The sequence below is a fragment of the Heterocephalus glaber genome, unplaced genomic scaffold (genome assembly GCF_053883595.1).
Source record: "Heterocephalus glaber isolate CG9 unplaced genomic scaffold, H.glaber_assembly_v1.0 deba00001504, whole genome shotgun sequence".
In the NCBI taxonomy this organism is placed as follows: domain Eukaryota; kingdom Metazoa; phylum Chordata; class Mammalia; order Rodentia; family Bathyergidae; genus Heterocephalus; species Heterocephalus glaber.
In genome coordinates, this window is record NW_028258324.1 from 34,915,727 (window position 1) to 35,059,905 (window position 144,179).

The window sequence follows — 144,179 nt, forward strand, 5'->3', positions numbered from 1 at the left end:
CCTGCACCTGGCTCAGTGGCCAGGTGCTCCTGGAAGTGGCCAGATTTGTGGCCAACACATCTGTTCTGGAATATTAATCGCTTTTCACAAGGCTCAACCACAAGGTTCAACATTTGGATTGCCGTCCCCATCAAGTACCTGGAAATCACAATGGTTGAAACAGGAAGCAAGACAGGAGCTCCGAGATGCTTTTTGGCTGTTATTGACATATGGCAATCTGATTTGATGCCATTTTCTCCAAGACCCTAAAGTGGTTCCCTCCCTCTCTCCCAGTCCTCTGGGAAATGACAATTGCTGCCCTATTTCCTCTCATCCTTTTGTCTTTGTGTTCATAAGCAGGTCAGTTTGGATTCAGCATGGCTTATGTCCTTTTTCTCTCTGTCAACATCAAGTGCAATTGGCTTATATACTTGTACTAACAATGGTAGCCATACACGTCAAAAGATTTTTAAACCTTGTCTCCTTTTGCAGGGTGAGGAACTGAGGTCAAAACCCAGAAAAACCCCCAGTAGACTTTTATAACAGAAGTCTTGCTTGAAGATTGCTAAGTACTCTAGCACATGATTTTCTGTTTAAGTTAAAGAATAGAGTGCCACAAACCTTGAAGCTTTTCAAAATTAAGCAACATCAGGCAGAAGGATGTTCTGTGAGCACCAGGTTCCAGTTATTGGGTGCAACCACATTTTAGTGACATGATATTGCCTAGCTAGAGTTTCATTTGTGGGCTTGCAAGTGAGGGGTGCATGGCAGATGCTATGATTAAGATTTCATTTCCTGGTTGATACTCCCACAGTGATCATAGCCGTAGAAGGGAAAACTCACATTTTCTGGCAAGGTTAAATAATGAATAGTTCTGAGTTTAATACAAAGATTAAAAACAAAAAGAACCACTGCCACCACCACCATCACCACCAAGTCTCTCCCAGGTTGACAGAGGAAATTGTTTTTCATATTTCTGAAATGAAGTCCTTCAGTAAATGTCTTGAAGATACCAACTTCTTCCTCCAATTCACACATTCTCTAACTCATTCACTTATTGTAGATCTACTGATTTAGATATTGGAGATTTAGTAGTGAGCAAAACAGCTAAATCCTTCCTTTCCTGGAGATGGACAATTTTATATTTATTTATTTTTTATTCATTAAGTGTATTGGTACATTTTAGTTATACAATATGATGACATTCATCCTTGGAAATTGGTACCTTACATGATATATCTTGCTTCTTATTTTTTTTTCTCCATCCCCTGCTCTCCCTTCCATTCCTCCACCCCTCCCTATTTACAAAAACTTTGCTTCAGTTTTATCCTTTTCTCATATTTTTTCCATTCCCTTTCCCTTCCCTTATCCCTCCCACTTCTCTTTCCAATTTGGGTCTTATTTTTCTATTTCATATTATCTATTATACATTTTGATTCTTATTTACACTTTCAGTTTCTATCACCAGAGAAATTATTCAGTATTTTTACGTGTGTCCGATTTATGTCACTTAAGAGTATCACTTCAATGTGCATCCATTTAGCTATAAATGACTATTTCTCATTCTTTATGGCTGTGTAGTACTCTATTTTATTAAAAAACACACATTTTCTTTATGCAATCTCCAGTTGATGGGCAATTGGGCTGCTTCCAAATTTTAGCTTTTACAAACTGTGCTGCTATGAACATGGGTGCACATATATCAGTGTGGTATGATCATTTTAATTCTTTGGGGAAGATACCCAGCAGGGGAATAGCTGGGTCAAATGGGACTTCCAGTCCTAGTTCTTTGAGGTATCTCCATACTGATTTCCACAGTGGTTGCACCAGTTGACACTCCGACCAGCAGTAGAGCAAGTGTTCCTCTTTCCCCACAGCCCTGCCAGCATTTGTTATTGGTTGATTTCATGATAGCAGCCATTCTTTCTGAGATGAGGTTGAATCTCAGCATTGTTTTCATTTGCCTCTCTCAGATGACCAGCGATGTTGAACATTTTTTCACATATTTATTTGCTATTTCTACTTCTTTGTTTGAGAAATGTCTGTTCATTTCACATGCTCATTTTTGGATTGGGTCTTTAAATTTGGGAGGTCTGATTTTTTTTAAGTTCTTTATAGATTCTAGATAGTGGACATTTGTCTAGATAGTGGACATTTGTCTGTCAGGAGAAAATATTTTCCCACATTGTGGGATGTCTCTTCACACTATTGCTGGTTTCTCTTGCTGTGTAGAGGCTCTTAAATAAGAAGAGATCCCACTTGTTGATTGTTTGTGCTAGTTCCCGGGCAACTGAGGTTTTGTTCATAAAATCTTTTCCTACACCAATGTCTTCAAGAGTTCTACCTAACCTCTGTTCCAGCCAATTCAGAGTTTCTGTTTTAATATTTAGATCTTTAATCCATTTCAATTGTAGTTTAGTGCATGGTGAGAGATATAGGTCTAGTTTTAATCTTTGGCAAGTTGAAACCCAATTTTTCCAGCACCATTTATTAAAGAGGCTATTTGTTGAAGATGAGGTGGCTGAGTGTGTCTGGAGTTGTTTTTGCATCTTCTAATCTGTTCCACTGGTCCTCAGGTCTGTTTCTTTGCCAGTACCATGCTGTTTATATCACAGTAGCTTTGTAGTATAGTTTCAAGGTGGGGATTGTGATCCCCCCCCCCCCCCCCGCCATGTCTCTGTTGCCTAGAATTGCTTTTGCTATTCTAGGTCTCTTCTGGTTCCAAATGAATTTTTGGATTGTTTTCTCCAGTTCTGTGAAGTATGCTGTTGGTTATTTCAATTGGGATTGCATTGAATATATGTGGTAGTTTTGGAAGAATGGCCATTTTCACTATGTTGATCCTTCCTACCCAGGAGCAAGGAATGTCTTTCCTTTTTCTGATATTGTCCTCAATCTCTTTTTTCAGAGTGCTACAGCTGTCAGAGAAGAGGTCTTTGATTTCTTTCATTAGATTGATTCCTAGGTATTTCATTTTTCTGGATGCTATTGTGAAAGGAGTAGTTTCTCCAGTTCCTTTCTCAGTGAGTCTGTTGTTTGTGTACAGGAAGGCTATTGATATTTGTCTGTTGAACTTGTATCCAGCTACTCTACTGAATTTTGTTATTCAGGGTAGAAGACTTTTGGTGGAGTTCTTGGGGTCTTCTGTATGGAGCATCATGTCATGTGCAAATAATGACAGTTTGACTTCTTCATTTCCTACCTGTATTGCTTTTATTTCTTTCTCTTGTCTAATTGCTGTGGCTGATGTTTCCAAAAGTATATTGAACAGCAGTGGTGGTAGTGGACATCCTTGTCTTTTTCCTAATTTTAGTGGGAAAGATTTCAGTTTTTGACCATTTAGTATGATATTGGCTGTTGGTTTTTCATAGACGGCTTTTATCAGATTGAGGTAGAGACCATCTATTCCAATTTTTGTAGCGTTTTTATCATAAATGCATGTTGGATTTTGTCAAATGGTTTTTCTGCATCTATTGAGATGACCGTATGGCTTTTGTCTTTGGCTCTATTGATATAGTGTATTACATTGATTGATTTGTGTATATTGAACCATCCCTGCATCCCTGGGATGAATCCCACTTGATCAGGATGTATGATCCTCTTGATGATCTTCTGCATTCTATTTGCCACTATCTTATTGAGGATTTTTGCATGTATGTTCAGTAGTGAGATTGGCCTATAGCTCTCTTTTTCGGTTGGGTCTTTCTCTGCTTTGGGGATCAAGGTGAGGCTTGCTTCTAGGAATGAATTTGGGAGTATTGCTTCCCTTTCAATTTCATTGAAGTGTTTAAACAGTAGTGGCAATAGCTCTTCTCTAAATGTCTTGTAGAATTCAGCAGTGAAGCCATCAGGACCTGGGCTTTTCTTAGTTGGTAAGTTTTTAATTACATTTTCAATTTCATTGATTGATACCAGGTTGTTCAGAATTTTTAGGTTTTCTTCATTCAAGTTTGGTAATTCATATGTATCTAGAAATTTGTCCATTTCTTCTGTGTTTTCCATCTTATTGGAGTATAGGTTCTCAAAATAGGTATTGATGATCCTCTGGATTTCTGCTGTTTCCATTGTAATTTTCCCCTTTTCGTTCCTAATTGGATGGATTTTGGCCTTTTCTTTCCTTTTTTTGACAAGGTTGGCTAAGGTTTTGTCATTTTGGGTTATTCTTTTGAAGAACCAACTCTTGGCTTTGTTGCTTTTTTGGCATCGTTCTCTTAGTCTCCATTGCATTGATTTCTGGTCTGATCTCTATAATTTCCTCCTTTGTATGAGCTTTGGGTTTGTCTTGCTCTTCTTTTTCTAGAATCTTGAGGTTCAGCATTAGGTTGTTTATTTGAGCTCATTTTGTTTTCTTAAGAATATTCACTGCTATGAATTTCTCTCATAAGACTGCTTTCATTTGGTCCCATAAATTCCAATATGTTCTATTGGCATTGTCATTTAATTGTAGAAACTGTCAATTTTCTTCTTTAATTTCCTCTGTGACTCGTTGGTTATTCAGAAGTGTGTTGTTCAAGTTCCATGTGTTTATGGAATTCTTGTGGTTTCTTTTCCTATTGCTCTCCAATTTCATTGCACTATGGTCTGATAACATACAGGTGATAGCTTTAATTCCTTTGCACTTACTTAAACATGTTTTCTGAGCAATTCTGTGGTCTATTTTGAAGAATGATCCATGTGCAGCCATAAATAGTGTGTATTCTGATTTTATGGGGTGGAACACTCTGTAAACATCTGTTAAGTCCATTTGTTCAAGAGATTTGTTGAGTTCTAGTATTTTGTTGTTTATTTTTTGTCTAGTTCATGTATCCATTTGTGAAAGTGGGGTACTGAGGTCCCCCACTACTATTGTATTAGTTCTTATTTGATTTTTCATGTCCATTAATATTTATTTTATATAGTTGAGTGCACTAGTATTTGGTGTACCTATATTTATGATTGTCACCATTTCCTCTTGGATTGTTCCCTTTACAAGGATGTATTGTCCTTCTTTGTCTCTCTTAATTAGTGTTGGTTTGAAATCCATTTTATCTGCAAACAGGATAGATACTCCTGCTTTTTTCTGGGTTCCTGTCACATGGAGTAATGTTTTCCACCCTTGAACTTTCAGTCTATGGGTTTCTTTTTGAATTAAGTGTGTTTCTTGTATGTAGCATATCATTGGATCTTGCTCCTTGACCCATTCTGGTAGTCCATTTCTTTTCATTGGTGAATTAAGACCATTAACATTGTTATAACTGATGTGTATTGACTTATCATTGTCATGACTTTTTCTTTTTGTTGGATTCTCCCCCTTTGCATTTAATTTCTTATGTTGCCTGATTGATTCGTTCTGCTGGGCTTTCTGGGGTTGTGACCCTCATTGTGTTTTCCTAGGATAATGTTTAAAATTTTTTCGAGTGCTGGTTTGGTATTCATGAGGTTCCTAAGGTGCTTTTTGACATGAAAGTATCTTATTTTTCCATTAATTTTGAAAGATAGTTTTGCAGGGCACATCAATCTGAGTTGCAGATTGTTTTCCTTTAGAGTTTGAAATATTTTACTCCAGGCCCTTTTTGCCTTGAGGGTCTATTTTGAGAAATCTGCTGTGATTCTGATGGGCTTTCCTCTGTATGATTTGTTTCTTTTCTTTTACTGCTTGTAGTATTTTGTTTTTCTGTTGGGTTTCTCTAATCTCAACTATTTTATGCCTATGTGTAGTTTTTTTTTTTTTTTTTGATTAAGGCTAGTTGGAGTCCTATATGCCTCACTCATCTGTATGTCAAGTTCTTTTCCCCTCCTTGGGAAGTTTTCTGACATCACTTCTGTGAACAGTTTTTTTATGTCATCTTCACTCTCTCTTGTCTCTTCATTGACTCCTATCAGTCTTATGTTATTCTTCTTTGCATCATCTAGCAGCTGCTGGATTGTTATTCTTGTGGTCCCTTACTCTTTTAAAGCAATTTTTCTTTTCCTGGTCACTAATTGCAATCTTATTGTCTATATCTGAAATTCTGCCTCACCTTGGCTCATTCTGCTACAGAAACTTTCAATGGAGTTTTTAATCTCCTGGAAATCTGTTTGCATCTGTTTTATGGATTCCATTTGTTTCCTATGTTGTGATTCCATCATGTTCCTCAGATCCTCTATTTTTTTATCTGTGTCCTCTCTAGATTTATTAATCATGTCTTGCACTATAGGCACAATCTCTGCTGTTATCTGAGAAGTTATGTCTGATTTCATTTTTTCCAGATCCTCTCTCAGGCACTTCAGGGAGTCCAGGTGGTTGAGTATCAGGTTGTCCCATGTTGTTTCCCTTTGGGGTTGCTTTAGGTGACCTAGAAGTCTGGTTTTGATACTTGTTTAAGTATCTTCTCATTTCAACACGGGTGAGGGGGATGTGTGCTGCTGGCACCCTCTCAGCTCACCTCCTCAGTGCTGGAGGGAGCTCTGCTCCTTGGTTCTAGGTGTGGTGGTACAGCAGCCCTCCTCAGCATTGGGAGCCTGTGCTCCTCTGCATTTGGGGGGGGGGGGGTGTTACCACACCCAGAAGGCTCCTCCTGGGTGCCTGGGGGTGGTTCTGCTCCTCAGTGCTGGGGGTGGAAGTATGGCAGCCTGGAAGTTTACCACCTCTCTAGAATAATCTTTTAATTCACCTATGGTGCTGTGCATATACTAAGGCAAAATGAGTCATGGGAAAATTATTATATTAATGAGTTTCTTGGGAAAGAAACCTGAGTCCAAGATGGTCCTAAAAATCCACTATTTAAAACCTACTACCTTCTTAGGCAGGTAAAAAATGTTTTCAATTTTTTAGATCCACCCCTTCTACTTTTGAAGGGGAAAAAACAAAGTAAAAACTTGGACGTTCTAAGTCTATGCTTTGTTCAATGAAGCTTAGAACATTGTCACAAGACTTTGAAAAGTCTGTGAAAAGCTGACACCTTCAAAAGTTAAGTCCAGATGCTCCCAATCCAGAACATTAAGGTAGACACAGATGCTGACCTGGCTTCTCAGAGTGGTAAGAATTACATAATGTCAGTCCAGGACAGACTTTGATGAGCTAAAAGAGCCCAGACTGTACAAAGCCATTCTACCAGACTTTGTGGAACTACTGGACTGATTGACGGATGCTATCAAACTGAGGGTTTTTTTTTAAATAATCCCATGTTATTTTTAGTAATGTTAATATGTCAAACTCAGGAAGAATATAACACTTGGAAAGTTTGGTTTTTTTTTTTTAATATTCCCCTGTTTGCAGAATACATGAACTTATAATTGTGCTAAGATACTTGGAAGGCCTTCTTCACTATTCTTTTAAGTTCTGTTCTCTTCCTTGGCTTCCATCTCAAGCATGAGTAGTGGTGTTCAAGGGGAGTGTGCCCTATATGCAGTTTGACATCTTAAAAAACACATTCCATCTGACAAGATTAAGCTAGTTGACCTTAAGCAAGTGATTCACTTCTATGGCCCTGAATTCTCTCAGCTGAAAATGAGGGCTTTTAGCAAAACTGACTCTACAGTGCTTCTAAATCATATCAACATATCTTTATTTAATGCTAAAAACTGATTTTTTAGGGCAATTTTCCAGGTCCATTCACAAACCAGCCTTCAGAGGGCCTGCATTTTCGAGGAAAAAGCCAGCACATACCATGTTTCAAAGTGCAATTTTATCTCCTAGAAATGATTGTGTTTGTATAACATCACTGATATCTCTTGTCCTCAACAGGTATTGTGAACAATGCTCTAAGCCAATATCATCCCTATGAAGGAGAGGTACAATGTCACTATGGCAGACAAATAAAAATAGAAAAATTAATAGTTTTGGATGCCCATTAAAAAACTACTGTTTTAAACACTGTAATGTGTAGGAATTGTCCGATTTTCAGACTAATCCAGAGGTATTATGATTTTCATATTACAGATGAGATAATTAAGACTCAAACTCTTCAAGTTTCTGTTGAAATTCATAAAACAAGTGAATGTGGAGCAAAGAGTCAATCTAGGTCTTTTCTCTGTGAGTTCAGGGCTCTGACTAATACCCTGAAAGTAAGTCTGACATAAGAAGAAACTGTCTCCTTCCTCATTATCAAGTTTGCTCAGTCCAACTGAGCTTGAGCATTGAAATAATTGTTTTATTTAAAATTAGGCAGAAGCTGGCTTTGCCTGAATAACAGAAAATTCCTAATAAGGCTCATGATGAGTTTCCCAAGAGAGTAGAGTCTTAGAGAGGATTTCAAAAATGGAAAGAAAGGCAGTCAGATGCATACCAAGAATGAAAAGACTCAATAAGGAAAATACACATTCTTGTTTCCCTGTGCCCTCCTTCTTTTTTAATAATCTTTCTTATTAACCCAATTTACTTACTAAAAACAGAAAACAGAATGAAAGCCTAGCATCCTAATGTATGTGATGCTCTTTCAGGAAACTACCAAATGTTTATTAAGGCCATACCATACATGAAAGTGGAGAGGGAAAGCATGAAGCCTGTTTCACATATTGTTACAAATCTGCAACGTTAGAATAAAGAGAAAACTGATTCCTACCAATTATGAAAATGTACAGGATTAAATCAATTGCTCTGCCAGATCTGACCAGCATCTGGTCTGCAGCAGGGACCAAATAGATCTCATTTGGGATATTTATGAAAAATAAATTCTAAAACATAAATCAGGACTATAAAATCATCATCTGATTACCAAAAGTTTTAAAAGCAGAGAAGAAAGTAAATTCAAGTGTGAAATATGGTTTTGGAGAAGGGAGGAAGCAGGCAGCTTTAGCAGAGAACAAGAAGCAAAAACTTGAACAGCAAGAAGAAGGAGGGATGAATGTCTAAGACAGAAAAGTTAGGTTGTATCTTCCTGGACATGGAGCCTGGGGAGGTGTCAAAACAATTGGCTATCTCATTCCACCCTTTCTTGCAAACCCAATCCTTTCATGTCAACTGATGTTTTAGGTCAGCTAAAAAGAGGGTTGGGGCCTTACTTGTCACATAATCACTTGCATTTGTTTATAAGCCCAAGGAAACCTAAAGGACAAGTTAGGAACCCAAGAATCAGAGAGGGGGGAAATGTCTGTATATTAAGTAAGTTAAAAAGGTAGACAATGGAGTTTTATTTAAACACAGTTGGAGTTTGTAACACAAATATTTTTTTAAAAGGCTTTGAACTGCCGAAGCTGGCCTATGCTTCCACATCAGGAAGATGGCAAAAGTGCTTTGAGCCTTCCTGCTCCTCATCCTCTGTCCCACAATAGAAAAATTCAAGTTATAATGAGATTCCATTTTTTCAATTGCAAGGAATGTCTAATTTTAGACAACCTAGAAAATTTTCTATGGTCATCTGATTTTTTTCTTAGATAATTTTGAAGATCTGTATTTCCATTTTCCTCAACTTGTAAAGAGGTTTATGACAATCTTTTCTTCAGCAGGGAAGTGGGGAGAAGGGTTCCTTCAATGGGGAGAAAAGCAATCACTGAACATAACTGCCTTTTCAGAAATCTATGAGCAGCCCATAACTAGTCAAAAATTACATTTTTCTAATTTCAATATATAAAATTAAACGAAGAAATCAATTTATTTGACAAATATTTTTAACTCTAAATGACACATATAGGATAACAAAATAAGGTTATATTCTTGGAGGGAATGTATAGTTTAGACAGGAATATAAAAATATAAAGAGATTATTTGAATGTGCCCTGACAATAGATATGGGAGACTTAGGTTCAGAGAGCTGTGGGTGCAGAGAGTGGGAGATCAAGACCAGTTTCTTGGGAGAAGTGATGATTTCCACTCTCATTAGCCAGGGAAGAAGGGCTGTGTGATGAGGAAAGGGGCTTTGGGCCAGGGGAATGAGCCTACACAGAGGTCTGGCAGTAACCACAGCATGGTGGATATGGAGAACTAAAGTGGGTTCCATGTTTCTGGAAGTAAAGTGACAAGTGAGGAAGGGAAGACAGTCTAGAAGACCCAGATGGAAGGAGCCTCAGATGCCATGTTAAAAGGGTGACATATCTTCTCTGAGGGAAATTCATTTGCCACACAGAAGGCTAGATGATTCTATTAATTGCAAAGGGACAATACTGATCACATTTTCCCACTTAGATGTAACTGCACCCCAATGTCCTTATAAGGTACTTGGTCCAAAAGGGCCTAAGAAACTAGAGGAAAAGATTGAGACTAGAAAAATAAATTTGTAAGATTATAATTGCTCTGGCAGAGAAAACTGTAATATAGAATCGGTCAGCAGAAAAAATTCAAGCCTATCTTTTTTCTGTAAGGAGTTTCTAATGTTTGTTTATTCTGAATTAACATCAGATAAACAACCATTGTGAAATTTCTAGTTAGCCACTGCTCATCTACCTTAACAAATCAGTATTTTAAAAATTAATACCTTCATGGGCCGGGGATTTAGCTCAGTGGTTTCGCCACCTGCTGCACAAGTGCAAGGACCCGAGTTCGATCCCTGGTACCAAAAAAAAAAAAAATTAATACCTTCAAATTATTTGGCAGCTTGTTCTCCAATGTTTATGGACTTTCTCTCATTTGCTCTTGCTGTGGAGGTAGATAGGAATTACCTGCCCCATTTTTCAGGCAAGAACACTGAGGATAACTCCCTTGCTTACGTCATTTGGCGAATCCGTAATAGGTAAACCACTTGTTAGAATCTTGCTTTCTGACATCAAATCCAGAAACTCCCCACTGATAGTGTCTGAAATAGTAACTTACAAAGAGAAAAATTGAACAGTAATTGTTTAATAATTTTTTCTTAGTTTCAGGAACCTAGAGTCTATACACAAAACTATGTTTTATAGATTTCAGAACAACACAAGAAGAATTGATGAACGAAAGCAGCTTTAGATTCACAGAGACCAGAATTTTAAAATGTTACTTCTTAGCTCTAGTAGACAAGTTACTTTCTTTAAGTTTCAGTTTTCTCATCTGTAAATTGTGAGTAATAAATATTGCCCACAAAGAATTAAAAGAAATAGAAGATAATTTTAGTAATCTAGTTCATTCAGTATGTATAAAAGCAATGGTGGCTATCACTAATACGACCATTATTCTCAACCAATTTACACCCTTTGTTCCAAAGGATAAGAGTAAAACACTTTCAGCAAATCTACAGAAAGGTTTGCCCTATATACACTTAAAAAGGTTTCAAGACCCCACTGCAGACAGGCAGGTCTGTCCATGCCCTACCGAGGTCCTGAGTCGCACAGAACACACCAAATCACCCGCTGCAGACAGGCAGACACCTGGTTTCACACTACAAAGACACAGAAGACATCAGATCACCAGACCAAGGTACTGAGTCCCGCTGCTCCTGGCCCAGAGGTAGGGGCTTCTGAGCTGCCGTCCCACTGCTCCTGGGCCAGAGCAAGGGGCTTCCCGGCCACCATCCCTCTGGCTGCTCCCAGCCCACAGGCAAGGGCTTTTGGGTCCCCATTCCTACCCGTGCTCCCGGCCCCTGTCTCACCTCACCCAGCTCAGAGGAGGTAAGCCGTGCAGGTGCTAACAGCCCCCCGCCAAAGTTGAAATGAGAAAACACATAAATAAGTCTCAAAACAAGACTTCAAGATCACCTACAGCAACCCCAAAGGGAAATGAGATGGAACACTCTGATACTCAACCACCTGGACCCACTGAACTGGCAACAAAAGGGGATCTGGGAAAAATGAAATCAGAAATAATTTCTCAGATAACAGGAGAAATTGTGCCCCTAGCACAAGACATGATTAATAAACCTAGAGAGGAGCTCAGGAACATGATGGAATACCAACATAAGAAACAAATGGAATCCATAAAACAGATGCAAATAGATTTCCAGGACATGAAAAACTCCATTGAAAGTCTACACAGCAGAATGAGCCAATGTGAGGACAAAATTTCAGATATAGAAGATAAGATTGCAATTAGTGACCAGGAAAAGAAAAATTGCTTCAAAATTATAAGGAAACATGAGAAATCAATCCAGCAGCTGCTAGATGATGCAAAGAAGAATAACATAAGACTGATTGGGCTCAAAGAAAAAACAGGAGAGAGTGCAGATGACATAAAAAAATCTCTTCACAGAAGTAATGGCAGAAAACTTCCCAAACAGGGTAAAAGAACTTGACATACAGATAACTGAGACATATAGGACTCCAAATACCCTTGATCAAAAAAAATTTACACATAGGCATATAATTGTTAAGATTCCAGAAACTCCACAGAAGAACAAAGTTCTACAAGCAGTCAGAGAAAAGAAACAAATCACATACAAAGGAAAGCCCATCAGAATCACAGCAGACTTTTCAACATAAACCATCAAGGCAAGAAAAGCTTGGGGTGACATATTCCAAGCCCTAAAAGAAAACAGCCTCCAACCCAGATTGATGTACCCTAAAAAACTGTCTTTCAAAATGGATGGAGAAATAAGATACTTTCATGACAAAGAGCACCTTAGGAACTTCGTGAATACCAAACCAGCACTCCCAAGAATTTGACACAATATCCTAGGAACAGACATGGAGGATCACAGCCCCAGGAAGCACAGAAGAATGAACCCATCTGGCATGACAAGAAATTAAATGGAAAGGGGGAGAACCCAACAAAAAGAAAAAGTCATGGCAATAACAAGTCGATACGTTTCAGTTATAACCATCAATGTTAATGGTCTCAATTCACCAATCAAAAGAAACAGACTGGCAGAATGGGTCAAGAAGCAAAATCCAACAATATGCTGCATACAAGAAACACACTTAAGTCAAAAGGAAACTCAGAGACTGAAAGTTAAAGGGTGGAAAACAACACTGCATGTTATAGGAAGCCGAAAAAAAGCAGGAGTAGCTATCCTCTTGGCAGATCAAGTAGATTTCCAACCAACACTGATTAAGAGAGACGAAGAAGGACACTACATCCTTCTAAAGGGAAGAATCCAAGAGGAAGAGATGACAATCATAAATATCTATGCATCAAACACTAGTGTGGCCAACTATATAAAACAAATACTAACGGACATGAAAAGTTATATATGCACTAATACAATTTCAGTGGGGGACCTCAACACCCCACTGTCACAAATAGATAGATCAACTAGACTAAAAATAAGTAATGAAATACTAGAACTCAATCAAACTCTTGAACAAATGAATTTAACAGATGTTTACAGAGTATTCCACCCCACAAAATCAGAATACACATTCTTCTCAGCTGCACATGGGTCATTCTCCAAAATACACCACATACTCACACAAAGAACATGTTTAAGTAAGTACAAAGGAATTGAAGTTATCCCCTGTATATTATCAGACCATTGTGGGATGAAACTGGAGATCCATAGCAAAAGAAACTCAAAAAATTTCATAAACACTTGGAAATTGAAAAACACACTTCTGAATAACCAATGGGTTACAGAGGAAATTAAAGAAGAAATCAGACAGTTCCTTCAATTAAATGACAATGACAATACAACATATCGGAATCTATGGGACAAAAAGAAAGCAGTCTTACGAGGGAAATTCATAGCAGTGAATACACATATTAGGAAAACAGAACGAGCTCAATTAAACAACCTAATGCTGAACCTCAAGCTTCTAGAAAAAGAAGAGCAGGACAACCCCAAAGCTCATACAAGGGAGGAAATTATAAAGATCAGAGGAGAAATCAATGCAATGGAGACTAAGAGAACAATACAAAAAATCAATGAAGCCAGGAGTTGGTTCTTTGAAAGAATCAACAAAATTGATAAACCTTTAGCCAACCTTGTCAGCAAAAGGAAAGAAAAGGCCCAAATCCATGAGATTAGGAATGAAAAGGGTGAAATGACAACAGACCCAGCAGAAATCCAGAGGATCATCAATACCTACTTCCAGAATCTGTATGCCAATAAGATGGACAACACAGAAGAAATGGACAGATTCCTGGATACATATGAATTACCAAAGTTGAACAAAAAAGACCTAAAAACTCTGAACACCCCAATATCAAGCAATGAAATTGAAAATGTAATTAAAGACTTATCAACTAAGAAAAGCCTGGGCCCTGATGGCTTCATTGCTGAATTCTACAAGACATTTAGAGAGGAACTGCTGCCACTACTGTTTAAACTCTTCAATGAAATTGAAAAGGAAGCAATACTCCCAAATTCATTCCTGTAAGCAAGCATCACCTTGATCCCCAAAGCAGAGAAAGACCCAACTGAAAAAGAGAACTATAGGCCAATCTCACTAATGAACATAGATGCAAAAATCCTTAATAAGATACTGGCAAACAGAATGCAGAAGATCGTCAAGAAGATCATACACCCTGATCAAGTGGGATTCATCCCAGGGATGCAGGGATGGTTCAATATATGAAAATCAATCAATGTAATACACTATATCAATAGAGCCAAGGACAAAAACCATATGATTATCTCCATAGATGCAGAAAAAGCATTTGACAAAATCCAACATGCATTTATGATAAAAACCCTACAAAAAATTGGAATAGATGGTCTCTACCTCAAACTGATTGAAGCCATCTATGAAAAACCAACAGCCAATATCATACTAAATGGTCAAAAACTGAAATCCTTCACACTAAAATCAGGAATAAGACAAGGATGTCCACTATCACCACCCTTGTTCAATATAGTTCTGGAAACATTAGCCATGGCAATTAGACAAGAGAAAGAAATAAAAGGAATAAAGATAGGTAATGGACAAGTCAAATTGTCATCATTTGCAGATGACATGATACTCTATATAGAAGACCCTAAGAACTCCACCAAAAGTCTTGTAGACTTAATAACCAAATTCAGTCAAGTAGCTGGTTACAAGGTTAACACACAAAAATCAATAGCTTTCCTCTACACCAATGACAGACTCACTGAGAGAGAAACAGGGAAAATAATTCCTTTCACAATAGCATCCAAAAAACTGAAATACCTAGGAATCATCCTAATGAAAGAAATCAAAGACCTCTTCTCTGAAAACTATGGCACTCTGAAAAGAGAAATTGAAGATGATATCAGAAAATGGACAGACATCCCCTGCTCCTGGGTAGGAAGGATTAATATAGTGAAAATGGCCTTACTTCCAAAACTGCTATATAGATTTAATGCAATTCCAATTGAAATCCCAGCAGCATACTTCATAGCCCTTGAGAAAACAATCCAAAAATTCATTTGGAACAAGAAGAGACCCAGAATAGCAAAAGCAATTCTAGGTAACAGAGACATGGCAGGGGGTATCACTATCCCCAATCTGCAACTATACTACAAAGCTACTGTGATAAAAACAGCATAGTACTGGCAAAGAAACAGACCTGAGGACCAGTGGAACAGATTAAAAGATGCAGAAACAATGCCAGACACACTCAGCCATCTCATCTTCGACAAAGGAGCCAAACACCCTCACTGGAGGAAAGATAGCCCCTTTAATAAATGGTGCTGGAAAAATTGGGCTTCAACTTGCCAAAGATTAAAACTAGACCTGTATCTCTCACCATGCACTAAACTAAAATCAAAATGGATTAAAGATCTAAATATTAAAATAGAAACTCTGAACCAGTTGGAACAGAGGTTAGGTAGAACCCTTGAAGACATCGGTGTAGGAAAAGATTTTATGAACAAAACCTCAGTTGGCCATGAACTAGCACAAACAATCAACAAATGGGATCTCTTCTTATTAAAAGGCTTCTGCACAGCAAGAGAAACCACCAGCAGTGTGAAGAGACAACCCACAATGTGGGAAAAATCTTCACCTGCTCTTCCTCAGACAAAGGTCTATTATCTCGAATCTATAAAGAATTTAAAAAGATCAGACCTCCCAAATTTAAAGACCCAATCTAAAAATGGGCATCTGAAATGAACAGACATTTCTCAGACAAAGAAGTAGAAATAGCAAATAAATACATGAAAAAATGTTCAACATCACTGGTCATTCAAGAGATGCAAATGAAAACAACACTGAGATTCTACTTCACTCCAGAAAGAATGGCTGCTATCATGAAATCAACCAATAACAAATGCTGTCAGGGCTGTGGGGAAAGAGGAACCCTGCTCCACTGCTGGTGGGAGTGTAGACTGGTGCAAGCACTGTGGAAATCAGTATGGAGATACCTCAAAGAACTAGGACTGGAAGTCCCATTTGACCCCACTATTCCACTGCTGGGGATCTTCCCCAAAGAATTAAAAGAATCATACCACAGTGATATATGTGCACCCATGTTCATAGCAGCACAGTTTGTAATAGCTAAAACTTGGAAACAGCCCAAATGCCCATCAACTGGAGACTGGATAAAGAAAATGTGATTTTTTTTAAATGGAGTACTACTCAGCCATAAAAAATGAGAAATTAGAGACATTTATAGCTAAGTGGATGCACATTGAGGCGATACTCTTAAGTGAAATAAATAGGACACACATGAATAAATTCCGAATAGTTTCTCTGGTGTGAGAAACTGAAAGTGTAAATAAGGACTAAATGTATAATAGGTAATGTGAAATGGGAAGAAAAGGGGCAAAGGGGAAGAAAGTGGGAGGGCTAGGGGAAAGGATAGAAGGGAATGGGATTAATATGAGAAAATAGAAAAATAGGAACAACATCTTTGTAAATAGGGAGGGATGGAGGGGTTGTAGGGAGGGCTGGGCAAGGGTGAAAAATAAGAACCAAGAGAGACTATGTAAAGGTGCAAATTTCCAATGATGAATGTCATTATATTGTATACCTAAAATGTACCAATGATTAGAATGAATAATCGAAAATGTAAAATAGGAAGAAAAGGTCCAAAGGGGTAGGGGTAGTGGGAGGCACAGGGGAAAGGAAAGAAGGGAAAGGAAAAAATGATGAGAAATTGAAAAAATGGAAATAAAGTCTTTGTAAATAGGGAAGGGTGGAGGGCGTGAAGGGAGGGCTAGGAATGGGTAAAAAATAAGAACCAAGATGCATTATATAAAGGTACAATTCCCAATGAGAAATGTAATTGTGTTGTATACCTACAATGTACCAATAAAAGAATTTAATAAAAAAAAAAAAGGTTTCAAAATAACAAAAGCTCACTTTTAGCTGTACCGTGGCATGTCTGTGCTTGACAGGAACATAGTAACTAGCCCGTACAATGTTCCACTGCTTCCATGAACTATTTTATTATTAATTTCCCTCTGCAGATCAGAAATGATACAAATCATTGATCACTGGCAATTGTTTCTCCATGCTTGGGATATGATTCAATGATCTACAATGTTGAAAAAGATGATTAAAAGAGAAAAGTGCTAAAACAGATGTTGAAAAGAAAAATACAATTTCCCATTGAATAAAGTAGTAGTTTTACCCAGGAGAATCGGTTACAGAACACATTCTTCCCTCAAGAGCTAGAGAAACATTTTGTTCCCGCTCATTTGCCCCCTGGAAACAAAACTCACCCCCTCAGGGAGCTCTGAATTATTCTGTTTATTACCTTAGTCTGTACTATACTCTATCTTTTCTTAAGTATACAGACTTTGAGGTTAAAATCCAGAGCACTTCTCAAGGCTTATTTCAGTTGAGGTATCTAACAAGCAGCACCATGTCTTTTATGAACTTTAACGACAACGTTAGCAAGCTGGTTTGCTTTCACATGCAAAGAACCAAGAGTGAAATGTAGTATCACACAAATCTTTCTAATACTGTTGGTTCAAGAAAAAGTATCGAGTACTCTCTTCGTGTGGCTTTTGCTAGAGACCTTCTAAAGCCCAGTAACCAGAACAATTCAGTATTTGTCAGCATCTTCCTTCTTGGATATAAAAATAAAACTAAAGGGGAATGGCGCGGGGTGGGCAAAAATAAAACCAGAGAACTGTAATAGCACTGTGTTACTCAAATGATCTGAAGCATTCTAACTTGAAAAGAAACCTAAAGAAGAAACATATCAAATTTGTGACTAGATTTTGGTAAAATTTATTAAACAGTTCCCTTGTTACCTTCTTACCTGCCATAATGCAAAGATGCTCCACCACAGGAGGTTATTGGACTTTAGTTTTAGGATTCTGGATAGAAAGTAGTTAAGATGTTTTGATTTTAAAAAAGGAGTCATGAATGATGACCAGGACTTAGAAAAAGAAAAATGTAAGAAGAGCCTTCTCAGGCCTACTTATTTAGTTTTTTTCTAAGCTGCTTGTTGCCAGGACTGAACACGATAAAGTACTTAGATTAAAGTCATTTCAATTAAGTCATCTACCATTTTCTTTCAAATTAAACCATAATCATTCATCTATTTATCCCATAGTTTGACCTAACTTCTGAGCATATTGGAAAGAGCTAGTGACTAGCTCTGACCAATACCAGTTAGGGAGAAGTGAGGTATGTCACCTCCAAATTTTACACTTAACTGATGGAGTCAGATTCTCCACAGAATTTATTTTCCTTCTGCTGTGATAATTTACAATACCCCCCAAATGATTGCTCTTTCACCCTAGGTCCAGAAATGAGAACAATCATGATGAGTAGCACCTTAACAAATGTAATGCACATATAACATAGAAGAGAAATAAATCTTTATAGTTTTGAGCCAGTGAGGTTTGGAGTTTTTGTTACAGCAGCACATTTCAACCCAATCAGATTAATGTGCTTTTCATAATTCTGCAAGTTCTATCTCACTGAGAAGACTTCTCTCATTCATGAGTGATGTTTGTTCTTGCATCCTCTCTCTTCTCTACTATTAATTAAATCACAGTACAAAATCAATCTTAAAATCTTCTCTGCTGCTGTACTGTGGTTAATGAATTTGATGTTGACAAAACACCAATTTATGGCCAGTATCTTTATTTACTGGGCACTTTATTAACCTCTACTCTTTGGAGTCTGTGTATTTTAATGGACTTATAGTAGGATTATTCATTTATCCCTGTGCATAAAATGGGCCTTCATAATTTACCTGTGCATTACCAGTCATTAATTATCAGGATTATCACTATTAGTGAGACCACTTAGTGTGAAGATAAAATATATTCCCATATACTTTGCAAAATCTCTTGCCATTTCGATAACAATGGCAGTATATCTTTAAAAATTTAGATTGCTGAGTTTGAATCTCATTTAGATCAATAACTTGGCTAACATTTTACCAATATTATAAGCATAAAATAGGAAGGTGAAATATGATATGACTATCAATAAGTAAATATGTTATTCCTCCCACTACAAAAATAATTTAGAGAAATATTTTTCTAAAAATTTTAGTTTCCTAGAAAAAAATTTAAGTGTCTGTTTGGGCAATTCCAAGATTATGTATATATCAGGAATTCTTTGATATAAGCAAGAATCCACCCCTGTATAATAAGAAAAGACAGATGTTGCTATGATGATAAGGAAAAACTCACAGAATCTAAATAAGGCTGATTGAAATCTCTAAAAACAAAGAAACATCAAGCAGTTATAAAGAGTCTTAGCAAAAGAAATGGCTAAGCAGCCTTTGTCAGAAATGGGGCCACTTCTGCTGAATAAAAGCATTCCAACAATGTATTGGACCTTAGTTATTCTCTTCATGCTTTAAAGTTTCAAAAAGAAAATATGATCACTAAGCTTGACTCGCACGTCCATAACAGACCCATGCTAGGTGGAAGAAAGAATCTGGGAGAAGGAAAATTAAGTTTTCTTTAGCCTACAGAACAGAAGAACAGAACCCTTAATTTACTACTCTAACAAAACTACACACAGTGAAAGAAATTTTATTCCTCAAAAGGAAATAAATTGCTGTTAATAGGTGAAGTGGCTTCTGAGTAGCTAAAAATATCAAATGTCAACTATAATCTACATAAAACACCAAAGATTTTCATTAATTAACATGTAGCAAGAAATTTTTAATCTAATTTTACAATTTATCAGTCAGAGTTTTGTAATTTAGGAAATTAGAAGTTTACTAAACCATAGGCATGCAGATGATCAGGCAATACAGGATGCAGGAAACCAATAGCAAAATATCAACAGCCTACAACACTAAAAGGGGTAGTTTACCAAGGACATCTGAAAGCCAATGACAAATCCTCAGGTCCATCATCTGCAAAATCCTAAAATATACCTACTTTTGCCATGGGAACAATGATGTTTTCTGCATCATTTCTTTCTTTGGTGCCTCATACCTCACTGGTAGACTCTGACCTGGAACCTTGCAACAATGTTTCTGCAAAAAGTAGTTCACAGACTTCCAGTCCCTATAATTCATGAAAGAACATAAAATAGGCAAAGTGTTCTGAGTTACCCACAGACAACCTGGCAGATTTGATAACTAATACCTAATTATATGACTTTTTTTTCCTTTCAGAAATTGTCACATTCTATAAAATTCAGGTAAAGTTGAGGATTTGAAATTATTTATCCCACTCTTACTTAGTCTTCCAGGAAAATCTATATCATTCAAGATTATTTTCTTTCATCTCTGTTTCATCTCTCATTCAGTCAATAAATATTGGGTATCTTCCATGTGCTGGCCATTGGATTAATATAGGCATTAGTGACATAAGTTAAAGAGCATGGCTCCATCCCTCAGAACTCTTACAGCTTAAACAGATGACTAAAGCAAATATAAGTGTATATACAAGGTACAATGAAAATATAGGAAAAGAAGGAAGACTTTCCAGAAGAGATGAGCTTGAAGTTAAAACTTGAAGGATGATGAGTCTATCTTTAGTCAGATAACAGCAGGGAAGATATTACAGGCATTTCTCTTCTGTACAGTTCTCTCTGCCTCTCTAGTAGCAGTATCTCACCATATGGAATGTTTTAATTTTATTTTTTAATATCTGATTAGCTATATTTTTCTTTGTACTCTTCTTTTACAATTATTTTTATTTTTTCCATACTAATTTTTACAAATAAACTAAAATTATTTTCATAATTTCCGAAAGGATATTGTATTAGGTTTGGCTTATATTTTAGTAGTTGGCAATTGAATCTCCAGTGGCTCAAAAATCAAGTCATGAACTTGGCAGAACTATTAGATATCATCTAGTCAGCTCTTATTTGACAAATTTTATATTTTTGTTCTGTTTTAAGCCTGGTTCTGCATATGTTCTACGTTATTAAGTTTGGAATATACTGTACTGATATACTGACTTAAGTCTTCCCTTAGTTTGGAAAAGTTTTCTTCTATTATATCCTTAAATATGTTTTATATACCATTGTTTCTCTTTTAGTAACATCAATTATGTGTATGCTAAGGTTCTATCATTTTCCTTGTAATTTATCTTATACTTCTTTTGCAGTTAAGTTTCTCAAACATACATAATGTTACTCACTTTTTGGTAAATTTATTTCTAGTTTATGTGGCATTTAATGTGATTTTCATCTCACAATTTTTCTTTTTGTCCTTATTTCTCATTTTCTTTTTATTACTTCCTTTTTTTCAAACCTTTTATCACTTTTCTCATCTTACTTTTTTTTGGTACCTGGGATCAAACTGAGGTCCTTGCGCTTGTGAGGCAGGCAGCTCAACCACTGAGCTAAATTCCCATCTTACTTTTCTTTTTTTGTCAACTTACTTTTTAAAGAGATAATATTGTTTAGAATTTCTTTAAAATTTGGAGTCCTATATAAAATTTTCCATTATTTCCTGTGAATAATTATTCACTGATACGCATTCCTCATCCTCCTTTTATTTGTGTTAATGCAAATTTTCATGCATAAGTGTATCTTTCTACTATTTAAAAGAAGTAATTACCTGCTTCAGAGTATCATAGCTTTGACTTATTAGAAGACAGGAAGAAACTGGAGAGTACAGGATCCTCACTAAATTTTATCAGTGTTTTTCTCAGCTATTGCAGCATTAGTGATGCTTAGCAAGCTACTCCCAAATTCAGCATCTTATAAAACAATTGTTTGTGAGTTTATGGGTTGTCTCAGAAAGCTTTGCTTCAGCCAGCTTGGCTGTGTGGGTTCTTTTTAGGGTTAATATCTTCTCCATCTTATTCTGAGTCCAAATGCAGAGAAAACAGCTATATAGGGCATAATCATCTCGTGGCAATCACAGAAGCACAAGAGGCTAACTAAACTAGGAAAGAACATTTGAAGCTTCTATCTGCATCATATTTGCTAACTTCCCATTGGCAAGTCATGGGACTAAACCCCAAATTAAGAACAGGAAATACACTCTGGCGCCAGAAGCCATGGAAAAGCATGGCTGCATTAAAGAAAAAAATACACAGTACTATAGTTGCTTTCAACAAACTGATTGTAAATGTAGTTAAAGATACAGCTTTATCTTCAACAAACTTTACCAAATCTGTTGTTTCTGCTGTCCTGGGGCCCTTTTGCCTTACTGTTTTGGGGCTCATAACAAAACCATTAGATTATAAGCCCTTTGAGTCCTGATCTAGTAATTATTGGCTTCTTTCACCTTCCCATTTTATCCTACACCTTTTACTTCTATTCTCTCAACAAATTCCATCATTTTTTATTCGTATATGTTTGCAGTAAATAATGATAATATTCCTCATGGGATGTTGGTACATGTATATAACACATCTTAATTTTTTTTCATGCCATTCCCTTCCCCTCCCTTCATCTCTTTATCTCCTTCCCATGAGACCAATATATCTCACTGCTTCTAATTGTCTATCTTTTATTTTACTCTTTATTTATATTTTGGGTTTCTCATATAAGAGAAAACGTGATAGTAAAGCTTGTGTGTCTGATTTATTTCACTCAAAATTATGGTCCAAAGGTGCATCCACTTTTCCTACAAGTGACTCAATTTTATCCTTCTTTATGGCAGAATACTACTCCACTGTGTATAAATACCATATTTTCTTTATCCATTCATCTGGAAATATATGGAAATACATACTGCTTCTAAGATTTAGCTATTATGAATTATGCTGCTATAAGCATGGGTATACATGTATCACTATAATATGATGTCTTTATCTCTTTGGGGAAGATATCTAAGTGGGGAAGAGCTGGGTCAAATGGAATTTCTAAGTTTAGTTTTTTGAAGAATTTCCTTACTGATTTCCATAATGGTTGTACTAGTTCACATTCCCAAAAACAACGTAGAAGTATTTCTTTTTCCTCACATCCTGTCCAGCATTTCTTATTACTTATTTCTTGATGATAGTCATTCTTTCTGGGGTATAAAATCTCAGTGTTGTTTCAATTTGCAATGATGTTTTAATGGCCAATGATGTTGAACACTTCTTCACATATTTATTGGCCATTTATACTTCTCCTCAAAAGTATCTATTCACTTCACTTGCCCATTTTTGCTTAGGTATTTTAGGGGATCTAATTTTTCAACTTATTTATATATTCTAGATATTAGTCCTCTGTCCAAGGACTAGCTCACAAAATTTTCCCATTCTGTAGGTTGCCTCTTCATTTTGTCAGTTGTTTCTTTTGCTGGGCAGAAGCTTTTTAATTTGACATGATCCCATTTGTTGATTCTTGGTATTATTTCCTGTGCAACTGGGTTCTTTTCAGAAAGTCCTTGCCTATTCATATGACTTCAAAAATTTTACCTATTTTATATTCCAGCAGATTAAGTATTTCTGTTTTAACATTTAGATCTTTGATCCATTTTGATTTGAATGAATTCCATCACTGTAGATACTAAAAAGTGCAGGTCAGCATGGTTTCTCCCTCAAATCTACATTCCTCACCTTTTAATACTATAGGACAACATCTATCAAGGGACATTTTCAACCTCTCCTTTCACTTGTCTCTGCCCCAGAAGTGTTGCCCATGTCCATCAAGTTTGTGGCACATGAATCCTGTCTGATCCAAGGATTCATATTTCTAATCTCAGCAAGCTCCTTCATCTCAGCCCAAAGGTCATGGGATTTGCCCTATGTATTTCTTGCTTTGTGGCTTGGGCTGTGCCATTTTTCTGGTTTCATTGAATAAAGAGGGGTGTTTTTTTTCTTTTTTAAGTTTTGGGTAGATTTTGAGGCTTAAAATGTTTTATTTTGCCATTTGCAAATGGAAACCACAAGATTATATACTGAACATACAATCAAATTAAAAACTCCAAGATTTTTTTTATATTTGGTTTTGTTCAGTCATGTCATCTGATACTATAGTTACACAGTTGAGCTTCTAGATTTAAGAGCATAACTCTAAATTTATCCGTGTTAAACAGTGTCTTGTTAAATTCAGCTTTGTCCAAGATTTTGAAAGATCTTGGCTCTGGCATCAAGTATATTTACCCAGTCTTTCCATCTTCACATCATTCAGAAATTCAAGGAGCTTACTGCTAATGTACTCAACCAATCACTGCTAACACTGTCTGTCGAATGTGGTCAGGGTGAAGTCAGTCATTCCCACTTCCCCTATGGTCTGTTGATCATCAGGATACTTAACCTGTATCTATCCATCTGTGTCCAAGGAAGACAGATAAATTTTGTTTAATAGTTACTCAAATTCAGATGATTTATGCTTATGCCACTCACTGTTTAACTAAAGTGGGGAGCTAATAACTTTAGAAGATAAAGGCAAACATGAAGATGAACAAAGAAAGAGAACAAGGATGAAGATGAAGGAGACAAGGTGGAGAATGGAAAAAAGAGGAAAAGGAAAGATAAGAGCATAGAAATTTTGTTTAAAATTATTTACCTAAGGAATAATTAAAAATAAAAATAACAGAGAAAGTGATAATATAATTCAGCCACACAACAAAGAGAACCACAGATATTTTTAATTTCATTCCCTTCATTCAGGAAAGAAAATATCTAAACCAAAGTTACCAAACCTATGTTGTGCAGAACTGAATATTTACAAGTGTCATGTTGGTAGAATAGATGTTTTAATTGCAGGACTTCTCCCACCCTTTATCAGGCTAATGTCTCATGTTAGCCACCAAAAGACTACAGTATTCAGAAATAAACAGATGGATTCGATCAGGAACCCTTTTTACATGAGCCATCTTTCAAGATCGGGGTTACCAGAGCACATTTTGTGAAATGGTAGAATAAACTATCCATTTTATTGTTTGACCTACTATTGAGCACATGGAAATGATTGTCAAATTTATCTTGACTTTATGAACAGGAATTGCTTTAGTTTGATTTTTCTTCATTGCAAAAGAGGAAGATAAAGCAATCATTTGTAATATTTAGCTACAAAAAGCACAATAAAAATGAAATTCAAATAGGAAACCATATCTGATTTAGAGAAAGATATTAGGCAAAAGATTATAAAACATCATATTCATCATACTGCCATTTACTAACTGTAGAATAATGAGCAAAGAAGCTACTTCTCTGTGTTTTGATGTTCTCTTCTGTGAAATGGCAATAATCTTATCCTTACTAGATCACAGGGCTGTTGTTGGTATCAAATGAGATAATGTCTATGAAAATGTCTTATAAATGTAAAGCATTTTCAATTTGTAACTAATTTTTTTCAGAGAAGTCTTAGTGGCTGAACAGAGTGAAGGTCTACCTCATGCTCAAGTCTGCTGCAGGTCATGGAGGCTGCTGGTTGTGTTGGTGCACTTTACTTAGTCATTTAGAGAGCCATTTCCATCCAGTGGTACTATCTTCACCATGCAACCTCCAAAGTATACCTTGTGAAACTGGGAAAGACAATGGAGGATAGAAGTACATGGAGGTTTTGTGGGGGGGGGGGGGGGTTATGGTACTGAGGATTGAACCCAGGGCCTTTGCCCTGAACTACATCCCCAGCACCTTTTGTTATTTTTGTCTTGAGATAGGTTCTCCCTGAGTTGCCAAGTTGCACAGGCTGGCCTCGAACCTGCAATCTTCCTGCCTCAGGCTCCCCAGAGTGCTGGGATATCAGGAACATGCCACAATACCTGGCTGCACATGGAAGTTTTTAAAGGAGCCATGCCATCAATCAAAACATGGACACATGGGCCCAACATACCTACTAGGGGCTCACAAAGTCACTCAGGAATGTGCCCAGACAGAGAGGAAAAGGATATGTGTTGATATTCTCTGACAAGGTATTTCTAGCAGATGATTCCAAGAAGAAAGAAGATTCTCTATTGTCCCTTGCACCCTGTTAGCTGGCGGGCTGTTCTCTCTGAACCATCTAAATCTGTGGCAACTTAATTAAGACTGACTCAAAAGAAGGATTTCACATTTTAAACTAACAAAATGCAATTTAAATTTATTCCCTCTAAATAAAAAGAATTTAAGTTTTGGAAACCAGGCAAATGAGATGATCCTCATTAGAACTTTCTAATAATTAAGTACAGCTAATGCTCTGAGAAAAAATTCTCCTACCTTTTTCACAGCATGAGGTGCAGGATGCCTGAAGGTGCTCTTCCACTTACAGAAAAGCTAAATAAGAAGCCAATTAACTGTTTTTAATAATATTTTAACTTGTTACAGAAATTACAGCTTTCATCATACAAATTTTTAATATAGATAAGTAGCTTTTACACATTTTCCTTTAACTATTTTGTACCATATGAAGGTTAAATCTTTGAAGACTGCTTCTCCATAGGGAAAAATATGAGTGAAACAAGCCTTCTCTCTTTACCTTGTGCCTAACTTAACTTGTGCCCACTCTCACAGTTGTGAAGAAAGACTGTTCTCTACTAGCCCACTCCTATAGTAGTCACTAAGCTATTGACGATCTCTTCCTGCATAACAAACTACCCCTCAACTAGGTCTTCAAGCAACAACCACCATTTATCATCACTCACAAGTTCATGATTGACTGGGCTCAGCTGGGTGAGTCTTCTGCTCCAAGTGGCTACAGCTCTGTAAAGATTCAAACAAGCTGGAACATCTAATGACTGACTTCTGTGGCAGGCAGTTTGATTGACATTGGCTGAAAATTCAGTTTGAGGTGTTGACGGAGCATATCAGTTTTCTTCCACATGGGACTCTCCACATGACCTGAGCTTCTCATGACATAGAGACTGGGCCCCAAGAAGGAGCTCTCCAAGAAGGGGAGGTATAAGCTGTAAATTTCTTAAGGCCCAAACTGAATAGTTAGTATGACTTTTACCCATTCAAATCAGGTCACAGGCCAGCCCAGATTAATGGGAGGGAGAAACAGATGGCTAATTACATTGCCAGAGATGATAGGAGGAAAGGTATGGCTGTGGCTATCTTTGTAAATATACCCTACTGCATCTCTTTGGCATCTCTGGTTAGTGCCTTTGAGGACCCCCTCCTCACCAAGGACAATAGCTTACAAGTACTTATAAAACACCTCAGGCACTACACCTTGTACCCAGAGACTTTCTCCCAGCCCCACAGCCTTCTTCTCTTTAAGTCTTCTCACTCTTCAGTATGGCTTTCCAGACTTGAACCTATACACTTCCTCTCTTCCAGGTCTCTGTAATTTATGACTCACTACAGGAGCAGAGACAGCTCTAGCACATCTCTTTGTGAGGAGCTTGGAGAAAAAAGGGAAAGTCAAGTGTGCTGCTTGTGTTGGGCTGGGGGTTATCTTGGGTGATGGGTAGGGAATAGGGGGTGTGGTGGAGGTCACGAGAGAGTTAAATCACCCATGGTGCCACCTTTGTAGACCTCTGCAAAAAGCCACACGTACACATTCATGTCCAAATAGCACACAGAAACATAAACACTCACTCACACATACGTTCACAAAAACACACACTCACAAACACAGACTAACACTCATTCGGTCATACACAGAGCCCCTGTTGTAGTTTGGATATGGACTGTCCCCACAAAGCCTCATGTGTTCAGAGGTGGGGCTTTTGGAAGATAATTAGATCAAGGGGAGCTATACTTATCAGTGGATTAATCTACTGATAGGTTCATAGCTGAACGTGTTGTTAGTGGTGGAACCAGGTCAGAACAGCCAGGTTACTAGGGACATGACAGGGCAGGGTACATCTCCCTCCCTGGCTCCTGCTTTTACTCTCTGCTCGCTAGCCACCATGACATGAACAGCTTTCCTCCACCAGACCCTTCCACCATGCTCTTCCTGCTTTGGAACCAGCCAACTACAGACTGACTCTTCTAAAAACTGTGAGCCAAAATAAATCACTCCTGCTTTAAGTTGTGGATGTTGGGTATTTTGTCCCAGTGACAAGAAAATGACTAGACATCACTCATAGATACTTATATCCCTACAACAGACATAAGCATAAATACAGACCCATACATTTACATAAACACAAACATTCTCACATGCAAACACATTGCCACAAATCAACACATCCACACAAGCATACACACTCACATCTCCACTTTTACCCACCGAGCACATGCAAATACAAACACACACATCCATTCACATAAGCATGTTCTCATAAATACATGCTCACATCACTCAAACACACTCTTACAAACCCACACGTTTTCACATAAACACACACAGACACTGTCACACACTCCCACAAAGACACACATTCATACACTCACATAAAGTCATACCTAAAACTCAATGTTCAGTATCTTAGCAAATCCAGAGGTGAGTGAGGGGGGTCATTGATTTCCCTTGAGCTCATTCTCTAAAGGTGACACCTTTTCAACTATGTGCAGGTAAAATGTCGCCATGGTGCTTACTGACTGTGATCCTGAGATGAAACAGCATGAAAGAAGCACAGTGACGAGAATGTAATCAGAGGGGGGCTTTCTTTGTGCTTACTTCCACACCACCAAATGAGCACCCCTCCACGTCACCCCAGGCCCACCTTCCTGCCATTAGAACCTGGCTGGGCCTCTGCTCAAAGCTCCAGTTATCTGGGAGTAGGTGGCAGCAGCCCAGGGTTCCAGGAGACCATTTTTGGTGACAGCCTTCCCCACAGAGACATTGATCAGTGATTAGATCAAGCTCCACACAAGCCCCAGGGGCTTGGATTCCAAGAAAAGATGATGTAGCAGAGGGCTTTCCATTGTATAGACATCTATTGTGGGCTTCAGAAAACAGAAGAAGCCCATCCTGGAAAGGGTTTGCAGAGGGAAGAGGAAGAGAAGGTCAAGGTTACTGTAGGGCAACAGGATGGAAAGGGAGTGGAAACTGATCCCTTTCTAAAAACTCACCAGCCTCTACCATTTTTAATATTTCTTTAGTATTGTGAAAATAAAAGGGTCAAAGGGAGATAAAGGTGAGCTTTTATTCAATTGAGGATACATACTGTTTTTGTCCCTTTGCACATTCATTTCACTTTAGTGTCAAAGAGAAAGCAGCAAGTCGAAATCCCATGGACACAGTTCATTTGTTTTATTGGTAAGGTTGAAGCAAAATCATTTGAAAAGACTACTACTTTATATCATGATGCATACGTCAATCTTTCAACTTCAAACGTAGCCTCCAAAAAAAAAATCAAAGTTGATTTTTTTTCTTTTTTGGCTAAGTGTACAATGACAAATGTACCAATTTTAGGTTCCAAAAGAAAATCTCAGTCTCGCACTGATTTCTCATCACTGAAGGCTGGTAAATCAGAGAAAAGGAAATGATTGGCAAGGAAAAGAAAGACCAGAAAACTGCACTGTCAAAAGTGTGTTCAGCCCAATAAATATTTACTGAGAATCTTCTATGCATTAGGAACTATGCTGGCATTGGAGATAGCAAGATGAATTTAAAAAAAAAAAAAAAAAAAAAAAAAAAGATCCCTGTACTGAAATGGTTTATGGCCTGGTTAGTCAAGCAGACAAGGAAAGAGACAATATTATTTAAAAATTGCCAAGACATGCAAAAGGTGCTATGGGAACATAGAGGAGGAGCACTTAGCCCCACGCAGAGGAGATGGCATTAGCGCTGAGAGCTGCAGAATAAATAGAAGATACTCAGGCAGTAAAGCAGCTGACAGGGTCAACCTGGATCAGAACAGGCCAAGAGACATGAAATAGCAACGCATGCACAGAACAAAAATGCCAAATCATTCAAAGCCTCTGGGGCGTTACATGTTAGTCAAGAAGCACCAGGGAATGAAGCTGGAGAGGAGAGCAGGCAGGAGAGATCCCATGTGCATGTACAGAGCTAATCATCACCCAGAGGTGACTGGAGACGGTGGATTCCAATGGCAAGATCTGCATTTTAAATAGGGTCCCTCTGGCAACACTGAAGAGAATGGAGAGGATGAAGGTAAGACCAGAGGTAGGGGACCGGGTGGGGGGATACTATGATGGCACCAGCAAGAGATGACAAGGTACAAGAAAGGACAATCTTGGCAGGGAGAGAGAACAGGAACTAGATTCAAAAAATATTTAGGGGGAAAAATTGGCAGGATGTTATTAATTAGGTGTGGGATAAAGAAAAAAAAGGAAAAAGTACCTTAGGGAATTGGTGGAATTAATTAAGACAGGGTCTATAGAAATAAGAGGAAGGCTTTGGGAAATTTGAAGAAGTCAGTTTGGGAAATACTAATTAAAAAAACAAACAAACCTGGGAGTTGCCAAGTAGACAACCCCAAAGCCCAAAGCTGTGGTGAAAGGTCAGGAGGAGATAAAAGGTATTGGGAATTAGCATTCAGGATGGACAGAAATCTCCCAAGGAGCAGGGTGAGAAAATCAGTAGCTGAGGCAGAAGACAACATCATTATGTTCAAGTAACACAGGTAACAACTATGTGATTGTTATAAAATGGTGCCTGTATTTAAAAGTCTGGTACCAAACAGCTTGTGCCATTTATTGGATGAAAACCAGGAAATTATATTCTAACCAGAGAAATCTTGGTGCCTGTGGTCAGGTAGCAAATCCAATCTTATAGCTTCTTCTCCTCCAGTTTCCCTTCTTCCATTCTCTCATCAGCCTGCAGATAGCAATAATGGCAATTGAAATTTTTTTTCACTCTTTATTATGAAACACCTACCATGTACCCGGCACTGGATTGGGCTCTACGGTTACCAAATGAAAAAAGTATGATCCCTGTCCTGGAGAGATCAATGCTATGGTTGAACTTTCTGTTGTCAGATGGTTATTCTTTCCACTTCCCATTTGCTTATTCACTACAATGAGTCGTACTGTCTGCCCAGCCTGCTAGAATCAAGATGCCCTTCATCTGGCATCTTTCCGGCCAAAATGTTTTGTGCTTTATTTTTGTGGCCTGGAAGTTTCTGTAAGATATACAGAAGGCCATTTGAGAAGTCTGTGGCAAGTTGAGACAGTAGCCTACAAAGTACTTACTATTGAATGGCAGAACAAAGAGCAGAGGTTCTCAACCCTCTCTTTGGCCTTTTTTGTCCTCCTTTCTCCAAGTTGAGTTTTCAAGGTTTCCTTTCTGTTCTCCCACCCTGAAAATTATCCCTCCCACTGCTTCTGTGGGAAGAGGCCATTGACACCCTGAGATTGGACAGTATCAGAGAGCATAGTACCCTCCAAAGTCTGGGGGAACTCTGTTTTCACTTTCATTCTGTCATTCAGTGGCACATAGCGAGATCCCACCATGTATAGCCTTCTAGTTATGGTGCAGTGGAAATGGTAGGCAAGAAGGCAGACAAAATTTTCTTCCTTCATGGAATTTATGTTCTGGTAAACTCTAGCACCAGCCTGGTAGAGTAGCACCAATACATATATGTGCTCTGGTGTCCAAGTGGACTCTGAGACCCCACCTCTAACATTCACCTTCTATTCATTCAGAATGAGGACACCTACTTTGTTATGGTCCTTCCATCCTTTCTGCCTAACTTCATATATGCAGCAGCTACATCTTCATTACCTTTGGTTTATCAGCCTTTGCCTAAGTGAAGTAAATATGAAACAGATTTAGTAAAGCAAAGGGACACACTGACATGATTTTGCAGTAAAAAAAAAGTGAGATTAGTGCAAAGTTTTAATTCTAAAAATTAGGTTCAACTTACAAGCCACATTGATTTATATTCTTTAATGTGCACCAATTCTACAACTGCCAGAGAAGGAGGAAGATTAAAGAGTAAGTACTGCGTCTGGCAACAAAGGGACTCAACAGTGACACTGCCCCATGGTGGGGAGAAAGAAGAAGGAGGGAAATGGATCCAAATTAGCTTCAACCATACAAAGTGTCATTTAAACAAGAAGATACAATATGATAGATTAAATTGTTGATCACATTCTTTCATTCCCATGAACAAAATTACACATGCACACCCTTGTGTAGGCTGACTATACCTTCTTGCCCTTTGACTTTGGATTGACCATGTGACTACCTCTGACCAAGGGGATGTCAGTAGACCTGACTGGGGCAGAGGTTGAAACGTGCTTGTGGAGCTTGGTTTAGAGCTCTCCCACACACCTGTCAAAGATGAGTCAAACATTCTTTGGCTAGCCATCCCCCTATCAACCTAAGCTCTGGTGAGTTACATGGGATAGAGCCAACTCCTACCTGCAGCTTGTCCAAAGATCAGACAAATGACCTACCTACCTATTAGCAAGAACAATAAGTATTTATTGTTTAATTTACTGAGATTTCAAAGTTTTGGTGTTGTATTGATTTGGCACCAGCTGACTGATAAGAAGTGCTAAGACTCATTCATACAAAGGGTTTTCTTGAGTATTCTATGAATATCAGTTTGCTACCTACATCAAAGGCAAAAGGCATCTACATTCTTGGCTCTACTGAGGCAGGTCATACAGAGCCCAGGGTCCTCTAGCTCTCTCATTCCATTGCTGCCATCATTCAGGTTTAATGAACTGCTCCTCTATTTGTCTAATGTCACTGTTTTCCCCAACTCTGCTGTACAGTACCTGGACTGTCTAGGAAAACCCATTACCTCTATTAGTCTGCCAATAGCAAATCAGTAGAATTGCTTGTTCCTTAATTGATAGAATATACTCCCCTCCTCCTGATAGATTACCCTGGCCTAACAGCTCCAAGACCGATTCCCTAGCGTCTGACTGCCATCCAGTCCAGAGCAATTGGTTGATACTTTCAGTAATAAATCCTAACCTATCAATATATAATAGCTCTTCATAATCAACATCCACAGATTCTGTCTGGGTTCAAAAGTAACCACCAGTCATTTTTTACATGCCTATAATTAGCAGTGGCCAGATAATATTTGTGCCTCTTAGCACAATACTCCTTCCCTGTCCAATAATGATAACACATTTTACATAAATTCAAGTTCATTTAATTCCCTTGTCAGAGTATGGAGATATAAATATATGTATACATGTGTAATGTTCTGTAAATTAAAATAGTTGGGCTGACCTGTGTGCTGCAGTGAGAGAATCCAGTTCTACTTCTCCAGGAGGCTGACTCTGGGCTGGTGCAGAACAGCAGTCTCCCATGGATCAGCAAAGATGGCCAGCTGGAAGAGGTAATGCACATCATTTATTAAAGCTCCGTCCATCTAAGTGGATTTTGCAAGCTAATGAAGATCTCGTCTCCATCTAAGAGCAACCAGTCTTGGACCAGCGTGTATAGCCCACTGACATTTAACACCAAAAGGGTACCTTCATACAGAAAAAACAATTAACATTAAGGTGAACTAATAGGAAGGAGGTAGCTAAATGCATACCCATCCCTCAAATGCCCCCTATCATGCAAGTTTATCACCCATGGGCAAAAGAGGAACAAGAATATCCCCTTGCTTCTTATAAATTAAATGCTCAAAAGAAAGCCGGTGAGAGGACGGAAGAAAAAGTGCCCTAAACAAGGTAATAAAACTATAAACTTAATGAGGGCCAGTTTACCATTTTGCAGTCTCTCTACTTTATAACATGCCCTTTATAACATGCCCTTATGAGCCTGTCAGGATAATGTAATTGAGAACTTGCTATAAAACATATGCTTAATGGAGCCAGGGGCCAAGGAAAACACTGTGTAATTGTAATAAGCAGCCTGGTAAGTAAAATGATATCTTTTAAAGGTTAAAATAGAGTTGCTTTCAGAACTGGGCCAGTCTGCTTCTTCAAATATTGCTTCGCTAATGATTTCTTCACTTCACTTACAAAATGTATCTCTGAGGAGATTTGTTACAAATGTGATCCCTGCCTGGGAAGTAAACTGCTCACCCTACAGAAGGCTCGAGCATTTATTCTCCAGTTTTATATAACTTGGGGAATGATGTTAAAATTGGCAAATGCATCTGAGGCACACCAGGCCACAGGATTTTTTTTAATCCACTCATTGTCCAATGCAGTTTAACTTGAAAGAGATACAACAGAGAAAAGATTGATCCTTTGTGGCCTATTCTCTTTCCAGAAGGTAAAAGCAATTCCCATCAACAGAGCCCAGTGCTCCGTGGGGTCATCTCCATTCTGCTCTGGGGAATTTGTTACTCATCAGGGCATGAATATTTTTAAAAATAAGAAAGAAAAAAGTAAAAACTTAAAACTGATTCTGAGATCTGGAAGATGCACCTGTTTAAGGCCTATCCTTCATCTAAACCCAGTGCTTGCTGACTCTGACTTCTAAGGTCCTTCCTTTGGAGGACCAGATGAGTTTACTCAATAACAACCTTTGAGAATGGTGCTTCTTGGGCTTTGAGGTTGGCATTTGTAAAAGCATCCAAATCTACCGACTCTACTCAATTCCCTTAGCTGGTGTTCATTATACAACAGGTGGGGGGACCAGGAAACTCACAACTTGCTAGAGGAACAGCCTGGTTCCCACTGAGCATACCTCAGGAGGCAGCGTGCTCCCATGGGAACTGCTGTGTGGCACCAGGTGCCTCACATTACTCTCTGGACTGCAGCTAAAGCACCTGTGAGAAACAGGACCACTGTAATGGGTACCACAGGAGAGGCTGACCTAGCAGATCTCTGAGCCACTTCTAGCATAATGAACTGTGATCTGGAAAGATCATAAAATTATGTGCCAACAATTATGTGCCAAATGGCCCTTAGTCTCTGCTCTCCCTTTTCTTCTATAGTAGAAAACTCCTGAGTTCTAGCTGAACATAAAGTTACCCAGAAGAAAGACAATACTTCCCACCCTTTCTTGAGGTCAATATGTGACTAAGTTCTGGCCGATGAGAAGTAAACAGAGGTGTCAAATGTCATCTTCCCCAGGAACCTTCCTTAAAAGACAATTTGTGTATGCCCTTTGTCATCTTCCCCAGGAACCTTCCTTAAAAGACAATTTGGGTATGCTCTTTTCCAATGATTTGTCATGCTGCCTAGAACAGAGATTTGTGGCCCAAGCTCTTGCTGCTATTTTGGACCATAAAAATGAGGGCTACACCTGGGAAGAGTGAACCTGAGTTTTCCGTCTAGTTCAGCCCCAATATCAGTCCTGGATTGGCCACTTCCACACATCTATGCACCAAATAGTTAGAAATAGACTCTCTTGTTAAAGCCACTGCCATGTTACTTGCAGATGATCTATGCATTATGTGTAATATGTAATGCTATAACTAACTTATTCATTTCACAAATACTGACACAGTCTATGCATAGTAGTCATTCAACAGAGTTATCTTTTGAAAATACAAAGCACATATCACTTCCATGCTTAAAAGCCTCCGGCAGTTCCCATTACCCATAGAATAAAAGCCAAACCCCTCCCATGCCCTACAAGCCCTTCTTCAGCAGGCCTCTGTTTCACCACATTTCACACCTGACTCCATCATGGCACAGTATTGCCCCCCCAACACACACACACACACACACACACACAAACACACACACTTGTTATCTTTCTACTTCAATAAACCATCGAATTCATTTTGATTAGGGAAAATTTTCCATTTTCCATTTGTTATTCTTGAAATACTTTTATCCATTGTTTTGCATGGTTGATTTGCTTTTATCGTTTCTGCCCAAAAGTCACTCTCCAGGGAGATCTTCCTTTATCAGCCTTTCTAAAATAACTGCACACCATTACCACCATATAGAGAAATTCTCCACCATTATGTTATCATCTTCAAATACTGAGATGATCTTGTTACTTTACCTAATCTCTCCATATAATATAAAGAACATGAAAATAGACTACATTGCTCTTCTACGTATCTGAGAGCCTAGAATGGTGTATGGAAAATAGATGAGTATTCAGTAAATACTGATTAAATAATTAGGGGATCTGGAGGACTGTGTTTGAAATAGAAGAGGAAAAAATAGAGTTTTTTAAAAAGTGAAGCATCTCTCTGGTCCAAACAAGAACACATATAGATTCACAAACCCTTGGACACAGATCTCTCTGGCATTCAGGAGTTTTGAAATTTTAGCAACGTAATTTAGTGCATACATCATTTTTTGTGTAGCACCTCAAATGAGATTTAGGACAATATCCCATAACAAAATATGTTAATTTTTGCAGAAAACAGAATATTCACACAATGTAGGATAAAGCCTGAAAATAGCCTTTGCCAGCTTATGATACATTTGGCCATCAAATGCAGGTCAAATTTTGCTGCCAAAGATGATGGAAAGAATTTTAATTTATCAGAGCTTTTTAGACTTCAGAATTGCAAATAAGGAACTCTGGACCCATATCTTAAAAAATCACTGGAGAGGGCCGGGGATTTAGCTCAGTGCTTTCGCCACCTGCTGCGCAAGTGCAAGGACCCGAGTTCAATCCCCGGTGCCAAAAAAAAAAAAGAAATCACTGGAGAGACTTCTAGAAGAGCTGATACATAGCCAATGATGTCTAGACAATTCTTTAAACACAAGTATTATAAATTTGCTATTTCTTAATTATCCTTATTCTATCCAGCCAAAATACATTCTTTTTAAAAAGTGTATCTTATTATCCCCAAAGATCCAAAAAATATTTAGAAAGAAAATATTTGTGTAACTGATAATTCAGTAGTCATGGAACCACCCAAAGTGCTTTGGAAATGAGGATAAACAAGTGACTAAGATAGTAGTAGCAAGCACTTGCTGAGCAATTACTATGTGCCAGCAGCTTTCTAAGCAGTGCTCATATATTTATTCATTTTTATAACAATGCTATGAGTAGGTGCTATTATTATTTTCACTTTACAATTGACAACATTGAGGCCAGAGAAGTTAAATAGCTCCTCCAAGGTCATAGCACTAACAAGAGGCAGAACACAAACCCAAGACCTCTGACACTAGGGCCTGTGCTCATGATTCTTACCCTAAACAATTTTATTGACAGATGATTTTGTTCGGCAATTATGAGTTGACCACTATAGGTGAGTGCACAATTACAGTTACTTCTACTTATGTAGCCCCATCATATCCATCCCTTCTCCATCCTAAATCCTAGCCAAGTAAAAAGGACAAAATTGAGCATTACCAATTTGAAAATGGCTACATAGGAAAATGAAGGAAAGAGTAGTTAGACTGTGGGGAGGGGCAGGTAAAGGAGCAGACTAGGGTAAAAAGTGGATAATAATTCTAAGGTTAGACAGAAGGAGCCAGAGACAAGACCAGAGGCAGAAGGAATAGCCAGAAAGAGAAAGGGTGGGGCAGCCAGAAACCTGGGGGATGGGCAGCATCCCCTTTGACACCCCAGCCTGGGCCACCATAATCTTGCTGGCTTTTCATGATCACCAGCACAGCAGACCCACTGTCTTCCACTCTCACTTGTACAGTTCTTTCCTATATGAGAACAACTGTTTTTAAAATGTTTGCTGAGTTGGGCTAGCACTGGTGATACAAAGAAAGGATAAAACATCCTTAGCCAACAAGGCCTCATAATCTCCCACAGAGGAGACAGACTTTGTGCATAAAACAGTGTGTCTCTTCCATTCATTCAGCAAATATTTATTAACCATTTACTATCTGCCAGGCCTCAGGCACAGAACAGAACCAAGAGTTGCAAAGACACGTAAATACAGGAGTCAAGCAGGAACATGCTCATTGCCCAAAAGAATTAGACATGATAACAGAAGGAGTTGGAGTGGAGGCAGGGTTCCTGTGACAACCTGAAGAGGTAGAGTCTACTGAAGGGGTCATATGCTATTCCGCTCAAAACTCCATCCAGAAAAACAGATCCAGCAACACCAGATCTTCTAATTTTGCAGAAGAATCCGAATATTGCAACTTTTCTGTGAAATCTTTTTAAATGTTAGCAGCAAATGCAAACTATTTTTAACAGTGTACAACCAAACAAAGCAATGCTACAGGCTACCATGTGGTAACCTGAAAATATTCATAACACAGAAGCTCACAAAGTGTAGCAGACCCTGCCGCCCACTGAAACTACCCTCAGCACACTGGCATGTCCACCTCTTCACCCTTCCCACCCCCAGCCCTTTGCTGCTGCCCCGCCCCTCCCCAGTGGCTGTTTCCCCAGTCCTTCTTCACCACCTACACGCTCCACCCACTTTGACCCCCCATCCTTTACTCCTAAACAGCCTGTCTCTTCCCTTCCAAAAGAGTATGGCCCAAAGGTTTAGCCATGCCCCCTATAAATCCTTCCCGTCTCTCATCGATGCAGCCTTTTCCATCCCTGTTTTCTCACTCAGATGAGGGAAGTAAAAAACTAATTTCACAGAACTCAACCCAGCTGGTTGGGGAGAAATAAAACAGTATAAGCCACAGATTAGTCCTTCATAAGAAAGGGCCTGTGGCTTTTTGTGTGTGTTCATCTCTCTCCACCACCAACTTTATTGCCCCATGGAGCCAGATCTACTCTCCTCACAAAAATTTATGGTTATTTTGAGTTTTTAACTTTCCTCTTCCATACATGTAATCCCTTATTCCTTTGAAGTTAAGGGAGTCTGAACCACATCTCTTTCTAGGACTGGGATCCATTACAAGCTAAAAGGTCAATGATCACTTGTAAGCAATAAGAAAATATATATTATAAATTATATATGTATATTTATGCATGTTTATGTATATATACCGTGTGTATAAAACTTTCTAAGTGTTACTTCTAAAAAGGTCTAAAAAGGTCTGTTGGGAAAAATAACTTCTGTAGGTTTGTTATTGAAACCTCAAAAGATGTTTTCACTTTTTTAAAAACCTTAAGCTTTTGTTGCAAAGATATGAGACATCATAAAAATGATTGCAGGTGACTAGCCAGTCTTTTGTTATATCTCTAAACATAAGACAAACAATAATGTGGGGGTTTTTTCTTTTGAAAAAAGAACTCAATATTAGTCACTGTAAACTTGAACATATGGGAATAGGAGCAGGGTGGGAAAGGGGGAGGGGAAACCCACTCAATTTTTTGAATCTCTAAAACTGAAAAAATATGTATCCCTGCTTTCTGTATATGCACATAATGTAAAATTTCATCAACCACAATATTTTAAAAGACAGAAATCATGAGATATATCACATCTAAATGGAAATATCATCTAAGGAAGGCACCATTTATCAACATCACTTTGAAATGCAGTGGAGGATGTGATGGCATTATGTAGATCTCAAATATCTATGGGTGAATGAAATTGGGTAACCTTAGCAACCCCAGGTACATCCATGCAGCTATAAATCAAATGTCAGCACTCTGAGCTATGCACAAAATAAAGAAATAATTCTTTGAAATATTCATAACTCTATGCAGTGTATTATTTTGTAAGTCTGTCCCCATTATGCATTTTTGAATCTAACTTAAAAAAGACATAACATTTGCATAATGCACCACCCCCATCCACACACCCACCCATCAACCAACATCCACACAAGCTTCTAGAAACTGGTGGATTTGCTCTATAGACTAATGGCCAAAGCAGAACTCTGGTTCTTGTGTGTGAGAAGGAAAGGGAATTTTATACACAGGCATCTAGTCTGACAGCAGCCCAAATGGTTTCATATTGATTATTCCATTAAAAAAATAACAGCTAAATAAGATATGAGAATTTCGGTAAGTGTCATGATATAGGTACATTTTTGTATGTGTGAAAGTAATATATTCAATATTTCACTCTCTGAAACTGGAAAAGATTTGCTTTAAAAATAAATAAATTCTTACTGGCAAGAAAATATACTAGTCTTCTAATTGGAAATATTTTGTCAATATTATATATTATATATTATAGCACAAAATAAAGACATTGCATTTACACTTAAAATTTTTTTCTTTGATAATTTAGTTTATTTGAAGGGATATTTTTATATAAATACATCTGTTGGAACCTCATTTTTAAAATCCTGTCCCTGCTCCTTCCTGGTTGCCAATGCAGCATCTGAATATCATAACACCTATGATGGATTCCAACAACCACTAAATCATAAGAACTGCAACTTAGGACTTAGTACAATTCGAAATCACACAAATGTAAATATGCTAACACACTATAGCAAAGGGTGAATGCCCACAGTGTAGCTAATTGTTTTGCTGTAAAAGTTTTACAAGCGTGTTCAGCTTAAAATGTTCAACACAGTGAACCAGTGAAATCATTTGGATATGTTTAAGTGGTGGCTGTGGGAAATAGCATAGCTTTTCATACACAATTAGTATAATCATGTATGTGTCATTTGACAAATGAATACTTTTCACTTTAAATACTTTGAAAGTAGGACCAAACAGAGAAGAGTTTTAAACCAGGAATTAAACAGCCCATTCTAAGGGAAATCATCTTATTTATACTCACTCTATTTTTTTCCCAAGTTGCTATCCTTCTCAAGCTGTATTAATTGTTCTGGACCTATAGCACATGCTTCAATGAAAATAAATTACTTTATTTCTATTACACTACTAATGGCTGTGTGACTTAATTTCATTAGCTCAAACCTGTTGAGAGGATTCAGATTTCCATAGCAGGACGCACTTAAAATGAAAAGATTCTTTCGATTCTCAATTAACAGAATCATTCTCTTTCAACTGAAATGAATGTTATTGAAACCAATTAGCATAGACTGGAAAATCTCTCACTAATGAGGGGAGTGTGGGTGAGTAAACAGCAATGAAAAGATGAAATTAGAGGAAAGCCTCTTCTCGTTGGCCTGAATAATTACATGCTTAGTTGCCTAATTGTCTGGTGAAAAGCACCGTGGTGATAGTAACAGATTGCCATGTTCATTAGGCAGCAAAAGGCCACCTGCTGCTAAGCTTCATTTTCCTGCAGTCGATATACACGTGTTTATCCCTGGGGATTGATATTTGGACACAACACTAGCTGGGAAAAGCAAATGAGCTTGCCAATATGCTGCAATATTGTGTCCTTTATGCCAAGATACAGAAGCTTAATATGTCAAATAGAATGAATAAAACCAACAGTGATAACGAAGTTTATGAGGAAACTGACCTTAGAACAGGCCAGTGTAAAACTCTAAGCTGTGTCGAGTTCAACCTTTCAGTACAGATGTTCCTTTCTGGCCTGAACGGCTCCAAATTATATAGTACAAAAGATAAATTACAACGGTTAGGGCCTCAGTGATATTTTAGACAATGGTGTAATGAAAGCATGCAATGTAACTGTTAAAATTGAAAACAAATGTTCAGTCCTAAAGACAGAGATGTGTGTGAGAGAAATAGCATAATTCCTATTGCCTCATTGAAGACAGATCAAAGAGAGGCCCCTTTGTTCACCACTAGCCACCTTCAAATCGCCTTCATTTCTTCAGGTTGTCCATTTGCAGTTGTTCTCATGTGTCCTCCGGGCAGCCAGTGTTATGTATTATACACCATCCATTTTCACTCTACCGTCCTACCAGCTCTCATTGTCTGTGATCTGAGAGGAAAGCATAGACTTTTATTAATGTCAAGCTTCCTTTGTAGACATCATTGTTTTCATCCTTGGTAATGTTAGATTGAGTGTCTATAACCTAAATCATGCTCTTGATAAAAGGACGTTTTCTTACAAATAAATTCAAGGGACTTGGTAAGCACCATTTCTATGTTCACATAACATTGCCCTCCAACAGGTAGAGCGGAATAATTGAGCACCTGGACCACCCAGAGGCCAGAAATGAGAACCTCTGCCTTGATGGGATGGGGATGGCAGACATGTTTGCCTTCTACTGTTTTTCAAATCTGTTTACTTCATTTGTCAACATTTAAAAGAAGAAGATTTTAATGTAAACACATTCACATCTTGCTCTTCTGAACCCTCTGAAGGACCTGGTAACACTGGTCTCTATCTCACTATGGCACCAATCAACTGGACAGCACTTGTCACAAGTTTGCCACATACACCCCCATACCCAATGCACCTGAACACCCAGCTGCAGCATCAGATGCCATTTATTATTGTCTCTGCACTATGGTTTTTCTTATAAAATAAGATAGATCCTAGTGCCCATGTTGTTCTCCAGTGTGACTAAAGTTGGCCAGGAAGGCCATGATATCTTCTGAGAAAAGTTCATCTTGCGGGGGTAGCTCAGTGGTAGAGTGCTTGCCTGGCATGCATGAGGCTCTGGGTTTGAACCATAGCACTACACAAAACAGTTATAGCTAGCCTGCTTCAGTCATCATTGTTACCCACCTTGCTTCTGCAGGCCTTTCTGTTCATTATTCTAAATGGAGTCCTACCCCTCATTTTCCAGAACAAAACAAAAACAGACTCAGAGCGGGTAAGTGACCAACAACTAGAGTTCAGGACCTCCATCAGTACTCCTCCCTCTGTACAGGACTCTCTGTATATGATATATAATTCTAAGAATTGAAACGTGTGAATCCTAGCCTCAAGGAGTGCATCCAAATGTATGCATTGAAAAGCACAAAACAGACAATAGACAACTCAAGATATATATCTATATATATATCTATATATATAGATAGATATAATGTATGAACAGATTGTTGTAATAAGATACACAATTGTGGACAACAAAGACCTGTGGAGGCTAACAAAGGAAGCTGGAATTCAGAGTGCAGTTGGAGTTTGCTCTACTTTTAAAATCTGAGAATAAAAGGAAAATTGAAACTTCAGTGATGATTGGTTAAAACATCAATCCTCTTAACAGAAACAAGTGACCACTTGCCGGAATCAACTATACCATGTATCTCCGCAAAAAATGACATTAAGAACTACTAAGGAAATGCACTTTCAGGGCAACCATCACTGCCCAGGAATGAGATGAACCCCAGGCTCTGCATGGAATGATGCAGAAACCCAGCAGACAAAAGCCTATGCTGTGTATTGTGTTCCTCAGAAACCCAAGTTTAAAAATCCCTTCCAACCCACCCATCAACACTGGTTTTGCGACTCCCAGTATTGATGCATCTGGGCATGTGTTAGTGAAAACAATCTAAGGTAAAAGGCCAGAATCAAAATCCACATTTTGGTTAGCAATAGGGGTGTCCAGCCTGGGAATTTTATCATTCCATATGGTCCCAAACTACGTCAAAAGGTATTGAAAAATCTTCACAATAAAACAACCTAAGCGCACGTTATTTTGTTTTAATTCCAGATTTTGTAATTGAAGTATATAAATTTAATTGGGTTATTTCATAATTTTATTATACAGTTAATACATATGTCTGAAAATTACTACATATAGATAAACAAAGGAAAAGTTGGTCACTGGGGGCCAACTCTCGGTTATAAGATGGCGGTGATGAGTGGCAGTGGTGGTGAGGAGCAGGGCCAGGCTCTGTTCAAAGAGGACACAGAGTTCGAGGCTGGCACCAGTGCCACAGCCTCTTTGGCTGCAGACCCTGCCATTCCTGAGGAGGAAATGAAGAAGTCAAATTATTATTATTTCCAGATGACATGATACTCTACATAGAAGACCTCAAGAATGCCACCAAAAGTCTTCTAGACTTAATAACTAAATTCAATAGAGTAGCTGGATTCAAGGTCAACACACAAAAATCAATAGCTTTTCTGTACACAAAAAACAGACTCACTGAGAGAGAAATGGGGCAATCAATTCCTTTCACAATAGCATCTAAAAAATTGAAATACCTAGGAATCAACCTAACAAAAGAAATCAAAGACCTCTACTCTGAAAACTATGACACTCTGAAAAAAGAGATTGAAGAGGATATCAGAAAATAGAAAGATATCCCTTGCTCCTGGGTAGGAAGAATCAACATAGTGAAAATGGCCATATTCCGAAACTGCTACATAGATTCAACACAATCCCAATTGAAATACCAACAGCATACTTCATAGACCTGGAGAAAACAATCCAAAAATTCATTTGGAACAAGAAGAGACCTAGAATAGCAAAAGAAATTCTAGGTAACAGAGACATGCCAGGGGGTATCACAATCCCCAACCTGCAACTCTACTACAAAGCTACTGTAATAAAAACAGCATGGTACTGGCAAAGAAACAGACCTGAGGACCAGTGGAACAGACTAGAAGATGCAGAAACAACTCCAGACACACTCAGCCACCTCATCTTTAACAAAGGAGCCAAACAACCTCACTGGAGGAAAGATAGCCTCTTTAACAAATGGTGCTGGAAAAATTGGGTTTCAACTAGCCAAAGATTAAAACTAGACCTATATCTCTCACCATGCACTAAACTAAAATCAAAATGGATGAAAGATATAAATATTAAAACAGAAACACTGAATTGACTGGAACAGAGGTTAGGTAGAACTCTTGAAGACATTGGTGTAGGAAAAGATTTTATGAACAAAACCTCAGTTGCCCATGAACTAGCACAATCAACGAGTGGGATCTCTGTGTTAGAAAGCTTCTGCACAGCAAGAGAAACCACCAATAGTGTAAAGAGTCAACCCACAATGTGGGAAACAATTTTCACCAGCTGCCCATCAGATAAAGGTCTACTATCTAGAATATATAAAGAACTTTAAAAAATCAGACCTCCCAAATTTAAAGACCCAATCCAAAAATGGGCATCTGAAATGAGCAGACATTTCTCAGACAAAGAAGTACAAATAGCAAATAAACATATGAAAAAATGTTCAACATCACTGGTTATTGGAGAGATGCAAATGAAAACTAAACTGATATTCCACCTCTCCCCAGAAAGAATGGCTGCTATCATGAAATCAACCAATAACAAATGCTGGTAGGGCTGTGGGGAAAGAGGAACACTGCTCTACTGCTGGTGGGAGTGTAGACTGGTGCAACCACTATGGAAATCAGTATGGAGATACCTCGAAGAACTAGGACTGGAAGTCCCATTTGACCCATCTATTCCCTTGCTGGGTATTTTCCCCAAAGAATTAAAAGAATCATACCACAGTGATATATGCACACCCATGTTCATAGCAGCACAATTCATGATAGTTAAAACTTGGAAACAACCCAATTGCCCATCAACTGTAGACTGTATAAAGAAAATGTGGTGGTTTTTATTCAAGGAGAACACTTGATTCCTTTTACTTTCAAAATTGCTGCAAGTATTTTATGAGAGAGCAAATAGGTATCAACATTATGAGGAATTCTTTTTGAAGTGGTGACAGTTTAGGCCCATTTCAAATTTCAAATTAAACTTTTGTTTTTTGAGATAGATTATCTCTGCTGGCTTAAAATTACAAAAAAACAGAATTTATGTGTTCAGTGACCCCACTTCATTGATTTGACAGGGATAATTCCTATGTAAGAATGAGTTATTTCTCTAATGTATTGAATATATGCTCCAACAACAGCATATTTTCTCCATCCCTTTAGTTAAATGGACAATAAATGGAAATGGAAAGGAGTTCTCTGCAATAGATAACCTATCTTCAACTCTTTGTGTGTGTGTATATGTGTGTGTGTGTGTGTGAGAGAGAGAGAGTGTGTGTGTGTTGGCAACAGTAAAGAAGCAAACATTAATCCTAAAACTTCCCAGAAAATTTACGGAAAAAGCCCCACCTTGACACCTCATTGAGCAGTGTTTGCACTGCCTGGCAGTAATGAGGAGGAATCATCCTTTCTCAGGAAAGTCATTCCTCTTTTCTGGGCCGGCAGCTTGAAGCCTGCAGAATACAGAGGTGCAGAGAGAAAGAAGACACCAGGCCATCACATCAGCCTAATGGGCTCAGGCAATCAATGGGGTGGAGGGTCACAGCTAGGTCACTCTCACATTCAACTGCCCGAGCAAGTCCCTCCTGGACTCCAAGGTTAGCTCTATGCTTAATTATTTGATGGATGCCATAGAGGGTGGTGGGTGTGCACAAGAGCTTTGGAGTCAGCCAGTCAGTTTGAATCTTGAAACCTCAACTTGTCTTCTCCAAACTTCCATTTACACATCAGTGTGGTGAAGATGATAACATTCACTCTCCCTCCTAGGACTACTGCATGATTCAGTGAAAAACAGCATGTATGCTAAATGCCAGGCACATAGTAAGCACTTAATAAACACTATCTATTATTGTGTTTCTCTGAAGGAAATAAAGCTTGTTTTCCTCATTTTCAAGTAAAAAATAAATTTCTTTATTTCATTTCAGATATGATTATTCTGAAAATGGAAAACTTCTACTAAATTAAGGAGAGGTAAATTACATGAGCTTAATTTAAGAATAATGAAGGTAAAGGATTAGAAAATAGTACTGTCCACTAAGTCCAATCCTATATTCTACAAAATAAGCCAGAAATAACCATCTACCATGTGTTTAACTCCTAATCCCTTCACACTAGGAGATGCTGATACCCTGTGCTGAGACAGACTCACAGAGTGCTTGTATCAACAAAAGAATTTTCTGTCTGCAGTGGCCAGTGTAGAAGCTACCACCAGTTTTGTCCTAAGACCTCAGTGTCTCTTTTCTGAAAGATCTGAGATCCAAAGCAATTCTCTCCATTTTGAGAGGAGGGACTTTTAAATCATGTCTGATTTTGGCAAGTGATGGGAAATTTCAAGGTTAAATCTAAACCTAAAGACAACTCCCACAAGACAGACACTGTGGGCTCTAAAGATGCTTCTGTGTGTGCCTCTTAAGTGCTCCAATCTAGGGCAAACATTCTATCTGTTTAACCAATATGTGCCCATTATGCCATGGGCAGGACCATGAAGCAGGATTTTCATCTGTCTTGCTCAGCTGTGAAAGAATTTTTGAGTGAGAGAATTAACAGAGACAAAACATTTGCTGAGTCCCTACTCTGAGTCAGATCTATGCTATGCACTTCTCACATTTAATGCTTAGAATTAGTCTGCAAGGTAGAGCAGAGAGACTTCAGGTGATGCAGGCCAAACAGTTTATTCATGAACACAGTAAGTGATCAAGCTAAGGTTGAATCCAAAGCCCTCTCAAAACATGCTCTTTTGAAATATCTGGGATGGTTCTGTCATTAGATATATTACAACATCTTATTTCATTTTTTAGTTTTTTTAAGTGCAGCCTCTCTTAGTCTAATATTCATAATATTAAAAAATTTAGATTGCCAATTATGAAATCTATTTGAATAGGTTTCTACTCCTATATTTTCCTACCAGACTGAGCACATGATAGTCAAATATCAAAATGAAAAAAAAAATAGATTTCTTCGACTTGGGAGCTATATCTGTTGAATGATCAATAAGGAATTACCAATAAAGCAAGCTGAATAAAATTCTTTCTGGCAAAAAAAAAAAAAGATTGAAGTCCTCAAATGGGAAGGCTCAATTTCATATTTTAATAACAAACTAGAAAACACACATATAATATTTCCTATCAAAAACAAATTGTATAAGACCAGTGATGTAAAAATAAGTTGCATTCTGTTTTTACAGAAAGCAAAAAATCATCAACCCTTTAAAAAGACATTCAACCATTTAGCCAAAGATAGTTCAAAATCCATGTCAAGGCAACTGCCTAACTATGCCTCCAGTCATCAGCACAGTCAACCACATACACATATACATCCACACACTACTATTATTATTATTATTATTTCAAACTATTTGTAAGTTGAATAATTTCCCTTCATTTATTAAAACTTCAGTGTATTTTTTATGAACCAGTGTTATCATCGAGGCTAAGGGGACTGAAAATGATCAAGATATGTTATAGGCAAATACAGTACCAATTTCCCAAAACAAACACCTTTATTCTGTAGTACAAATATGCACTAATAAAAAGAATTTAAAAATCATTTAATTATCAAAACTTCTTTTAAAATGTTATTATGCATAATGGCACAATAGTTATCAAAAGTGGGAAATTAAACATTGATAAAATAAATACTATTATCTTCATGCCACACTACAGTTTCACCAGTTACCCCAATAATGTCTTGTATAGCAGTTTGCCCCCTTGTTTCAGGATCCAGTCCAGGACCAAATGTTGCATTTAGATGCTGTCTTTTTAGTCTCATTTAATCCTGTTATTCAACTTTTCTTTCCTTAGCTGATCGTGACATTTTTAAAAAAGGAACAGGCCAATTGTTATGTAGGATGTCTTTCAATTTGGATTGGTTTGGTGTTTTCCCATGATTAGGTTAGAGTCAGATTATGTATTTTTGGCAGTAATGTCACAAAATGTTACTGTGTGCTTCCCAGGGGCTCCTATCAGGAGGTTGGGGATGTTAGTGTGTCCCATTAATGATGATGCTTATTTTGATCAGCTGGTGAAGGTGACATCTGTCAGTTGCTCCTCTGTAGTGTTATCATTTTCCTTATGTAATTAATGAATAATTTGGGGAAATCCCTTAAAGTATCCTTTGAAACTTTGAAACTTGTTTCTTGTTAAATTTTTACCCACTACATTTAGCATCTATTAGGGCTTCTCTCCTGGTGATTAGAAAATGGTGAATTTTTTTATTCTTCATCAGTCCTCATTCTGTCTATATTTATTAGTTTTATTTCTACTGTAAGGAAGAAATATTCTTTTTTATGTAACTTCATTTATTTGTGCATTATTAATATAGACTATTGAATTCTTGTTTTGTTCAATATATTATAGTCTATCGGTACCAGGGATCAAAGTTGGGACCTTGGTTTTGGAGGCAGGCGGCGGCACCACTGAGCTAACTCCCTGGCTCACAAATACTTTTAAGACGATGTTAAAAAACCATAAAAAACAAGCACCATTTCTCAAATGCCAAGAAACTAAGGCAGCTTTGGATGCTAAATAAATTGCCAAGAAAGTAAACAAATTTGTTTTTTATTTCCTGCTTCCCAAAGAAAGCCAGATGTCAATAAAAAATGCTTAGAGGAAATACGAAGAATAGGAGAATTTAAAATCACCATACAACTGAATTTTGATAAGAAAGGACCAGGTCATGCTGTGCCTTAGTAAAATTTTCCACTCTTTTGCATTTCATATTTCTGGACATTTTTTCAAGGAAGCAGCATGTAAACACCCGCCACTTTCAGACCACTTTCCTCAGACCAGGTGCCATGTCCATTTGCTGAAATGCTGCTCAAAACCTCACAGTTATAATCATTGTTGCTTCAGTTTAACCCACACATTTTAAATGGTAGCCTAAGCCTTCCCCTTGAACACAAGAAACCAACTGCAATAGTTCTTTTTTTTTTTTTTTAATTTTTGGACACAGTGTTGCTTAGTTTTCATTTCCCAATCAGATGTTCTTTACTTTGCAACCCTGAGACTATATATTCAGTGCTTGAATCTAACATGGATGTATTACTATTCTCATTTCTTGAAAGTAGCATCTAAATGTTCATCATTACTAAATAACTAGCATTTACCTACTGTTTGCCAGTCACACTGAAAAGCATTTGTTTTCAATGTTTCGCTTAATTATTAAAACCATGCAAAGAAGTAAACTCATGTAAGGATAGTAAGGTTGTGAAAAGTAGAGACACTGGCCCAGTTTTCCAAGGTTATTGTGTGTCTTGGGCAAGTAATTGTGATGAACCTCCAGGCAGCCTATCTCCAGTCATGACCAATGTGCTTACAATGGCCCTGTGAGGAGAGTACAAGGGTAGGTTTCTCCTCTAGTACTGAAACCAGAAGCCTGTGATTAGAGCTCATGACATATTATACCTCCTGAGCCATACTAAAGAAAATTCACTCCCAAGAATGGGAATCTAAGTTGTGCTACTTCAACTGCTCAGGCTCAAAACCTCAAGTTTATCTTAGATTTGTATTTCTCCTTCACCCCCTTATCCCATTCATTCCCATTCATTCTTCCCACACAGGGAAGTTGTTTCAATAGGTTGGGTCATGGCACTTACCTCCTCAGAGACCCTCAAAAACTCCCTGTTGCTTGCAATTTAAAAACCTTATCTGTCAGCTTGGGATTCAGAGACTCCTAGAATAGGGTCCTTATAGTTCTCTCTCCTTGTGCCATATGCCCAATACACTTGAAATTTTCTAAACCATCCATTCCTGCATGATCCAGCTTCCTGCTTTTATTCAAGCTGTCCTTCTAACTGAAACATTCCTCTTCTACTTCTTCCTCCCCACTCCCACTCCACAATATCACCCCTGTTCTTGGTCTCAATTTCTTCTTATCATAGACCTACCTTTTAGTGAAGGTCAGGCCAGGGTTAAAGTGCTCAAGCCAGGCTAAATTATCACATATTGAATTTTGTCTTGCATTAAAGCTAATTGTGCCTACTTCCATCTCTCCCACCACACTGTGAATGCTTCAGAAACAAAACCCACTTTAAATATCTTTGTTTCCTCACAGACATATGTTGAAATGAATCTCCAATTGTTGGTGAGAAATTTTTTAATTATAGAAAAATGGTGACTTTTTATTTCTCTGTAGAGGCAAAAATTATAAAATGGACAAAAATATATGTCAAATATATATTTGTTCTATACATATATATACATACACAGATATATGGTTATTCATATACATGTATAACTACTAATAGTATATAGCTAATAAATATCTACTGCTTAAATATATTTAAAATGTGGACTATAAGTAGATACTAATTATAAAATTTTATAATAAACTACACTTCAATTATTTGAGATTTGAAATCTATCTTTATAAGGTATTTATAGAACCTACATGGTCTGCTTCAATTATAAGATGAATGCATAGATTTAAAATTGAAGTTGGAGGTAGTATGTTTTACTATATAGAGTTATAACACATCAATGAGAAAAGTGATAACTGCAACAAAGAACAAAATGGGTAAAGACACACACTTTTCAAATAAATATAAAAGCCAATAAACATTAAAACTACTTACTTAATAATCACAAACCACAAGTTAAAACAATGATACAGTAGTTTTTACCTATTTACAAAATTTTTCCTTTCATTTATTTATTTAGTTATTTAGTTATTTTTGAGACAAGTCCTCACTGTGTAGTCCAGGCTAGTCTTGAATTTACTATGGAACCCAGAATGGCCTGGAACTCACAGCAACCCTCCTGCTTCACCCTCCCAAGTGCTAGAATTACAAGCATTTGCCACTACAATTGGTGACAAAATTTTTCAAAGGTAATACTCATTCTCAAATCTACCAGTTAATAGACTTGTAAATTTGTACTATAGTAACTACAAAATATGATTGAAAAATATGGGGTTTTCTTAATTTGTAACAGTAAAAGATACAGTGCCATTGATCTCCCTCAAAATACTTCCCCTTTCTTCAAACACACTTATTCCATCATTCCTGCCATTTTCTGAAGCAGTTCTGAAGTTCTCTTTTGTGAGTTATCTTTAGTAGTACTATTATGATTGCCTCAATGTCCTGAAGTGATTCGAAATATTTACCTTGCATTGTCATTTTGGCTTTGGGGAAGAGTCAGAAGTCATATGGTGCCAGATCTAGTCAGTAAGACAGATGAGAACATACCACGTTTTTACAAGACTGTCTTTCCTTTGGATGACACTCAGCAGCATCATTCATCCTACTTTTGACCATACTTCATAAAGACATTCAAAGAGAACTTCTAGAACTGCTTCAGAAAGTGGCAAGAATCATGGGATAAGTATATTTGAAGTGAGGAGTGAGAAGTATCTTTAGTGGAATTTATGTTTTACGTTTTTACATTTTTTTACATTTTTAGCGAAATTAATGTATTTTTTAAACTTTTTGTTCAATTTTAAAATTCACCCTATATTTTGATTACACCTCATATTTTGGTGATATATACAAGCTGTGAGAAATTCTTACTATTTAACCCAATGAACCATTCCTAGTGATCTATTATGAGAAAATAATCAGAAGTACAGATTAAAGAGTTATGGTCAATGTATTAGTCACTTTCCAGCCACTGGAACAAAATACTCAACTTCCCCCAAATTTTCAGGAAGAAAAGTTTATTTTGGCTCATGATTTTAGAGGGTTCAGCCTACAGATAGCTGGCTCTAAGGCAGAAAAGGCATGCGGAAACAGCATGAAGGAAGAAAGCTGTTCAACCCATGGCAGCCAGGAAACAGAGAAACGGGAGGAGCCAGGGACAAGAATACACCTTTCCAGGCTGGGGATGTAGCCCAGTGGTGCCAATGCCTGCCTTGCAAGCACAAGGTCCTGAGTTGGATCCCCACTACCAAAAAAAAAAAAAAAAAGAATACACCTTTCCAAGTCACACACACAAGTGTCTCCTCCTCCAACCAGGCCCCAACTCTTAACAGCATATGAACTCATCAATGGATTAATCCACTCATGAGTACTGCATTCCCATGATCCAATTGCCTTCCAAAAGCCCCACCTCTAAACACATGAGACTTTTATATCTGAACCATGGTTGGAGAACATTTTATATCTACACCAAACAGTCAAGGATTCACATCAGGAGTTATTCATAACAATAAAAATTGGAAAAACTAAATTATTAAATAGTAGGGAAATAAATTATGTAACATACTTATAGCAGAATATTTTATAATCATTAAGAATAACATTTTCAAAGCTCTTTAGTAGTGTGGGAAAAGATAAAGGTATTAGGATATAGAACTATATTACAATCCTATTTTTGTGAAAGTTGTTTGGTAAAGTAACAGGTGATGTTTTTTCTTTATATACATCCACTTTTTCCAAGTTTTTACACTGACAAAATAGTTTTTATTCTTTAAAACCCAAAATGGAAATAAAAATTGATACTTAATTGTCATGTTCCCAGTAGGAACCAAGACTCAAAGACCAAACAAGTCAGTTTTTTATTTCCTCAGAGAATGAAAATGACTGACTTCAAGAAACCACCAGAATGCTTCTATAAGGTCCCATTTCAAAGAAATTGTGTGCTGTTTATAATGGATAAATTTGAAGAGACAGCCAGTATTATTCTCATCTGTGATATATCATTTCTGCTTCTGATACAATCTTTAAAAAGAAAAAATCCACTTCTACTTCCTTTTTTTATTTTAACTCCCTACAACTGTACAGACACCATTCAGTGATAAAAATAGCCTTAAAACTGTGTGCCTCATTATTTCACTGCTACTAACCATAAATAATAATCTCATGCTTTTGAGATTATAAATTATTCATATGAAAGTAAAACCAAATTATTAAAAGCCACTGGATGAATCTATGACCTTGTATGACAGCCACTGGTTTGAGTGACAGCTTGAGAAACTGTGCGGTCAAAGCCAGGGTGGACTGGTCAAGGCAAGTCCTCTTCTCCTATCCTCCAAGTTACTTTGGTTTAGAACCAGATAAACCACATCTCTAAGAAGAAAAGAGGTCCCCTTCCTCATCCATTCTGGAGCTCTGCTAGGAGAGCTCGGCATACTTTGGAAAATAGAAATAGTCTTAATTCTTCATTGTTACCAAATCACGTTCACAGTGTATTAAGCCCAAATATTTGCCATTTTTTTCTGGAACCACTGAGATACCTGGATGTTTTTTGCAACATAAAATGCCTTCTAGTCTAAGTACAAGAATGAAGAATATTTATTTATAGTGTGGTATGGGAAAGATCATACTCGTTTTGGCCCACTTTTTGTACTAAATAACATTTTGCTAAAGGTACAAATATCAGAGAAAAAAAACTCACACAAATAATCAGAACTTTACTCTCATCTCATTAGATAGTTTTCATTTAGCAATAGTTGACCTAGCTCTGAATTCTGTACACACATCCTCTCTCAGCCTTGCCTTTGGAAAGCCACATCTTTGCTCAGCTTGTAGCAAAAGATGCTAATTTGATCACACTGATTCCTTTTAATGCAAAGAGTGAATTGTTTTTAGACCACTGGTGATTAATGTGGGTATTGATTAGCTGATCAATAAGGCCATAGTGTCTAATTATTGATAATCCCTCTCCAAATGAAAGATCGAGTGTAGGGAGTCCTAGTTACAGAGTTCAAAATATAAAGTGATTCAATGTGATGCCCGGTAATTGAAAGTCAAACTAATCCCATAAATTAAATCACAACAATCCATAACATTTACCTGATAAATCCTTTGGAAGCTGTGTTTAACTTTCACTATTCTGGATTTTTTCCCCCCAACAAAGCCTTCTGAATGTCTTAAAGCACACAATTTGTTAAGGGAGATAAAAATCATTCTAAAGTGATTCAACTTTATGAAGTAAGGGATCCAGTGGTACCACTGATAGGTACATATTTAAAAGAATGGCTTCATCTCTCTATCACATCACAGAAGGAAGAATAAAAACTCACTGTGAATGCGCAAGAGAATGAAGGCTGTCTATGATACTTAGACTCACAGGCCTGGAAGGAACTTGAGAGATTGTATAATCACCTCTCATTCTCTACAGACAATTTAAGGGAAATGACAATTGTCACACAGCCAGCCAGAGGGCAGGACAGGACTGAGGGTCTAGGTCTGTTACCACCATTGCCCTTTCCTACTGCAGTAGAGTATGGTGACATTATCTTGTACCAGGGCCACAAATTTACTCACATAGTCAACTGCTGTAATGTGCAATAAAAACAAAGCTTCTTTCATATTCTGAAACAGAGCTTAGTTTGAGTTTCCACGGGTCATGTGGGAACAAGATAGGGAGACCTTGCTAATGAAAGATCATTAAATCTCTTTCCATTTGCAGTTTCCTCATTCTCATTTGGGTACATGCTCCATTTGAAAAATTTCTTCTTTCTCTCTTTCTACTCATCAGTGAATCTAGGAGGAGTTTAGGCAGCCCCATGGCAGTGGAGAGGGCAGCCTTAGGCTGTGTAAGCTTTGGCTGTTCATTACAATTCCAGAAAATTTGCCATGGGGTGAAAGGTCTGGTCCCTAGAGGTACTTTACTGGTCACTACTAAGGCATGGCTGCTCCTGCGTAGTACTGTTTTTCTTTCTCTTTCATTTGTATTTTTTATTTTGACACCTTTGATCCATATCAAATACATACATAAAATATATTAAAGTAGCATAATAAGTAACACTTAAGAACCTACCACCAATTCATAGCAGTGAATGCCCATATTAGGAAAACAGAGAAAACTCAGATAAATAACCTAATGCAGAAACTCAAGCTCCTTGAAAAAGAAGAGCATAATGAATCCAAAGAGAGGAAATTATAAAGATTAGGGCAGAAATCAATGCAATGGAGACTAAGAGAGCAATACAAAAAATCAATGAATCAAAGACTTGGTTTTTTGAAAGAATAAATTCAATTGATAAACCTTTAGCCAACCTTATCAAAAAAAGGAAAGAAAAGGCACAAATACATGCAATTAAGAATGAAAAAGGCGAAGTCACAACAGATCCAACAGAAATCCAGAGAATCATCAATACCTACTTCGAGAACCTCTACTCCAATAAAATGGAAAACACAGAAGAAATGGGCAGATTCCTAGATACATACAAATTGCCAAAGTTAAATGAAGAAGATATAGAAATTCTAAACACCCCAATTACAATCAGTGAAATTGAAAATGTAATAAAAAATTTACCAACAAAGAAAAGCCCAGGTCCTGATGGCTTCACTGCTGAATTTTACAAGATATTTAAGGAAGAACTAACACCATTACTCTTTAAACTCATCAAGGAAGTTGAAAGGGAAGCAATACTTCAAAATTCATTCCTAGAAGCAAGTGTTACTTTGATTCCAAAACCAGGGAATGACCCAACCCAAAAAGGGAAGCACAGGCCAGTCTCCCTAATGAACATAAATGCAAAAATCCTCAACAAGATACTGGCAAACAGAATACAGAGGATCATCAAGAAGATCATACACCCTGACCAAGTTGGATTTATCCAAGGGATGCAAGGGTGGTTCAACATTCATAAATCAATAAATGTAATATACCATATTAACAGAGTCAAGGACAAAAACCATATGATCATCTCAATAGATGCAGAAAAAGCATTCAACAAAATCCAGCACCCATTCATGATAAAAACCCTAAAGAAAATTGGAATACAAGATCTTTATCTTAACCTGATTAAGGCTATCTATGAAAAACCAACAGCCAATGTCATACTAAATGGTCAAAAACTGAAAACTTTCATGCTAAAATCAGGAACAAGACAAGGATGCCCACTATCACCACTCCTGTTCAATATAGTTCTGGAAACATTAGCCACAGCAATTAGAAATGAGAAAGAAATAAAAGGAATAAAGATAGGAAAAGAAGAAGTGAAACTGTCATTATTGGCTGAAGATATGATACTTTACATAGAAGACCCAAGAAACTCCACCAAAAGACTTCTAGACTTAATTGACAGATTCAGTAGAGTAGCTGGATACAAGGTCAGCACTCAAAAAACAATAGCCTTCTTGTACACAAATAACAGACTCACTGAGAGAGAAATTAGGGAAACAATTTCTTTTACAATAGCATCCAAAAAAATGAAATATCTAGGAATCAATCTAACAAAGGAAGCAAAAGACCTCTGCACTGAAAACTACAGCACTCTGAAAAAAGAGATTGAAGAGGATACAAGAAAATGGAAAGACATCCCTTGCTCCTGGGTAGGAAGAACCAATATAGTGAAAATGGCCATACTTCCAAAACTACTATACAGATTCAATGCAATGCCAATTGAAATTCCAACCATATACTTCACAGAACTAGAGAAAACAATCCAAAAATTCATTTGGAACCATAAGAGACCTATAATAGCTAAAGCAATTCTAAGTAACAGAGACATGGCTGGGGGTATCACAATCCCCAACTGGAAACTACACTACAAAGCTACTGTGATAAAATCAGCATGGTACTGGCAAAGGATCAGACCTGGGGATCAGTGGAATAGATTAGAAGATGCAGAAACAACTCCAGACATGCTCAGCCACCTCATCTTTGACAAAGGAGCCAACCACCATCATTGGAGCAAAGATAGCCTATTTAATAAATGATTTTGGAAAAACTGGATTTCAACTTGCCAAAGATTAAAACTAGACCCATAACTATCACCATGCACTAAACTAAGATCGAAGTGGATTAAAGATCTAAATATTAAGACAGAAACACTAAACTTGCTGGAAGATAAGTTAGGTAGAACTCTTGAAGACATTGACATAGGAAAAGACTTCATGAACAAAACCTCAGCAGCACAGGAACTAGCAGAAAGAATCAACAACTGGGATCTCATCTTATTAAAAAGCTTCTGCACTGCAAAAGAAACCACCAACAGAGCTAACAGACAACCTACAATATGGGAAAAAAATTTTAGCAGCTGTACCTCAGACAAAGGACTACTATCTAGAATATATAAAGAATTGAAAAAAATCAGACCTCCCAAATTCAAAGACCCAATTCAAAAATGGGCATCTGAAATAAACAGACATTTCTCAGACAAGAAAGTAAAAGCAGCAAACAAATATATGAAAAACTGTTCAACATCACTCATCATTCGAGAGATGCAGATGAAAACAACACTGAGATTCCACCTCATCCCAGAAAGAATGGCTGCTATCAAGAAATCAACCAATAACAAATGCTGGCAGGGTTGTGGGGAGAAAGGAACCCTTCTCCACTGCTGGTGGGAGAGCAGGCTGGTGCAACCACTGTGGAAGTCAGTATGGAGATACCTCAAAGAACTAGGACTAGAGGTCCCATTTGACCCAGCTATTCCCCTGCTGGGTATCTTCCCAAAAGAATTAAAAGAATCATACCACAGTGATATATGTGCACCCATGTTCATAGCAGCACAGTTTGTAATAGTAAAAGCTTGGAAGCAGCCCAAGTGCCCATCAACTGGAAACTGGATAAAGAAAATGTGGTTTTTTTGTAAAATGGAGTACTACTCAGCCATAAAGAACGAAAAACTAGAGTCATTTATAGCTAAATGGATGCATATCGAGGTCATACTCTTAAGTGAAATAAATAGGACACACATGTGTAAATACCGAATAGTTTCACTAGTGTGAGAAACTGATAGTGTGAACAAGAGTTAAAATGATTAAAATGAATATTTGATAATTTGAAATAGGAAAAAAGGTCCAAAGACAAAGGAGTGAAGGGAGGGGAAGGGGAAAGGAAAAACTATGAGAAAATAAAAAAAATGGAAATGAAATCTATGTAAATAGGGAAAGGTGGAGGGGGTGAAGGGCACACAGGTAATGGGGAAAAAAATAAGAACCAAGATTTATCATGTAGAGGTACAAGCACCCAATGATAAATGTAAATGAACTGTATACCTAAAGTGTACCAATAAAATGTACCAATAAAAAAATAAATAAAAAATAAATATCTTCCTACTCTTAAAAAAAACAACAACCTACCACCAACATGAGCAATGGACTATAATCAATACTGAAGTTCCTTGTCAATTCTTTCCCAAGCTCCTCCACCTGCTTCCATCCAGATGGCAGTTGCTTTCTCCTTCTTCTTCTCCTCCTCCTCCTCCTTCTTCTGCTTCATTACTTTCTAAAATGTTTTAAATATTTTGTTTATAACTCTTGTTTATCTGGATGAATTTACAATGTGAGTGTACAGACCTAAAATATACTGTTTTTTTCATTTTGTTTGTCTTTTAAATATTATATCATGGTTCATAGTGTATGCCTGTTCTGTTGTATACTTTTTTAGTTCAACATTTTAAAATCTATTTATTCTTATCTCCATGATGTCTTAAGCCAACACCTAAATTGGTGAGAACAGGTTCCCTGAGGAAACAAAACTACATTTTTATTCTGCTTTTCCTCCTCAAAATTTTTCTCCTTCCTTGGTGGTGAGTCTTCTAAATTCTCCTATGGTGAGAACATCTCTTTCATCATATTTTGTCCTCTCTGCACATGGTTCATAGTAAAACTTTATTGTACATAGATTAATCAAACCTGTTTACATGTAAAGGGAAGCTTTATAAAATTTAGAAAATATTTATCTTTTAGGGGAAAGCCTAGCTTTTTTGGACTTCTGTCTCTAGTTAAAATAATGTAGCTTACATCAATCCAGACTTCACACAAAAACACCTACAAAAAACTATAAACTTTTGTTTTTTTAAAGCAGCTGCTTTAATCCATCTAAGAACAATCAAGGCATCCCAGACTTGGAAGCCAAAATCTCAGAGAAAAAAGAAGAGTGTTGAGGTGAACTTGAACTTGACATTTTGACATTCGCTGCCTCCTCTCTTCACAAGGCATTTACAACTTTGTAAGAGGTTTACATGAGGAGCTGGGAAGAAAGTTGCAGCTCAGAGGCAGTGTCAAGAAGTAATGATGGATTACTAGAGTATCCGCGCAGAGAAAAAATAATCTTGACCCTTTGCACTATACACAGGAATCAACTTTAGATAGATTTTGGACATAAATGGGAAAAATAGCTAGGCATGGTAGTGCATGCCTCATAATCCTAGCTACAATTAAGTATTGTTAATGAGAAGACACTATTAAAATAAAGCAGAGGATAATTACAAAATACATATTTGACAAAGGATTTATATCCAAATGTATGAAAAAGCTTCTACAATTGAACAAGAAAAAACTGATGAAACAACTTTTATGGGCAAAACAGTCCAACAAATTGAATAAATATGGTATTTTGGAAAAAGAGGATACATACATGGCCAATAAGTATAAAAAAGATTATGGACTTCATTAGTCACTAGGAAAATGCAAATTAAAAGCACAGTGGGATACAATACCAGTACTTATTCAATTAAACAGCTAAAAATTTTTAAAGTCACAGTAATAAGCATTGGCACCTGGCATTTTCATTCATTGTATTAAAAAACAAATTGTTACATATTCATAAAATGAAATACTATACATCAGTGAAACTGAAACAAGATAATACTAACAAAACAATTTGGCTAAATCTAATTTTGAGAAGAATATCCAGATAAAAATACCCGTACTCCAATGAGTCATTTTATATAAAATTCAAAGATAGGCAAGATAGAGATAGAAGTTAAACTTGGGGTTGGCAGCTGGGGAGTAATGACAGAGGGAGAAAGAAACTCCTCCGGGGTGCTGATCATGCCCCTGACCTTGATCTGCATAATGACTACTGCATGCACTCACTGTGTGAAAACTCTCTAAGCTGGACATTGAGGATTTGTGACTTCTTGTCGATATGTAATATTCAATTCAAAAGTGTGCTTTTTAAAAAGACCCTATCATTTGAGACAATTATCTTAATGCAGATCAGAAGTCCTGTTTTAGAATTCAAAAGCTAAATGTTGAACATCTTTCTTTTACTTTTCATTCTGTTATAACAGCCCTATCCTTCCCCAAAGCATTAGATGCCTCTGGCTGGATAGGAGAAGAATCATGTAAAAGGAAGTACAAAAAGAAAAAGAACATTAATATATTTCAAAAATATTATCCCTGTTACACTCTTCATAAAGCGCAGAATCAAAAGAACAGGAACAGATGTAAATTGAAACTGTGATATAATTCTTCAAGATAATGGCAAAAATATCTTTGAAAGGATATGATTCATGGTAATGAGGATGTTTAGAAATAGACATTCTGTACAGAGCTGGTACATGTGTTCCAGAAGAAAACTTGAGGGGAAGCTTTAAAAGTACATACTGTTTGACCCAGCAATGCCCTTTCCATGAATCTGACTTAAAGAAAAGAGGAGCTAGGCAGGTATTTATCTACAAAGCTTTTCTGATAATATATGTAAAACTGTAGAAAATAAATATGAGGAAGAATAATGCTTTCTTTCTTTCTTTCTTTATTTATTTATTTATTTTGGTGTGGTACTAAGGACTGAATCCAGGACATTCCCAGATCATTTGTTTTTCTTAAATTTTGAAACAGACTCTCACTATATTGCTAAGTTGCCCAGGCTGGGATCACACTTGTGATCCTCCTGCATCAGCTTCCCAGAGTGCTGGGATTATAGGCATGTGCCACCACAATTGGCAAAGTTTTTAATTTTTTATTGACAAACAATAATTGTATATATTTATGTGATAAAATGTAATATTTTGATGTATCAATACATAGTGAAATGATTATATTAAGCTAATTAACATACTTTTCACCTCATATATTTATCATTTTTGTGGTAAGAACATTTCAAATCTATTTTAAAAACAATTTCTAAGTATGCATTTATTAACTATGGTCACCCATCATACAATAGGTCTTGAAACCTTATTCCTAGTATGTGCCTGGAACTTTGTAACTTTTGGTCAGTTTCTCTCCATGTCTAATCTCCCCAATCTCAGCTTCTAGTACTTGCTATTTCTACGAATTCAAAATGTTTAGATCTACATGTAAGTGAGATCATGTGGCATTTGTTTTTCTGTGCCTGGCTTATAACACCTAACATAATATCTTCCAGTTCATTCATGTTGCTACAGTGATAGAATTTCCTTCTTTCTTAAGGCCAAATAACATTCCATTGTGTGTGCATATATAGTATATGTAACATTTTCTTTACCCATTCATCCATTGAGGGACACTTAGGTTAATTCCATATGTTCACTATTTTTCATAATACTGCAATTTCATCCTTTTATAGGTATGAAAAAGCAAGCCATTAAACAGAAGTAGACATCAGAGTATTTATCTTGTTAATATGTATAAGAAAAGTCCAGAAGAGTGTATTTCAAAGAAGAATTGCCTATGGGTGTTGGAATCATTTGTTTATCATTTCAGTTTTGAGGCCAATGTTAGGAACAGATGTACAGACATAGACATATACTCTGCTATTATGGAGAGTACATCCTAGAAGAAGCAACGAAATATTGCCCATCTCATTCTACTAAGAAGCCTCCTAAGCAAAGGACCCCAAACCATCCAAGCATAAGAGTTGTTCAAAGTACTCATTAATAGGCAAAAAAAAATGAAGAGTTTTTAACCTGAAGTTTCACAGCTACAACTTAAGGATATTTTCTACCGCTGTTTCCTTGAAAAAGATGAGAAAGAGCTGGTCACCTTTCATCTCCAATGGCTCCTCACTAGAAATGAAAATCAGAATTTTAAATTGTTGAATCATTTCTAAGAAACAAAAGGGTAAAGATGCCATTTTTGTTTGAGTTCAGGGTTGTTTTACATGCTAAGGCCACCAGGCACAGGCATAATTAAAATGAGAAATTTCAGAATGAGATTCATGTTTGCTCGTTTTATTTAACCTTGATGTGGGTATCTGTGGAATAATATTTACTTTTGTAACCTTTAAACATGCCAGAATTATAAACTGATAGTTAAAAGCAAAGACACTGAAAACAAGACTTTCCAAATTCAAATCCTTAGCTCTATCATTTTTGAGATCAGTGATCCAGGGCAAGTTATTTAATATTTTTGAGCCTCAGTTTCCTTTTCTAAAAAATGGAGATAATAAGAGGTTTAAACCTGCTGTTATGAGTGTTAAATGTAATGGTGTAAAGTTCTTGTGATAGAACCTAACTAGTGAAGAGTTTTCAAAAACTGATTATGCTTGCATTCTCAATATAAAACAACTCCCTTCTTTAACTGAAACAATTTCTGTCAATACTTAAGTCCCAATAGACCCAAATTAAGAATTTATATGAAGGAGAAAAAGGCATCTCAAGGCACAATCTACCAGATAGGTCTGAAATTTGGAAATTGAGTAGTTAGTTGCTTAACTTCTCAATTTAGTTAATCAATATGGATTATTAAAATATTTTCTTCACAAAAAAAATCCTTCTAATATCCTCTTTTCTCCACTTGATTTTGCCACTAGAGTGTAAAATGCGTTGATTTCCTGTATCTGATGCTGCTCAGTATCCTACTAATCTCATTGCTTCCTGGAATCTACTGATTGTGGCTTCAGAGGAGCAGAACAGTACAAAGACTGCTTGGAAGTGATGTAGACACTGAAGAGGTCATGTTTGACAATTATTTTTGCCCTGCCAGTCTCTGAGCTCATGGATTATTTACATAGTACTTTACAATTGCTAGGTCAGATCATATAATTCTCTTTCCAGGTTTTATGGTTGGTTTAATAACTCTAGTTATAGCTAAATGTAGCTAAATGTACCCATAATTAAATAAGACCATGTAAGTCCAACAATTCCATATGTACAAGCATGGGCAATGTGGGGCAAGAAAGATTTAGGGATTGCTCTGTCTAAAATCCATGATCACTGCATTTTGTATAATCATGACCCCACCCGTCTTTCTTACAGCCTCAGATTTATTCCCTTCTTCTGAATCATACCATTTGGCATACAGACATGCAATAATATCTCCCATCTTGGAAGGAAGGAAGAAAGAAAGAGGAAGAAGGAAGAAGGAAGGAAAGAAGGAACTTGTGGTCCCATATCACCTCAATCTCTTCTCAATTTTTTTTGCAGGAACCTGAAAAATATAAGAAACTCCTACATATAGGTGACTCAATGGCCTTTCTTCCAATTCCCTTTTAAACTTTCTCCCATAAGAGTTTTGTTTCTAAACCCTCTCCCTCCATACTGTTAAAACCAGGGAACAGTTCTCCTCTACTCTGCCCACCTCACTCAACACAACTGACCACTTTATTTTTCTTGAAATGCTTTCTTTACAGACACATTCATTCTCCTGCTTTCTCTCCAGCTTCACTGCTTTCTCTTTCAGCCTCCTTTTTGGTCTTCTCCTCTGCTTCTCAACGTCTAAGTAATCAGAATGCTCCAAGACTTGTGCCCAATGACACCCTCTGCACAGCTTTAAATGTTTAATGTTTAGATGTTTAAACAACATCTATAAACTGATGATTCCCAGATGTGTATCTCCAACCCTGACTTGTCTCCTAAGCTACAACTACCTAGTTAGCATCTCCCTTGATTTCCACCACCCCTCAAACCAGTTCTTTTATCTTACTTCTTCATTTCAGTCAGTGGTACCTACCACATCTTAAAATCTTGATGTTATCTTATCTCTTTCAAACCTCGCACCCAATTTATCATCAAGCTCTCTTCTTTCCTCTTATGAAATTTATCCCACATCACTTTACACCAAACACTATTATCACCCTCATTCAGACTACCATCATTTCTCCTACAGATTACTCCATAGCTCTAGCAAGTATCTTTACCTCCATTCTTGTCCCTCTTCCATTCATTCATGACACAGTGCATCCAACTCAAATGTTAATCAAATTTTGCCACTCATCTACTTAGAAAACTCCAAAAGCTTCCAATTGTACTTGGATAAACTCAGAACCTTTACCCATGGTCTATAAATGCCCTACCAAAAAAAAGAAAAAAAAAATAAAAGTTTCTAAGGGCAGAGGATTTAGCTCAGTGGTTCCACCGCCTGCCTCGAAAGCACAAGATCCTGAGTTTGATCTCCAGTACAAAAACAAACAAACACAAACATTTACAACATTTTATGGACATTGTCTCCTTGTAGCCCCAGTTTCTTTTCCTGCTATATGTAAAGCTCATTTTTGCTTTAGGGCTTTTACACTGCTGTTCTTTCTTGCTTGAATGCTCTTTCCTTATATTAATATAGCTGATTTCTAAACATTTAGATCTGAAATCAGATGTTGGCCTCCAGCCCCCAGCCTCCATACCCATAACTACTTAACTATTTAGCACATCATCCTGCTCTATTTTCTTGTCACCACTAACTAGTTCATGTGATTTTTTTATTTGTTTCTTTTTGGACTTCCCACTAAACAGTAAGTTACTCTTGTTTGTTCTGCTAACCTTGAGTCTAGAGCAATGCCTGCAGCATAAATTTATTGAGTGGATCCATAATAAATATTTTACTTAATGGACCATGGAATATCCAGATACGAAGCTGGAAATTCATTTAAACAGTGCTTCTTTGTCATAGGGAAAAGGTGATCAGGGGTGAGAAGATAGAAAGAATTGTGAGGTATGTGTTCCCTTCCTACTTCCTTGAGTTTGGGCTGTCAAGAGTGAAATACTTCCTTGGAGACTCTGCTAAGAGTGTGAAAGCTTGTCTGTAGGACATGGCTGTTGGCCCACAGACCTATGAGGGCTTCAGAGGTTGCACAGTCATCCCAGACTAACATTCAAGGTGTTGTCTTGCAGATTTCTGTTCCAGTACAACTTTAGGACTCTTCGAATACACCATCTTTTTCTCTTATCCTTCTTCATAATTTCTGTCTCTCTTCCTCCTATTTTCTAGCACTAGTGGAATTTCTGCTCACAAGAACAGTGAGTAACTCGACTTTCTGACTACACCTTCTGCTTCAGAACTAAAGGAAACCATGTGTGAGTCTTGTCCCATGAGAAAAAGAACCATCTTTTATATAAACCTGTGTTTTAGTCAGTAACAATCCATCACCTTGTTGATCTTTTCTTTCCCGCAAACACACAAAGCCTGTTACGAAGGCAATCAGACCATATGAAATTTCTGGGAAATCAGTGCTCGGACAGTTCACCTTCTGTTGGCTTTACCACATTGTAGGAAACTCTGATATTTAGCAAATTAAAGTGAGAGTCTTTGATTAGCAACGATTGTTGAGCACAGAATCCAGTTCACATAGTTTCCCTCCTTTTCTTTCATTTTCTCACTGATTATTAAATAAATGTATTAAGAAGAAAAACAGGATTGAAAAATGAAAATAATTATTTATTACATTTCCACTGAGTGTTATAGCCTCTCCTCCTTTTTCATTCTAACATGCTCAAGTAAAATTGTTATATTTCTATGTGGAAAGAAGCATATTACATCTTACAAGATAACTTTCCCAAAACACACTCCCACTTGTGATCATGTGCATTAATGATTTTATGTAAATTTATGCATATTAGTTTTCACTTAGTTGACATTCAATAAAGGTACAACTGGATAAATAAAAAATAGTCATTCATGAAACTTAACAAAAGCTCTTTTGTGAGAGTAGAATGACAAAAACAGATCTTAGAAAATTACTGCTACAGGATGGAGCATTTTTAATAGACAAACTCACTGAATGAATTAAAAGTCCACATTGATTGATTGGTGTCTTGTCAGGATAGTTAATTCATTCCAACAACTTTTTATTATAGTCTACTTTTCAATAACCTAACTATTCACATGTTAAGCGCTAGAACGAGATGGTTTTAAAGACAGAAAATGAAAGACAATAAAATGCAGCCCCACTAGGGGCCAAATATTGTGGAACTCCAGGATCAAGTCTGAAGCAGGCAAGATCAAACTTCCATTATACATGAGCTTAAACCTTGAACTCAAATTTATTACAATATTTCAACTAATCCTACTTTGGAATAACAAAACTCACCCCAGATCCTTTTTTTGGTGGTTACTTATTGACAAATTCTTAGAAATAACTCAGAAATTTCAGGACAAACAAAAGTTTGCTTTATACTCATGTAGAAAAACTCGTAGAGCTTGCCCTAGCTGCAAAACTACAATATGAAAATATTATTAAGTTGAGTAAGGGCTTTACTTTCCTTATAAATTCAAGGGTAAATCTCTAAAATTTTTGAAGCTAATGTCATAGAAGACAATCAGTTTCATACTCTTCATGTCATAAACTCCCAGTTTGGAGCCAGGAAAACAAATTTTATGAATTATATTTTATGAAAAATCACTTCATATTTAATAAGAATGAAAAATTCCTTTAATGAATCTGAATAAATTCAAAGTTGCTAAATAACATCTTCTTTTAGTCCATGAAAATTTAGTATATTCCTCTTCTATGTCAGGCAGCATACTTGGCTTTGCATATATTTATAGAGTAAATAACAAATGCGTCATCTCACTTGATCCTAACAGCCTTTGCTGCTATTGTTAATATTATTTCCACTTTGCAGTCAAATAAAGAGAGGCTTAGGGAATCCAAGTGCCAAGATCTGTAAATAAAAAATGGAGTTCATTCTTAACCCACAAGTTTGCTATGGAATTGGATATCTTGCATAAAACTATGTAACTATTAAGTCTCAAAATCAAATCTTCACCAGATTTTAAGTCTCAATAATATAGATTTTTTCCATGCCTCTTTCAGCCAACTAAAGCCTGAGAAATTCCATTTAAAAAACCCACAACCCTTCACAGTATGGCTTTTGAGTCTTCCCTCTTTAAGTGAGACATGTTATTTTGGGCAGTCTTATGTGATGAAAGAGATAATGGACCTCTTTGGGTGGTAATAAAAACAAAATCACTACTTTCACAGTAAGTAAAATAAAAACTGAAACGAAAAAAAAAGTAAGATTTTCTGATTCCACAGATGAGTCACCAAGAAACTTTCGGTTTTGACTCTCTGGGTTAATTTCCCTGTCATTTAAAATAATAACATGCCAATTTATGAAGTCCATTGGACTTATTTTAACACATATATAAACAATTCAAATTCTATTTGAAAGTTTTAGCTTTCATATATGGGATCAAAAATAGGGAAATGCAGGAACAGACTATCTGATCTGGGTAGGTCTTTTAGCCAAGGTAGGCTAAAAGGAAAGGGAAGGATGGGCTAAAGGGAGGCAAACTTGTGCTGGACTTAGAAACTCAAAGACAAAGTGGGCTTCATGGTTATAGTCAATCAGACTGAGCCTTCCTGGGGCAGTGTTTTCCTGTTGATTTGATTTTTATTTATTTTGGTGGTGATGGCGATGGTGGTGGTGGTGGTGAAAATCAAGGTAACATGTGACAAACTAACAGAGACCAAGAGTGAGTATCTGAGGGGAAAGAAGCCACACCCAATAAGTCAATCACCAAATCCTACTTTGGCAATGTTGCAAAGGTATGAAGAGTATAATAAGATGGACAGCATAGGGAAAGAACTGCTAGTCATTCCTGAGCAAAAATGTATCAAAAAAAGTGAAGGGTCTGAGATTTTATCCTGTTTTCAACCTAAGAAGTTAGCCTGTCACCCTTTTTAGAGGCAGATAGAAGATATAAGACTCCTAGGTCAGAGACAAAAGATTTTATACCCAGAGCATAGTAAACAACATGAGAATCAGCACATTTATATTAATTCCATCTTGCTATCAAGTTTCCTGGGCAGTGTGGATGGACCACTAGAGGTCCCTGTACACACAATGGGTTACACCATGGGAAAGGAACCCGAAGCATAAAGACCATGAATCTTTTATAATAATCAGAAAGCATGCTGGCATTTTGCTCTGGAAAGGGACAGTAGCTCTGTCTTCCAAGGCTGTTCACCATACATATATCTTTTAAAGATAGTCTGGAACAAAGGGCAATAGATTCCACTCATAAAATATATGTAAATGCAAGACACACAGAAATATAGCACAGAGCAGGCTTCTGGGCCACCATACCATTGCTCACAGTACAGAGGAGGAGGCTTCTGGGCCTCCGTACCACTGCTCCCAGCACAGAGGACATGAGTCACGCAGACGCCAGCACCACAAACCACCACACCCACCCACCCCTCCACCCATATTGAAATGAGAAGACATGTAAACAAGTCTCAAAACCAGCCTTCCAGATCATGTACAGCAAACACCAAAAGGAAATGAGATGGGACACTGCTGCTGAATCACCTGGACTCCCTGAACTGGCAAAAAAAGAGGATCTGGAAAAAATGAAATCAGAAATAATTTCTCCGATAACAGCAGAGATTGTGCTCCTAGTGCAAGACATGATTAATAAATCTAGAGAGGAGCTCAGGAACATGATGGAGTCCCAACATAGGAAATAAATGGAATCCATAAAACGATGCAAACAGATTTCCAAGAGATTAAAACCTCCATTGAAAGTCTACAGAGCAGAAAAAGCCAATGTGAGGACAGAATTTCAGATATAGAAGATAAGATTGCAATCAGTAAACAGGAAAAGAAAAATTGCTTTAAATTGTAAAGGATCATGAGAAATCAATCCAGCAGCTGCTAGATGATGTAAAGAATAACATAAGACTGATTGGAGTCAATGTAGAAACAGTGAGTGCAGATGACATAAAAAACTGTTCACAGAAGTGATGGCAGAAAACTTCCCAAGCAGGGGGAAAGAACTTGACATACAGATAAGTGAGCCATATGGGACTCCAAATAGCCTTGATCAAAAAAAATCTACACATAGGCATATAATTGCTAAGAATCCAGAAACCCAGCAGAACAACAAAGTTTTACAAGCATGTGAGAAAAGAAACAAATCACATACAAAGGGAAGCCCATCAGAATCACAGCAGACTTGTCAACTCAAACCCTCAAGGCAAGAAGAGCTTGGAGTGATGTATTCCAAGCCCTAAAGGAAAACAGCTTCCATCCCAGATTGATGTGCCCTGCAAAACTATCTTTCAAAATTGATGGAGAAATAAGATACTTTCATGACAAAGACCACCTTAGGAATTTCATGAACACCAAACCAGTACTTCAAAAAATTTTGGATAATATCCTAGGAACAGACAATGAGGATCACATACCCAGGAAGCATAGAAGAATGAACCCATTGGGCATGAAAAGAAATTAAATGTAAAGGGGAGAGAATAAAACAAAAATAAAAAGTCATGACAATGATAAGACAATACATATCAATTATAACCATCAATGTTAATGGTCTCAATTCACCAATCAAAAGAAATAAACTGGCAGAATGGGTCAAGAAGCAAAATCCAACAATATGCTGCATACAAGAAACAATCTGAATTAACAAAGAAACTCATAGATTGAAAGTTAAAGGGTGAAAAACACTACTCCATGCAAAAGGAACCTGAAAAAAAGCAAGAGTAGCTATCCTCTTTGCAGATCAAGTAGATTTCAAACCAACACTGATTAAGAGAGACAAAGAAGGACACTACATCCTTGTAAAGGGAAAAATCCAACAGGAAGAGATGACAATCATAAATATCTATGCACCAAACACTAGTGCACCCAACTAGATAAAACAAATACTAATGGACATGAAAAGTCATATATGCACTAATACAGTTGTAGTGAGGGGCCTCCATAACCCACTGTCACAAAGAGATCAACTACACAAAAAATAAGTAATGAAATACTAGAACTCAAAGTCTTGAACAAATGAACTTAACAGATGTTTACAGAGTGTTCCACCCCACAAAATCAGAATACATATTCTTTTCAGCTGCACATGGGTCATTTTCTCAAATAGACCACATACTCGCTCATAAAAAATGTTTAAGTAAGTGCAAAGGAATTGAAGTTACCCCCTGTATATTATCAGACCATAGTGCTATGAAATTGGAGATCCACAGCAAAAGAAACTTGAAAAATTTCATAAACACATGGAAACTGAACAACACACTTCTGAATAACTAATGGGTCACAGAGGAAATTAAAAACAAAATCAAATAGTTCCTTCAATTAAATAACAATGACAATACAACATATCAGAATCTATGGGACACAATGAAAGCAGTCTTATGAGGGAAATTCATAGCAATGAATACATATATAAGGAAAACAGAGTGAGCCCAATTAAACTGATGCTGAACCTCAAGCTTCTAGAAAAAGAAGAGCAGGACAAACCCAAAGCTCATACAAGGGAGGAAATTATAGAGATCAGAGCAGAAATCAATGCAATGGAGACTAAGAGAATGATACAAAAAATCAATGAAGCCAAGAGTTGGTTCTTTGAAAGAATCAACAAAATTGAAAAACCCTTAGCCAAACTTATCAGCAAAAGGAAAGAAAAGGCCCAAATCCATGCAATTAGGAATGAAAAGAGTGAAATTACATTAGACTCAGCAGAAATCCAGAGGATCATCAATACCTACTTCCAGAACCTACACCCCAATAAGATGGAAAACACAGAGGAAATGGACAGATTCCTAGATATGTATGAATTACCAAAGTTGAATGAAGAAGACCTAAAAATTCTAAACGACCCAATATCAATCAATGAAATTGAAAATGTAATTAAAAACTTACCAACTAAGAAAAGCCCAGGTCCTGATGGTTTCACTGCTGAATTCAACAAGACATTTAAAGAGGAACTACTGCCAATACTGTTTAAACTCTTCAATGAAATTAAAAGGGAAGCAATACTACTGACTTCATTCCTGGAAGCAAGCATCACCTTGATGCCCACTGCAGAGAAAGACCCAACAAAAAAGAAAACTATAGGCCAATCTAACTAATGAACATAGATGCAAAAATCCTTAATAAGATCCTGGCAAATACAATGCAGATCATCAAGGAGATTAAAACTGGACCTATATCTCTCACCATGCACTAAATTGAAATCAAAATGGAATAAACATCTAAATATTAAAACAGAAATGCTGAACCAGTTGGAACAGAGGTTAGGTAGAATTCTTAAAGATATTTGTGGAGGAAAAGATTTTATGAACAAAACCTTAGTTGCCCATGAATTAGCACAATCAACAACTGAAATTCCTTCATATTAAAAAAAACTTCTGCACAGCAAGAGAAATCACCAGCAGTGTGAAGAGACAACCCACAATGTGGGAAAACATTTTCACCTGACACACAAATGTCCACTATTAGAATCTATAAAGAACTTTAAAAAATAAGACCTCCCAAATTTAAAGACCCATTCCAATAATGGACATCTGAAATGAGCAGACATTTCTCAGACAAAGAAGTAGAAATAGCAAATAAACATATGAAAAAATGTTCAACATCACAGGTCATTCAAGAGATGAAAATGAAAACAATGCTGAGATTCCACCTCAACACAGAAAGAATGGCTGCTATGATGAAATCAACCAATAACAAATGATGGCGGGGCTGTGCAGAAAGAGGAGCATTTTTCTACTGCTGGTGGGAGTGTAGACTGGTGCAACCACTGTGGAAATCAGAATGAGATGCCTCAAAGAACTATGACTGGAAGTTCCATTTGACCCAACTATTCACCTGCTGAGGATCTTCCCCAAAGAATTAAAAGAATCATAACACAATGATATGTGTGCAGCCATATTCATACCAGCACAATTTGTAATAGCTAAAACTTGGAAGCAGCCCAATTGCCCATCAACTGGAAACTGGAAAAGAAAATGTGATTTTTTTTATAAAATAGAGTACTACTCAGCCATAAAAAATGAGAAATTAGAGACATTTATAGCTAAGTGGATGCACATTGAGGCAATATTCTTAAGTGAAATGAATAGGACACACATGTGTAAATACCAAATAGTTTCTTTAGTGTGAGAAACTGAAAGTGTAAATAAAGATTAAAAGGTATAATAGATAATGTGAAATAGGAAGAAAAGGGGCTAAGGGGAAGGGGAAGTGAGAGGGGTAGGGGAAAGGAAAGAAAGGAATGGAATTAATATGAGAAAATCAAAAGTGGAAACAAAATCTTTGTAAATATGGAGGGATGGAGGGGTTGAAGGGAGGGCATGGGAAGGGGGGAAAATAAGAACCAAGAGACAGAGGTAGGGGCTTCTGAGCCACCGTCCCACTGCTCCTGGTCCAGAGAAAGGGCCTTCCCAGCCACCATCCCTCACCCACTCCCAGCCCAGAGGAAAGAGCATAGGGGCTGCCATCCATTCTGCCACTCCCAGCCCAGAGGAAGGGGCTTCTGAGCCACCATCCCACTGCTTCTGGTCCAGAGGAAGGGGCTTCCCTGCCACCATCTGTCCTGCCTCTTCCAGCCCAGAGGAAAGGGCTTTTGAGCCACCTTCTGTCTCACCACTCCCAGCCCAGAGGAAGGGGCTTCCCGGCCACCATCGCTACTGCCACTACCGGCCCCTGTCCCACCTCACCCAGCTCAGAGGAGGTGATGCACGCAGACGACAACCTCACCACACTGCCTCCCCAGTCGAAATGAGAAAACACATAAATAAGTCTCAAAACAAGACTTCCAGGTCACCTACAGCAACCCCAAAGGGAAATGAGATGGAACACTCTGATACTCAACCACCTGGACCCACTGAACTGGCAACAAAAGGGGATCTGGAAAAAATGAAATCAGAAATAATTTCTCAGATAACAGGAGAAATTGTGCCCCTAGTGCAAGACATGAGTAATAAATCTAGAGAGGAGCTCAGGAACATGATGGAATCCCAACATAAGAAACAAATGGAATCCACAAAACAGATGCAAATAGATTTCCAGGACATGAAAAACTCCATTGAAAGTCTACACAGCAGAATGAGCCAGTGTGAGGGCAGAATTTCAGATATAGAAGATAAGATTGCAATTAATGACCAGGAAAAGAAAAATTGCTTCAAAATTATAAGGGAACATGAGAAATCAATCCAGGAGCTGCTAGATGATGCAAAAAAGAATAACATAAGACTGACTGAGCTCAATGAAGAAACAGGAGAAAGTGGAGATGACATAAAAAATCTCTTCACAGAAATAATGGCAGAAAACTTCCCAAGCAGGGGAAAAGAGCTTGACATATAGATAAGTGAGGCATATTGGACTCCAAATAGCCTTGATCAAAAAAAATCTACACATAGACATATAATTGTTAAGATTCCAGAAACACAACAGAAGAACAAAGTTCTCCAAGCAGTCAGAGAAAAGAAACAAATCACATACAAAGGAAAGCCCATCAGAATGACAGCAGACTTCTCAACACAAACCATCAAGGCAAGAAGAGCTTGGAGTGACATATTCCAAGCCCTAAAAGAAAACAGCCTCCAACCTAGATTGATGTACCTTGCAAAACTATCTTTCAAAATGGATGGAGAAATAAGATACTTTCATGACAAAGAGCACCTTAGGAACTTCATGAATACCAAACCAGCACTCCAAAGAATTTTACACAATATCCTAGGAACAGACATTGAGGATCACAACCCCAGGAAGCAAAGCAGAATGAACCCATCTGGCATGACAACAAATTAAATGTAAAGGGGGAGAACGCAACAAAAAGAAAAAGTCATGCCGATGACAAGTCAATATGTTTCCGTTATAACCATCAACATTAATGGTCTCAATTCACCAATCAAAAGAAATAGACTGGCAGAATGGGTCAAGAAGCAAAATCCAACAATATGCTGCATACAAGAAGCACACTTAATTCAAAGGAAGCTCATAGACTGAAAGTTAAAGGGTGGAAAACAATACTTCATGTGACGGGAAACCAAAAAAAAACAGGAGTAGCTATCCTCTTTGCAGATCAAGTAGATTTCAAACCAACACTAATTAAGAGAGATGAAGAAGGACACTACATCCTTGTAAAGGGAAGAATCCAAGAGGAAGAGATGACAATCATAAATATCTATGCACCAAACACCAGTGCACCCAACTATATAAAACAAATACTAACGGACATGAAAAGCCATATATGCACTAATACAATTGTAGTGGGGGACCTCAACACCCCACTGTCACAAATGGATAGATCAACTAGACTAAAAATAAGTAATGAAATACTAGAACTTAATCAAACTCTTGAACAAATAAACTTAACAGATGTTTACAGAGTCTTCCACCCCACAAAATCAGAATACACATTCTTCTCGGCTGCACATGGGTCATTCTCCAAAATAGACCACATACTCACACATAGAACATGTTTAAGTAAGTGCAAAGGAATGGAAGTTATCCCCTGTATATTATCAGACCATTGTGGGATGAAACTGGAGATCCATAGCAAAAGAAACTCAAAAAATTTCATAAGCACGTGGAAATTGAACAACACACTTCTGAATAATCAATGAGTCACAGAGGAAATTAAAGAAGAAATCAGACAGTTCCTTCAATTAAATGACAATGACAATACAACATATCGGAATCAATTGGACAAAATGAAAGCAGTCTTACGAGGGAAATTTATAGCAGTGAATACGCATATTAGGAAAACAGAACAAGCCCAATTAAACAACCTAATGCTGAACCTCAAGCTTCTAGAAAAAGAAGAGCAAGACAACCCCAAAGCTCATACAAGGGAAGAAATTATAAAGATCAGAGGAGAAATCAATGCAATGGAGACTAAGAGAATGATACAAAAAATCAATGAAGCCAAGAGTTGGTTCTTTGAAAAAATCAACAAAATTGACAAACCTTTAGTCAACCTTGTCAGAAAAAGGAAAGAAAAGACCCAAATCCACGCAATTAGGGATGAAAAGGGTGAAACTACAACAGACCCAGCAGAAATCCAGAGGATCATCAATACCTACTTCCAGAACCTATACATCAATAAGATGGACAACACAGAAGAAATGGACAGATTCCTGAATACATATGAATTACCAAAGCTGGAAGAAGAAGACCTAAAAATTCTGAGCAACCCAATATCAACCAATGAAATTGAAAATGTAATTAAAAACTTATCAACTAAGAAAAGCCCAGGCCCTGATGGCTTCACTGCTGAATTCTACAAGACATTTAGAGAGGAACTGCTGCCACTACTGTTTAAACTCTTCAGTGAAAATGAAAGGGAAGCAATACTCCCAAATTCATTCCTGGAAGCAAGCATCACCTTGATCCCCAAAGCAGAGAAAGACCCAACTGAAAAAGAGAACTATAGGCCAATCTCACTAATGAACATAGATGCAAAAATCCTTAATAAGATACTGGCAAGTAGAATGCAGAAGATCATCAAGAAGATCATACACCCTGATCAAGTAGGATTCATCCCAGGGATGCAGGGATGGTTCAATATATGAAAATCAATTAATGTAATACACTATATCAATAGAGCCAAGGACAAAAACCATATGATTATCTCCATAGACACAGAAAAACCATTTGACAAAATCCAATATGCATTTATGATAAAAACCCTACAAAAAATTGGAATAGATGGTCTCTACCTCAAACTGTTAGAAGCCATCTATGAAAAACCAACAGCCAATATCATACTAAATGGTCAAAAACTGAAATCCTTCACACTAAAATCAGGAACAAGACAAGGATGTCCACTATCACCACTCTTGTTCAATATAGTTCTGGAAACATTAGCCATGGCAATTAGACAAGAGAAAGAAATAAAAGGACTAAAGATAGGAAATGAAGAAGTCAAATTGTCATTATTTGCAGATGACATGATACTCTATACAGAAGACTCCAAGAACTCCACCAAAAGTCTTCTAGACTTAATAACCAAATGCCATCAAGTAGCTGGTTACAAGGTCAACACACAAAAATCAATAGCTTTCCTCTACAAGAATGACAGACTCACTGAGAGAGAAATAGGGCAAAGAATTCCTTTCACAATAGCATGCAAAAAGCTGAAATACCTAGGAATCATCCTAACCAAAGAAATCAAAGACCTCTTCTCTGAAAACTATGGCACTCTGAAAAGAGAGATTGAAGATGATATCAGAAAATGGACAGACATCCCCTGCTCCTGGGTAGGAAGGATTAATAGAGTGAAAATGGCCATAGTTCCAAAACTGCTATATAGATTTAATGCAATTCCAATTCAGATCCCAGCAGCATACTTCATAGACCTCGAGAAAACAATCCAAAAATTCATTTGGAATAAGAAGAGACCCAGAATAGCAAAAGCAATTCTAGGTAACAGAGACATGGCAGGGGGTATCACAATCCCCAATCTGCAACTATACTACAAAGCTACTGTGATAAAAAACAGCATGATACTGGCAAAGAAACAGGCTTGAGGACCAGTGGAACAGATTAGAAGATGCAGAAACAATGCCAGACACACTCAGCCATCTCATCTTCGACAAAGGAGCCAAACACCCTCACTGGAGGAAAGATAGCCTCTTTAATAAATGGTGCTGGAAAAATTGGGCTTCAACTTGCCAAAGATTAAAACTAGACCTGTATCTCTCACCATGCACTAAACTAAAATCAAAATGGATTAAAAATCTAAATATTAAAATAGAAACTCTGAACCAGTTAGAACAGAGGTTAGGTAGAACCCTTGAAGACATCGGTGTAGGAAAAGATTTTATGAACAAAATCTCAGTTGGCCGTGAACTAGCACAAACAATCAACAAATGGGATCTCTTCTTATTAAAAAGCTTCTGCACAGCAAGAGAAACCACCAGCAGTGTGAAGAGACAACCCACAATGTGGGAAAAAATCTTCACCTGCTCTTCCTCAGACAAAGGTCTACTATCTCAAATCTATAAAGAACTTAAAAACATCAGATCTCCCAAATTTAAAGGCCCAATCCAAAAATGGGCATCTGAAATGAACAGACATTTCTCAGACAAAGATGTAGAAATAGCAAATAAATACATGAAAAAATGTTCAACATCACTGGTCATTCGAGAGATGCAAAACAAAGCTGAGATTCCACTTCACTCCAGAAAGAATGGCTGCTATCATGAAATCAACCAATAACAAATGCTCGAGGTGATGTGGGGAAAGAGGAACCCTGCTCCGCTGCTGGTGGGAGTGTAGACTGGTGCAAGCACTGTGGAAATCAGTATGGAGATACCTCAAAGAACTAAGACTGGAATTCCCATTTGACCACACTATTCCACTGCTGGGGATCTTCCCCAAAGAATTAAAAGAATCATACCACAGTGATATATGTGCCCCCATGTTCATAGCAGCACAGTTTGTAATAGCTAAAACTTGGAAACAGCCCAAATGCCCATCAACTGGAGACTGGATCAAGAAAATGTGGGTTTTTTATAAAATGGAGTACTACTCAGCCTTAAAAAATGAGAAATTAGAGACATTTATAGCTAAGTGGATGCACATTGAGGCAATACTCTTAAGTGAAATAAATAGGACACAGATGTGTAAATACCGAATAGTTTCTCTGGTGTGAGAAACTGAAAGTGTAAATAAGGACTAAATGTATAATAGGTAATGTGAAATAGGAAGAAAAGGGGCAAAGGGGAAGGAAGTGGGAGGGCTAGGGGAAAGGATAGAAGGGAATGGGATTAATATGAGAAAATGGAAAAATAGGAACAAAATCTTTGTAAATAGGGATGGATGGAGGGGTTGAAGGGAGGGCTGGACAAGGGTAAAAAATAAGAACCAAGACAGACTATGTAAAGTGCAAATTTCCAATGATAAATGTCATTATATTGTATACCTAACATGTATCAATGATTAGAATGAATAATTAATAATGCAAAATAGGAAGAAAAGGTCCAAAGTGGTAGGGGTAGTGGGAGGGGCAGGGGAAAGGAAAGAAGGGAAAGGAAAACTGATGAGAAATGGAAAAAATGGAAATAAAGTCTTTGTAAATAGGGAAGGGTGGAGGGCATGAAGGGAGGGCTAGAAATGGGGAAAAAATAAGAACCAAGATGCACCATGTAAAGGTACAAGTTCCCAATGAGAAATGTAATTGTGTTGTATACCTAAAATGCACCAATAATAGAATTAAACAAACAAACAAACAAAAGAACCAAGAGAGATTATGCAAAGGTGCAAATTTCCAATGATGAATGTCAGTATATTGTATACCTAAAATGTACCAATAAAATAAAATTTTAAAAAAAGAGAGACATAGGAATGCAAGAAAACTGCCTCCCAACTAAGCACTCCTTCATGGATGATTCTACGTCTTGCTCCTCAGCTATGGTCTCTTAAAAGGACAACTGTGACTTAATCATAATGCACTTTTTAAAAAGCTAGGTAAGGGGGAATCAATCTGTCTATTTGAAACTCTCTAAAAGCAGATTTTTACATGAATATTCATATGCAAATGATTCTGGAATATTGCAAAGGGCAATCCATTAAAGGAATGGGGAAAGCCAAGCTAGGGTAGAATTTCAGGCAAAGATCTGTGATAGTTTCAGCCGAAATCCCTTTCAGTTGTTGGCTAAGAACACCACAAGGATGTGGTGAACTAGTAGGCACTCATAACTCTGTGTGTGTCTAGAAAAGCAGCTCCTGTGTCTGCAGGTAATCCACTGAGGAGGAGACACAGGTGAGAGATTTGAGAGACAAAAACATACTGAGACCAGGGCAGAGGCACACAGAAACAATCAGAGAATATATATGGCACAGGCAGGAAAAGAACTACAGAATCACTTAGATCCACTCACATAGCTTCACTCCTTGCTGCCGTAGCTTCTTCCAAATGATGGGTAGTCAAAATTTCTAGGGAAAAACCTGCAAGTAGTATGTTGATGAGATGAGAAAAATCCCACTGCTACAGTAGATTAGAATTGGTATTCATTATCTTATTTCTCTATTTCCATTCTATATGTTCCTTAGCTTTAGCTAGCACTGCTACTGGTCTAGGCAACTAGCCTTGTGGAATGAACCAGACCTTCATCTCTGAGGGATCTGAGCCCAGTTACCACTCTCCTCTCTGGCTACTGTTGCTATAATTGCCCATTCACAGTTAAAAATAATAATAATAACTAGAGAGGTGCCAAGATAAAACCCCTAGGGACCCTAGATCCACTATCTCTTCATGATGACTACAGCTAATTAGCCCTGCCAGTAAGGCAGCCCCATTCTTTTCTTACTGGTCTACTATCACAGAGAGTTCTAAAATACAAGGTAGCAGCCATCTCTTTACTGCAAACAGAACTCTTACTGTATCCCTTGGAGGAAGCTTCCCTCTCTGTGAACCATGACCTCTAGATCCACAGAACCTAAAGTTATAAAGTCACATGCATACTCTTCTACTTGCTTTGCTCTGAATGAGTCCCTCAGGCTGAGCTATAAACTCACAGACACCTCCAGTTTTCTGTGCTAGCGGACACAATGACTCCAGAAGTTCAAGGGCATACTTCCAAAAAAGTCACAAGTTCAGATGATCAGATGCAAAAGCACACTAAAGTCAGGGAAGAGGTTAAAAGAAGTGATAAAAGAGATCTAAAAAGAGCTGGGCAGGATACCAACAGTGTTTGCTACAAATCAGACAAGAAGTTTCCAAGTAAGTTATTGTTTCAAGGAGCTTATAATTTTTCATCTTTTGTCCATTCAGCAATGAGCAGCTACTCCACGCCAGGCACAGTGCTAGGTAATAATAGTGCAGAGATAAAGAACACAGAGTCCATGCACTCAAAGGTCTCATGGTTCAGTGTAGGAAGACTGACAAGTACACCAATATGTGACATTCTGGTGAGAAGGAGCACATGAAGAAAGCAAGCAGTGACAGAGAGTCAAAGAAGGCTTCAGAGAGGAGGTGGCTTCTTAATTAGGTCTGAAAGATGAGTAAGTTCACCAGTCAAAGTGTTAGCTCCAAATATAGATAAGAGAGGGATAAAAATGAGAAGACTCCATCCAAATCTAGCACACACACACACACACACACACACACACACGCTCATACACACTCAATCTCTCTAGAAAGTGTGGACAGACAGTTACGCAGTATCATCATTAGTACTGTACCATACTCTCAAATTCTAATGGGAGACCAGATTTTCCTGTGCTCATCCTCAATTCTGCCAGCCAGAAAAGGAAGACAGCATGAGTTAAGGTCAAGGGTAATTTGTAGCACTGACAATAAAGGATGAGCCATTCATTCGAATATAGAGAGAGGTCAAAAATTGTTATTGCATTTAATTCTCTTAAAAATGGTAATGACAGTATGATTGTAGGAATCTGTGTCTTAGCCATTTCTTCTCCTAGGGCTCTCCTGTATTATATTGCTTTTCTTTTCTTCTTGCCTTGATCTCTGATGATAAGATGGAGACACCCAAACCTTATGGTTAAGTATGAATGAGGAGAAACACAACAAAGAAAACTCAAAAATTTCCTCAGAGTCCCCAAAGAGGAGTGACAGGCTGAACCATATGAAAATAGGAAAGACTTTTTTCCTGCATTTGCCCAAGGTTAAAATAAAAATCAATCTTCCTTAAGCTCATTACTGTATTTAACTGTTAAACTCACCCAGATCTTGGTCCATTAGTTCACATCCTGCATCAGTCAAAGTTCCACCTGAACACAGATAGCACTTAGAAATACTGTGTATTCAGGGGCTTCCCAGACCCTTTGGGTCCCACCACATGGCACAATTTCAGCTATGCAGACGAAGTACCTCATCTGACTGCAAACTATAACCTGAACTTTCCTAATTCCTTTGTCCTCAGAAGTACAACTCCTTAAATCCTACCTGGAATTTTCACCTCAACAAAAATGAACATACTGAAATAGAACCAACACATGTTTACAGTGAGTATTTTTTTTAAATATTGGCTGTGATAAAACATAAGGATTGATTACCTCCAATGTACCCAGATATGTGCTCTGTGTTAATTATTCAATGCTGAGCAAACGAGGTATGTTACCTGCCCTCATGAACTTTAGATGAGAGATAAAAAATAAAAATAAAGGTCCGGGGATTTAGCTCAGTGGTTCTACTGCCTGCCTCACAAGTGCTAGGTCCCGAGTTCTCTCCCTGGTACCAAAATAAATAAATAAATAAATAAATAAAAATAAAGATGTGATAACAATTATGATTACTCTCACAAAGGAAATGTATAGACTGTTTTGAGTGACACTGGCATTTGATAAAAGAAAGCAGTGAGAAAGTTCCTCTGATTGAGGCTTAAAGGGTCAATGGAACCCAGCAGTTATCAAGCTGGGAGAAGAGCATTCACTGCAGAAAGAACAGTTTATGCAAAGTATAAGCAAGAAAGGCCTTAGAAAGTATACAGAACAGAATGAAGACCAATGAAGCCAAGGTACACTAAGAAAAACAGAGATAGCCTAGATTGGATTGACTGTGATAAAGAATAAATATTGATTCTGAATGCTCCATGATGTTTTAAAAGAATAGTAATGATTCAACTTAGGGTTTTTAAGAGATCTCTCTGGTTGCTCAATAGAGAATAGATTCAAAGAGGTAGGATGTCTATATGAGAGAAATAGGCTTGAGGGCAAGATACACCTTCTCCAGTAGGGCCTCAAAGAAAAATTCTCCCTGCTTTATCCCTTTACCTGAGATTACTCCACACACAAAGAGAGTATATGAATAAGACTGGAGCCAAGCCCTTTATTTGTTGCCGTTTCCAACTGTAGATTGGAATCAAATTGGGAGTAAAGAAACACAAATGCTGTGCCAAAGCCATCTATTTAGAAATGAATGAATGAAAATTCACAAAATGGACACTACTTTATTATTCACAAATTAATCTGAATATATTTCTTTTGGCTACTGAGGTGAAGGGAGGGCTATAAATGCAAACAAAATCAGAGAATGATTTTGACTTTAGCAATTGCCCTGTACTTGGTACAACATAAATCACCAATAAAGTGTTTTTCCACTGGGAGATTGTGTTTTACATATACAAAACTCATAATTTGTGTTTATTGAAAAGATTTGGACATTGGAATGTTATTTATGTTTTAATTTGTCTGCACCAGTAAATAACATCCCACTTAGCAAGCAGTTCCCAGTCAGAGCATTTACTCCTGAAATAGTGTCCACGACCTGTACTGGCCACCTTTGTGCTTGGTTCTGCTGACCCATAAAACCATAATCAATGTGCTTAATAAATATTTATAGACTAGATGGATGAATGAGTGCATCCTTATATCTTGTCTATTTACAAGAAGAATCAACCCAATACAGAACTTGCTTCACAGACTGTTATGCCATTTAATTAACAACATCAGTACCCCTTTGTGTCTCATGACTTTTATTTTGCTGTAACTACGTAGCAATTTGTCATCTTTAATATCATTGTACATTAGCATTTTTATACTATAGTTTTTTACTTTATAAAGCATATTTTACTACACATAAGCAGTCAGTTTTTTGTTTTGGTTTTTGGTTTTTGGTTTGGAAGGTTTTTTGAGACAGGGTTTCACTATGTAGCCCAGGTTGGCTTCAAACTCTCGGTGATCCCCTTGCCTCGGGCTCCCAAGTGCTGGAATTACAGGCATGTGCCACTACGCCCAGCAGTCACTTAGGAGGCTTCTTAGAAAACTGGTTCATACTCATTTCCTTTTAAATTTTGTGCAGGGCCAAATGTGTCCAAAATACACTCTCAGGTCCTGAAGGCATCTATAAGCATGAACAAAGCTGGAGAATACATTTTTCAAAGCCCTTTAAATTGGGAGATAACCTGATTGGTAAAGAAAGTCTATTAATTCTACCTCTTGATATTTTCCAAACCATCCCTACAGTCACTGGCATAGTTCAGGTATTCACCGTCTGTTACCTGGACTACTGCAGTAGTCTCTGTCACCTTAAAAAGAAAGCTGTCTTTTCTTTCCTCTTCCCTTCACTTAAGAGTAAAATATATTTTGAGAAAAGACAATATCATCAATCTGGGGTATAGAGATTTTAATAAATGGGCTCTTGACATGTTACCTCATAAATGAACCTTCTAAGTTTATAAGTGGTCCTTTGACAGGATGCATCATGTCAATCTATAGCTCAGAATCTTCACTGATTTAATCGATAATTCATATAGTAATGGATCCTGAAAATTCCATTGCTTCCTTTCTTCCAGCAAAGGCATCTCATCTAGTATAATTTGAAAATGCTTCACTGGTACTATGTGGCTAAAACTGTGCCATGTCCTTAGAAAGAACCAGTCAGGGGACCCTCATCTGGTGTTTTCCAAACTAAGTCATTAACAGACCACCTCACTACTTTGGCCCTATCCACTTATCTTCTGTGCTATTATCTACTTAGTTTTTTAAAAATCAAATAATTTCTTAAGCTATAAATGTAATTTTCTGCCACTAGCATGAGCAGAAAAACAGTAGCAACTGTCATTAAAGAAGCTTCTGCTATATGTAAAGGGCAGAGCTCACTGATATAGCAACAGCAAAAAAATCACAATTTGGAAAAGACTCAACTAGCCAATTCCATCACTTCCACTGATCAGGAAGGAAGCTGAGGAATAATGATAGGACATCACAGCAATTCAACATTGTCTTGACTTAGCATAAATAATCTAAAATTAAATTGAGCATGTGACCTGTGTATCACAAGGGTCTACCATGCGTCTTGCAGTTGGCCGTGTTGGCCAGGCTTCCTAGTCTAGGCCAGGTTTGGAAGCATTTATTTCATTGTCTCATTTTTAATAGAATCCGATGGCTTTCTTGAAAAATTGAAATCCTAGGAGGATCAAGGGAAGAAAAAAAGAAGAGAGAACAAAATGACTTTTGGTGAATAATATTAAAGATATGGAAAAAGAAGGAAATACAAAGACACAGCAAGGAATTATAAAAGCAGAACATGCATAGCCAGAAAACAACTTGGTAACTCCCCCAGAACAATTTTGGCTCATTGTAGATGCACGAACCAGGAAATATTATTCATACAGAATAAAGAATATAAAAATCTTCTGCAACACTAACTATTCTTAATTGTGTACATTTAATTGGAACAGCAATTTGAAGAGGAGAGTATTCTGCTGTGAAATTCTGAGCAGAGTTAAATTTAAGATGCTATAAATTTTTTTCAAATTTTAGTGCTCTTATGTGATGTTGAGAATGACAACAATAATAGTGACAAAGATAACAATTTATGGCATCATGTAACTTTATATAACTCCAAATCTTTATATTGACATAAATTAGAGCATTCAACAGAGTTTCTAATTTAACCCTATAATTAACCATACTTCCTCAGGCAGAAAAATTTATCATCTAATTTAATCCATATCTTCTCAGGAAGACAAATTTTATTCATTTTTCCTCAATTTCTTTCATTCATTATTCTCCTTGGCATATGTCTGGTCCTTCAGCTATATTTACTGTTGGGAGCAAAACAAACGAATGTAGTCATACATTTCACCTACCACTTCTCTTGGCAAAATACCTGCAGTATCCCATGCCTGGAGCCCAGTCTTCCTCAGATATCCATGCTTCTTCCAGACAAATCTACTACAAAAGAAGGGAAGGGAGGAGTTTAAGAGCATTTTATTCTGCATTCCAGGCACCATATGGGTACCAAGAATGGCTTCACCCTGCCAGACTTGGGTCTGGAAATCCAGCTTTGGCTCTCTTATTGTTTCTGTCATTTCTGGAATACATGACTCACAAACCAGCCCTAAATCATTTGTTTTCCTGTTTGTGATGCTGATGGGACCAAATAAGAAGAATCTCAGTGCCCATAAAACCACTGCCAGTTCCTTGGCATCTGCCCATCACTCAATCCCGTTTAGAGGATGTTTTTCAACATGACTCAGAATAATCTTCTAGAACAAAGTGTCCTATAAATAACATCAGGCTAATTTTAAATGAAGATGACTTATAGAGCTTGTTTTTGGATTAGCAGATAAAATGTCCCATAACACAATTAGTGCTTTGAATTATAGGTCTTGCTTAAACTATAGTATTAGGGACATTTTTACTGATAACAACTCCAGCAACCACATCTAAACAGAAAGACTCAGGTTTGCGTTATTTTTCACTCTTGTTTTACCCTAAGGAAATACATTATCCTGGGATTTTATTCAAGAAACTTTTTAATAGAGAGATTCAATCTTCAGTTTTATCAAAATAGTGTATTTCAGTCATGTCAAATTAGTGTATACTTACTGAAGTGCCTACTTCTGAAAGGCACTAATTGAGGCAGTGGAAACATAGAATAATAAAATAATATATGGTACCCCCCCCCAGATTGTTGTAAATAAATTGTAGGATGCACGGTTAAATTTGTATTTCAGGTAAGCAACTAGTGTTTTATATACCAATTTAATAGAAGTGTGTCCCATACAACAGTTGGAACATACTTATCCTTTCAAAGTTGTTCATTGTTTACCTGAAATTTATATTTGACTGAATCTCCTGATAAATGTGGAGCAGAAGAATAATTTAACGAATAGTTGCTTAGTACCAACTGTGTGACCATTCTTGATACTGAAGGGTAGAAAAGGCAAACAAAATCTCCTGCTCTTATGGACTTAAAGCTTAACAATAAATAAGGAAATAAATGGATGACTACAAATATATGCTATGTATTATAAATAAATGTTATGAAAGAGAGCTGTCTATGACTAATATTGCTGAGATGAACATCAATATCCTATAAAGTGCTCAGCTACAAGATGAAGAGTACCTAGGCAAGAAAGGACTTTGGGCAAAACTTCCATTAAACCAACTTCATGCATGAGAGCTCTAATACAGGATAAAACTTCCTGTACCAAAATCAATCTCATACAATCTTCATTCCTTTCCCATACATTGCAAAACTGTCTTGCACATTACAGGACAGTAGTCCAGCTACTACCTCCTGGTCACTGAGACAATAAAAATTTCTCCCACATATTTCCAAAGGCATCCTCCACCACCAGGCCACAGCTACCAACTCTTTCCTCTCCCTCAAGCCTTAAAAATCACTAAATAAGAGGAAACAGGACTCGGTCACACCAAGCAAAGTGGACCGTGATATGGGATCAAGATTTTTCTTTTTTTTTAGTACCAGGGATTGAACTCAGGATCTTGTGCTTTCGAGACAGGCTACAGAACCACTGAGCTAAATCCCCAGCCATCAAGTTTCAAATGAGACCAGAACCACATGAGAAACTGAACCACCTTTGCCATGACTACTGGCCTCATTCATATTCTAGGAAATAAGTACTCCAAGATCAGCAGCTGACAAGCTCACAGTTTACCCTATGGCTTAGAAAGGTTAACCCAAAAGATAAGAATTCAAGCCTTGAACAACATGTCTAGGCAGAAAAGATAAGCAGAGAAAACAGGCCACCAACAGTCATAGGCAATGATGTGGGCTATTATGTATGTGCATCCACTTTGGGGTTGAAACACACCAATAAAACCCTCTCCTCTGCATTCAGACTTGTAGGAGGCTGATCTCCAATGTGTTCTCCAAGGGAATACAAAAAGCAGAGCCCCATAGCTCCCTCTCCACCAACCTGCTATTACCCATATGAAGCTTCGTAATTTTCACTGGGATGTGACGTGATGGGTACCATCAGCCTGTGTTACCAAGTCTAATGTTAAGACCCAGATGTACCAAAAAGATGAACATGAAAGAGGGCTCTAATTTGGTTCAGATAATAACTTAAGATTCATTGACAGTTTTACCAGTGCTAGAGTAAGAGGCACACTCAAGCCCTCAGATTACCTCATCTTTTTGTCTCCTGCTGTACTCCACATACCTTGGCCAGCTCACTTCATGTGCTACCATCCCAACACACCTCTCACATTTGCTCTTGTTCTCTGGGCCAAAAAGGGCTTTTCCCTCTAGTTTGTCTGAAGAACTCTTATGCATCCTTCACAGCTCATTTCAAATATTCCCTTAGGTACTACTCACCTTCTTTGTTGTTAAGATACAATATGTGACATCCACAAATTAAAGGGTGTAAATCTCACTAGAAGTAGCAATCAATACCCACCCGTATCACCATCTGAATATAAGACTGTCTTAAAATTTCCTCCCCCTAACTAATTAATCCACCATCCTTAATCTCAGTCTCTTTCAAAGTCTCAAGACATGGGCAAAATGTAGACAAATTTTCTGCCAGAGCATAACACCCATGGTCTCAAGTTCAACTGCCACTGGAGTCCTTATTCCCAAATGAAACCACTTGAGCCTGGTATTTACCATCTTTATTTCTCTCAGCATTCTGGTCTTCCAAGTTCTGACCAGTATCACCCATTGTAGCATTTCAGGACTTTTCTAGAGAGCATCTCTAAATTTTTCTAAACTCCTCTGACAAACCACTTGCAAAGGCTTCTAAACTACATGGTCAGGTAGTCATAGCAACAACCCCACTTTCCTGATGCCAAAATCTGTCTTAGTCAGTTTTCCTTCACTGAGACACAGTATCTGAGATGCACAAATCAAAGGAGGGGAGGTTTGTTTTGGCTCATGTTTTCAGTCCAAAAGTCAGCTAGCTCTAGGGCAAGAAGATCATGGTGGAAGGGCCTGCTGCAGAGAAAGCTGCTCATATAATGGTGGTCAGGAAGGAGAGAGAGAAGGGAGGAGTTAGAGAGGGAGATTTACCTTTATAAATCATGTCCCCAGTGACCTACCTCTTCTAACTAAACTCTGCCTCTTAACAGTAAGTCAGCTGTATTGCTCCCATAATTAACCTTCCAAAACCCCAGCCTATGTACACATGAGACTTACAGGGGATAACTAGATATGAAAAATAATACCTTCTCTGTGAAGTCCTCCTCCTAACAAACTATTTGTGTGTGCCCTGACATGCACACTCACACAGGCAGAATCCATGACCTCCTCCTTAGGGCCCAGCATAGTACCCATTCCTCCTCTGCAGCACTCACAGGTCATCTTACCCAATGAACTGCTTATTTCTTTTTTCTCTCACTTGTCTGTGAGCTCCTCGCAGATTAATCCATCCTCTAAATCCTATATTAACACAAACAAGACATATGTTATGTACTCAACAAATGCAGGAAAATATGAACAGAGAAGAAGAAAAAGAGGGAAATAATGAGAATGAGAGAATAACTTTCCTATTGAATTGACACATTATTAAAAAAATCCCCATATTCTTAATGATGCATAATTTCTAAAGAACATATCTGTCATTTAAGTGAATACACAATTGTATGAATATTCTTTTTAATATGCAAGAAATGTGTTGATGATTATTCATGGGTCAGAGACCCTCCACTGAGAAATGAGTCTAAATCATGAGCTCTGCTCTAGGGAGAGCAGAAAGAAAGGAAAGCTTCTCTCCCGTGTGAAATTGGGGAACACATGCCCATCCCAACTTGTGAAAGAATCATTTAATCTCTTGAGCAAATTCCAATAAATGTATATTCATTTATTTTGCAAATTAATTGGAATAAACTTTTAAAATTCACATACTTCAATTACATTTCTCTTAAACAATATGATTCCTGCTTCTATGATCACCACTATTTTTAACCTATTTCTGATTTTTTTTTCCTAACTAGCTATAGTCTACTGTTATAAAGGGCATAAAAGAAAACTAAGGGAAAATGTAGTACAAAATGACTGGCAAAAAAGTTCTTTAAATTTTTCTACTACTTAAAATTTGGCTTTATGATAAAAGTTTACCTAAGGCACACTCTATGAATATAATTAAAAACATAATTTCATTTTTCATGCTGTACAATCAGAAGATGTAAATGATGAGATTTTAAAAAGCAGAGTTACCTAGTAAAGAAGGAGTTCAGGAGGTCTTATTAGTGGCTCAGTTTACAATCTAGAAATGTCTTTATGTAGATTAATCATATTGCAGGGCCAGGGGAGATTTACAATCTGATTTGCTACAGAGAACTCCATGTAATCTTCGTTGAGAACTGACACCATTTTATCTTTGCATGAATCCCTGTTTCTCACACAAGTAATTCCGTCCTTTCTACATTGTCAGCTCTGACAAGCTGATTTAATCTGCAGGATTCTGAATGCCTCTGACCACTGCAACGAGTCATTAACCTTGACTTGCATAATTGAATTCAAGGTTGATTGCCTGTGACCCTCTATGCTAAGGTCTTCTAAATGTACATATTCATTATGGGCAGCCTCACTAAACGGATTGCACAAGGAAAGCTGTAGCAGTCGGCCTGCTTGGTATGCAGGGGGCGAAGAGGGCACTAATTGCATGTTAGAGCTGAGGATTAGATTATGAAACGAGTGAGAAAATGAAGATAGATCCTCTGACACTGTCAGATTAGGGGCAGCAACATGCAGGAATATGACATTGAAATTTACAGTGACATTAACAGAAGGAAAATTAGAAACAAATAGACATTGGACATTTTTTGAAAATCTTCATATTTTCTACACTCACCTAATAAAGGGGATAAAGGAGTTAATGTTTGTACCTTTTTTCATTTGCAGAAATGCAGCAGAATGAGAAAAAAATTTAAGTAGCTTTTTTGAAGACTAGAAAATCACATTATGGTCCATTTAACATTACATGCTATGCAATATCTAAGACATGTTTAAATAATTGGCTTTACATACCAAATGCCATTTTGAGTTGCCAAGAAAAGACATTCACCCAACTTCAATAAACTGAGAGAATATACAAATGTTTAAGTCTTCAAATTTATTGCAAATAGTTCCATCAAACAATACTATGGTGTTGTTCACTTCTGGTGAAAAGCTGGCTTATAAAATTATGACTATTTCCTCTTTTCTATTGATTTTGTGTCACTTTATAGTTAAAACCAGTGCCTACTTGTTTACATCAAACAAGTGTTCTAGTGTTCGCACAGATGCTTAAGTTAATCACAAGCAGTTCTACAGATTACTTCCATTTTCCAGAAGAAATATCTGTACTGTTACAAATGCAACAACAAATAACTTGACCAGAGATGAAGCTGTGTGTAAATTTCAGGGACCCTTTTCCTTCCCATTTATGAATGGGATGTAAGGTGAGAAAACTTTCCTTGTACTTTCTGCTGATTGTTTTATAATTTATTTTCAAGGAAAATGACAGCTTATCTTTCTGACAACAAAAAACATGCCAAATTTAATGACATAAGATGTTTAAAACCAAAAACATCAAAGTCCAGTGTTTAATGACAACCAGGAATGAGAATCACACTGGTTAAAAGTTGATTCTATCTCTGGAGATGAGTTCAGTTTTGTTTTGTTTTGTTACGCTTTTTGTTTGTTTTTAAAACAAGCCTACAAAATGGTCCCTTTGGTTCTGCAAGATAATACTCCAGAAATGTTCTATAACATTTTCAAATGATTAGCATGGTTTGTATTGATCTTCCAAAATGAAGTTTATTTTTAATAATTCCAGAAACTCTAAATGGAAGAAGTAACTCCCTAATAATTATGTATTAGTGGGAAATCTTCCATTCTGCATAAGAAATGAACTCAGGCACCAAACTGTGTGGAAAAAGAAGGAGCTGTATCTGCCTTCAGTATCTGCGAAGATTCATGCATTTGAGACCCTGCATAATGTCGTCTCCAATGCATCTTCCTGAGACATTTAAATGGTAGTTGTAGGTAATGTCTGTCATCAAAATTTATTAAGTGCATAGTGAAGTCAACTTTCAAATGAACCGACATTGTTTTTCCTGTTAATCAAAGGAAATAAGGAGCACTAGAGTTCATGTTAGACAAGTGTCAAACTCTAGATTCCAATATCATCTCCATTACTTTCTAGCTGTGAGGCACTAGGATAATCATCATTTCAGGTTGGCATACCTCACTAAGTTTTAATGAAAATGGCTCCAATATCATACATAATTTAGGTATTATTAGGATTACCAAAATTGTTTGTTATCTCTTGTTACCTAACAATCCTCACCAAAACAGAATGACTTAGCATCACAATGATTAGTTGGTGTTCACAATTCTGTGAGTTAACAGTTTGGGCAGTTCTTCTACTGATCTTGCCTAGGATCATTCACAAGGCTGCTATCATTTATCTGATGGTTTTATTTGAGGTGAGAGGTTTCAAGGTGGCCCCATTTGCATATCTGGAAGTTGGTGCCAGCTTGTGGCAGAGATTTCAGTCTATTTCAAAATATTTGTGCAATTTATGCCTTTCACTCTCTAATAAGCTAAAATAAACTTTTTTTTTTTTGGCACCTGGAATCAAACTTAGGACCTTATGCTTGCCTGGTGGGCACAGCACCACTGAGCTAAATCCCTAGTAAAATAAACTTCTTCATAGCATGATTATCTTATGGTAACAAGATTGAAGGAGCAGATACTGCAAGGCCTCTTAGAGCCTAGACTTTGGAACCCACACATCACTTCAACCACATTGTATTAATCAAAGGAAATCCTCAAACCAACCCAATTCAAAGGAATAGAAAAATACATTATACTCCATGGCAAGAAAAGTGGCAAGGTTCCATACCCAAAAAGTCATCGACTAAGGAGGCTTGATTCATCGAGGGTCATCCTGGTAAAAATCTATCCTCTAAAACATATGTGGTAATAATGCTACATTAATATAAAAGAAAACACACCGATTCACTGATATTGAATTTTTACTTTCTGATACTGCTAAGATTGAACTTCTTGGCCATCCTCCTCTCTCTCTTCTGTTTTATTTATTTAGTGTGTGGGATATTGGCCTACAGTCAACATGACCCATAGAACTTGATCATAGTTTTTATTCTGTATCTGTAGAAACTAATACAAGTTCCCCCTTCATCCACTTTGCCACTAGCATTTGGCATTGTACTATGCAGAGATAAAGCACTCTGAGCTTTATTGAAGTCTCAAAGCATGAATTTAATTCCCAGCTCCACCAATTACTTGCTATGCATCCTTGGATAAATTACTTAATCTCTCTAAACTTCAAGGTCCCCATCTACAGAAAAGGACCATTGATAGCAATGACCTCAAAGGGTTGTGGTGAGGATTAAGTTAGCATAATGTTTGTGTAGTATTAGAAAAATGCCCACCACACAGTATATGCTCAGCATGATAGTTGTTGTTAGAGGTATTTGTTTATATCTGGATGCAGTGTAGAGCATCGTGCTGGAGAACCAGGCTTATCAGACCATCATCCAAGGCCCAGAGATATAACTTGAATTACTTATTCCATAATTTAATGTACATTTTTAGGCCTGAGCAAGCACCTCAGTGGTAGAGCACTTGAAAAGCATGCACATTGCCCTGGGTTTGATCTCCAGCACCATACACACATGTACATGAACACACACACACACACACACAATATCTTGATATTGGGCAATTAATACAGTGATACAGTGATTTAAAAATAGAGCTCCCTAGCCACAAAGTTTGCTCTACAGCTTAAACTGTTGCTATGCAGCAGATCCCTGCCCACATTAGACACAGGTAGGAATGCTCCTTTCTGGCAGTTCATTCTCCTTTCTGGCAGTTAGGAAATATGCATGTGTCCTAATGGGAAAATGACATTAGCTCTACACTTATCTAACAGCTTAAATCATCTACATTCTTTCCAGTCCTGCTTAGCATGTCACATCTTCACCATATCAATCATCCTTCATGATTGTTTGTTCACTGCAAAGAATCAATGAATCAAAGAATTGGTTCTTCAGAAAAAATAAAAATAGAACAATCCTCAGCCAATTTAACCAAAAAAGAAGCAAAAAACCCCAAATCAATGTAATTATAAATAAAAAGTGTGAAATCACAGTGGACACTGCCAAAATCAAAAAAATTTTTAACAACTCCTTCACAAACCTGTATGCCAATAAGTTGGAGAATTCAGAAGAAATTGATAGAATTCTAGATCCACATGAATTGCCAAAACTGAACCAAGAAGATTCAAAAACCCTGAATAGGCCAATAATAGGCAATGAAATTGAAGCAGTAATGTTAAAAACCTACCAACTAAGAAAAGCCTGAGTCTGGATGGATTCACTGCTGAAGTGTACAAAAACTTCAGGGAAGATCTAACACCAATACTCTTCCAGCTCTTTAATGAAATTGAAAGGGAAAGAATACACCCAGAGTCATTCCTAGAAGCTAACATTACTCTGACTCCAAAACCAGACAAAAATCCCACCAAAAAAAGAGAACTGTACAACAATCTCCTTAATGAATATAGATGTAAAAATCCTCAAAAAATTTACTGGCAAACAGAATATAATGAAGATCATACATCATGACCAAATAGTCTTCATTCCAGGGGCGCAAGGAATGTTCAACATAGTCAAATCATAAAATGTAATATGTACATCACATAAACAGAAGCAAAGACAAAAATCACATGACTTTTCAATAGATGCAGAAAAAGCCTTTGACAAATTCCAACATCTTTTATGGTAAAAACCCTGAAGAAAATAGGACCTTATCACAAACTGATAAAAGTCATTTATGAAAAACGTACTGCCAACATCATATTAAACGGAAAAAAATTGAAAGCTTTCTCTCTAAAATCAAGAATAAAACAAGGATCACTCACCACTGCTGTTCAACATAGTACTTGAAACATTAGCAAGAGCAATTAGGCAAGAAAAAAGAAATGAAATGGATATGAATAGAAAAGAAAGAAGTCAAATTATTATTTTTTGCAGATGATATGATCCTCTACAGAGAAGACCAAAAAAATCACCAAAGACACTTATAATTAATAACCAGATTCAGTTATGTAGCAGGATACAAAATCAACACATAAAAATCAATAGTGTTCCTATAAAATAATAATGAACCCACCAAGAAAGAAATTAGAAAAAACATACCATTTATAATAGCACCAAGGAAAAATACTTAGGAATTAACCTAAGGAAGTGAAAAACCTCTATAATGAAAACTATAGTACTCTTCAAAAGGAAACAGTAGAAAACATCAGAAAATGGAAAGCTATCCCCTGTCCTGGATAGGCCAAACCAACATAGTCAAAATGATTATACTTCCTAAATTGATATATAGATTTAATGCAATCTCACTCAAAATGTCAAGAGCAATCCTCACAAAACTAGAGAAAACAATCCTAAAATTCATATGGAACCAGAAGATACCCAAAATAGTAAAAGCAATCCTAGGTAACATGAGCAAAGCAGGAGACATCGCAATCCCTGACTTAAATTATATTGCAAAACAAATGATAAAAATAACATGGTATTGGCACAAAAACAGACATAAGAATCAATGAGACATAGTAAAGGAGACAAAAATAAACCCAAGTGAATTCAACTATTTGGTCTTTGACAAACAAGCCAAAAACATACATTGGATGAAAGATATCCTCTCTAAAAATGATTTTGGGGAAACTAAATATCCACATGTAAAAGATTGAATTTAGACCCATACCTCTCACCATGTAGTAAACTAAAATCAAAATGGATCAAAGAACTAAATATTAAAACAGAAACACTTAACCTACTGGAAGATAAAATAGGTAAAATTCTTGAAGTCATACATGTAGGCAAGAACTTCCTGAACAGAATGCCAGTTGCACAGAAGATAGTACCAAGAATCAACAAATGGGAGGATCCTATCAAATTTAAAAAGCTTCTTTACAGCAAAAGAAACAACTAACACAATGAAAAGACAATCTATAGAATGGTGAAAATTTTTTGCCAGGTATTCATAAGACTAAAATCTAGAATATACAAAATACTCAAAAAAATTAGGCCCCTTCCCCCAAAATTAAAAGACACGATTTAAAAATGAGCAAAGGAAATAAATAGACACTTTACAAAAGAAGTACAAATGGCCAATAAATATATGCTGAAATGCTCAACATATCTGGCCATCAGAGAAATTCAAATTTAAAAAACACTGAGATTCCATCTTACTCCAGAAAGAATAGCTATAACCAAGAAATCAAATAATAACAAATGCTGGGCCAGGGATTTAGCTCGGTGGTTTCGCCACCTGCTGCGCAAGAGCAAGGACCCGAGTTCAATCTCCAGTACCAAAATAATAATAATAATAATAATAATAATAATAATAATAAATAATAATAACAAATGCTGGGAAGGCTGCAGGGAAAAGGGACTCTTTCAACATTGTTGGTGGGAATGTAAACTAGTACAATCATTATGGGAATCAGTATGGAGATTCCTCAAAAAGCTAAAATTATAAATTCCATTTGATCCAGCTATTCCCCTTCTAGGTATCTTCCCAAAAGTGTTAAAGACACTATATTACAGCAATAATGCATACTCATATTTAAAACAGCACAATTTGGGCCGAGGATTTAGCTCAATAGTTTTAAAAAAAGCACAATTCATAATAGCTATATCTTGGAAGTAGCTCATATATCCATCAACAAATGAATGGATAAGAAAGTATAGTATTTACACACTATAGAGTACTACTCTGCCATGAAGAATGATAAATTTAAGTCATTTGTAAGATGACTCAAATGGAAAATAATTCACCTTGACACATGATGGTAAGTGAAGTAAATCATACAAGCTTAAATATCACAATTTTTCTTATATGAGAAATGCAAATTATAAATAAAGAACAAAATAAGAGGTATATAATGGGAAGTAGAGAGATAGCTCTTTCTCAAATGGGAAGGGTATGAAAAGATGGAGGAAAGGGTGAGGAGAGGGAAAGGGGATAAAAAAGTAATTAAGATGTATTTTGTACATGTACCCACTCCACACAAAGAATGTAAACACTCTGCAAACATGTACTAAGAAAAGAGAAAAATATATATGCTCAAGTCCAGGGCCTCAACCACTATCCTGTAGTACACTGGAGAAGAAGAAAATATTTGTGTCTAATATACTCCAGATAATTCCTCTCTTTTTTCCCCACAGGATTCCTGTACTCTTTGCCAATACTTGATATTTGAAGAAAAGTCAGCAGAGGACAGCTTTCTCTACGCCTACTGACACTACGTGTATTATCATGGGTTACTAATTATTTCCAAGTTTTTTGTTTATTTGTATTTTTTGAAGGATGGGGATGGGTAAAGCAGAAATTAAATACCAAATATACATGTGGTTAAATTCAACAAAAAGAGGGAAATACCCCAGTTGTTATGCCTTTGAGCAAAATGACTTTTCCTTTCTACAACTCTTCCAAGAAAGTTTGTACTTGAATAAAGTAAGCACCCTACCAGCACTAAACAAAAGGATTTTTCTCAAAGTCAACTGAATTTTCATTCTACCCAGTGAGTGGTATGTTAGAAGATGTTAAGTTAGAAGGCCCCTGTCCTTTAGGAATTTACAATCTTGCAGGAAAGTAGGACTTTGGGGATTATATAGCTCCTTTGGTGGTATGTGATGACAGCTAATGAGCAGGACAGACAGCACATAACCAAAGAAACCCATGAAGAGATGAGGCATTAACTAGTGAGAATGTGTAATGCACCAGGCTTTACAATAAGGACAAGCTAGGCTTTGTGGAATACATCTGAAATCCAAACATTCTGGGAAGCTGAATCAGGAAGATTGAAAGTTTGAGCTCATTTCTTGCTCTGAGTTGGGTACACCGACTGGGGCCCTGGGAACTGGGTGGCAGTGAGCAGCAGGACCTGAAGGAAGTGGGCGGTGCCAGTCAGCCCACATCCACTTTGACCAGGAGCCTGTGAGGACCCCTGGCATCCCCACCAGCTGCCCACAGAGCCACAAGATGCCTGCAACAACAGAGCTCCCCCCCCCACCTCCAGCCTCTTGGCTGTGCAGCTGCTTGGTTCCACACTACAGAGGAACAGGGGAACATAAAGGCCATTGTCCTGAGCTGCACAAGTGAACAACAGAGAGAGGGCCTCTCTCAGGCTCAAAGATGAAAACTGAAGCCCACTGGAAAACTGAAGAGAATCTCTGCAATAAAGGCACACCAGACCACTATACTTGGTAAGCTGGAGGGACCATTACCTCCAATCAGAACCTGGACTCTCTTCAGGGGAAAAGCAGCTGGAAACTGCAATAGAACCTTGCATAGTTCAACCCTGCAGGAGGACAGGGAGCCCCACTTGGGACTTGCAGCCAGAAATCTGCCTGAATCTCACAGGTCTGTGACTGGCTTACTGAGATTCACTGACTTATAACTGCACACTGCTGCCCACGTTGTCTATTATGACAGCACGGACATACACTGAAGGAGTCCCTTCACTTTTACCTTTAATTTGTTATTTTCAAAATTACCACTTTTTCTGATCTTATTTTTAAATTTTTTCTTCTTTTTCTATGCTTTTAAAATTTTTATTTTTCTCTTTTTTCTCTTTTCTTTCTTGTTCTCTCTCTGCCTCACTCCCTTGCTGTCCCACATTGTTCTTCATCTCCCTTTAAGTTCCTGTTCTGGTCCTAATTAATATTTCTTCTTTATTTTTCTTTTCTTGTCTTTCCTTCTCTCACCTGTGTCCTCAGGCCTCACTGCTAACCTTCCCCTATCCTTCTACCTACCTATCCTTCCCTCCCCAAATTGCCCTAAGTCCCAATTCCAAAGGGTAAAGTTGATATATTGAAGAGTTTATTCACTATAAACATATGTTGGTTTAGTCCTTGATTTTGATCTAATTCACACAGTTAAAGGTGATAGATTAATAACTACCACAAATTGTCATTTTCTAAGAGGTACTTGATGCTATTGTGTTGCTGATTGTCTCACTTGGGTTAAGGTGTTGTAATTGATCTGATCAGCTGTCCTTCCTGGTATAATGAAAATGAGATAGCCTCAGAGCCATTAGAGACTCAAAACCTAAAGACCAGCTATATCTGGAAGACACCTCTGAGAAACAATCATTCCATAAGGTTCTAAATACATCAGTAAAGACACTTACAATAAGCAACTTCAAAATATCAAGCCAGGAACTAAACCAAGGACAGTACCAAAAACAAAAATGAGAAGATATTTAAGTAAGGCACAAACTCAGACTTCCACCCCACAAAAGGCAAATTCTGAGGGAAACGAGGTGGAAAAGTCTGATAATCAACCACCTGGACACCCTGAACTGACAGCACAAGAAGTAACACAAGAGATGTATGAGGCTCTAAAAAAATTCAAAGCAGAAATAATCACCCAGATAACTACAGAGATGGTGAGCAGAGTGAAAGACATGATTAGAGGCTCTAGAACAGAAGCAAATAAAAAAATAGATGAGCTCAGAAACATGCTGGAAGCCATAAATGCCCAGAATAAGAAAGAAATGGAAACCATGATCGCACAACATAAGAAAGAAATGGAATCCATGAAACAGATTCAAACAGATATTCAGGAGATTAAAAACTCCATTGAAAGCAGGCAGAGCAGATTAAGGGAATCTGAAGATAGAATATCAAATATAGAAGACAGGATTGTGGTTAAGGACCATGAAAACAGAGATTTCTTAAAAATAGTAAGGGACCATGAGAACTCAATCCAGCAGCTGCTAGATGATGCAAGGAAGAATAACATAAGACTGATAGGAGTCCACGAAAAAACAGGAGAAAGTACAATTCATGTAAAAAAAAAAAAAAACTATTCACAGAAATAATAGTTGAAAACTCCCCAGACAGAGGTGGAGAATTGGACATACAGATAAGTGAGGCATATAGAACTCCTAGTAGCCAAGATCGAAAAAAAATTTACACCTGGACATATAATAGTCAAGATCCCAGAAACCCAACAGAAGAATAAAATCCTAGAGGCAGTTGAAGAAAAGAAACAAATCACCTACAAAGGAAACCCCATCAGAATCATGGTAGACTTCTCAACACAAACCCTCAAATCAAGGGGAGCCTGGAGTGAAGTATTTCAAGCCCTAAAAGAAAATAAATTACAACTTAGACTGTTCTACCCTGAAAAATTGTCTTTCAAAATCGGTGGGGAAATTAGATACTTCCACAATAAAAGAACACCTGAGAAATTTCATGAACACCAAACCAGCACTCCAAACAATTCTAAACAATAGCCTAGAAAAATACAATGAAGGTGACAACTCCATGAGGCCCAACAGAGGGAAGCCACCAGGCAAGGTAAGACACTGAAGGGAAAGGGAGACAAAAATAAGAAATAAAAGACCAGCAACAGTAAAACATCATGACAAGGATGAGTCAATATCTATCAATTATAACTATCAATGTTAATGGCTACAATTCACCAATCAAAAGAAATAGACTGGCAGAATGGATTAAGAATCAAACTCCAGCAATATGCTGTATACAAGAAACACACCTAACTCAAAAGGAAATTCATGAACTGAAAGTAAAAGGATGGAAAATAGTTCTCCATGCTACAGGAACCAAGAAAAAAGCAAGCATAGCAATCTTATTTGCAGACAAAGTAGATTTCAAATCAAAACTAATTTAGAGAGACAAAGATGGTCACTACATTCTTGTGAAGGGAACAATCCAAGAGGAAGAGGAAGAGACATATACTCACCAAATATGAATGCCCCCAACTATACAAAACATTAATAGACATGAAAAACCAAATGAGCACTAATACAATTGTAGTGGGGGACCTCAATGCCCCACTATCACAAATAGACAGATCATCTAGATAAAAAATTAACAACAAAATTCTAGAACTGAACCAAGCTATTGAACAAATGGACTTAAGAGATGTTTACAAGAGTGTTCCACCCCACAAAATCAGAATATACACTCTTTTCAGATGCACACAGGTCATTCTCCAAAATAGACCACATGCTAGTTCATAGGACATGTTTAAGTAAATGTAAAAGAATTGAAATTATCCCCTGTATATTATCAGACCATAGTGCAATAAAATTGGAGATCAATAACATAAGAAACCACAAAGTTCCCACAAACACATGACCAATGGGTCACAGAGGGAATTCAAGAAGAAATTAGACAGTTTCTACAAGTAAATAATAATGCCAGTACAACACACAGGAATCTATGGGACATGATGAAAGCAGTTCTATGCATAAAATTCATAGCTGTGAATGTCGATATTAGGAAAAGAGAGAGAATTCAGACAAATAACCTAATGCAGAACCTCAAACTCCTAGAAAAAGAAGAGCATAGCAAACCCAAAGTTCATATAAGAGAGGAAATTATAAGGATCAAATCAGAAATCAATGCAATGGAGACTAAGAGAATGATACAAAAAATTAATGAATCAAAGAGTTGGTTTTTTGAAAGAATAAATAAAATCGATAAACCCTTAGCCAACCTTATCAAACAAAGGAAAGAAAAGGCTCAAATCCATGCAATTAAGAATGAAAAAGATGAAGTCACAAAAGACCCAGCAAAAATCCAGAGGATCATCAATACCTATTTTGAGAACCTGTACTCTAATAAAATGGAAAACACAGAAGAAATGGACAGATTCCTAGATACATATGAACTGCCAAAGTTAAATGAAGATATAGAAATTCTAAACACCCCAATTACAATCAGTGAAATTGAAAATGTAATAAAAAATTTACCAACAAAGAAAAGCTCAGGTCCTGATGGCTTCACTGCTGAATTCTACAAGACATTTAAAGGAGAACTAATGTCATTACTCTTTAAACTCATCAAGGAAATTGAAAGGGAAGCAAGGCTTCCAAATTCATTCCTGGAAGCAAGTATTACTTTGATTCCAAAACCAGGGAAAGACACAACCCAAAAAGAGAACTGCAGGCCAAACTCCCTAATGAACATAGATGCAAAAATCCTCAACAAGATACTGACAAACAGAATACTGAGGGTCATCAAGAAGATCATACACCCTGACCAAGTTGGGTTTATCCCAGGGATGCAAGGATGGTTCAACATTCATAAATCAATAAATGTAATTCACTATATCAACAGAGTCAAGGGCAAAAACCATATGATCATCTCAGGAGATGCAGAAAAGGCATTGGATAAAATTCAACACCCATTCATGATAAAAACCCTACAGAAAATTGGAATAGAAGGTCTTTATCTCAACCTGATTAGGGCTATCTATGAAAAACCAACAGCCAACATCATACTAAATGGTCAAAAACTGAAAACCTTCATGCTAAAATCAGGAACAAGACACTATCTATCACCATTCCTGTTCAATATTGTTCTGGAAACATTAGCCACAGCAATTATAAAACAGAAATAAATAAAAGGAATAAAGATAGGAAAGGAAGAAGTTAAACTGTCATTATTTGCTGATGATATGATACTTTACATGGAAGACCCAAGAAACTCCACCAAAAGACTTCTAGACTTAATTGACAGATTCAGTAGAGTAGCTGGATATAAGATCAACACTCAAAAAAACAATAGCCTTCTTATACACAAATAGCAGACTCACTGAGAGAGAAATTAGGGAAACAATTCCTTTTACAATAGCATCCAAAAAAATGAAATATCTAGGAATCAATCTAACAAAGGAAGCAAAAGACCTCTGCACTGAAAAACTACAGTACTCTAAAAAAGGAGATTGAGGAGGATATAAGAAAATGGAAAGATATCCCTTGTTCCTGGGTAGGAATAACCAATATAGTGAAAATGGCCATACTTCCAAAACTACTATATACATTTAATGCAATGCTGATTGAAATTCCAACAATATACTTCACAGAACTAGAGAAAACAATCCAAAACTTTATTTGGAACCAGAAGAGACCTAGAATAGCAAAAGCAATTCTAGGCAACAGAGACATGGCTGGGGGTATCACAATCCCCATCTTGAAACTATACTACAAAGCTACTGTGATAAAAACACCATGGTACTGGCAAAGAAACAGACCCAAGGATCAGTGAAATAGATTAGAAGATGCAGTAACAACTCCAGGCATACTCAGCCACCTCACCTTTGACAAAGGAGCCAACCACCCTCATTGGAGGAAGGATAGCCTATTTAATAAATGGTGTTGGAAAAACTGGATTTCAACCTGCCAAAGATCAAAACTAGACCCATACCTATCATTATGCACTAAAGTAAGATCGAAGTGGATTAAAGATATAAATATTAAGACAGAAACTCTAAACTTGCTGGAAGATAAATTAGGTAGAACTCTTAAAGATATTGGCATAGGAAAAGACTTTATGAACAAAACCTCAGTAGCACAGGAACTAGCACAAAGAATCAACAGCTGGGATCTCTTCCTATTAAAAAGCTTCTGCGTTGCAAGAGAAACCACCAACAGAGCTAAGAGACAACCTACAATCTGGGAAAAAAATTTTAGCAGCTGTGCCTTAGACAAAGGACTACTATCTAGAATATATAAAGAACTGAAAAAATCAGAGCCCCCACATTCAAAAACCCAATTCAAAAATGAGCACCTGAAATGAACAGATATTTCTCAGACAAAGAATTAAAAGCAGCAAATAAATATATGAAAAAATGTTCAACATCACTGGTCATTCGAGAAATGCAGATGAAAACAACACTGAGATTCCACCTCATCCCAGAAAAAATGGCTGCTATTAAGAAATCAACCAATAACAAATGCTAGAGGGGTGTGGAGAGAAAGGAACCCTTCTCCATTGTTGGTAGGAGTGCAGACTGGTGCAACCACTGTGGAAATCAGTATGGAGATACCTCAAAGAACTAAGACTAGAGGTCCCATTTGACCCTGCTATTCCCCTGCTGGGTAATTTCCCAAAAGAATTAAAAGAATCATACCACAATGATATATGTGTACCCATGTTTATAGCAGCACAATTTGTAATACCTAAAACTTGTAAACAGCCCAAGTCCCCATCAACTGGAAACTGGATATAGAAGATGTGGTTTTTTAATGAAATGGAGTACTACTCAGCCATAAAGAATGAAAAACTAGAGACATTTATAGCATATTGAGGCCATACTCATAAGTGAAATAAATAGGACACACATGTGTAAATACCAAATAGTTTCTCTAGTGTGAGAAACTGAAAGTGTAAATAAGAATTAAAATGATTAAAATGAATAATTGATAATTTGAAATAGGAAGAAAAGGTCCAAAGGGGTAGGGGTGGGGGGAGGGGAAGGGGAAAGGAAAGGCGGGAAAGGAAAAATTATGAGAGAAGAAAAAAATGGAAATGAAGTGTGTGTAAATAGGGAAGGGTGGAGGGGGTGAAGGGCACACAGGTAATGGGGGAAAAAATAGAAACCAAGATACATCATGTACAGGTACAAGCACCCAATGATAAATGTAAATGTATTGTTTACCTAAAATGTACCAATAAAAGAATTTAAAGAAAAAAAAAAAGGAAGTTTGAGCTCAGCTTGTATAAGAGTGACTCAAAAAGATCCCACTCAAAATAAAAAATGTTTAAAAGAGCTGAGCTATAGCTCACTGCAAAGCCCCTGGGTTCCATCCTCAATACTACAAAAAAAAAAGAAAAGAAGAAAAACTGATGGAGACAAATTGTGGCTGAGCAGAAAAAAGAGAAAAGGAAAAAGTTTCCCATATGAGAATAGGATTGCATGTCTCCACTTAACCTTAGGACAGAATTTACCTAGAACAGAATTTTCAAAGGAAAGTGATTGGACATGAGATATTTTTTGTTTTATTGAATTGTAATTTATATTCCCAAAATGTATACTTTTTACATCTTGATGACTCTGGACCTATACATGTACCCATGGTACCATAGCCACAAGCAAAGTACAATATTAAATATGCAGGGAGGAAAGGGAGAAGTGGGGAAGAGGAAGTTAGAAGGATTACTATTCAATATGTACATGTAGCAGCTCCCTACAATGAATATATTCAGTATGCATCACCTACATGTACTAATAAAAAATTTTTAAAACACAGAATTAAATGAGTTATCATTTTAAAAGCAACATTCACTTGGCTTTACTACCATGATTAGACACTATGACCCCATTTGTACAACCCTCTCTAGCTGATATATAGCACACTAAGAGATTGAGTCATATATGCAAAGCCATCAGCTAGTAAATGACAGAGAAGGAGAGGCCTTGTTTCCTGGCTCCCTTTGTCATAGGTTACTGTGAGAATTAAATAGGGAGTCATATGTGTAACATGCTAACAGCAGTGCCTAGCACATTAATGTTACTGTTATTACTGTTTTTATCATTCTCATAACATGTCTTACACAGGTGAGAAGTTTAGACTTTGCCTTGTAAACCCATGTTTCCTGCCCTTTACACACTCTTGTCCTGCCTTATTCACTTTGCCACCTCTATACTATTAGGATCATTTTAGCCTCAAATAGCCAAAACAAGACAATAAAAGAAATCTACTGGCTCAAGTATGTGAAAATTCCAAAGCTGGGGCCTTGACCTGGTCTCTGACTTCCTTTTTGTGCCCTTTTCTAGGTTCTGGACTCCTTAAGATACCTACTTCAGGCAGGGGATTTAGCTCAGTGGCACCACGACTGCTTGGCAAGTGCAAGGTCCTAAGTTTGATCCCTGATACTGAAAGAAAAAAGAGAGAAAGAAAGAAAGAAAAAGAGAGAGAGGAGAGAGAGGGAGGGAGGGAGGGAGGGATGGGAGGAAGGAAGGAAGAGAAAGAAAGAAAGAAAGAAAGAAAGAAAGAAAGAAAGAAAGAAAGAAAGAAAGAAAGAAAGAAAGAAAGAAAGAAAGAAGAGAGAGAGAGAGAAGAAGGAAGAAAGAAAGAAAGAAAGAAAGAAAGAAAGAAAGAAAGAAAGAAAAAGAAAGAGAGAGAAAAGATATCTACTTCATCCTGAGGACAGCTTTCCAGTAGTGAGGTGGCAGGGAGAAAGGTCACCCAAAGACCACCTGCCAGTACACAAGACTTTCCAGAGGAATGAGAGGGTGGCTTCCTTGGATCACTGAGTAAACTCTTGAATTTCATTCTGATAGGCTACATGCTCATGCTTGGACCACTCCCTGGGCATGGGGTTAGGATTCCACTAATTGGGGAAGGCCATTGAAGGCTCTTTCTTGGCCCAGTGATTCAGCATGGCTGCAAACAGTGTAATTAAAAAGAATGCTAAGAACACATCTCCATACCTGGTTACCACTCATAATATTGTTGAACGAATATTTTTCTTTAAAATAATTTCCTTTTAAAAAAATTTTCCCACATTTTAAGCCTATCTGCTGAATCACTGGTATATGTAACAGCAATTTTTATTTAAAATAAATATATGACTATAAAAATTTTTAATTGTTGGTCCAATGACAAATACTATGTCACTTATATCACTACTGAAGGCTTATGTTCTGAGTTCAGTTTTCAGAGTTCCATTGCAGATCTTGCTAATCTCTAGATCATATTAATATGCATAGTCAGTTTTTTCCATTCTTTCTGACTAACATTTCCTATGCCCCATGTGGTTGGGATGGAAAAAAAACACCCATTACTCTGCAAAGCCAGCATGACTGTTGCCTAGTTGACACTGTAAACAAAGAGGAAAAAAAACAAGACACCCATAATACTGTGAAGCCAACATAACTGTCACTTAGTGACTTTGCATCCAGAGAGGCCCATGGCTGAACAGGGATGGAGTCACTGGCAGAACTTCAAACCACAGCCTGCAAACACCCTGGCCTGTGAAAGGGCAAGCTAGGCCAGGCATGGCTTTACAGTTTCAGTCTTCTAATAAAAGCATTCCTTAGGAATGGCTGCTAGTGAAGATGACTTCAGGGAAGGCCAAGAGAAAAGCTCAGAGAGCTAGGAAGAAATTCTAAACCCAATACACCCATATCATAAGTTCTCCCAGAAATAAAGCATAACATTATAAACAGACACAGAAGCCCCAGATAAGGAGGACTCAAGGAATTAAATTTTCACCGTTCTTCTGGGTCAAGAGATCACTAGTAAATTCCTTCTTTCTCTTAGTAGCTGTCAGTTATGATTGCCACAAGTTTCCCAGGCCAAAGCAAGCAGCCTCTGCCTAGCTTCGGAAGTACTTTCTTTGAAATGCTTTCTGCCTAGAGGCACAAGCAGTAAATTCTTTATCAATGGAATAGCATCACCAAACCAAGCCCTCACACCTCAAGAAAGGGCACATAGGGTAGCTTTACCCTAGAGGAAAGCTGCTTGGTGAACCAAACTCTAGGCTCAGAATCAAGAAAGTATACTCTGACTGTCCCACTCAAAGGTCACTGGTATATCATCTTGCTGTGGAAACTCCAATTTCTGTCTGTAAAACAGGATTTGGCATTATTCTTGTGAATACAGTTTAAATTGAGTTATCAGGGCTGGAGATTTAGCTCAGTGGTGCCGCCGCCAGCCTCCCAAGCATAACGTCCTGAGTTTGATCCCTGGTACTGCAAAAAAAAAAAAAAAAAAAAAAAAATTTAAATTGAGTTATCAATGAAGAAATTTAAATATATAATAAAGTAGGTGAATTTTATTGTTGAAGATTAAAAGCAAAAGTAGTTTTCTCAGAAATGTATGGAAAGACTTCTTTAAAACGTTTTTAAAGTTGACAATTTCAAAATGACAATGTTAAACAACCAGTTTCCTTGTCATGTCTACACACACATGTGCACGGACACAAATAAATACACATATGCCAGTTGCCAAGTCTTCCCTTATAACTATCCCGCATATCTGCCTCAAGACTAGACCTTATCAATGTCTCTCTAGGATGGCAGGAAGCACATCTTCCCTGGCTCCCCAAGTCTGATTCCACTCCATCTCAAGTCGGCCTCCCTGCTACTTCCATGGAATCTTTCTAAAATATAAATATGATCCTGCTCTGCCTAAAACCATTAGCTGCCAAAGAACACCAAAATTCTGTAACCTAACACCATACCATTTATAATGCCACCTATTGATCACCATTCATCTCCCATGATTCAACCCCAACCTATGCACTCTTCTTTTTTGCCAAATGGACTGCAAAAAATAATATCATACTTATAGATCTATATCCTTCATAGGTACTAGCCTCTACCAAGAATACTAATCTCTACTTTTTTCTCAAAAATTAATTGCAAGAAGCCATTACACACATATACAAACACACGTACATTCTCTATTTTTGATACGCGTCTCTCTTTTTAGTGAGTTCCCATACTGCCTGCATACTTGTTCATGGTACCTACCACAGTGTCCTGTAATTATTGACATATTCTTCTTTTCTATTTAATCAAAAGATCTTTAAAGGCAGGGATTTTATTTCATATGACTGAGAAATTTAGTATCTTGCCTGCCCCACCAATATCTGTCATCTAGTCAATCAACAGTGTTTTGCAGTGTGCTAGAGTAAGGAATTTGATAACTGGTTTTAAATACATTATTTGGTATAAGTTTGCTACCACTTCCTAAATAAAAATGAGGTGTCGTTTTACTGGTCATTATTCACTACAAAAAAAGGGTGTAATGGCACACACCTGTAATCTTATCACTCAGGAAGCTGAGGCAGCAGGATTGCAAGTTCAAGATCAGTGAGGGCTACATAATGAGACTATGGCACAAAACAAAACAAAAAAGTAGAAAGCACTTATCCCATGTTGAAAAGAAAAAACCTGGTTGTAACATTAACATACAAAGAGATAATTACCCTAAATAGAAGGCGTAAAAGTACCTGGGAAAAGTGAAAACTTCAATTTCTAAATGTAAAGACTTATAAAGTGACAGTTAACATCACATGGGTTAGAAGATGATGTTTTAGTGATTTTGATTTTTGAATTCCATAATTAGAACAGATGCTAGATCACAAAATGAAACTCAAAGCCCTGGAAACTTTCTGCTTAGATTGGTCTCTTCAGACTTGGGGCCTCTTGTACAAAGAAAGCTAGGGCAAAGCACTTTGAGCTCTTAGAATAAAAAGAACTTCAGAACTGCAAAGCATTGTTTGGATTCTCCTTCAACCTTGTTATGCCTTTGCTGCCATATGATTTCACTTTGACTAGTATCTCTCCCATCTTTCATGGATTCAGCATTGCTCCCTTTCTAGCCTCCAGTCTTGTGGTGACTTCAGGATCTCTTTCTGAAGTCACCTGATGTGCCAAGCAAAGATGGTTCCAGCATCAGCCTTGATGTGCAGTGCCTAAATCTTTAAGACATCTGTAAACAGTGCTCTGTACTTTCCATCATCGTTTTATTTTGTCTACAGGAAAGGGTAAGCACAGTGAATGGTTGTGTGTGTTATGTGTGTGCATGTTTTTTAATTGAAGTCTTTTCTGTGGTAGAAAATGCTGTTCATGGTTTTCAGCCCTTGTGATTTTCCAAAAATCTAAGCCAGAAAGTGTCCTTTGGAAAAACAACTGCTCTTAATACCTGCTGGATTTTCTGTAGCGGAAGTTGAGGTCAAAATCTGAATTCTAAATAAAGAAAATCACCAGGTCAGTGAATTCCCAATGATATGTGACATTTTCAGTTTCTCTGTTCCATCTGCTTCCATTCATACAACTTATTCACATATTCATTCACTCAACAGAGATATATTGGGCAGCAGCATTTAGGAATTGTGTGTTGTATGTTGTCAATACCCAGAAGGAAGGATACCCTCCTTGACCTCAATCAGTTTATGGCTTATTGTACAAAAAGATATGAAATTAAAAGGTAACACTGTCCTGAACAAAAGAGGGGCAGTAGTTACAATGGGGGCAGAAATAGAGGCCTGAACTATTGAAAGAAGCAACAAGTAGGAGAGGAAAGGGGTCAACTTAGTGTTTCAGAGGGAAAAAAAGAGGCTTGAAAGGCAAACAGAAGATGGGCACAAGAAGTATAGAAAGGGCAAACCAGAGGGAAGAAAAGAGAAAACCAGTGCCATCTTTCAAAATTGAAAAGTCCTGAGTATTTGTGTATGACTAGAACAAAAATGACAGTCACAATGCTGAGCATGCAACGTGGGTCAGGGAAAATGTGTTTCACAGCCCATGCAGAGGGGTTTTGCTTCTCTCTGACATGAGAGAGAGGAGGCAGTGGAGAATTTTCAAATAGAAAACAACCCAAGGAGATCTTTATGATAGAAATATCACCCTGGTGGCTGAGTGGTGGGTGAATTCCAAGCACATAAAATTAAAGGAATAAAGTCAGGAAAGGAGCTATACCAATAGTACATGAAAGAGAAGACAAGAGGGATGGAACCAGGTAGTTACAGTGGGATGAGAGAAGAGAGGCAGAAACAGAGAGAGGGGATTAAGCAGGGAGAAGGCAGGATTTTGTAGTGGACAAATGAGGAGTCTCAGAAAAGGACATAAGAAGATTGTGAAATAAAGACATCTGGGCAGAAAGCAGCCCTATGAAGGTGTTAGTTAATATCACCTATTCTTGGCACACTCCAGGAGAAGAAATTTAGGAGGGAAATAGGTCTTAGTCTTCCTCCCTTTCACAGGATTCATTATTTCTTGAACCTTTTCCCAGTTTCAAAAATATTAGGATTCAGCACCTATACTACCAAAACCCAGGTGCTCATTTATCTGTTATCTATTATTTGTGGTAACAAATAATGCTGAAATTTTTGTCAGTATTTTCATGCCCCACAATGTCACCTCAATTTAATTGGAGTTCTTTTGCCTCCTTGTTCTTCTGTTAGTTACACAATACAGCAGAGTTTGGTTCCCACTGAAATGTTTTCATTTGTGTAAACATGATCATCTTGTCATTGTTTTTAAAAATACTCATCATTCTTTTCATCCTCATTAATGGGCATGTTTTAACTTCCCTTCACATCAACCCATATAATCACAACAGCAAATCATAAAATGTTGGCTCTTAAATCCTTGAAATACTTAGATAATTTACTGTATCCCAATGTGATGATTCTGAACTTGGAATGAGACAGCAAGCAGGAACTTGGGATGATAGAGCAAGGACTCTTTTATAACCCTTTTTTTGTGGAGAAATCAAAGCTATTTGATTCCAGAATTTCTCTGCTTTCTTCATCTCCCTAAAAGGGATAATTGTGCTAATGAACTTTTGTTTTTCCTTTTTTAGTATGATTTAATTTTTTTATTCAGAAGTGATAGAAAACCAAAGGTACTAAATGAGTAAGTTTAGACCTAATAAAAAGAGAAACAGGGTACAAATCTGGGAAGTAATGTGTTCATAGACAAGCCTAGAATTGTGGCAGCAAATGATGAGTTAGGTATGTAAATACAAGTCTGAAGCATTGCACAAATTCAGAAATCACCTATCAAAAATTGTTTAATTCTCTAAAAAGGTGGTAATTACAGGGAAGATGAGCAGATTTAGAGAAAGATGATAAAATTTAATCCAGATCAAAGATATTTTATTGTAATTGGACCTAAAAGAAAAATTTTTAACTCTGCTTTAAGCCAACTATAACACATGCTAACTTTAATTTGCATTTTTATACAAATAGTTTTGGACATAGAAAGAGCATAGTTTTGCTATGGCAAATCTTCTCTGTATTCGTCTTTAATAATTTATTCTCTTGAAGGTATTTTTCAAATCTTACAATTTAATTTTTTTTTAAAAAGGGTAATTCTACCTTCCATTCAAAAGACAGACTTTCCATTTATAAGCCTGTTACCTAGAGGCACAATTAAAATGGAAACATTAAATAGAAATAAAACATAATTCAGTTCTTTTCATCCACCAGCTGGTTTATTTCATAGACTCCCTCTTCGGTGGGTTCAAAATACATTAATAGTCCATTACCTATTTACATATCCTTCAAATTATAAAATTTAATTGTTAAAGTTCCAATTCAGGTAATCTTAAATGTTTGTATTTTATAAACAAGCTTTTAGTGACAACAAGCTGGAACTTTAGACAAAATCCTTAATCAATGTTTGCTCCAGATAGACCTTCATATTTCCTAACCTTTAAGAATTCTTTAGCCAAGCCCCCCTGTTCTTCTGGCTGTGAGCCAGCCTGAGAAATATACCAATCACCGGAAATTTTCTCGTTAGTATCTGAGGGAAGACTGAGTTGTTAGGAACAAACTTAAAATTAAAATGTCCTTTTTACTAATGTAAGAAAGAGTAATACTGAAAGCTCCTATTTATTTTTATTATTAAGCACCTATTATTTATTAGCCTCTGAATGAGGTTGCACTGCATTCATTTAACTATGTGGTATTGTGATAGCTGGTTATGATTTTCTGATGTTTTTCTGCAACTCTAACCATATGTAATTTTGAATTAAATGAAAGTTAAGTACTAAAACGTTTTGCCCAAAGGGAATTCGGATTCTCAATGTGCTTTTAATAACTGTTTGTAAAACATTTAGGAAAATCTATGGCAACACATTTAGGGGAAAAAATCAAATTACTATTGCCTTAAGATGTTATTCTAGTCTCTAAACTTCGTGAACCATCCTGTGTGGCCCAATTGTTGAACTAATCCAGTCAGCAATACTTTAGAGCATATCATATACAGTATATAGGACCTGAATTGGTATAATATTTTAATAATATTTCTTTAAAACTTACTGAAAATGTGATAGTGCAAAATAAGTTTTATCGAGGAGCTGAAAATTGCAAATAAAGTCTAAGTTGAACACATTAAAATTAATTAGTGGAATCAAATTAAAACAATTTAATAAGCACTTCTTTAAATCAGAAAAGTATTAAAGAAATTACGAGATTGGAATAACCTAAAATAATATGTCATTGTGTACCCAAGACCTAAGATAAATAAATACCATCTTCAGCAGAAATGAGACAATGGGAGAGGGCTTTCTAGAAGGCCAAATGGTTGTGTAGACTTTTATTCTGAAGGTGCAATTTGAAAAAAGAACTCAAGTTGAAATGTGACCTGAATTTCCATTTTTCTCTCACACAGAAAAATGGCCATGTACCTAATTTGGGAAAAATTCAAACCATAACCTTCAATGTACAACTCAGAATCTGTGCTAAATGTGAACACTGGAATCACCTTTCATCCAGAAAGATGGTGTCCTTGAACCTAACTAGGCGATAATGAGCTTTTTTTCCCCACACAATTGTAAGCCCTCACACAAAGTGTCATTAGAATACAAGCATACCATAATGCAGTTGGAGTCATTTCTTTTACTATCTATTCATGTTGTTATTTCCTTCTATGGCCAGGAAAACAATTACAGAAACTTGTAAAATTTGTAATACATATTCACTAAGAAATAAGTGAATTACAATGATCTAAAACAGAATGGCAGCTAAAGGGCTTTCCTCTGAAAAAATCAGGATTTTTTAAGTAACTGATATGTCAGAACCATCCCCAGTAGGGATATGACCAGAATTTTTATCCCATACTCATTAAATTACAACATTATGTGACTTTAAAAGCCCTAACTGACACAGTATGCTCACTAACGGGATTATTAATAAATGATTGGAAATATGGGTGTTCTATTTGTACTTCACACAGTTGTGTTGTTTGGGTGTTTTTTAACCCGAATATATCAAATCAGTTTTATTAGCAGTCTTTTACCTCAAATAAACATCCATGATATTTTTTGGTGTTTATTATGACTGACTAAGCAATGATAATTGTTAAACATCGTTGATGTATTGATGCAAGTTCATTAAATACTCTTTATGATTTTATGGATTATGAATCATTGAACAATATCTATAATAAAAGTTTTTTAAAGAATGTATCATTTTGCAAAATATGCAGTTCTAGGGGAAAATGTTTTCTGCAATATATATAGCTTTATAATATGATACTACACAGGTTGTTAATCACAATGTCTTTATTTTAAGACTTAAAACTTACATAAGATGCTTTCTTTCATATCCTGTGTTTGGAAAGAAATATCACTAATGTAATAATGGAAAATAAATTCTAAATATATTTATTTACAAATATTGACATTTAGTTGACCTGAAGCAGGAGTTTAAAAAACATGAACACTGAGGCTGAATTGAACTACTTATCAAGACTTTAAAATTTTTATTTTCAGTACTTGCAAGAGAATCCAGGGGTGCTCTACCACTGAGTCACATCTCCGGGCCTTTTTATTTTTAATTTTGAGATAGTGTCTTCCTACATTGCCCAGGCTGGGCTCAAACTTGTGATCCTCTTGCCACAGCCTCCTGATAGCTGGGATTACAGGCATGTGCCATCATTGCTAAATCTTAAAATGCACCACTTAGGATGCTATTATTCTTTCAACCACAGAAATGTTTGATCTTGCTGGATTTTTTATGCTCTGTTTAATAAGAAGAAAATATTTCTTGGAGTGCCCAATATATAAAGAGTATACTAAATGCTTTATAAGCATTATCCTTTTTCTTGTGAAACCATGGAAGACATACTCATATAATCATAACACAGAGAAAAATATTGAGATTAAAGGAAGGTCACAAAAGAAGATTCCACCAATATAATAAGTCCAGAGTTGGGAGTTTTCCCTAAGCGATCTAGTTCTAGAACCTATGCTTTTAGTCCAAGATCTGATCAAAAGAGGAAATCAGAAGATTAAAAAAGAGTATCCAAATTGTACATAGGAAAGTGAGGTCAGACAGACTTCATAAAATTTGGGAAAAATAAGTAATTAGTGCCAGGAATGGTGGAGCACACCTGCATTCCCATCACTCCAGAAGCTGAGGTAGAAAAATTACTGTGAGTTTGAGGCCAGCCTGGGCTACAGAGTGAATTCAAGACCATCCTGAACTACATAGTGAGATCCTGTCTCAAAAAAAATATAAACAAATAATTCATAGATGTGAAAGTGTTCCAAAAAGGAATCATTTTAAAGTGCTTCTAGGTAGATGATTATTTGCCTTCATTCTAAGTGTGAGCCCACAGCCGGAGCTAGAAGTAACTGGCTTACAGATATTCATCAAGGACAGAGCCTGAATCTTCACCCTGATTTAAGTCCAAATGTAGATCTAATTCCACAACTTCCCGACTACCTCTAAAACATAGCATTCCGGGTATATTTTTTCCATTTTTGATTATGATTATTTGAACATACTTCTTCTCTTATTTTATAACTTCAGGTATTAAAATTTGAAAAGTCTATTTGGGGGATGTGAAAAAGAATGCTTAGCCATTTTTGCATTTTCAAGGTCATTTGAGAGTCTGGCTTAGATGGTCTCTGGTGGAATTGGGACTGGGTGATTACTTTAAAGCTCAGTAAGTGATTCTAATGGGCATCATTAGGGTGCAGAACCCCTAGTTCTAGAGAACTGATAGAACTGAATCTTCAAAGCTCAATCAAGTTAGGCACAGACACCATGTGGAACACAAAGAAAACAAGCTTCACATACCTCAGGCTGAGGGTGGAAAGCACTCAGGGTAGAATAACAAGTGAAGAGAATACTAGGAAAGGTAAATCTGCCCTAAAAATAAAAGAATATGGAAAATCCTCTGATTCCTTCTCTCTGTGATGGGTGTTTGGGGGACGGGGGGGATGCACACATGTAGGTGACTGGGGATGGGGTAATGTTCACAGGCATGATTGCAATTTTATTTATCCCTTACCATCAAGATATTCTAAGTATGTACACTTCTTGGCCCTAAAATCTTCTACTCTTCTACACATGACATGTGAAACTAGAACATTTGCTTAAGGAAAAAAAAATGCCTAGCAAGAGAGTTGAATGCATGGGTTGCCAAAGTGGATTCATCTTTGAATCCATAAAAGCATAATGGTTTGATTAGTGGTCTGCTAAGAATTGATCAGCAATGAGATTTGATATGAATGAATATATCTGAAGCACTAGCCCACCAAGGAAGGGCACAACTTGGGAAGGAAAGAATTCATAAAAAAGAACAAAGTAGATATTGAAAAGAAAAGTGTACCTCATACCCACCAGAATGGCAAGACTGAAAAAGATGGCCCTCCAAATGTTGATGAAGATTTAGGGAAACTGGAACCCTATTACATTCCTGTTAAGAATGTCAAAAAGGGAGCCAATCCCAGCACCCAGGAGGAGGCTCCCCAGCCGCCATTCCACCACTCCCAGGGTAGAGAACATGAGCTGTGTTGATGCCAGCAGCATACACACACACACACACACACACACACACACACACACCATGGAAATGAGAAGACACATAAACAAGCCTCAAAAACAGACTTCCAGATCACCTGCAGCAACCCCAAAGGGAAATGAGATGGAACAATCTGATACTCAAACACCTGGATTCCCTGAACTGGTAACAAAGGAGGATCTGGAAAAAATGAAATCAGAAATAATTTCTCAGATAACAACAGAGATTGTGCCCATAGTGCAAGACATGATTAATAAATATAGAGAGGACACAGGTTAAAATAAAATACAGGAGCTGAGGAACATGATGGAATCCCAACATAGGAAATAAATGGAATCCATAAAACAGATACAAACAGATTTCCAGGAGATTAAAAACTCCATTGAAAGTCTACACAGCAGGACCAGGGATTTAGCTCAGTGGTTTTACCGCCGGCTGCACAAGCGCAAGGACCTGAGTTTGATCCCCAGTACCAAAAAGAAAAAAAAGAAAGTCTACATAGCAAATGAGCCAATGTGAGGACAGAATTTCAGATATAGAAGATAAGATTGCAATTAGTGACCAGGAAAAGAAAATTGCTTTAAAATTGTAAGGGAACATGAGAAATCAATCCAGCAGCTGCTAGACAATGCAAAGAAGAATAACATTAAGACTGATTGGAGTCAAAGAAGAAACAGGAGAGAGTGCAGATGACATAAAAAAACTGCTCACAGAAGTGATGGCAGAAAACTTCCCAAGAAGGGGAAAAGAACTTGACATACAGATAAGTGAGGCATATAGGACTCCAAATAGCCTTAATCGAAAAACATCTACACATAGGCATATAATAGTTAGGATTCCAGAAACACAACAGAAGAACAAAGCTCTACAAGCAGTTAGAGAAAAGAAACAAATCACATACAAAGGAAAGTCCATCAGAATAACAGCAGACTTCTTAATGCAAACCCTTAAGGCAAGAAGAGCTTGGAGTGACATTTCAAGCCCTAAAGGAAAACAGCCTCCAACCCAGATTGATGTACCCTGCAAAACTATCTTTCAAAATTGATGGAAAAATAAGATACTTTCATGATAAAGAGCACCTTAGGAACTTCATGAACACCAAACCAGCACTCCAAAAAATTTTAGACAATATCCTAGGAAAATACAATGAGGATCACAACCCCAGGAAGCCCAGCAGAATGAATCTGTTGGGTGTGACAAATTAAATGCAAAGGGGGAGAATCAAACAAATAGAAAAAGTCATGACAAGGCTTTAAAAACTTTTAACTTTATCTCCGTAATGAGTGTATAATTCAATCTTGTTATTGTACTGATTAGTATTTTTCTGATTCTAGTGTTGCACACCTTTCCTTGTGCTGTACTGGCTATCATCTTCTTGTGTCTCCTTTTTAATTGGATTGTCTATTAATGAGCTGTAAGAGTTCTTTATATATTCTGGTCATAGGTTGTATGCATTGTGAATATGATCTGTTTAAGGACTACTTTTCATTTTAACGATGTCATTTAAAGCTCTAAAGTTCATTTATCAATTTTTTTCTTTTATACATCATGTTTTTTGTATCCTAAGAAATTCTTGCCTACCCTAAATTCATAAACATTTCCCTTATAATTTCTTCTTAAAGTTTTATACTTTTAGGCTTTCATATTTAGGTTCATAGATCCTTTCAAGTTATTTTTATGTATGGAAATAAAGGGTTGAGGCTAATTTTTTATATACGGATACCAGGTATTCTAGTGCTGTTTGCTGAAAACACTATCTTTTCCTCTGCTCTTGAATTAAGTTTATATTCTATAAACTGTTGATGTTAAATAATCTTTCAAAACTCAATGGACCATATATATGTGGTTTTATTTCTAGATTCTCTGCTTTATTCAAATGATCTATATGTCTTTCCTTACACCAACACTGCCTTGATTACTGTAGCTTTAGAGGAAGTTTTAAAATTGGGTACTACACGTCTTCCAACACTGGTTTTTTTTCTTTTTCTTTTTACTTTTCTAGGTCCTTTGTACTCCTACATAGCTTTTAAATTTCACTATCAAATTCTTCATTTATAGCAAGTATACATAGACCTGAATTTTTATATGTACCTTGTGTTTTCTAATCCTGCTAAATTCAAATACAAGTTCTAGGGGCTCCTAGAGATCTCTTAGCATTTTTCTCTGTGGATGATCATTTCATCTGCATATAAAGATTTTGCTTCTACCTTGCCAATCTTATCCTAATTGTGTCATTTTATTGCCAGACTATTTTGGTTTAGGCCTATGTTTCAAAGTTTAATGGACAGATGAAGAGTAGGCACATCTACCCTTGTTTCCCACCTTAGGGAGAAATCATTGTATCTTCTCCATTCATATAAGGCATTTTTGCTGAAGTATGGAGTACATGGTTTATCTGTTGAGAAGGTTCTGTTCTACTTCTAGTCTCCTGATAGCTTTTACCATGAACAGCTGTAGAATTTAGTCCAATACTTTTTCTCCAACTAGTGACAGGATCATATGACTTTTTCTTTTCCTCTGTTAAACTGATGACTTTTGAGGGTGGATCTTCCAAAGCTGAACCAACACTGCCATCCCTATAATAAAACCACTTTCTACATACTGCCAGATCTGACTTCTAATAGTTTGTTTTGTTAAACACATTTCTATCTATGTTCATACATTTTCTTCTATTATCTTTATCCAGTTTTAGGATTAGCACAATGTTGATTTCCTGAAATGAGGGGAGAAGTGTTCCTTCTTTTTTCTCCTTTAAATATTTGATATAATTTATCAGTTAAAATGTATAGGAGCCTGTTGTTGTCATATAAGTAGATTTTCAAGCTAGGAATATACTTTCTTTAATAGGTGCTTTTCAAATTTTATATTTCCTCCAGAGTTAGTTTCATTAATTTGTCTTCCAAAGTACTTCTTAGAAGTTGTCAAATTTATTTCAAAAAAGATTTTAGTGATATGCTTTCTATATCTTTTTAAATTCTGTAAAATCTGCGGTAATGTCTCCAGGATCTTGATATTGTAATTTTAAAAATGTATAATTGATATTGTGTAATAGGAAGTAAAGGTCTCAAGGAGCAGGGGAAGTGGGAGGGGTAGGGGAAGGGAAAGAAGGGAAAAGAAAAAATATGAGAAAAGGAAAAAAATGGAAACAAAGTCTTTGCAAATAGGGAAGGGTGGAGGGGGTGAAGGGAGAGCAGGGGAAGGAGAAAAGGTAAGAACCAAGATACTCATGTAACAGTACAAGATCCCAGTGATGAATGTAACTGTATTTTATACCTAAAATGTACCAATAAACTTAATGGAAAAAAAAAAGAATGTCAAATGGTTCAGTCACTTTAGAAAATATTTGGGAGGTTTTTTTCTTTAATTAAAAACACTCTCCCCATATGACCCAATAATTCTACTCCTAGACATATATCCAAAAAAAATGAAAACATATCAGCACAAGCCTTACAAGTGAATGTTCATATCAGAATTACTCGTAAAAGCCAAAAAGGAAAAATAACCCAAATGCCGATCCCCTGGTTAGTGGTTATAAAAATTGTGCTATATCCATTTAATGGAATATTACTAAGTAATATGGGGAAATAAACTATTGATACACACGTATGGATGAACCTCGAAAGCATTAAATTAAGTGAAAGAAGCCAGACACAAATGACCACACGCTGTTTGATTCTATTTACCTGAAATTTCAATTTAAAAAGAAGCAAAACTGGGCCGAGGATTTAGCTTAGTGGTTCTGGTGCCTGCCTCCCAAGCTCAAGGTCCGAGTTGGATCCCCAGTACCAAAAAAAGAAAAAAGAAGAAGCAAAACTGTAGACAAAGAAAGCATGTCAGTGGTTATCTTGACAGAATGTAGGAGCAGGAATCAATAACAGATGAACAAGGAAACTTCTGAAGTGGTAGACATGTTCTAACCTTGGATCATGATGACAGTTGCACAACTGTTTAAACTTGCTAAGTCATTGAATTACACATTTATTTACAATAGGTGAGTTATGTAGCATATAAATTATACCTCAATAAAGCTGTTAAAATATTTTTAAGTAATGGATAGGAAATGTGGAAAAGGTAAGAATATTTGCGGAACAAGAGAAAAGAAAGACATGCAGAAATTCACTAAGAAGCGATATCCCTATAGATTGTGAAAATAGCCACAGTGTTTCCTTGTCTATATTTTGTTCTTTAAATGTGTTTTACAGTCAACTTGTGCAGTGTAAGAGTTTGAAGGACTTTAGAAATGTTTAGGGTGAACAACGTAATTTCAAATGTTCTACTAGCTAAGGAAATGGGTAAAGTGAAACATCATATAAGTGTTTGCCACTGCTTCTCTAGGTGCTGCATTTCCCTGAGCATTTGTTTTCCCAAATTAAATTATATGTTTTTACACCACTTTTGCATCAAGTGAATTATATGTGCAGTCAAAATATATGGTGAATGTTTAAATTTTTAAAATCTATTATAGTGACACATTGTTTCCCTCAAAATACTTCCCCTCACTTTAAACACATGTCCCTTCATGCTTGCCACTTTCTGAAGGAGTTCTGGAGGTATTACTTTCTGAATGTCTTTTTGAGGTGTGTTGAAAAATAAAGGGAATGATGCTACCAAGTGCCATGCAACAGAAAGACAGGCTTGTAAAAATATTACAGTGTGTCCTCATCCACCTTATTCATCAGATCTGACACCATGCAACTAATGGCTCTTCCTTAAAGTCAGGATGACTATGAAAGTTAATCAATTCAGGACATCAAGGCAGCCATAACAGCACAATTAAAGATGCAAGAGGATTTACAGAGCTGCTTCAGAAAGTGGCAAGAAAGATGGAATAAGTGTGGTTAGAGTGTGGGGGTTTTCTGAGGGAGTAATGGCAATATGTCTTTTTCTGTAATAAATTTTTAAATTTAAATATTCACCATAACTTTCAATCACATCTCATATACCAAAGTTTTACACCATTTTTCAGTAACTTGCAGTACTGTACTTGAAAACTGGGGTGAAATTCCTGTTTCTTGACATTGTTGAGCCTCTTTTCTCACCACCTGAAGAGAATACATCCCTTTTCTGCCACTTGGCATGTTCATTTTTCCTGGCACCCATATCATCTTCCTCTCCTTTGTCAATGGAAATATTTTTAGGAAAGGGGAGAGCTATACTGTACACTTAACAAATAAAATCTTCCTTTTTCTCCTCACAAAAAATAAGGAGTCTTCCTCTAAGGGGAAGGACTTTGCCCATCACTTGACATCCTTTGCATTGGTCTCCACTGTAGCTTATTTATCCTATTTCTGCCTGGCAATTCTCTGCCTGGAAATTCTCTCTCCCAGTATTCTGTGTTATGTTTCTTGCAGTGTACATGTAGTATTGTTGCCAAGTGATGTGCAGCATAGGAAACATGATCTTTTATATTTTTCACTAAAATCTCATATGACCTTTTTCTTCACTTAAAGAAAAGTACATCTATGCTACCCTGAAGAATATTTTAGTGAATGTTATATTTGAAGCCAGTCATACTGGAAAATTCATTTGTCATTTGTTGACAGTGTAACACAATGTTCTATGTGATCTCGACCTAAGGACTTTCATAGAGAAATAAATTGGAAATGTAAATTCTTTAAAAAGGAGAGTAAGGGAATAGTTATCTCAAAAATCATTTCAATGACAAGGTTAGGAGGCCTTTGGAATGTTTGCCTGCATTCCAGTGCATGCCCCATCTTGCATTCTGCAAGGATTCTAGCAGCTGAAAGGTATACCATTCATTATGCATGTGTCTGCTTCTTCAGTGAGTGTTTGATGACAGTAGGACAGAGTTTCTCAGCTTCAGTACTATTGACATTTTGACTCAGTATTGTTGGGTGTATTTAGCAGCATCCCTGGCCACTCCCCAGTAGATGTCAGTAGTCTCTCCACCCATTCCCACACTTGTGAGTTGCGATAACCAAAATTGCCAAATGTCTCTTGAGGGAAGAAGTCACCTCCAATTCAGAAACTGCAGTGGGGTATCCTCAGTATGAGCCTATAGACATAAAAACACTGGATTGTTGAACAGACTCAGCTAGTACAGTTCAGGGCCTCTACAGAAAGATGAGAGCCCAAGGCCTAAACTTTAATATAATCTATGAAACATTTAAATACCCTGGGGGGTGAAAGAATCATATCCTGCAGTAATTGGCCAATTATCATACCTTGCATGTGGACACTTCTGGAAATACTGGCATTTACACTCTTGTTGTTGAGTCTTCAAATTACCCATGAACTCTCAGGTGGTAAAGATACAAACATCTATGGTAGTAACATCAGAAAAAGGGAACAAGTGTCAGTCACATTTTAACAACTGACAAGTAAATGTTCCAGCCTACCCTAAATATCTGTCACTAGGTTATTGTTCAATCTAGTTGACTCTTTTTTTAAAATCTGATCAAGAGGCACAAATGGTTTTTAAAAAATTAAAGGATTTGACAAAAGAAGCATATGAAACTGAGCCGCTTAGCAGACAAATGAAAGCCTCTCCTTCATGGGAAAAGAATAGCTTTTGTTTCACTTACCCAAGCTTAACATACAGACATTTAAGGAACTCTGTCCCCAAATGGCCATTTCTTTCCTCATGACAAAAGGATCCTAAATATTTTTTGTTTGTGGAAAAAAATACTCCACTAACAAAAAACAGTTGTAGACATTTTGTAATTCTTTTTAGAAAAAATAACTGAGGACACTAGTCTAATTCACTGCAGCTGAAATTTCATTTACTAACAAACCACACTAATAAGCAGCTGCCCAGGGACTTCTAAATAGATTCACTGTATTTCTGTCACTGACATTAATTTCTTATTTCAACTTCTAGAAAAAGTTTTTTATTTTCTTGATTTTTAGGCAGGAAAAATTTAAAGATTTCAACAGTTTTTAACTAGTTCTAATTTTTATAACTGCAGCAGTTTTTATGGCATAACATGGTACTGAATTGGAAAAGCACAATGTTGACATTCATGTACATGTCAATACTCATGTTATCAAGATGACTGGTAAGTTCATATTTGAAACTGTTGTTCATTATACTATTTTTGTTCTCTATGTATACTCTGGGGTTACGTCAGAAAATTAAGTCCATATACCCATCAAGCTATATTCTGCAGATCAAAATGATAGTCAAAGTTTTTCAGAAGATTGGCTTCCAACTAGTTCTTACTAATTCTGTGATTTAAAACAAAAAATTGTTTTGCTACTATTTTATTATAATTGTATTATGCTGAACTTCCTCAATTATCTTCAGCATGAAATTGGAAGGCATACTTTTCAAATGAATCTTATGTGCATCTTTTATTACATGATTGAATAAATAAATACAATGCAAGCATTGCCTATTCTATAAACCCCAGGCTTGCAAAGAACCCAAACATGTAAATGGCCACATCTGCCCTCCCCTAAGCTCAGTCCATGTGCTGTTTCTATTGTAGAAGATGTTGTGGAAAAGCTCAGAACTTTCAGAAAGAATGTTGAATCCTAAATAGAAAGCACCCTCATAGAGAGGTGGCCAAGCAGAGAGCCTACACGACCTGCTCCCTTCTCACAAATACCTTGCACTATACATTGCCAAATTTTGTATATCTCTATATCATAATGTCTAATATTTTCAAATTACAAGTATCTTTGGATTAACAGCTTTCTTTAAAATGCAAATCTTTCTCAAAGAAGTAATTACATTGCTCAGTTAAGTCAGATTGCATTGTTCTTAATACATAACATTATCTGAAATGAAAGATTACCAAGCAGTAGCAACAGCTGAGCAATAAGAATAATAAGCATAAGGATAGGCTGCTATCATTATAGTTGTGATCATAGTAATGGTAAATATTCACTATATGCCAGATTCTCTGCTAAGAACTCAGTATGGCTTACCTCATTTAACCCTCTCAAAAATCCTAGGAAAGAATTTTGAGAAACAAAGTAGTGGTTCTCAAAATGTGGACCCTGCACCAGCCTTATCAGGAGTTGAGAATTTGTTGCAAATGAGGTTCTCTGGCTCCAACACCAACACACTGAGGCAGAATTGATTGAAGTGGATCCAGAAGCCTATGTTTTAACATGGTCTCCAGTAGATTCTGATGTTTGCTAAAATTTGTGGATATCCAGGCAAGTATTTACAGAAAAAGATCATATGCATGCATGTATACAAGCATTCACATCATTAAAGTAGTCAAAGTTTTCATTTATTTATAGACTAATATAGAATCTAAGAGGATGATAAGTCATCCAACAAAGTAGGGTCAGACTGCATGTCCTTAAGATTTTTTTTTTGTATTAAATTCTTTTATTGGCTCATTGTAGGTATACAACACAATTACATTTCTCATTGGGAATTGTACCTTTACATAATGCATCCTGGTTCTTATTTTTTCCCCATTCCTAGCTCTCCCTTCACACCCTCCACCCATCCCTATTTACAAAGACTTTATTTCCATTTTTTCCATTTCTCAGCATTTTTCCTTTCCCTTCTTTCCTTTCCCCTGCCCTTCCCACTACCCCTACACCTTTGGACCTTTTCTTCCTATTTTACATTTTCGATTATTCATTCTAATCATTGGTACATGTTAGGTATACAATATAATGACATTCATCATTGGAAATTTGCACCTTTACATAGTCTCTCTTGGTTCTTATTTTTCACCCTTGCCCAGCCCTCCCTTCAACCCCTCCAGTCCTCCCTATTTGCAAAGATTTTGTTCCTATTTTTCCAGTTTCTCATATTAATCCCATTCCCTTCTATCCTTTCCCCTAGCCCTCCCACTTCCTTCCCCTTTGCCCCTTTTCTTCCTATTTCACATTACCTATTATATATTTAGTCTTTATTTACACTTTCAGTTTCTCACACCAGAGAAACTATTCGGTATTTACACATCTGTGTCCTATTTATTTCACTTAAGAGTATTGCCTCAATGTGCATTCACTTAGCTATAAATGTCTCTAATTTCTCATTTTTTATGGCTGAGTAGTACTCCATTTTATTTAAAAAAAAAACCCCACATTTTCTTGATCTAGTCTCCCGTTGATGGGCATTTGGGCTGTTTCCAAGTTTTAGCTATTACAAACTGTGCTGCTATGAACATGGGTGCACATATATCACTGTGGGATGATTCTTTTAATTCTTTGGGGAAGATCCCCAGCAGGGGAATAGTGGGGTCAAATGGGACTTCCAGTCCTAGTTCTCTGAGGTATCTCCATACTGATTTCCACAGTGCTTGCACCAGTCTACACTCCCACCAGCAGTGGAGCAGGGTTCCTCTTTCCCCACAGCCCCTCCAGCATTTGTTATTGGTTGATTTCATGATAGCAGCCATTCTTTCTGGAGTGAAGTGGAATCTCAGCGTTGTTTTCATTTGCATCTCTCGAATGGCCAGTGATGTTGAACATTTTTTCATGTATTAATTTGCTATTTCTACTTCTTTGTGTGAGAAATGTCTGTTCATTTCAGATGCCCATTTTTGGATTGGGTCTTTAAATTTGGGGGGTCTGATCTTTTTAAGTTCTTTATAGATTCAAGATAATAGACCTTTGTCTGAGAAAGAGCAGGTGAAGATTTTTTCCCACATTGTGGGTTGTCTCTTCACACTGCTGGTGGTTTCTCTTGCTGTGCAGAAGCCTTTTAATAAGAAGAGATCCCATTTGTTGATTGTTTGTGCTAGTTCACGGGCAACTGAGGTTTTGTTCATAAAATCTTTTCCTGCACCAATGTCTTCAAGGGTTCTACCTATCCTCTGTTCCAATTGGTTCAGAGTTTCTATTTTAATATTTAGATTTTTAATCCATTTTGATTTTAGTTTAGTGCATGGTGAGAGATACAGGTCTAGTTTTAATCTTTGGCAAGTTGAAGCCCAATTTTTCCAGCACCATTTATTAAAGAGGCTATCTTTCCTCCAGTGAGGATGTTTGGCTCCTTTGTCGAAGATGAGATGACTGAGTGTGTCTGGCATTGTTTCTGCATCTTCTAATCTGTTCCACTGGTCCTCAAGCCTGTTTCTTTGCCAGTACTATGCTGTTTTTATCACAGTAGCTTTGTAGTAGAGTTGCAGGTTGGGGATTGTGATACCCCCTGCCATGTCTCTGTTACCTAGAATTGCTTTTGCTATTCTGGGTCTCTTCTTGTTCCAAATGAATTTTTGGATTGTTTTCTCAAGGTCTATGAAGTATGCTGCTGGGATCTGAATTGGAATTGCATTAAATGTATATAGCAGTTTTGGAAGTATGGCCATTTTCACTATATTAACCCTTCCTACCCAGGAGGAGCAGGGGATGTCTGTCCATTTTCTGATATCATCTTCAATCTCTCTTTTCAGAGTGCCATAGTTTTCAAAGAGGTCTTTGATTTCTTTCGTTAGGATGATTCCTAGGTATTTCAGTTTTTCGGATGCTATTGTGAAAGGAATTGTTTGCCCTATTTCTGTCTCAGTGAGTCTATTGTTCACGTAGCAGAAAGCTACTGATTTTTGTGTGTTGACCTTATAACCAGCTACTTGACTGAATTTGGTTATTAAGTCTAGAAGACTTTTGGTGGAGTTCTTGGGGTCTTCTATATAGAGTATCATGTCATCTGCAAATAATGACAATTTGACTTCTTCATTATTCTTTATTCCTTTTATTTCTTTCTCTTGTCTAATTGCTGTGGCTAATGTTTCCAGAACTATATTGAACAAGAGTGGTGATAGTGGACATTCTTGTCTTGTTCCTGATTTTAGTGTGAAGGATTTCAGTTTTTGACCATTTAGTATGATATTGGCTGTTGGTTTTTCATAGATGGCTTCTAACAGTTTGAGGTAGAGACCATCTATTGCAATTTTTTGTAGGGTTTTTATCATAAATGCATATTGGATTTTGTCAAATGCTTTTTCTGCATCTATGGAGATAATCATATGGTTTTTGTCCTTGACTCTATTGATATAGTGTATTACATTGATTGATTTTCGTATATTGAACCATCCCTGCACCCCTGGGATGAATCCCACTTGATCAGGGTGTATGATCTTCTTGATGATCTTCTCCATTCTGTTTGCCAGTATCTTATTAAGGATTTTTGCATCTATGTTCATTAGCGAGATTGGCCTATAGTTCTCTTTTTCAGTTGGGTCTTTCTCTGCTTTGGGGATCAAGGTGATGCTTGCTTCCAGGAATGAATTGGGGAGTATTGCTTCCCTTTCAATTTCATTGAAGAGTTTAAACAGTAGTGGCAGCAGTTCCTCTCTAAATGTCTTGTAGAATTCAGCAGTGAAGCCACCAGGGCCTGGGCTTTTCTTAGTTGATAAGTTTTTAATTACATTTTCAATTTCATTTCTTGATATTGGGTTGCTCAGAATTTTTAGGTCTTCTTCTTTCAACTTTGATAATTCATATGTATCCAGGAATCTGTCCATTTCTTCTGTGTTGTCCATCTTATTGGCATATAGGTTCTGGAAGTAGGTATTGATGATCCTCTGGATTTCTGCTGGGTCTGATGTAATTTCACCCTTTTCATTCCTAATTGCATGGATTTGGGCCTTTTCTTTCCTTTTTCTGACAAGGTTGACTAAAGGTTTGTCAATTTTGTTGATTCTTTCAAAGAACCAACTCTTGGTTTCATTGATCTTTTGTATCGTTCTCTTAGTCTCCATTGCATTGATTTCTCCTCTGATCTTTATAATTTCCTCCCTTGTATGAGCTTTGGGGTTGTCCTGTTCTTCTTTTTCTAGAAGCTTGAGGTTCAGCATCAGGTTGTTTAATTGGGCTCATTGTTTTCCTAATATGCATATTCACTGCTATGAATTTCCCTCTTAAGACTGCTTTCATTGTGTCCCATAGATTCTGATATGTTGTATTGTCATTGTCATTTAATTGAAGGAACTGTCTGATTTCTTCTTTAATTTCCTCTGTGACTCATTGGTTATTCAGAAGTGTGTTGTTCAATTTCCACATGTTTATGAAATTTTTCCAGTTTCTTTTGCTGTGGATCTCCAATTTCATCACACTATGGTCTGATAATATACAGGGGATAACTTCAATTCCTTTGCACTTACTTAAACATGTTCTATGTAGGAGTATGTGGTCTATTTTGGAGAATGACCCATGTGCCGCTTAGAAGAATGTGTATTCTGATTTTGTGGGGTGGAAGACTCTGTAAACATCTGTTAAGTTCATTTGTTCAAGAGTTCGATTGAGTTCTAGTATTTCATTACTTATTTTTAGTCTAGTTGATCAATCTATCTGTGACAGTAGGGTATTGAGGTCCCCCACTACAATTGTATTAGTGCATATATAACTTTTCATGTCCATTAGTATTTGTTTTATATAGCTGGGTGCACTAGTGTTTGGTGCATAGATATTTATGATTGTCATCTCTTCCTCTTGGATTGTTCCCTTTACAAGGATGTAGTGTCCTTCTTCATCTGTCTTAATCAGTGTTGGTTTGAAATCTACTTGATCTACCAAGAGGATAGCTACTCCTGCTTTTTTGGGGGGTTCCTGTTGCGTGGAGTATTGTTTTCCACTCTTTAACTTTCAGTCTATGAGCTTCCTTTGAATTAAGTGTGCTTCTTGTATGCAGCATATTGTTGGCTTTTGCTTCTTGACCCATTCTGCCAGTCTATTTCTTTTGATTGGTGAATTGAGACCATTAACGATAATGGTTATAACTGAAACATATTGACTTGTCATTGCCATGACTTTTTCTTTTTGTTGCGTTCTCCCCCTTTACATTTAATCTGTTGTCATGCCAGATGGGTTCATTCTGCTTTGCTTCCTGGGGTTGTGATCCTCAATGTCTGTTCGTAGAATATTGTGTAAAATTCTTGGGAGTGCTGGTTTGCTATTCACGAAGTTCCTAAGGTGCTCTTTGTCACGAAAGTATCTTATTTCTCCATCCATTTTGAAAGATAGTTTTGCAGGATACATCAATCTGGGTTGGAGGCTGTTTTCTTTTAGGGCTTGGAATATGTCACTCCAAGCTCTTCTTGCCTTGATGGCTTGTGTTGAGAAGTCTGCTGTCATTCTGATGGGCTTTCCTTTGTATGTGATTTGTTTCTTTTCTCTGACTGCTTGGAGAACTTTGTTCTTCTGTTGTGTTTCTGGAATCCTAACTATTATATGCCTATGTGTAGATTTTTTTTGATCAAGGCTATTTGGAGTCCTATATGCCTCACTTATCTGTATGTCAAGCTCTTTTCCCCTGCTTGGGAAGTTTTCTGCCATTATTTGTGTGAAGAGATTTTTTATGTCATCTCCACTCTCCTGTTTTTTCATTGAGCCCAATCAGTCTTATGTTATTCTTCTTTGCATCATCTAGCAGCTGCTGGATTGTTTTCTCATGTTCCCATATAATTTTGAAGCAATTTTTCTTTTCCTGGTCACTAATTGCAATCTTAACTTCTATATCTGAAATTCTGTCCTCACACTGGCTCATTCTGCTGTGTAGACTTTCAGTGGAGTTTTTCATGTTCTGGAAATCTATTTGCATCTGTTTTATGGACTCCATTTGTTTCTTATGTTGGGATTCCATCATGTACCTGAGCTCCTCTCTAGATTTATTAATCATGTCTTGCACTAGGGGCACAATTTCTCCTGTTATCTGAGAAATTATTTCTGATTTCATTTTTTCCAGATCCCCTTTTGTTGCCAGTTCAGTGGGTCCAGATGGTTGAGTATCAGAGTGTTCCATCTCATTTCCCTTTGTGGTTGCTGTATGTGATCTGGAAGTCTGGTTTTGAGACTTATTTACGTGTTCTCTCATTTCGAATGGGGCAGGAGGCTGTTAGCACCTTCACGGATTACCTCCTCTGAGCTGGGTGAGGTGGGACAGGGGCCGGGAGCAGTGGTAGGGATGGTGACCCAAAAGCCCTCTCCTGTGGGCTGGGAGCGGCAGGACAGATGGTGGCCACGAAGCCCCTTCCTCTGGACCAGAAGCAATGGGACAGAAGGTGGCCCAAAAGCCCTTTCCTGTGGGCTGGGAGCAATGGGAGGGATGGTGACCAGGAAGCCCCTTCCTCTGGCCCAGGAGCAGTGGGTCAACGGCTCAGAAGCCCCTACCTCTGGGCCGGGAACAGCGGGACTCAGTACCTTGGTGTGGTGGTCTGGTGTCCTCTGTGTCTTTGTAGTGTGGAACTAGGTGGCTGCCTGTCTGCAGCGGGGTGATTCAGTGTCTCCCGCGTGACTCAGGACCTCGGTAGGGCTTGCACAGTCCTTCCACTGTGCAGCGGGCTGATTCAGTGTATTCCATGCTACTGGGGACCTTGGTAGGGCGTGGGCAAACCTGCCTGTCTGCAGTGGGCTGATTTGGCGTGTTCTGTGTCTCAGGACCTCGGTAGAGCATGCACAGACCTGCCTGTTTGCAGCGGGCTCTGTCCTTAAGATTTTTGCAGTGCCCCTAGAGGGTGACAAATGACACTGGTGCAAGTCAGATCCAAGTAGTTAACTTTATGCTGCACCATAATCTGCTATTTCAAAGGAACTCAAATTCTTTATTAAACACTCTCATTTAAGGGAAATCGTGGCCAATAACTGACCTTTATTAGTTCTTTGGATAAATCAAAGACCACATTCTTAAACCCAAGAGAAAAACTAAGTCAGTCTTGAGTGATTTTGTCTCCAGCCAGGTAGTTTCCAAAAGCCCATTACTTACAAGTAGTACTAATATTATCCTTATTTCACAAATGCACAAACTGAAGTCCAAAGAAGCTAAGTCACCCAACAGCACAAGTAAGAAATAGCAAAGTTGAAACTAGAGAAACTCAAAGTCAACTCCAAAACCCAAGCTCTAAACCATTTATGACAAAGGAAGGGGAAAAAGTGGGTAATTTGAGAACGTGAAGTATCTCAGAGGGAGAGCAGATTGTTACCCCGAAGCTTCTTCAAAGTACAATGAAAAGAGTACCCAGCAGGAACAGGAGTAACAATCTATCCACTTAGACATTTACCAGGGCCAATCCCAAACTCTAGACATGAAGAAGAGGTGATTCACCTTTTTTCTCTCTGTCACCACATGGGTCTTTGTTCTCAAGACACAGAATTCACTCCTGTCCCATTGGTACAAGATTTCAAACAAAAGTAAACTGTAGACCTTTGGAGAAATAAGTGCAGATCTGAATCAGCATTTAAAACACATCTAGGAAAAATATGTTCTGAATTACCACCAAACAAGCAAACAAAGCTTTGAAAATAGTCCATTCCTAGAAAAAGATCTCCATATTCCATTGTTCACTTATTTCCTTCTACATTTATGTATCATTTATGCTGGCATTTCTCCTATTGTACACTGATATTTTCCAGAGTGACCTTCCAGATGAACTCTCCATGCTGCTCTGTGCTGTGGCCCAGGTTAACTGACCTCTTAGGGCTTCTGGCTTCTAAGTGGGTTCAGCAAATGGAAGATCAAAGAATGGAAGGAGTTGGAATATTTATTCCTTCCATCTCTCCCTACTATGCCTGTTTAACAGTAGCTATGTTGCTTTATCTAAAGTCGCAGCTCCTGGGAGACAACCCTTCTCCCAAGGCTAGAGGCTCACTGAGGTTTGGCAACAGTTTCCCCCTCACTCCCCTTGTTCCCAGTACCTCTGTAGTTCACCTTCTCTTGGTGATTCCCTGCATCCCAGCCACACCTTTATAAATAGTCCCACCATAAACTGTTCCCAGGGTGGGCCATCTGTTTCCTACTGAGACCTTGAGTTATGCAGACCACACTCAAGGATGAATACACACTATGCTTTCTACCAGATCCATATTAGCTTTTATTTCAATGTGCCAGTTTGCATGATGCTGCCAATTTTAAAAGTCATGAAGAATCTGTAATTTATGTAAACATTAACTTCCATAACAAGTACACAATAAATGGAAAATAATATTATTATCCTTATCATGTTAGTGGCAAATTACCATTCATAATTAAGAGAGCTAAAAGCAATTGAAATAATTTAGAGAAAGGACAATTTCTAATTAATGTAGATGAACTTTTTAATAATTATAAGGTCTCAGAGTGAAACAGTCAGCCTTATAATAGAATTTATAAGATATTTTCATGCCTATGGTCTTCTGCCATCTTCACAACAACCTTATGAGTAGGTATATCATTAGCCTTTTGTTCAGATATGGAAACTGAGGCTTAGAGAGACTTACCCAATGGCAGAGCTCTTAAATGTTGGAGGTATCACTGAAATCTTACTCTGGGGCCAAGTTCTGCCCTCAGTACCCAACTGAAAGTCCAATGGGATACTTGACGAAGGTTCAGAGAGATAAATGGATTGTCCAGGTCACTATGGTTAAGTAGCATATCTTTATCCCCCTACCCCCATCTGTTCACCTGAGTCAGTTAGCTATGACTATGGTTTGCTATATCATAAATTCTTACTCTGACAATAAAAAAGAGAATATTGGATATAGATAAATTCTAAAACAGATAACCAAAAATGTGTGATGACTCAGGTTGGGAAGGAATGGAGCACTACAGGGAAGTATATGATAAAGTCTTTATGAAATATGTACTTCTTAAATATTTGACGGCTGCTGAGAGCCACCTGGGAGAGAATGAGCAATCTGTGGTAAACAGAGGGAGAGTGAGGGAAAAAATAGCAGTAAGCGATGGCCTCTGCTCATCTTGAATCTTTCCAAACAACAGTGGAAAAGAGCTTTGTGGTCAATGATGCAAAATTGATTGAGTGAGCTGTCCTTCATGTTGGTTAATCCTCTGTATTGCTATTTCCAAATGTTATCAAATCTCAGAAATTATGGTACATGCCATGAAATTCATGTCTGGCAAATAGTTAACAAGGAGGGCAACAGCCTTAGTAAACACAATGTATTGGAGGAGGGGGATGAGACTTGATGCTCAGCCTAACATTTGACTTTGTTAACATAAATAATATATTAACAAGTGAACAACCTGGCTTTCATCCAAACCACTCCACTTTAAGTGCTTTGCTAAAACATACCAATGGTATTTACTTCTATAAATAAAAGTCATAATTGGAATAGTTTTCTAGGTACATCAGTTTATATCTTACAACAAATACCCTTTTAAAGATCTTTATCATTGCAAGTATTTTAGAGGAACCTTTGAATTGTATGGTTGGAGAGGGGTATCTAACCACTCCTACTGTGGTATAGAAGAAAGAGGTCAGAATTTAGACCCAAGCTGAGTCTTAAAAGATATGTAGGGTTGAAGCAAGTAAATTAGATATGAAGAAGACCTTCCAGATTAGGTTTGGCTAAATGCTGATGATAAAGACTGGGGCAGGGTGGATTGCAGAAGAGGCTGTTGGGCCTCTGAGTCCATTTACAATAGGCATATTCTCATCCAAGCATGAGAAGGCTGAGTGGAGGCTTAAATGGAGGCAGTGTGGTATAGTAGAAAGAGCACAGCATCTAGAGTGAAATAAAATACCTGACTTCAAGTCCTGGCACCTCTGCTTAGTAGTTAAATACACTTGAGCAAATTTCTTAACATTCATAGGTCTATTTCTTCACCTGCAAAGCAATGGTGGTAACATCTTTCTCATAAGGCTTTTCGGATCAAATGAAGAGCCAAGTATGGTACTGTGCATAATGTATGTCTTCAATACACTGCTGGTGTGATTACTGTCTCTAAGTTTATTCAGCCCCAGATTTTTCCAATGGAAAAATGCAAGTTCCCTGGGAAACTTGTGTCTTCAGTGTATTGCCCATTTAATACACTATTTTCTGTGCTATTGTACTATTTAGATAGATTGGAATATCAAATGGACACAGTATTTGTCTTTGAAGAGCTTCTAATGGAAATAAGCAGAGCACATACTTTACTGATAGATGCACACAAAGATAGCCAACAACCCCAGCTAGATGGATGATGTTAAGTAGATGTCAACAAAACCAAAAGTCTACATTTTAAGAAACTCATGTCTATATTTGAGCATTCCTATTTGATGTAGAAATGATGATTGAAAGCTGAAATTCTCATTTGTTAACAGACTTATGAGGTAAGAAATTTTAGTCTTTTCTTCCCCAAGAGCAAACTCTTCTCCAATAATCACTCAAATGCCAAAGGATGTTTCCACTTCCTCTGATTGGTGAAAACAGTGAGCTACAGAAGAGACATACTGGAGAGCTGAAAAGATGTGAGCTTTGTTGACAGGAAAATGGACTTGACTCCCAGCTTCCTGTCCCTCTGTAAGTGATCATGGGTAATCCAGTTAGCCTTGTTCCAAATACATATCTATATTTGTAAAATGTTGCTAATTCTGACTCACAGAGCTGTTGTGAATATTAAATACAATAATATATTTGAGTATATTTTATGAGGATTGAAACACTATGTGAATGTTCATTGTTGTTCCAGGTAAGTGAAAAGAGGCATTATATTTCTTTTTTTTTTTCCATTAAGTTTATTGGTACATTTTAGGTATACAAGTTGTAAGTAAATGGCTCAGGGAGTATCTTGAACTTGAAATGATTATTTTAGTCAGGGGCTCTAAGAGAGAAAAACAATGACTGCTATTTATTAAGCCCCTAGTGAATAACTGTACATGTTATTCACCCAATATATACTTTCTCTAATTCTTCTACTGTAGCCCTACAAACAATTTATAATTATTAGTTTACAGAAAAGGAAACAGACTGAGAAAAGTCATCTGATTTTCCAAAGGGCCTATATGGAAAGTATTGAACTAAGACTTGAACCCAGGCATGCCTGACCCAAAGAAACCACATCCTTTTTACTTAAATTCAACTTTGTGGAATGCATCAACTGGGCATGTACTGGAAAAATTCTAAGAATATTGCATTGTTTTTCATTAATTGTCCTTGAAACATTTAGGAAAGAATAATAATAATAAAATAGCTATTCCCATAATAGATTGAAAACATATTTGTTGCCTATACCTATATTGGGCTCCTCATACACATCCCCCTTTTTAGTATTTTTTTTTTTTTTTGGTACTGGGGATCGAACTCAGGACCTTGCACTTGAGAGACAGGCATGGTGCCACTGAGCTAAATCTCTGGCCCACATGCCCCTTTTTAATATGCAAGAGCCTTAAGAGGAGATGTTACTACTGCCACTTTGCAGATGAAGAAACAGACTTATAAAAGATTAAGAACACTGCTCAAGGATATTTAACTACTAAGCAGGTATGCAAGGACCTGAAGCTGGGTGTCCCACCCTCCCTGATGCTGTGCTCTTTCTGCTATTTCATGTTACCTTTATTGAAGCCTCCATCCAGTCTTCTTATATCTAGATGGTGTGTGTAAGTTAGACGTGGACTAAGAGGTCCCACAGCCTCTTCAAAAAACCAGAATTCCCCAGTCTTCATCACCAGTATTTCTTCTTTTGCAATCACCAGCATTTCTAATCTGAAAGGTCTCTTCCCTCTCCGTTGCATCCTCCCCACCTTTACACATATTTCAGGAACTACCAGGGCCAGGGATTTAGCTCAGTGGTTCCAGTGCCTACCTCACAAGTGTAAGGTCCCGAGTTCGATCCCTGGTACCAAAAAAAAAAAAAAAGAACTACCACAGGTCTTGCCTCCTCAGGAAGCCTACTTTTTTACTCTCAGTAAAATCAATATCTTTTATCTTTGACCTACTAAACCACTCTTATATGAACTCGTATATATTAGTATTTAACCATATAATGTGATATACTCTTTTTTACTTATTACATGATGAAGCAGCATGATATAGTACAGTTCTAGTGTTGGCTGACCACTAATTAGCACTGTGGCCTTCAGTGAATCACATAACCCCTCCAAGACCAAGTATTCTCATCTTCAAATAAGTATTCTCCAAAATGCTCTCTAGTTTAAAGAATACTGTTTCCATGGTCATAAGCACTGACGCATCAAGAGGAGCGCAAGTTTCTCAAAAGCTCATAGTTTTGTTTTTCCCAATAACTTCATGCTGAGAGAAAACACTGAATAAATACTTGTCAGTACTTTGACTGATGGGTGAAGATATAGGTTTGAAATGATAAGCAAAAAATAATAATAATAAATTAGTAATAGGATCTAGTAGCATGAAGAATGGGATATGAGAAAGACTTAAGGTAAATACTGAAGTTCTACAGGGGCAAACAGCAAAATAAGATAAATTTATTTCATCTGCAATGAAAAATAAGCTGGAAATGACTCATTAATTATAAATAAAGCTCCCAAGTAATATTTTCAAGCCAAAAGTAGACCAAAGACTTAAAATTCACAGCAAAAAGATAAGCACATATTTTTTGATCATTGCTTACATAAATGAGAACTCATCTTTGTTATCTGCAAGGAGAAGAAAATCAAATTGTTCAAAATATAGCAATGGCTTGCCTCATTCTAACAAATACTGAGGCATTCCATTAACACAAAAATTTCCTCCCTAGCTAGTTTCTATTTCAATGTCTTCAGAAAAAAAGTGATTGAAATTGTGTGAAAAAGAATGAAAGGGTGTACAAGTAATCAGGATCCAAACCTTGTTTTGAAGAAAATCTCAATTTTCTGCTGCTTGTTCTCAAAAAGGGAAGTTAAAATTTCATTCATTTATGCTCTGCATTACTTCTAAAACTATTCATGGGTACTGATCTTCTATTTTGTTCTTTCTGGTCAATAATTACTTTCATTTTAAATCATAAATGATCAGTGAAATTAAATAATAAGTGATGATGAATGTATTTCTACTGATAAGGAAGTGGATGAGAAATTAAATACTAGAACACTCAGGTGAATATTGTGACATCATAGCAACCTGAAAATTGTCTTTTTTAGTTTGCATCCATCCATTATATATTAAGTGTACCAAAGATTTAAGCAAAATGGAGGATAAGAGCAGTAACTACTTAGAAACATATTGACCTCATTCATATCCGTCAAAAAAATTTCTAAACAAATGTGGCTAGGTATGGTAGTAAAAGAAAGAAAATATTTTCTAAAGTATTCCTTGCAGAGTTTACCATCTTCACTTATAAAGTTAGTAGATTAAGGATTAATAACAATCCTTAGCTGGGCACAGTGGCGTACATCTATATCCCATCTATTAAGAGACTGAGGCAGGAGAACCGCAAGTTTGGGTTAGCCTGAGCAACTTAGTGATACCTTGTCTTAAAATAAAAAGGGCTGGGGCTGTAGCTGAGTAATAGAGCACTTGCCTAGCATGCACAAGGCCCCAGGTTTCTCCCCAGTACCACAAATTATAATAATAATAATAATAATAATCCTTAAATTTTAAAACTCTACCTGAGTCATTAATCATTGTTTTTATATTCTTAAAAAGATATGTTGAAAGCATTTCCCATATTATCTCTTTTTTATTTAAATATAATGTGTATACCATAAAATTTATCATCTTACAGTATACAATGCAGTGGTTTTAATGTTCTCAAATCTGGGGGCTGGAGATATAGCTCAGTGGTAGAGTACTTGCTTAGTATACAAGAGGCCTGGGTTCAATCCTCAGTGCCACACACACAAAAAGAAGTTGCTCTTGTAATGTTCAAAAATCCAACTCTGTAGTGGGTTAAATTGTGACCTCACAAACTATGCATTTAACTGGAACCTGTGGATGTGACCTTATTTTGAAAAAGGCTCACTGAGTGTAAGAGGGATCACAATGTAAATTCTTATCCACTCAGCAGTAAATCCAGTGACAAGTGTTATTTTGAGGGGTTTTTGTTTATCTGTGTTTGGTTGGTTGGTTGGTTTGGGGTTTTTGTTTTGTTTTGTTTTGTTTTTGAGACAGGTCCTCACTATGTAGTTGAGGCTGGCCTTGAACTCACTATGTATCCCAAGCTGGCCTCAAAATCATGGTGATCTTCCTGCCTCAGCCTCCCAAGTGCTGAGATTACAGGTGTATACCACCACACCCAGCTATTGATGTGTTTTTCTAAGAAAGGAAGGAGATACACAGAGAAAAAAAATGATGTGAAAATGAAAGCAGGGATTGAAATAATGTGCCTACAAGGCAAGGGATGACAAGATTGCTGGAAGCTATCAGAAGCTAGGAGTCCTCCTCAGAAACTCCAAAGAATGAACCGACCCTACCAACATCTTGATTTCAGATTTCTGGCCTCCAGAACTATGAGGGAACAAACTTCTGTTGATCATGCCACCATGTTTGTAATAATGTCATGGCAGCCCTAGGAAACTAATATCACTATCATCTAATTCCAGGATATTTTCATCACCCCCAAAAGAAAGCCGTTAACAGTCCTTTCCATCTCTAACCCCTAGTAACTATGAACTATTACCTGTTCTATGGATTTTCCTATTCTGGCTTTTTCACATAAATGCAGTTAGGCAATATGTGGCCTTTTATATCTGGTTTCTTTCACTTAGCATAATGATTTTATGCATGTTTCTACATACAGCATCATTGCATTCCTTTTCTTTTTAGTTGAATAAAATTTAATTGTAGGGACACACAATATTTTGTTTATCCATTCACCAACTGATGGACATGTATATTGTTCCTTATTTTTTGGCCATGAATAATACTGCAATGATCATTCTTGTACAGGTTTTTATGTAGGCACATTTTCAATCCTCTTGGGTGTATAAATACACCCAATTATCTTGGTTGTACACAAACCTATTTCATCATGGTTATCTTATTTGTTGCCATGTAATTATTTAAAATATTCCTTCATAATCCTTTTATTTCTGAAAGGTTGGTAATGTTATCCTCTCTTTCACTCTTGGGATTAGTTACCTAAGTCTCTCCTCTTTTTGTCTTTGCTAGTCATGTTTAATATTTAACAATTTTGTTGATCTTTTTAGAACACCAATTTCTGGTTTTGTTATTTTCTCTGTTATTTTTCTATTCTTCATTTATTTATTTCTCCCTACTCTTTATCATTTCCTTTCTTATGCTTTCATTGAGTTTAATTTGCTCTTCTTTATTTAATTTTTAAGGTGGAAAACTAGGTTATTAATTTAGGATTTTTTTCCTTTGTTAAAGACCTTTGCAGCTATAAATTTCTCTCTAAGGACTACTTTATCTTCACCCCATAGATTATATTATGTTGTGTTTTGTTTTCATTCTTCTCAAAGTATATTCTAATTTCCCTTGTGATTTCATTTTTCATCCATTGATTATTTAAAAATGAATTACTTGACTTCCACATATTTGTACATTTGCCAAAGTTTTTTCTATTATCTTATATCTATAAGTTCATTTCATTATAGTCAGATCTATCTTATATTTCAGTCCTTTTAAATTGATTGTTTTATGGCCTGCCATATGGTATGTTCTATATAATGGTTTGCACACTCTAGAGAAAAATGTGCATTTTGTATTTTGGGTGGTGTGTTCCATAGCACTAGTTCTAGATGATTATAATGTTGTTAAGTCTTCAATTGCCTTGTTGATCATGTCTCTGGTTTTCTACCATAAGTACTGTTAAATTGTTTACTTCTCCTTTTTATTTAGTTACTTTTTTCTTCATGTATTTTGGAATTCAGTTGTTAGATGTAGATACAGATACAGATAATTATAGTATTTGTTTTATTGAGTGTTGATTCTTTTATCCCTTTAAGGTGCTTTTTTGTGTCTAATAACAAATTTTGTCTGAAAGTCTGTTTCATCTGCTATTAGTATAGCCACTCCAGTTCTTTCTGTTATTATTTGTATGGTATGTCTTTTCCTATCCTTTCATGTTCAACCTGTGTCTTTGAAACTGAAGAGTATCTCTTGTAGACAACATATAGTTAGATCATGTCTTTTTGTCCATTTCAGCCTTTTGATTGGAGTGCTTAATCTGTTACATTTTATATAATAACTGATAAGATAGAATTTTTGTTTCCCATTTTGCTTTTGTTTTCTATATATCTTTTCTTTTCTTCCTATATTCATTCATTTCTAATTTATTTTGAGCTACACTTTTTTTGTTTTCAAGGCTACTACAGAGCTTAGAAGAGGGGGGTAAAAATATGACAAGTTAAAAATCTACAAAGCTCAATTGTATGAGCAAGATGCAGCTATATTTCTTGAATAATTTTTGAGTTCTTGCAAGACTTTGACTAATTTTGTTTTGAAAAAATGTTTTTGACAATTTTGGCAGTGTTTTCATTGCTCTTATGGAGGAGTGAATTTTCCGAGGTCCTTATATGTCATTCCTACTTACATTACCTGTTATCTCTTTTTATCCTCTAATAACCTTATAGAGAAAGAGTCAGGCTGTTATTATCATTTATAAGTGGAGAAAATAAGTAGGTATATAAGTGATTTGTTGATGCCATAACAAAATTTCCAAAAACTTAGCAGATTAAAGCAACACAAGTTTAATCCTATTTGTCCAAGTCAGACAGAAATCTGGCAGGAGTCTCACCAAGCTAATGGCGAAGGTGCTGCCAAGCTGTATTCCTTTCTGGAGTCTCTAGGGAAAAACTCTATTTCCTTCCTTATTTCAGTTGTTGAAAGAATGCAGTGCCTTGTAGTCATAAGACCAAGTTCCCTTTTTCCTTGCTGGTTGTCAGCTGAGGGCCGTTCTCAAATGATCTAAATTTCCAATAAGCCTTGACTTGTTGCCACCTTCCTCAACCTTCAGAATCAACAATGGTGAGTCAAGCCTTTCATGTCACTCTTGCCTATATTTCCATCCTCAAATATCTGATTTACCCTTCTTCCCTTTCTTTCACTTTTAGGGACTGTTTAATCCAGAACAGTCTCCTTTATTCACAGACTCCATGTGCAAGCTTTCTTCTTCCAAGTGACCATATCACATGTTTTAGGAACTAGGGCATGGCATCTTCTATGGGGCACAGGGAAGGGACATAGTTCTGCCAACCATCCTATAGCTGAGAGAACAAAGCTAGCAAGTGGAAGAGCTTGCTAGGTTCTGACTCCTTGCTTATATCACTACAGGAAGCACAGCCAAACCGCCTATATGATACTCTCAGGAACACTTAGACCAACCTGTTACTTGTAAGTATAAATCATAATATGTGAAGACCCTTCTAAATCCAGCCCCATAATTTCACAGGTGAGAAGAAAGAAGGCCCCATGCAGCTAAAGTCCCAGTCTAAGTTCCCAGAAAATCTAGTCCACGACTCACCGTTTCCTAACTTACAGTTCTTGTGATCTTTTCTACTACAAAATGTTTTCACTTAAACAAATATCCTCACAAGACACCCCATCTACTCAAATTAACCCCATAGGATTCAATTACAACAGCCATGCACAACTTGACTTGTAAACATTTATTCCCATACTGTCAAACACTTTCACTTATCCATAACTTTCTAATTCTCCCATTTAAATTTTATGATTTGAATTTCTTTTACAACTGCTCTTATCACAAATTTTCATATGGATTCCACCATTCAGAAGGATCAAAGAAGAAACACTACATTCCATTTTTTCAGTGTGCCGACTGATGTCTATTAAATCTAATCCAAAACAAAGTCCCCTTATGACTTCTCAAAATTATATTTCAAATTATTCCTCCTATAAGAATTAGTTTATGCCACAGCTCCATATCCCACCCTAAGTCAACCCTATAGACCTCATTAGCTCTGCAAAGGAGTGTAGAGAGAAGGTCACTTTACTAAGGCTACTCCATTTAGAACTAACCTGACTAAATCATAGTAGATTTACATTACAGTACTTTCTCAGTCATTTGTCCTTACAGAATAGAGGCACAGGAAACCCAAATGCCATTTCTACTGGATATTGAGTTTACATGCTTTTTCACATCATACTAACCTTTATGTGTTTTTCTCACAACCCCAGTCATGCCCCGAACTTCTCTGTCCTCCTGATATCAGCTGAGGCTCACTGATGATGAGTTGGCCTCTTTATCGCTTATTGACCTCCTTGCTTATTTCATACAAAAACTACATTCTTCTCATATCCAGCAGATTACTCTGAAATTAGGATCAACAAACTCAAGACCCAATGCCTTTCCTGCAGGCCATTTCAGAATTTTTCTATACCTGAGACCGTTTTTGTCTCATGTTTTTGTCTTCCTCAAAGAACTAACATCTCTCTTCCTATTCAAAGTTGACATTTCCACTTATATATGCGTTTCATCTTCCTTCATTCTCTGTTTCCATTAATTATATTTTCTCTATTAATCTCTACCTTACCTCTGGCCCCTTCCCTTTTGCCTCCAAACCTGTTTGATTCTCCCCAGTAAATAAATAAATCCCTCTCCTCACTCCTGCCTTATATTAACAAATTTCTTTGTGCTTTTACTCACCCCTTTTCCCTTACAATTTGGCTTCTGTCTTCAGCTCTTTTCTTGACATTGCACATCAGACATCAAAAATTATTTTCTAATCATATAATCTAATGTTATTTATTCATTTTTTTCTCCTTTATCTTTCTTGCCCACCTTCATGTCTGAGCAGTTACCAATTCCTATGCGTTCTCTCTTCAGTATCTCAAATATGTACCATCCTCTCCAACATGGGGTTTACTGATTGTAACTACTGAAATGCTATCCCTGTTTTAAAGCCTTTCAAGAATGTTCACAGACTGAAGATCAGAGCTATACTTCCTTCTCTTTGAATTGTCTATAAACACCTATTACTACTATCACCACAAGTACTATAAATCATACAAGGTCTATAGACTGATGAACAGGCTAATAGTAAGGGAAATTTCCTTGAAATACAATTATTAGAAAGGAAAAGCTATTCTGGGGTGAGAAATTTTCTGTGGGACATTCACACAATGGAGAAACCACCTGCAGATTGTTGACTCACATAGATTCCAGCATTTGCTTAGTTTATTGCTCTTGTACCCAGGACATTCTTTTATGACAATACATACCCTAGTTTGAATAATTCTGAATTTCAAACACTCTAAAAGATTTACAAATAATATGAAAATTAAACTTTTTGCTAACATCACATCTTCAGACTTGAAGACATTACTAAGTAGTCTAGCATAGAATTATAGACAGCTGGAATAAATATCATTGAGCATTGGTTACAACATGGAAAAAGTCTCCTTAAAAGCCAGATTGTTTCTGTATACTATTTATGTTTTGGCCTCTGATTTGCATCATGACTGATCTGTAAAGTAAGTGGAACCAAAGTGGCAAAAACATTGAAATTGGCACTATGGCAAATCTTGTAGATAAACAAATTTATACAATCTAGCTTTGTAAGCCTGAGGATAGTCTGATTTTAAAAATGAGGTGGTCCTTAACTAAAAACATGTTTTCATTATTGAGGATTTTTTGTTTTGGCAATGAAATTAGTCAATATCCAAAATAGCATAATGAAAAAAAGGCAACATTTTTTTAAAGACACCAGTACTCAGCACATCCTATAATTATGACACTTTAGCTGTCATGTAATTCTGTGAAGGACAATTAAAGTTACTAGAGGACATCATCACAATTCTCTTCTTGTAATCATAAATCTCTCCTCTTGAATATTAAAAAGTTTGTTTAATATAACCTGTAAACATATAAACAAATAAAAATTATTCCTTGAAAGCCACAATTACAATTACTCATTTGTAACACCAATACCCATAAACTTAAAAAAAAATCAGAGGCTACTTGGGAAATTAAAGTGAGGTAATGGAACTAAAGGAAATAAAATGTATGTACTTCTTCCCACCTTTTTTATTAGGCTATGTTGGGCAATTAGCTTATGAAACTAATCATATCTGATTTCTGTTATCCTAGTTACAGAACTAAAAGTAGGAAGAAAAGCTTTTTTTTCTAGAATAGGAAGGCAGATTGAAAATGGCATAAGTATTGATTAGTTCTAAAATGAAATACATGCAGAAATGTGGGTATTTCAACTTGACAAAAATGAGTTTCAAGGCTCAAGTCATTATTCCCACCCTCTGTGAAGGTCATACATGAGTCACAGCGCTTCGATGCCTCCCCAACCACATGCACACGGCACCATGAAATCAGTCATATCTGAGAGGAAAATGGGCTTTAGAATCAAACAGTCTGGGTTCAAATTTTGGCTCAGGAACTTTTTAGGTATGTAATCTTGACCAGAGCTCAGGCTCTTCAACTGCACAGAGGAACTAATGTTGACTTCAGAAGATGTTTGTAAGAATTAAATGAGATAATGTCTGAGGCTTCTAACATGATTTTCTTCTCCTCTTTAGAAAAGTAAGGGAACTGCACCCTGGGAAATAAATGTTCCTGGCATTAGAAGGTTAATAAGGAGAAGTAATTCTAAGCTCCTGGTTCAGGTATAGGCATCCTGTCCCAGACAGCCCATCAGTCCCACTAATGGGATTTAAAACAGTTGCTGCCTCTTCCTCAGTCGTGTAATGATTTCTGGACAGCCTGAGAGGCCCATTATCTGCAGTCCATACTTCTACTGTCTTGCAATAATGACTTCTTAGCCGCGGTCTTCCACTTCCGGCTTCACCACTGCGCAAAAGACCCTTACTGAAGTCAAAGACAAATTGTCCATCGCACCACAGAGGCTGATGGTCTGTGAAATCCTCCCATTGACTGCCACACTAGCTCCTGGAGAGTTATCCTCTAAGACAAGGGTATCCCCCTAGGAGTTTCCTGGGAGAATGTGAATGTGATAGTTGATTCCTTTCTCATGAGAAAGTGAGATTCCAGCATTTCCAGAAGGGCTTTGAAATTGATTTTGAGGTACCTGGAACCTCCCTAGCCTCTGAGTTGCTGTCTCATCCCAATGTTTTTACAAGCTGTCCACCTCACCCAAGGGCAAGAAAAATTAATATGTAAAGAAAAAGCCACAAAACTCCCACCTAAAAAAATAAAATCAATGCACAGATGTGATAATTACCTTAAGTTTCCATTAACATTTCTTCTGTTTTTTATTATTTCTTAATCTTACATTTTTATCTTATCAGGTATAAGTCACCTCAAATCATTTAGTAGTAAGCAAGATATATATCCTAAATACATAAAACAAATAGGATGATAATAAATTAAAGGGTTTCTATCAAGCTTGACCAGATCCCAAAAGAATTCATGAAAAGAACCTCTCATCCAAATTAAGGAAGATACAACATGTTCGTTCCACAGTGATTTGTCAAATTAATGCTAATGTAGAACTTAGAATCTTTTTTAAAGATGTATTTGGTTATAGTTATGAAATGAATGCAAATACATTTTTTAAAACTTATTTAAAAGTAGAAGAAAACTTTCTCCTACAGTTAGACAGTTATGTAAAAGTTTTCTCAATTGACTGATTAGTTCAAAGTAAATATCATGAGCCAGGGGTTTAGCTCAGTGGTTCTGCTGCCTGCCTTGCAAGCACAAGGATCTGAGTTCAATCCCTGGTACCAAACAAACAAAGTAAATATCAAATTTATTGAATAGTATCACCTATATCACTTTAGGAAGCAAACTTGTATAATTTTAAAAGATTTACCTGCTGAAAATGAAGGTCATGTCAAATCCTGATTGACTTTAAGTATACATTGTATAGCCATTTGAGAAAGTAATCTGGCATTATGTTTTAAATGCTTGAAAATGTTCATTTCCTATAGATTTAATAGTGTCAATAAAAATTCCAGTAGATTTTTTGCATAAGTGGACAATTGCTTCCAAAACTTATAAGGAAGTGGCAAGACCTAAATAGCTAAAATAACTTTGAAAAAGTAGCACAAGGTTGAAACACACTACCTGACTTCAGGTTTCATACTGTTATAAAGATAGAAAACTAGTAGTGGGTTCAGAAATAGACCTACATATACAGCTAATTGATTTTTGACAAAAATCCAAAAGCTATGCAGTGGAGAATATATAGTCTTTTCAACAAATAGTAATGAAACGATTGGGTAATCATGTACTTTTTTATCCATACCCCATACCACATACAAAAACTAACTCAAAGTGGATGACAGATCTAAATACAAACCCTAACACTATACATCTTCTAGAATAAGCTATAGGGAAAAAAACCTTTGCAACCCTGCAAACCTTTGCAAAACTTTCTTGGCTACAAGATCAAATATATTATCCACAAAAGAACAAATTTA

At 37.0% G+C, this 144,179-nt stretch overlaps 1 long non-coding RNA gene across 1 annotated transcript; it reads right to left on the bottom strand.

Moving 5' to 3' along the window:
- Positions 1-29,419: 29,419 nt before the first annotated feature.
- On the bottom strand, positions 29,420-84,141 carry LOC110349324 (uncharacterized). Its single transcript, XR_002395183.2, has 4 exons — positions 84,081-84,141; positions 32,971-33,070; positions 31,437-31,521; positions 29,420-30,594 (listed from the first exon to the last, which is right to left on the bottom strand). It is a non-coding gene; the product is annotated as an uncharacterized LOC110349324 (long non-coding RNA).
- Positions 84,142-144,179: the final 60,038 nt, after the last annotated feature.